The sequence below is a fragment of the Aquarana catesbeiana genome, linkage group LG01 (assembly GCF_042186555.1).
Source record: "Aquarana catesbeiana isolate 2022-GZ linkage group LG01, ASM4218655v1, whole genome shotgun sequence".
NCBI classification, from domain to species: domain Eukaryota; kingdom Metazoa; phylum Chordata; class Amphibia; order Anura; family Ranidae; genus Aquarana; species Aquarana catesbeiana.
In genome coordinates this window covers 900,616,546-900,756,696 of record NC_133324.1, presented here as the reverse complement: position 1 = coordinate 900,756,696, position 140,151 = coordinate 900,616,546, and the positions used below count along the sequence as shown (strand labels likewise).

The 140,151-nt window shown below is 43.7% G+C and overlaps 1 protein-coding gene across 1 annotated transcript; it reads right to left on the bottom strand.

Moving 5' to 3' along the window:
* Window positions 1-18,482: 18,482 nt before the first annotated feature.
* ATOH8 (atonal bHLH transcription factor 8) lies at window positions 18,483-106,051 on the bottom strand. The gene is made up of 3 exons (XM_073610962.1): window positions 105,145-106,051; window positions 65,245-65,436; window positions 18,483-23,069 (listed from the first exon to the last, which is right to left on the bottom strand). The coding sequence occupies exons 1-3, from the start codon at window positions 105,703-105,705 to the stop codon at window positions 23,064-23,066; spliced, it is 759 nt and encodes a 252-aa protein (XP_073467063.1). The 5' UTR covers window positions 105,706-106,051; the 3' UTR covers window positions 18,483-23,063.
* Between the last annotated feature and the right edge of the window lie 34,100 nt (window positions 106,052-140,151).

The following is a 140,151-nucleotide window of genomic DNA, read 5'->3' as shown; positions in this document are numbered from 1 at the left end:
TAGGCCACTTGTTGCACCAAACGCTTCCATTCTTTTCACAGCTCTGTCCTATTCTCTAGGATAGACCAGCCATTGAGACGAGTGCCCCCTAGTGGTACAAGAGCGAGTGGTTGCCCTTCCATTCGATGTCCGTCCTGGCCTGTCCATTTTAATGCATTTTCGTTTAATCAGTAGAGTTGTCGTTCGAAAATACGATACAAATGCACAACACATTACAGAATTTTCATAACTTTAGTAAACTCTTCATTTTTCATAAGAGATTAGCATGTAAAAAAAAAAAACGGATGATCATTCGTCCGATAATATCCTTATGTGTACCAGGCGTTTAGAACCTGTTCACACAGTGTAGAGTTTTTTCCTCTTAATTTGACACGAAATGCCAATTATATATTATATGGGGTCAGTCGAGTCACTGACCCCAAACAAGAATGTAATTCTGACTTAAAGCAGACCTTCACCCTAAATTGACATTTGGGTTGGGCAACTACATGGCAAATGAGTTTTATTGTTGAAAAATGTAAGGTAATGTATTTGGGTGCTAAAAATACGAACGATCCTGGGAGAATCCAGTATAGGAAAAGATCTGGAGCTCCTAGTAGATGGTAGGCTCAGCAATGGCATGCAATGCCAAGCTGCAGCTACAAAAGCCAGCAGAATATTACCATGCATTAACTGCTTCAGCCCCCAGAAGATTTTACCCCCTTTCCTGACCAGAGCACTTTTTGCGATTTGGCACTGCGTCGTTTTAACTGACAATTGCGCGGTCGTCCTTTTTTTTTTACCACAAATAGAGCTTTCTTTTGGTGGTATTTGATCACCTCTGCGTTTTTTTATTTTTTGCGCTATAAACCAAAAAAAGAGCGTCAATTTTGAAAAAAAACAAACAATATTTTTTACTTTTTGCTATATTAAATATTCCCAAAAAATATATAAAAAAAAAAGTTTTTTCTCAGTTTAGGCCGATATATATTCTTCTACATATTTTTTGGTAAAAAAAAAAATTGCAATAAGCGTATATTGATTGGTTTGCGCAAAAGTTGTAGCATCTACAAAATAGGGGATAGTATTATGAAATTTATATTATTAATTTTTTTCTTTTATTAGTAATGGCGGCGATCTGGCGATTTTTATCGGGACTGCGACATTATGGCGGACACATCGGACACTTTGACACTATTTTGGGACCATTGTCATTTATACAGTGCTATAAAAATGCACTGATTCCGTCATCGAGGTCCGCCGGTCCCGCGGGAACGGTCATGCTGTACGCGGCGGGCGTGCACAGCCTGCTATCCCGGCCTCTTAAAGGGGACATACAGGTACGCCCATTTGCCCACCGCTGCCATTGTGCCGACGTATATCGGCGTGCAGCGGTTGCCAAGTGGTTAAAAAAGGGGATTAACTCCAGGGATAAAACGATAATTCTCCTAATCTGCAAGACTCTGGTCCGGCCGCATCTTGAGCATGCCGTCCAGTTCTGGGCACCAGTCCTTTAAAAAAGGATGTGCTGGAACTGGAGAGGGGGTTCAGAGAAGGGCATCAAAGCTAAAAGAGGGACTAGAGGATCTCAGCTATGGGGAAAGACTACAAGCATTGAACTCTCTGGAGAGGAGACGCTTGAGAGGGGATATGACAGCGATGTACAAATATCGTACTGGTGACCCTAGCATAGGAAAAAAACTTTTCAGTGAAAGGGAATTTAACAAGACACATGGTCATTCACTGAAATTGGAAGAGAAGCGGTTTAACCTTAATCTATGTAGAGGGTTCTTTACTGTTAGAGCTGTAAGGATGTGAAATTCTCTTCCACAAGCAGTGGTATCAGCAGGGAGCGTCAATAGTTTAAAAAAAATATTAGATGGGCATCTTAACGATCACAACATGCAGGGGTATACAATTTACTATTAACATAAACACATGCGCACACACACACACCACAGGTTGAACTGGATAGACTGATGTGTTTTTTCAACCTTACGAACTGTGTAACTATGTAACTATGTTACATTTGGATAAAGTCAGTAATGTGGTCCTTCTTGTTTTGTTTTTAATCATGAAAAACTAACCTGATCTCGGAAGCAGGCAGGATCCATTGGTGTTTTGGGCATCTGAAGCCTTCTTGTCTTCCTTTCCCGGATTCGGTGCAGCTGGCTACCCAGCATGCACCTCCCGATCTCATGTCTGCGCATCTGCATCATATTTCTCGACCATGCACTGTCTGGTCCTGAGAAGAGATGCTTCACTTCCTCCCGGCAGATACTCTTCATCAAAAATGGCGCCAAACTCCTTCCCTTTGTGTCATTTCCAGTCTGGAAATCATGCGAGATTTCATTATAAGGCGATTCTCGCGGACTCCCGATATCCCAGGAGTCCATGGGAATCGTCTTGTGACGTAATCGCCTAGGTGGCCGGAGACGGAAGTGATCCCGAAAAATAATTGCAAAACAGGTATTTAGAAAATAAATTAATGTACTAATAATTGCCATTTCTTAAAGCATTACGGATGAGCATGGGAATGATTGCACAAATTCCTTCAGATCCATGCTATAGCCGAATGAAGGGCTACAGTGTGGTCCTACTTTGCCAGGAGGCCGTCAATAGACGTCCTCCCCTTTGCACGCTCCCCCCGCTCGCGCCCTGCACTGTGATCACCGAGTCAATGAGATTCGGGTGATCACAGATCGGAGTAAGGGGTCGATCCCGGCCCCTTACCACGTGATCAGCTGTCAGCCAATGACAGCTGATCACGTGATGTAAACAGAAGATCTGTAATCGTTTTTCTTTTTCTCAGCGTGAGGAGAAAATAAAGCTGATCACCAGCTTCTGTGCAAGGGACAGCGGTCCCGAAGAGGAAGAGGCAAAGCCGCCTCATCTGCACCAACCAGTACCGCCTGCCAGTGCCACCTGCCAGTGCCCACAGTGCCATGAATCAGTGCCCACCAGTGCATAACAGTGCCACAATCAGTGCCACCTATCAATGCCCACGAGTGCCACCTATCAATGCCCACCAGTGGTGCCAATCAGTGCCTCATCAGTGCCACCTAGCAGTGCTGCCTATTAGTGTCATCTACCAGTGCCGATCAGTGCCCATCACTGCCACCCATCATTGCCCATCACTGCCACCCATCAGTGCCCATCATTGCCACTTATCAGTGCCACCTATTAGTGCCCTTTAGTGCCACCCATCAATGCCCTTCAGTGCCACCCATCAGTGCCACCCATCAGTGCCACCTCTCAGTGCCCACAACCAATGCCGCCTATCAGTGCCCACCAGTGCCACCTCATCAGTGCCCGCCAGTGCCGCCTATTAGTGCCCATCAGTGCCGCCTTATCAGTGCCCATATAATGTCCAGTGTGCAAATGCACACTGGACATTATAAAAATGCCAGCAGCGCTGAGCGCTGCCGCATTAAAAACTTGAGGTTTTTTTTTTCATTAACGTTTTGCCGCATTAACTTTTTTTTTAGCAAGAAAAGCAAGACCTCCCTGCTATTTTTTAACTCCCACTTTCCCACAATACTTGAGTCTCAAAAATGCTCATAAACGCTGGAGAGAAGCGTTTTGACATTAGTGTTTTGCCACATTTGTGTTTTTTTAAGCATTTTTTAGCAAAGCTATACTCCCACAAAAGGTGGAGGCTCAAAAACTCTGGATAGCGACATTTTGACGCGTTAGACTGCGTTTTACAGCGTTTTTACAGCTGGAAAAACTCCTCTTCAAATGCAGTAGGTCTTGGTTCTTTTTCTCCAGCCTGAAAACGCCCCTGCCAGAAAACGCCCCTGCCAAAAAAACGCTGATAACAGCCTATGTGTGCATGGACACATGGGATATACATGCTGGGGAGTTTGCTGGCTGTAGAAAAAAACGCCTGACGCCAAAAACAGCAGCTGTAAAAATCCCCAGTGTCCATGAGGCCTTAAAAACATTTTGTGTTTAAAGTGGAGTTCCACCCAAAAATGAAACTTCCGCTTTTTGGAATCCTCCCCCCCTCTGGTGTCACATTTGGCACCTTTCAGGGGGGAGCAGATACCTGTCTGATCCAGGTATTTGCTCCCACTTCCGAGCATAGATAGCCGCAGTATCCGCGGATATCTACGCCATGTCCGGCGCCTCCTCTGTCTCCTCCGCTGTCTTCTGGGAGACACACAGGTCCCAATTAGCAGGAACCAGTGGGATCGCGCAGCGCGACTCGCGCATGCGAAGTAGGGAACCAGGCTGTGAAGCTGCAAGGCTTCACTTTCTGATTCCCTTACAGAAGATGGCGGCGCCTCCACCCAAGAGCCGAGGGACAGATCGGCTTTGGGTGAGGACATCGCAGGTGCCCTGGACAGGTAAGTGTCCATATTTTAAAAGTCAGCAGCTGCAGTATTTGTAGCTGCTGACTTTTAAAAAAATAATTTGGCGGAACTCCGCTTTAATGATGCTTTAATAAAGCAAATGCCCAAAGCCCTCATTGGCATGAACTTTCCTCTACTCCTGATTATCTACATGGGAGCATCTTTTTGAAACCAGTGCATGCTGGGCCGCATTGGGGTGTGGTCCCAGGACCAGTGAATTATGGACCAGACAGCTGCAGGTACAATGGTTAGGACAGGCTCAGAGCCATATCGGATGTCCTCAGCACATCTTCACCCCATGGTAGGGGACCCAGGAGGGCTGAATGTACACAGTCAGGTCGGGCAGTTAAAAGTTAAAAATCTGAAGTTCTTCCCCACCTTTCAGCCACAGAGCACAAGGGTGGCATGCAACCCGCACATGGCTACATAACCCTGCTTCTTCTCTCTCCAGACCATCTATACAAGGACTACAAAAACATAAGTCAAATTCAGATCTGTGTTCATTTTGGTTTTTTAAATGTGCCTAGAGTTCAGCTTTAAATGAATGATTTTATGGTCCCCATACAGTAGCTCCCAACTGTCCCTGATTTGGAACAAAGTCCCTCTGTCCCTCTTTCCTCCTCATTTGTCCCCCATTTTGGTCTGATCTGTATAGTTGTATATAGAATGCACTATGGACCATCATATGATGTCCTGGAATTTGAGTGGAGATATCTGAAATATGCCTGCAGCTGCAGGCATCATTATGATATTGTTTTTTCAGCAGGCGATTCCCTGCAAAGTAAAAGCTTTCATAGCAGCTGTTTAGCCACTGGATTGCTTTTACAGGCGGTGGGATGGAACAACCCCTTCCTCCCGCTGCCCTCCGGTGTTTCTTACAGCTCGCATGTGCGATCGGTGAGCCAGAGAATGAAACCGCTGGGAGCGGTGGCTTACCGTAGAGCTGACCGCGGACCAGATGGTCCCCGGCCATCTCTATGACCCTCAGAGGCCGGAAGTGACTTCATGAGTCACTTCAGGTGCCGTCAGATGTAAACACTATCTTTTGTTTTGCTGACAAACCTGATCCCAGGCTTTCCAGCATAGAAGAGATCTGGGCACTTATAGACCCCAGATCTCACTGTAAAGATGACCTGTCATGTCCTATTTCTATTACAAGGGATGTTTACATTCCTTGTAATAGAAATAAAAGTGATAAAACATTTTTTTAAAGGGAATGTGTAAACATAAAAAATATATAAATGTAAACAATAAAAACATTTAAAAAAAAAAGACCCCACGTGCTCGCGTGCAGAAGCGAACCCTATACGTAGGTCGCGCCCACATATGTAAATGGAATTCAAACCACACATGTGAGGTATCGCCGTGAATTGCCGCGAATGTTAGAGCGAGAGCAATAATTCTAGCACAAGATCTCCTCTGTAACCCTAAACATGTAACCTGTAAACATTTTTTAAAGCGTCACCTATGGAGATATTTAAGTACTGAAGTTTGGCGCCATTCCACGAGTGCGCACAATTTTAAATTGTGACGTGTTAGATATCTATTTACTCGGTGTAACATCATCTTTCACAGTATACAAAAAAAAAATGGGCTAACTTTAGTGTTTTGTTTTAATTCATGAAAGTGTTTTTTTTTCCACAAAAAATAGTGTTTTAAAATTTTCTTTTTCAAATACCGTGTGACAAAATATTGCAACGACTGCCATTTTATTCCCTAGGGTCTCTGCTAAACATTTATATATAATGTTTGGGGATTCTGAGTAATTTTCCAGCAAAACAATTATGATTTTTACATGTAGGAGAGGAATGCCAGAATTGGCCCGGTATGGAAGTGGATAAAAAGTGCTTCCCAGTGCTAAACCATTCATCCCATTTCTTAATTGCTGCATTTATAAAGCCAGTATAAAGGAATAGTAGTGGTAAAAAACAAAACAAAACAAAAAACACTTGCGGGTTTAACTAATCAAAAATAATTCTCCTTTAATGGGGCCTGGCAGGGGTGTGCGTCCTATGCCCACATACTTCTTTTGCTATTAGGTGTCCCCTCGGTCCCATCTCAAGAAGTTGGGAGGTATGCCTATACAATATCATTATGGTTTGTTCCTTTAAAGATCTGTGATATACAGTACATAGACTGGCCATCAGATGTCACTGTTGGTCAGTTGAAGAGAAAAGAAATGCTAGTTTCTCTCCATTTGTGCTTCAAAAAATAAATCAGATTCATTCAACTGAAAGTCAAAAATATTTTCCTGTATTTAAAAAATTGCTAAAGTTGAGACAAGACTAAAACTCCTTGCCATCTGTGTACCATAAGGGAGATTTTCCTTAAATTCCTGCCCTGCAGGAAAGGAGAAGAACTCTCTCTAAAGTTAGGGAAATGCCTGTTTAGATACTGTAGGTATCATTGTAACATGTGGAAGATTAACTCTCCCTTTCATTTCTCACAATTTTGGTTGTTCCTTCTCTTTGAGACCCAGTGACAGTTTTCACCAGCACAAATAGAGAAGGCAAATCTACGGACGGGTTCATGGACATCAATAAATACCTGACGGAGGTTATAACCCACCACTACTCTTTTAAACAAAAATATATAACCAATACCCGATTGACAGTTGGAGGTAGGGCGGAGCCACAGGGGTTGGAATGATAATGTTGGCTGGAAGGACATTCCAGAAAGGTTGGCTGGAAATGGAAGATGTCCTATCTGCCCACCTTCATGTAATGTAAAGGAAACATAGGACAGTATGGTGGTATGATTTCACAACAACTTAGTGCAGCCTTCCTCAACATTTTTTTATAACATGGAGGAACCCTTGAAACAATGTTTGGTCTCAGGAAAGCTCTGCAAATAATCCCTTTATGGTACATTAGTGTGATGGCCACTGGGGAGGATGCTCCTTACATCTGTGGTAATTGGGAAGATTCCCCCCCTCACAAAAATATGAATGCAGTTGGTGGCAAAAATTGATCATTACTCAAGGAACCCCTAACAATCTCTGGAGGAACCCTAGTTGCGAAAGGCTGGTTTAATGGGTTGGGGGGGGGGGTGTCTTTGTAGATCTGGTGAATTGAAAATTGGGCCTATCCAGTGTTATAGTGCTTCTCCTTCTCCAGTTGTTGGTGGTTCTTTTGAGGGGGGTTGGCTTAGTCCCCTGGAGGAAGTTGGAAGCACATTGCTTGAATCAGTCCTGAAACCAATAGGGTGTAGATGGAGAGATGAGGTTAGGGTTGGATTTAACTTAGGACTTTATGTATGTGGACACCAAAAGACCCCCTTCTCACACTTTTGGACCGCTGTGCTTTACAGTACATTAGTATGGTTATTTGCTTACTTATGTTAATCCAGTTATTACTTTCTTGCGAATAAAAGGACGGTTGTGGACATTTAGTTACCATATTGTATGGTTCGTGTCAGAAACAATCAGCCCGTAAGCAACAAATTTGACAAATTCCTCAATCAATTTATTAAAGTGCCTTCTCTGTGTTTCTGAATGCACCATATTTGGAAGGTCAGTCCATTTTGGTAATTTAGCAGAATATAAAGCATACTTCCCAACTTTCTGAAATGGGAATGAGGGACACCTATTAGCAAAAGTATGTTGACATAGGACACACCCCCCGTCACACCCCCTTAAAGGAGAACTGTACAAAAAAAATGATTGGTTAAACTCACAAGTGCTTTTTTACCACTACTATTCCTTTATATTGGCTTTTTGAATTTACAAATGCAGCAATTTAGATATTGGATGAAAGGGTCAGCACTGGGAAACACTTTTTTGATAGATAAGTAGTGCATTTTCTAAACAACTGTATAGAGGGGCAGAGAGACTTTGGAGGCAGTTGGAAGGTAGGTATAAAGCCTTTGTCTGATATCTAACTCTAAACATCAGACTAGAGCTTACATCCAGATTCACCCCTGAATGCGCCTCTCATACCATCAACTGCAATAGCACAAAGGAGGATGTTAATGGCTTCCTCCTTCACTAAAAACGGAGCATGTGCAGTGAAGGTGGCAACGGGGAAGCCATAGGAGCATGAAAAAAATTGCTAGATTATAGGGAATATCCTTAAGATGTGATTGTGCCTGGACACTACTGGGCCTTCAGTTTAAAGTGGTTCTAAAGCCTCAAGGTTTTTCACCTTAACCACTTCAGCCCCGGAAGGTTTTACCCCCTTAATGACCAGGCTATTTTTTATATATATATATATAAAAATAAATGTATTCATCAGTTTAGGCCAAAATGTATTCTGCTACCTATTCTTGGTAAAAAAAAAATTGAAATAAGCGTATATTGATTGGTTTGCGCAAAAGTTATAGCCTCTACAAAATAGGGGAAATGTTTAGGGACTTTTTATTAATTTTTTATTGTTTTTACTAGTAATAGCGGGGATCAGCGATTTTTAGCGGGACTGGGACATTACAGCGGACAAATCTGACCCTAAGTGACACTTTTTGGTGACCAGTGACACCAATACAGTGATCTGTGCTATAAAAATGCACTGACCACTGTATAAATGGCACTGGAAGGGAAGGGGTTAACACTAGGGGTGATCAAAGAGTTAAGTGTTCCCTAGGGAGGTGCTTTATAACTGTGGGGGGGAGTGGACTGACTGGGAGTAGAGAGAGATCACTTTTCCTGATCACTGGGAACAGCTAATCTCTCTCTCCTCCCCTGTCAGAACGGGGATCCACCTTGTTTACATAGGCAGATCCTCGTTCTGCCCCTCTCTTCCCCATGATCGCGGGTGGCCAGCGGCGGGCGTGTGCCAGCTGTATCTAATGCAAGGACTGAAGTACAGGTAAGTTTGTTCGCACAGCCGGGCCGCCCTGCCGCTGTATATGTGCGGTGGGAGGTCCGGAAGTGGTTAAAGTGGTTGTAAACCCCATTCAGGAAATTTGACATATATGGCACATATATCTGTAGTGTTTACTTATCTCTCTCCAAAGCTCTAAGTCCTGTGTCTTTCTGATGCTTCATTCCTCTGTTATCAGCATGATAATTTCTGACAAGTTCTCTGGCAAATGAGATAAAAGCAGCTGGAAAATTGTGTCAGGGAGGGTGCTTAGAGAGAGATAAGCAGAGAGCGTATCTATTCAGTTTGCATCTTGCAAGTTTCTATGTTCCTCTGCCTATGTGAAGTTGGGGTGTGTTCCTTTCCTCCAATCAGCTCTCACACAGTGTATGCCAAGACTGCACACCCACTGCTGAATGAGCAAGAAAGATTTCTAACACGATGTGCACTTTCTAAAGAGTGTAGAAAGCCGAAGACAGCAGATATACTGTACATGTAAAACTTATGTAGGAGTTTCATCTCTGTTTATCATATGAGGCTGTTCACTTCACTGGGCATATGTGGGGGTTCACATCCACTTTAACCACTTAAGCCCCGGACCATTTGGCTGGCCAAAGACGAGAGCACTGTTTGCGGTTCGGCACTGTGTCGCTTTAACTGACAATTGCGCGGTCGTGCGACGTGGCTCCCAAACAAAATTGACGTCCTTTTTTTCCCACAAATAGAGCTTTCTATTGGTGGTATTTCATCACCTCTGCGGTTTTTATTTTTTTGCGCTATAAACAAAAAAATAGCGACAATTTTGAAAAAACGCATTATTTTTTACTTTTTACTATAATAAATATCCCCAAAAAATATATAAAAAAAGATTTTTTTCCTCAGTTTAGGCCGATACATATTCTTCTACATATGTTTGGTAAAAAAAAACCGCAATAAGCGTTTATTGATTGGTTTGCGCAAAAGTTATAGCGTCTACAAAATAGGGGATAGTTTTATGGCATTTTTATTGATAATTTTTTGTTTTACTAGTAACGGCGGCGATCAGCGATTTTTATCGTGACTGCGACATTATGGCGGACACATCGGACAATTTTGACACATTTTTGGGAACGTTGGCATTTATACAGCGATCAGTGCTAAAAAATTGCATTGATTACTGTAAAAATGTCACTGGCAGTGAAGGGGTTAACCACTAGGTGGCGCTGTAGGGGTTAAGTGTGTCCTAGGGAGTGATTCTAACTGTGGGGGGGATGGGCTGTGTGTGACACGTCACTGATCGCTGCTCCCGATTACAGGAAACTGTGATCAGTGATAGTGTCATTAGGCAGAATGGGGAAATGCTGGTTTACATTAGCATCTCCCCGTTCGTCCTCACCGTGAGACGATCGTGTGTATCCCCACGGATATCGAGTCCGCAGGACCCGCTATCGCGGTCACAGAGCTCCCATCGCGCGCGCAAGCTGCCTCTTAAAGGGCAACATACAGGTACATTAATCTGCATGTACATGCCCTTCTGCCACAGTATATCTGTGAGAGGTGGTCGGGAAGCGGTTAATGCATACACCCTCTAGTTAGGTAGGTGCTAGAGGTTAGATTTTTCTATAGAATATGAAAATTTAGGCAGGCCTAGCTAGTGGCTAGGCCTGTTTGTTTTCATTCTGGATTGGGAGTGCCTCAGGGCAGGGCTGGGTGACACATAGGAAAACCTGCCTGGCTGATCCTGCCTGGCTATACCCTCCCCTCTGTAAACTGACCACTGTATATCACGGCTGCTGAGCACTGACTCCGTGATCAGTTTACGTACCTCCGTCATCTGCAGCTCTCCTGTCCTCCTTTGTCCACCTGTGTGCTCCTCTCCCCCCTCCCCTCCCTGCCTGTCAGCTAGTGACAGCCCGCCCCCCCTTCTGCTGCTGGAATAACGAAGTATATACCTCATTTCAGCGCGGCGCTCACATGACCGGCCAGCTCTCTCCTTCTCTCCTCCCGACTGGCATCAGCGGGGGAATCTCAGCCCCGCCCACTGCAGCTGTCAGACGGGGAGAGGAGAGAGCTGGCCGGTCAATTGAGCGCCGTGCTGAAATGAGGTATATACTTCATTTTTTTAATAAATCACTCACACAGGGAGGCAAAGGATTAGGAGACAACGCTGATAGTATAAAGATGTTAGCATGGCTTAACAACCACTTTAAACATTTACCTCATTAGTGTGTACATGTTTATCCTTTGTCTTCATCTTCCTTTGTTCCCACTCCCAATTGTTTTGAGCCCAACATAGACTTTGATCACGTATTTATTGGTAAGTTTAGGATACTCCCCATATTGTTTGACTAAATGCTACCCAACAAGAGATTTTTTGTTTAATAGGTGATTCTATTGTATCTTTACTATCCTCTGTTATATTTATCCTTTATCAGATGGCTTCCACTTGATGGTTATCCCTCTGTCTCTTTTTACCCTCACAGTAGATCTGTTGTGGATTGCAGACTATATAAGGTGTATGCACTTTACACCTATCACGTTGTTTTCTCACTTTAACAAGGTAAGGTTTGTTTCCAGCATTGGGACTTTCCCCTTCTGGTTTGCCTCATTTCCCCCCAATGGATTGTTTCAGAACAGTCCCCCATACTCTATACTATATTTATTTGTTTAATTTAGGTCCTTCCCCCCTTTTTTTTCTTCCTCTTCCTCCCCCTAACCTCCTTTTTATAACTTGTAAAAATAAATAAATTAAATTACATTTTGTGCTGCATTTTCACTCTTCGTTTTTTATTTTGTACATAGAAAATGACATGTGACTATTTTCTCATTTGTACTGATATCTCATTCATTATGTTTCCAAACTGTCTCTGCTTGTTTATAAATAATACATTCGAAAATCGGATCTGAAGAAGCCCTCAATTTGGTATATAGATTGAAACCCATCAATCTATATACCTCCTGGGATTCACACAATGAAATGTATATACTGTATGTGAATATGCATAAGATAATATGCTTTTTAGAGCTTCTGTACCTTTATTGTTTTTAAAGTGTATAAATAAAACGTATTGATTTTAAATGAATTTTCTCGTTTGAACAATTTTCATTATCTGTGCACTTTAAAATCCCCATCTCCCGCTAACCCCCTTACTTTTAGGAGATTTGTGGGAAAAAATTTTTTTTTCAAATTGTGTTTATCCAGGATGCTCCCTCCTCATCGGCTGAGACTGTCAATCACAGCCAGTGAGTCAATAAGGAGAGAGCGTTGGCAAGGCCGAGCCACGGCTGTGTGTGAATGGACACTCAGAGCTGTGGCTTGTGAATGAGCCTGCTTGGGTGCCTCCATTACAAGCTGCTTGCTCTGGGGGCACTTGGCAGGAAGGAGGGGCCAAGAGGCGGGGGGGGGGGACCCGAGAAGAGGAGGATCGGGGCCGCTCTGTGTAAAACTACTGCACAGAGCAGGTAAGTATGACATGTTTATTTAACCAGTTGCCGCTCGCCCACCATCAAATGACGGAGGGATGGTGCAGCTCTCATTCTGGGTAGACGTCATATGACGGCGCCGGGGGCACGCAGCATGACAATCGGGTTGCGCAGTGTTGCTAGGACACGGCACGACCCCGTTCTCTGTAAAGAGCCCTGGCCGTGGCTCTTTAACCATGTGATCGGCTGTGTCCAATCACAGCCAGTCACATGTAAACAAGAAAGTGCTGTGAATCGACTCTTCTCGCCTCACACTGACAGACTGTGTGGCGAGGAGTGATGATCATAGTTACATAGTTACATAGTAGGTGAGGTTGAAAAAAGTCCATCAAGTCCAACCCATATGTGTGATTATATGTCAGTAATACATTGTATATCCCTGTATGTTGCGGTTGTTCAGGTGCTTATCTAATAGTTTCTTGAAACTACTGATGCTCCCCACTGAGACCACCGCCTGTGGAAGGGAATTCCACATCCTTGCCGCTCTTACAGTAAAGAACCCTCTACGCAATTTAAGGTTAACCCTCTTTTCTTCTAATTTTAATGAGTGGCCACGAGACTTGTTAAACTCCCTTCTGCGAAAAAGTTTTATCACTATTGTGGGGTCACCAGTACGGTATTTGTATATTGAAATCATATCCCCTCTCAAGCGTCTCTTCTCCAGAGAGAATAAGTTCAGTGCTCGCAACCTTTCCTCATAACTAATATCCTCCAGACCCTTTATTAGCTTTGTTGCCCTTCTTTGTACTCGCTCTATTTCCTGTACATCCTTCCTGAGGACTGGTGCCCAGAACTGGACAGCATACTCTAGGTGCGGCCGGACCAGAGTCTTGTAGAGCTGGAGAATTATCGTTTTATCTCTGGAGTTGATCCCCTTTTTAATACATGCCAATATTCTGTTTGCTTTGTTAGCAGCAGCTTGGCATTGCATGCCATTGCTGAGCCTATCATCTACTAGGACCCCCAGGTCCTTTTCCACCCTAGATTCCCCCCCCGAGGTTCTCAAGTCTAATTTTAATTCTGTCCTCTGTGAACCATGGAGGTGCTTCCTGTGAAGTGTCATGAGGATAAACACTGCAGTTTTGGTTACTGAAGCCCCCTGATTTCCTCGTGAAGACTGAGGAGAAGAATAAATTCAATACCTTCGCCATCTCCCCATCCTTTGTAACTATATGTCCTTCATCATTCTTTATGGGGCCAATATGGTCTGTCCTCCCTTTTTTACTGTTTAAATACTTAAAGAATTTCTTGGGATTTTTTTTGCTCTCCTCTGCTATGTGTCTTTCATGTTCTATCTTAGCCATCCTTATTGCACCCTTACATTTCTTGTTGCATTCTTTATAAAGTCTGAATGCTGATCCCTCAACCTTGTATTTTTTGAAGGCCTTCTCCTTTGCTTTTATATGCATTTTTACATCGGAGTTAAGCCATCCAGGACTTTTGTTTGCTCTTTTAAATTTATTACCCAATGGGATGCATTGGCTAATACCCTTATTTAATATGCTCTTAAAGCAAACCCATCTCTCCTCCGTGTTCTTTGTTCCTAAGATTTTATCCCAATTCATGCCTTCTAGCAAGGTTCGTAGTTTAGGGAAGTTGGCTCTTTTGAAATTCATATTCATAGGCATATTAGTGCCTCCTCATCAGTGCCACCTAATCAGTGGCCATAAGTGCCGCCTCAACAGTACCCATAAGTGCCACCTCATCAGTGCAGCCCATCAGTGCAGCCTCATCAGCGCACATCAGGGAAGGAGAAAAATTACTTACTTACAAAATTTACTGACAGAAACTAAGAAAAACTTTTTTTCTTTTTTTTTGTAAAAAATAAAAATCCCAGCAGTGATTAAATACCACCAAAAGAAAGCTCTATTTGTGTGAAGAAAATGATAAAAAATGTATTTGGGTACAGTGTTGCATGACCGCGCAATTGTCATTCAAAGTGTGACAGCGCTGAAAGCTGAAAAATGGCCTGGGCAGGAAGGGGGTGAAAGTGCCCGCTATTGAGGTAGTTAAGAAAAAAAATCCTTTAATATCACTTTAAGTTTCTTTTTCCATCTGTGGAGCTTACAAGTAGCATGTAAGTGGATATTTCGATGAAGTGTATTTTGGGAAGTTTGGTGTGGATGAGTTTGTTTTGTCCAAGTTCTTGCACAGCAGAGATCTCAAGTAGCCTTTTTCCTCCCGGACAAGCAGCCTGCCAGAAATCCAGCACTTTTCCTTAAGCAGTAACTTTGATTTAAATGATCCTTGAGAGAACCCCAGTTATCTCTAGTCATAAAACCTCTCACATCTGTTTTTTTGTTTTATTTCTGACAAATGGAGCAAAAACATAGATATATTGCATTTTTTTTTCTTACCACAGCCAGCAGGAGGAGGAAAAAAAAAAGGCTGTTAAGTCATTGGAGTGGAAATGATTTAGTGAAAGTCAGAAAAGTTTATTGAGTGTCCAGAGCATTCCTAGATTTTGGTTGGGTGTCTGACTGTAAATCCATTGGGGTGCAATGATGTATATTGGGCGATGGGCGAGGGGCCAGGACTTTTCATTGTATATTTACAGCATGCAGTTCTATTTCTGTGTATAGCGGTTTTATTTTCCAACAGATATTCAAAAAGTGAAAGCAATAAAGATAAAGTTGAATGTAAAACTCCAAGGACACTTCTACTGCAAACGTTGTTCATTAAAAGATGCTTTTTTTAGTACACGATTTTTAGTGACCTTTGCCATGAAAACATTTTTGACATGATGTCCTTATATTCCTCATTAGACCACCTTTTTATTTACATTTTTAAATACTTATGGAATTATAAATACACTATATTACCAAAAGTATTGTGACGCCTGCCTTTACACGCACATGAACTTTAACGGCATCCCAGTCTTAGTCCGTAGGGTTTAATATTGAGTTGGCCCACCCTTTGCAGCTATGACAGCTTCAACTCTTCTGGGAAGGCTGTCCACAAGGTTTAGGAGTGTGTCTATGGGAATGTTTGACCATTCTTCCAGAAGCGCATTTGTGAGGTCAAGCACTGATATTCTCAAAGGTGTTCTATTGGGTTGAGGTCAGGATTCTGTGCAGACCAGTCAAGTTCCTCCACCCCAAACTCGCTCATCCTTTATAAACCTTGCTTTGTGCACTGGTCCAAATGATTTGGTGGAGGGGGGATTATGATGTGGGGGTTGTTTTTCAGGGTTTGGACCGTTAGTTCCAGTGAAGGGAACTCTTAAGGCGTCTACATACCAAGACATTTTGGACAATTTCATGCTCCCAATTTTGTGGGAACAATTTGGGGATGGCCCCTTCCTGTTCCAACATGACTGCGCACCAGTGCATAAAGCAAGGTCCATAAAGACATGGATGAGTGAGTTTAGGGTTGAGGAATTTGACTGGCCTGCACAGAGTCCTGGCCTCAACCTGATAGAACACCTTTGGGATGAATAAGAGCGGAGACTGCGAGACAGGCCTTCTCATCCACATCAGTGCTTGACCTCACAAATGCGCTTCTGGAAGAATGGTCAAACATTCCCATAGACACACTTCTAAACCTTGTGGACAGCCTTCCCAGAAGAGTTGAAGCTGTTATAGCTGTAAAGAGTGGACCAACTCAATACTGAACCCTACGGACTAAGACTGGGATGCCATTAAAGTTCATGTGCGTGTAAAGGCAGGTGCCCCAATAATTTTGACAATATAGTGTAGATGTGAACAGGCTCAGTCTATAACATTACCTTTGATAACACATGTAATTTAGCGTGTTGTGATGCACTTGGTAAAATGTGAATGGGGCTTTTTCCTCCTGAAAAATAGAGCACTTCCTGGTGTGTGAGGGCACCTAGGCACTCCTGTTCCTACAGTCTCATGGCTGTATATTTGCAGTGTGAGATATAAGGTACTACTGCCTCTGACTGCTAGACTCAGGAGATTTGGAGATGTCACTCTGTGCTGCTCACAAGTTCATGTGCGTGTAAAGGCAAGCGTCCCAATAATTTTGGCAATATAGTGTACTTCCTTTAGTGGTCATTCCTGTTCACCACTTCGAAACTGGGTCAATTCTGACTCTTCTCAGATATATGTAAAAATCTACTTTTTTTTGCTGGAAAATTACTTAGAACCCCCAAACATAATATATATATATATTTTTTTTGCAGAGGCCCATGAAAATAAAATGATGGGTGTTGCAATTTTTTTTTTGACACGTGGTATTTGCGCAGCAGTTTTTCAAACGCAAATGTTTTGGGCATCATGGAAAACATGTCAAGTGAAAAAAAACCCTGCACTGATTTAGTTGCTTTCAGAAAGCATTAAAAGCTTTTAAAACCCATGACAACAGTTTATGGGAGATGTCAAGGGACATGTTTTGCACATCTTTGCCAGGAGTGTGTTCTTAACACCTGAGCACCCAACTTCTCCAAACACCATCCAAATGCTTTCACAGAAACCATATTGTATTGATGGTACATTGGTTTAAAGCAGCCATTCTCATTCAGGGTTCAGTGGAACCCTAGGGTTCCTCCAGAAGTTGCTAGGGGTTACTTGAGCTGTGTGTAACGTACCTGATGGTGGAGCCTGAAGCATCGAGGAAGGCCTTTCTTACAGCCCTGGCTCCAGAGTTCCTGGTCAGGTGCCAGGGAATGCCAGAGCACAAGGTGGCACAAGTGCCTGGTAAGTTTCTCGCTTGCTGGTGCTGGTGTGCGACTGGAACACAGGGACCACAGGACTGGGCACACTGGCGGCAGGGCTGGATCCAGGAAAGAGCACGGACAACAGGTGCAGATGTGGATCAGGTACAAGACAGGGTCAGACAGTCCAGGTCAGCAACAAGCAAAGAGATCAGGTTTAGGCAGGAGAGTAGACAGGAATCAGGCCAAGGTCGGTAACATTAAAGCAGATGAGTAGAGGGATGAGGCAGAAGCGAAGTCCAGAGGCAAGCCAGGGGTCGGTGGTCAAGAGCAGGATCAGGAGACAGGAGAAGGATCAGGTCAGCAACGGATAAGCATTACAGGTACAGATACTCAAATACTTCAGAAACACAATAGACCAAACGGCATTGACTCCAGGCACTAGTGCAGTTTATATAGCCCGTCTGGAGTTTGTGTGCACCTGCCAACCTGTTCGCGCATGTGCACTCGTGATTTGGCCACGAACCAGTCTTCTGCGCATTGGAATGCGCCTTTCCTGAAACTGTGGCTAATTGACCTCCAATTTGATGGTGCATGGGGGTCAAAGCCATTTAGCTGAGCCAGCTACGGGATGCCAATGATCTTTTTTGGCTGCCTGTAAGGATGAAAGTCTGGCCACCACTATAAGAGGAGCTTTCTTTTCACTGGCCGCCAATGTAAGGGGGGCGCATTTCCCATTCACCCCCAATGAATTTGTTTTAGCAGGGGTTCCCTCAGACCTAAAAATGATTTCAAGGATTCCGGTAGGGAAAAAAGGTTGAGAAAGGCTGGTCTAAAGCAGGGGTCTACAGACTTTCCAAACAAAGAGCCAGTGTATTTTAGGGGGACCGGACTGTGGTCAGTAGGAGTAGAAAATGTCTTGACATAAGGGGAAGTAAACATTGCTTCAGGCTTGGTGGTCAAGCCTGTGGTCAGTAGGAGGGAGTATAGTACCCAATCATTGGTATCAGTGGGAGGCACAATACCCTAATTTTTGGTATTAGTGGGTGGAATAGTGCCCCATCATTGGTGCTAATGGCGGGAATTGTGCCCCATAGTTCTTGTTAGTTGGAGGAATAGTGCCTCAATGGCCAGATAAAGGCTAGCAAAGGGCTGCATCCAACTCACAATTTGGAGACTACTGGTCTAAAGACATTTTAACAGGAACGGCTTCTTCAAAACTGATCAAACTGCATTATAAAAACCAACACAAATGACTGAACAGGAAGCTAAAACATAAAGAATTAATTTTATTTTTTGCCCCTGTAGTGTTTGCCAGGTTATAACAGCACAGTAATACTTGTCATGGTTTCAGCCGTGTTAATCTACCTCTTTTATAACAATTTTAAATGGATCCCATAAACCTAACATACAAGTAACTTTTGAAGGATCTACTTCTAACATTCCCAGATATGTTTTTAAAGAGAAACTTCAGGTTTGTTAAAAAAAAAAAAAAAAAAAAAAAAAAAAACAATATAGTATATACAACTACTACAAAAATAAACATTTTACTTCTCTAATTGCAATTTCTTACCCCCATGGCAACAGTACTAGTTGTAGATGAAATTTTCTATACTTCTCATCCCTGTGCTTTTTGCAGTTGGCTCACCCCATTTCCCACTGTCATTCATTTATTTATTGTAGGTGTTTATATAGTGTTGACAATTTACACATCACATTACATACTGTAATATCAGTCCCTGTCCTCAAGGAGCTTACAGTTTAAGGTTTTTATCTCACATTCATACATACACATACTAGGGCCAATTTAGACAGGCGCTCATAAACTTACCAGCATGTCTTTCGAGTGTCGAAGGAAACTGGAGTACCTGGAGGAAACCTGCGCTAACACAGTTAGAACATGCATACGTCAAACAATATCCTGGCCAGTATTCGAACCAAGGACCCCAGTGCTGCAAAGGGAACTGCAAAGCTACTATGATTTAGGTCAATTTACAGGTAATTTACAGGTACCCCATTCAATTTCTTTCTCCTTGGGTACACATTTGCTAATATGCTGTATGCCCAAAAGGAGTGCAGTATGTCTTATTACAACACTGCCCTGTATAAAAATTAGGCAGACTCCTAATTCAAATATACCAAAATGGCCTGTTTCAATATCTCCACCTGGCCTGCACCCTCCCCTCCACTCCCTTTCATTCTACTCCTATTGCCCTCCTCTCCAACAATCGGATACTTTTTATTTTAATTACCTTTCTTTCAGGAACATTTGCCACACTTCATAGATTTGTTTGTCCGCTGCCTTCATCACACATCTCTCGAGACCTTGGGGTACATTAAACTGCAGTGCGTCATCAGAGAGCTAGCTGTCTCTTAGACCCCTTTTACACTGGGGCGGGCGTTGAAGGAAAAAAAAACTTTACTGTCATTTTACCGGCGCTATTCAGCGCATTTAAGTGCGCCTGTGTAGCGCCTCTGCCGAAACGCTTTGCAGACGCTTCAGCAGCGGTGCCCATTCATTTCAATGGACAGAAGCGGTGGAGAAGCGGTGTGTATACTGCTCCTTCACTGCTCCAAAGATGCTGCTTGCAGGACTTTTTTTTTTAACATCCTGCCAGCGCAATGTCCCAGTGTGAAAGCACTCTGGCTTTCACACTGGGACTTCAAGGGAGATGTTTTTCAGGCGCTTTATAGGCGCAACTTTTAGCCCAAAATCGCCTGAAAAATGCCCCAGTGTATTGGTTCTTGCAGCCAACCCCCTGTTGACACGCCATGGCGCATGGGAGCCGACTGCAAGAACCCAAAAGAGACAGCTGTCCCCCTGATGATATCAGAAAGGAAGTTGGATCAACAGTGCTGGAACAGCGGATATCTACACCATTGGATTGCTGAGCATATTAGTATGATTTTGTGCATAGCTCAGTTTAAACAGTAAGGGGAAAAAAATAGGGGGATGAGTGAAGTTCCAAAATCCATACATTCCATATAATTCACCTATAGGGAATTACTTTTTTCCTTAACAAAACTGAAGTTTCACTTTGAACACACCCATGCCTAAATTTAGCTTGAGATCTTTAAAACATTCATGTAACTTGGCCGCGTGACCTCTTTTAGTGGCCATTTCAGATTAAAGAAAGCTTAAAATCATCAGAAGATAATATGAGTGACTGGCACCAGATTTTCAAAATAAAATATGAAACAGAATTGCTGTGCACCTTGCAAGTTTCATAAGAGGCAATCTTAGCTGTCCATCCTATTCACCAACACTTCAGTTTGGCCTTGACAATTGTCCTTTTTTTTTTTTAATTCCATCCAGTCTCAGTTTTGAAGAGTTTTGGGCAGAACAGTCTATATCCAGATATATTGTGTTTCCAGATCCGGATCATTTAAGAAGTCCAATGTTTAGGTCTTGTGGGAGGCAAGGGCTAGAGAGTCCACTGCGTGCGGGGCCGAGGGTAATGTGTCTGAATGGTATTTTTGATGGAGAAGGCCACTGCTTGAGTTCAGGGTACATACACTTGAGTCGTTTTGACCTTAGCATCGATTCAGCATGTTTTCCCTAAACTTAAAGGGGAACTTATAGATAAACTCAAAGAAAACTTGTTTTTTGTAAGTTAGATGGGGCCAGCATAGCTACCTCTAATGACTGCAATTCAACATCCTGATAGGAGCTGGGGATAACCAAACTGTCAGTGTTATGCCTAGTACAAACGATAAGAATATCGGAAGATTTTTTTTTTTTTTTGCATGCTGGTCTCATATCGAAAACCAATGGGTTACTAAAGTTATTAAAATTCAGAATGCAACTTTGGAAGTTATGTAATGTATTGTATTTTTTTGTGACGTATTCTTTAATTCCAGAGCATGCATGGTCTTGGGCTTCCGATTTTTTTTCAGACTAATACTGTATTAATTAAACGAAAATCATAGGATCTGGTAAAGTTGTTTGTTCCTTTAGATAATTTCACATGAACTGTCATGATCGGCTCTCGAAAGCTGTGTACTAACGATCAGAATATCATAACGATCATTTCAAAAGCTATATTTTTCGTCCAACGTTCTCATCGTGTGTACTAAGCATATGTCTGTTCCGCATATAATCTGAGCTGTGATCTTCTGGGCAGTGCTACAGCAACTTCCTGCAGTGAGTATAGCAGGTCGCTTCTTTTCAATGCATAGAAGATGTACTGTGATTAGGCAAGGGTAGAGTGTGACATTCATCTGCTACACCTTGTCCAATCACAGAATGTCTTGTGTGTATTGAAAATAATACAAGATGTTTTTAAAATGGAGGCGATGGTGAGTGAGCAACCTGCTATACTCACTGTAAGGGATGGAAAGCTGCTGCAACATTGCCCAGAAGACCACAGCTCAGAATGTATGTGACATGGACCACCACTGATGATTTGAGCATCCCCAGCACCTCTCCAGATGTTACATAGAAACATAGAAGAGTAATGGTATAAAAAGACCAAGTGGTCCCTCAAAACTGCCAATATATATATATATATATATATATATATATATATATATATATATATATATATATATATATGTAAGTCGAAAGCATGTTTGAATCCACTTACTGTTGACTAACTCACTACCTCTGCTGGAAGTTTATTCCAAGCATCAACCACACTTTCAATAAAATAATACTTTCTAAGATTAGTTTTGAACTTTCCTCCTGCTAGTAGGATCCATGTCCCTGTGTTCTTCATTTGAGCTTCACATTGAAAATGCCGCCCTCCTGAACCTTCTTCAAGCCCATAGCAATCATTAGAGGTAACAATGATGGCCCAACCTCTGAAAAATGTTTTTTTCCCCCGAGTTCAGCTTCACGCTATTGCACCTTGGACAAGCAATTATTATCAGTTCTGGTTGCATGTGTGAGTCTTACAAAAAGATACAGCATGTGGCTCATTTTAAATATGTGGCTCATACTTAGCATGACTTCTAGCAGATTCAGCAGGAATCAGTTGATATTCAAGTCACATATGGCCAATCTTTACACCTTACTTAGCATGCCTGCACTTTAAATGTGAATAAAAAATATATCTGATGCTAGGCCCACTTTGGTTCGGTCCCTGTTGTTGGACAGGAGATCTGCGTTCTGTAGAATTTAATTTATGCACTTGCCATGAGCTGCCCCTCCCATGTGCTCATTTTCTCTCATTATAAATCAGTAAGCTTCATGACGTTTTCTCCCTTTATTTTGCTATGTATACATACACAGGGCCATCAGCTACCCTGGGCTTCTGGCTTTCACAGTACCTTTAGGAAAGGTTGTAGTAACCTCTCAGTTTAGGCATTAGTATTCAAGTCCCAATGATAGCCGGATCACAAACCCAGAGACAGCTTGAAAGCAGCATGTGGCTTTCCCATATGTTTGCAAATGCATAGAGAGACATCTGCTTTTCTCAACATGGCAGAAGCAGGTTTAAATAAGGTCCTTTTCGCTGGTTAGCAGAGCTGTGTTCTGGGGAAATAAGGATGCAATAAATATGATATTCTGTGAATCAGTCTTACATAAGGCTTGGCTTTCTCAGGAGAACATGTCCAGCAAATTAAGACAATCGACACAAAGCTTCAGTAAATCTTTGGCAAGACAGTAGAACATCAAACTAAGTGTGCGATGAGGTGACATGAAGATATCCGGCCTAACGGAGGAGGTACATCGACATAAAACTGAGCAGCACGGTTGGCCTATCAGCGTCTCTGTGTTTGAGTTCTCTATCCAGATGTCTTTGTGAGGAGTCTCTGCCAAAAGCCGTCTTCAGAATTTACCATCCATGGCTGGCCGCGTGGAGAACCCTCGCTGGTAGGGCTGTGAAGAGCAGATGTTACCGCATATCACTCCTAGGAAGAAAACAGATGGTTACACAAGTTTCCAGGTGTATCAAGAGGAGGGGATGAACACAAGAAAATCCTTCTAAAGAGTCAGTCCAGCCAAAAGTAATATATTAATCCTAGTTGTAACCCAGTGGGCTGAGTATTTTATTTCTTAGATCAGCTTTTCTCAACCTCGGTTCTGTGGAACTCCAGGGTTCCTCCAGAGGTTATTAGGGGTTTCTTGAGCAATGAACCATTTCTTCTTCTCAGATAAGTTCCCACTGACACCGGTAAACTGTGAGGAGGGATTTCTCCTATTGACCATTAATATAAGGAGCATTTTTTCATTTCTACCATCGCACTAATGTAAAATAATACTATGGTACCACTCTGCTACTTAAATATACCAACCATGTAAACTCCAAGTGTGCAAGCAATTCAAAAATGAATATGAAACATATTGTAATTAAGTCCAAAGTGTGAACGTGACTTAAGAGTCCTTAAAGTCCTTTTACAATTAGAATGTGACACCACAATGCCAGTTCTATACATCAAGTATTGGAAACACTTGTGCTCCACCTTTGAGAATTGTGGCCTCACCTTCAATATAAGACCCACAGTACCCTTAAACCCTTCTTTCCAAGGGTATTTAGTAGGCTTTAGGTCAATCTCACAGGTCCAAGCCAATATCCAACACTCCATCCACTGTAGGTGTGTTCCCCTTTAAGAAATCAAATTCTGGATGGACCCCCTGCACATTGCTATACACCCTTTCCAGCAAACTATGCAATGAAAAACAGGGATTTTTATTTCACACATATTGCAATACATGCTTAAGCTGGTGACGCTTAACTACGTTAAAGTGCATCTGATAGTTTAAATACATGTACAAGCTATTGGGATTTGAGCACAGGTATATCTTTTCTTTGCTGTAACGTAGGTCAGTGACCAGATCTGACCTAGTAGCCTCCCTACCTTGTGTCTTGATGCCCCATGTTGGCATGGTGTCCATCGTAGCATTTGCAGTGACAAGGCAGTGTAGGACTGGCCACGAGAGGGATTACTTTGATGCAGTTGGCCAGCTTAAGCATGTATTGCAATATGTGTGAATTAAAAATCCCTGTTTTTCATTGCATAGTTTGCTGGAAAGAGTGTATAACAGTGTGCAGAGGGTCCATCCAGAATTTGACGTGTTAATATGTGGTCTTACCCCTTTAAGCTATTGGGATTTGAGCACTATCAATATCTTTTCTACTTTAAGAAATCAAGGTCTCACTCGGCCATTAGAATATGCTCAGAACAAATATGGAACCACCATAGTGCAGTACTCAAAATAAACACAATTACTAAAGATATTGCTCTCACGTGTTAAAAAAAAGAGTATAGCATTCACATCAATACTCAGGATACTGCAAATTCCCTGTCAGTGCTTCACAGCCGGTTACAGTTTGTGCAATGACACAAACCACCTGGAGCCAGGTGACATCATCCCACAAACCATAACTGGAAGTACAGCGCCGACAGGGAATTTTTCTCGAGTATCGATGTGTATGCTATACTGTTTTGGGTAAATGGGTTCATTTTGAGTACTACACTATGGTGGTTCTGTATTTGTTCTGAGCATATACTAATGGCCAAGCAGGACCTGGATCCCTTAAAGGGGAACACACCTACAGTGGTTGGCATGACGGATAATGGCTTGGTCCTGTTAGAGTGACCTAAAGCCTACTGAATACCCCTGGAAAGGAGGGTTTAAGCGCACTGTGACCTATATTATGTAGGTCTTAGGTTGAAGGTGAGGGAACAATTCTCACAAAGGTGGAGCATGAGTGTTCTGGAAGCTTGGTGTGCAGCACCTGAGTTGTGGTGTCACATTCTAATTTTAAAAGGACTATTAGGACTTTTAGATCATGTTCGTTATCACTATATGTTTCATATTAAATTTTGAATTGTTTTGTAAACTTTTTGTTTGTTTTGGTTGGTATATTTAATTTAGCAGCGTGGCACCATATTATTATTTTATGCAAGTGGATGTGGGAACATATGCAGGGTTTCAGCGGCACCTGAGTTTGAAATAAAATAGGACACTTGGTTTATTTGCTATTAGAGGATTGGCAGCGCAGGGGTCATTTTTTTTTTTTTATATTACATCACACTATTGTACTGTAAGGTGAGATATGTTGATTACTAGAATGGTTTTCCCAAGACCTTAAGGTTATTTCAAGGGTTTCTCTGTGTTAAAATGACTGAGAAAGGCTGTCTTAGATACTCCCAACACAATATGTTCCTGTTGAAGTTTTTCCTGGGAGTTTAGGGTGTTCAGACTCAGGAACATGTCCACCTTTGTATGTTCCAGCTCCTCTCCTGTTACATTCCTCATAATATAAAAAAATACAGCATAGACACCTGACGTTTACTATAATGTACAAAAAAAAGAGTCTGTACTAATACTGTCCACAATAAGACAACAACATGCAAAAGTAATGATACATGCAGTGATTGCAGTGCAACTGTTTGATATCACCCTTGTGACTTTCTGGAGACAGCTTAATCACCACCATAGGGTGAAAAGTGGTAACTCATCAGATAGTTGGACGCAAAAGTTTTATAGATCAGAGTGCCCTTGTTGTAATAAAGAGGATCCCCAGGTCATCTCAAACCTTTGGAAACCTAGGAAAACTGATCCTCTCAAGATAGCACCAAACACTCTACATCCCGTGTGGTCCCTCCTGCTCCTCCTTGGCAGCTTGGAAGGTGCTTGGCCAACAGCTGAGGCTGTGCACAGGGCGACTCTTCAACTACACAACAAAAGCATAGTACCCTATGAAGTCTGGGTCCAAATAATTGGTGAGATATCACTTTTTACCTATGGTTATCAGCAGGTTTGCTCCAGAAAGACAAGAGGGTGATATCTGGTGGATCCCAGACTTTAAGAGGTCAATATACTCTTGCTGCATGGTCAAAGAGCTACCCAGTGCATGTTTTTTAGCTCCTGGCCAAGTGTCTTCCAAGCAGCAGGTAAGGAGCAGGAGGGGCCACGCTGGATGTACAGTGTTTGGTGCTATCACAGAGGATCAGCTTCTATAGGCTTATTGTAGCAGAAACTGTGAGATGCTGGTTGGAGATGACCCGGACATCCTCTTTATTACACAAAAAGCATATGGACCTATAAAATTTTGGAGTCCAATTATCTGGTGAGTTATCACTTTTTTACTCTATGGTTGTCACATTTGCTCCAGGAAGTCACAAGGGTGATATCTAGTGGTTTCACTTCAATAGCTGCAATCTCTGGAAGCCACTCATTATGACCACAGTAGGTGTGTTGACGTGGGAACTCAGCACAGAGATCCCTCTAATAGAGTCCCTGAGAGGTATGAAAAATTGTTAGGTGGTTTAAATCTATGGCATCCACCAAAAAGTGAAATATTAGTTTGAGATGGATGGATCCTTTAAAAAGAATCTGTGAGCTTCTCCGTGAACCTGTAACATGCTGTTCACACAGGTGTAGCCCAATAGATTTACCTAGGTAGATCACCAGGGACAGGGATTATAAAACCCTAGCCACATCCATGCAAAATGAAGCCAATTCACAATCTCTGATAGTAAGAATGAGGTCCACTTTCCTAGCCAGAGGTTGCATGAAAATGGACTTGGCTGCAGATGAATACGCAGCACACTGGGTGGGATTTACTAAAACTGGAGAGTGTAAAATCTGGTGCAGATCTGCATAGAAACCAGGTTCCAGGTTTTATTGTCAATGTTTAATTTAAAAAGCTGAAGTTAGAAGCTGATTGGTTACTATGCACAGCTCCGCCAGATTCCGAGTGCTCCAGTTTTAGTATCTCCACCACTGTGTATAGTGTATTATGTATTCTGCAAAGCCAATGTGATCTTTACAGCCTAGTCCACCAACAACCAATATCTCAATCATGGACTGATGCTGGTAGGTTGAACTATTTAACTTTGGAGTTCCAATGTGCAAAATCTGCTCAGTGTAGTGTCTGACCTCATCCTCTCCACCATGCCACCCATGGCCCCCTCTCCCTCTTCCTGCTGTTGTAGGTGGAGCCCTTGTGTCTCACTGAAGTCTCAGTGATGGAAAATGAATATAAGATCAAACAGGGAGCTCTGCCAGTGAAAGGTTAAAAGACAAACATTTTCATATGTTGCGGATAAAGCTTTACTTTTTTTCAAGAAAGTGTACATTGTTGCCAAGATGATAAAATGTTTTCCTGGGGAAACTCTGCTGCCGAAGCGGTGCACTTAATCTAGTTGCTTGCACTACCGTCTCAGAGGGACGCAACTCTCTGCAATCCCATCATGGCATATTTACTAAACAGTGATGGAAAATAATAGGTTCCTTGCTCTCAAAATAAAATTTACTAAACAAAATATAAAGCTACCTTTAAAGAAGTGAGTTAAAAATGGTTTATGTTCTCGGGGGGCACCATCCAGGTTGAGACTTGGAGGTTCCAGCCATCTGATTGTTTTTTGAAAGTCTGAAACTGATTCTTGGCAAATCTTTGTCCGAATTTTCATGCAAATTTTCATTTGCAAATCTACTACAGTAAGTCCCCTACATACAAACATTCAACTTGCGATCCTCCAAAGATATGTGTTTGCATGTCCAATCCTGTAAAGCTGGGTACACACGATCAGTTGAACTTCCGTTGTTTAAGTAAGGGACTTACTGTAGTTTATACACAGCTCTATGGACCGCATTTATCAGAGATACCTTAAGGCGGCAGTGTGGCTTCCACATGTATTTGCAAATGTTTGCAACTAACACCTCTATTTTTAAAATCGACCTTTCCCTCTTCCCACTTAACAAACCTGAAGAAGTCCATGCACTCTACTTTATTACAAAGCAATCAAGTTATGCTGGCCAAACACTATACAAAAAATCGGTCGAAATTCGGTCATTTAGACAGTTCGTTCATTTTTCAGCCAGTTAATGGGCACAAAATCGATAATGGTTGGTACGTTTTTGAGCCGAAAAAACGAAGGACAATCTTGGAAATTTTCTGTCAAACAAACGATAAATTGAAAGGTTAATGTGTTCCCCGTCCGAACTGTTTGCACTAGGTATATGTAAAAAAACGCACAAAGCGTAGATTCATCTATGGCCACTGAACGATTTATCGGTCATTACAAAGTTTGGAGACCCCTGATCTAAAGCAGCCTTTCTCAACCTTTTTTACCCCAAAGGAACCCTTGCAAATATATTTAGGTCTTGAGGAACCCTTACTAAAGCTAAGTCTTTGGTGGTCAATGGGAAAAAATCCCCCCTTACAGTTGTGGTCAGAGCGTCGCCCTTCTAGACAAAAAAAAATAAACAAATCATTGGTGTCATGCTACTGACTCTGTTAAGTGATCTTGACTCTGGAACTACGCAGGCACCAAGAAATTAGAGGTCAATCATCTCCCAGCTCAAGGAACCCCTAGCAACCTCTGAAGGGACTCTAGGCATCCAGCGAACCCTGGTTGAGAATGGCTTTGCAAGTGGTGAGTCGGCTATAATTGAGCATTGCATTGGGTTGTGCCACATCCAATAATATAGAAAAGAAACAAAATCCCCTTGTGGTGGACTTTTAAGGCACAGAAATCGTTTGAGAAAAATTAATCTAGTTTGAAAAGTGTTTATTCAAAAGTACAAAATATAAAAAACACATAAAAAAGATGCAATAGAACAAATTTACAGTGCTGTCATCATAATATAGTACAAGTAGTAAACCAATAATTCTTGCATCCGACGCGTTTCGGAGCACATATGTGTATCTCCTTCCTTAAGGGTATAATTAAGCGAGAATACTACGTTTTATATATATTAAGATGACAACCCTTTCAGACCAAAAAGATGTTCCCAGTTTGCTTGAGCTGGAGGTCCAACACAAGTGGCGTGCCTCAAAAAGAGGGGTGCCTAGCCTGAAAAGCTGACCCAGTTCCCCCATACATAAACCAGACCAGGAGGGGAGGCCAGGGGACCCACTGGGGCCAAAAAGAGGAAAAAAACCCTGCCAATGGTGAGTAAGAACCACTTAAGTGTGCAAAGAACGTTATTTTTTGTAGAGAGCACAGTCACCACAACTATTGAACTTGTGTCTGTTCACTCCAGAATCCAGCACAGAACTGACCAACAGAGTGACTTGTGCACTCTATGGCGGTACTTGTCATTTCTCAGTGCTTTGGCTTGCAGTTCCCTGCAGGAATTAGTACCCTTTGGTGACAACCCTGTGTATGCTTATGGCCTGGTGTCTCCCAAGGATGGGAAGAGCCATGTTCAAGCACTATGCATAGGTGGGATTCTAAAAAAGAGCTACAGAGAGATTTTAAATCAGTGTAGGTACTGTAAAAGGTGGGCTACAACTTCTAACCAAAAATGGAAGATTTACATTGAGGGGACTATTTATAAAACATTTATGAAGGATGCATAATTTTTTCCCCATATTTTCTCGAATGGATTAGCTCCTATGATCGTCAGCTCTATCTATTGACCAAAATGAATTATTCTTTACTCATTGAGGTATTTTAGAAAACTATACTACATTTTGGCCACTAGATGGAGCTGACAATCATAGGAATTAATCTATTACAGGAATTACAGGTGAAGCCTGCATGAATGCTTGACATTTGTCGGTTAAATGCTTTTAAAAATAGACCGCTTAGTGTTAAAATAAGCACCTGATTAAAGATTAAAGTGGAACGCCATGAAAAAATGTCTTCTCCCACGCAGTGGGGCTGTTCCCACACTGCATGGGTTAACCGGCCATTTTGTCCAGGGGCGCCCTGAAAAGCTATACCTATCTGATCCATCGATCCACTGGAAAACAGCCCCCCCCCCCCCACATCCAGCGGTGGACTGTCCCTGCTGTCCTCACGACCAGAGACGGTCTATGGGCGTGATGACGTCAGGAACAGTCCATGCTCAAGACCACTAGAGTGAGGGGGGCAGGAGCGGCAGGGTCTTGTCTTGTACTTGGATGATCATTGTATTAGTAAGTATATCTCCGCTCTTCTCACCCCTAGGCAAAAACAGGTGAGTAACATAGAAATGAGCTCATCTTTCTGCTTCTTCTCCTTCACTGTCACAGGCTGGGGGCAAAGACAAGACGTAGTTGTATTATGTAACTATGTAGTAGAGAAATGTTACGTTTGTGGGCTGACTGTACTTTCTAACAGAGCTGTGTAAATCTCAGGAATGGAAGAACAGAAATACAATTCTTTTGGTAGGTAAAGCAGCTCCTATCTGTGTATTTCCCCTGTTTATTTATCTGCTTGCCTGGAATTCAACTCTAAACCCGATAGAGATGCAATTTTGGCGGACAAAACACATCAGGCAAAAATGGTGTTTTTGGCATTTTGCCGATAAAGAAAAAGGTGCCCATAATGGCACTGAAAAGGTATGCGATTTTCGCGGCGATTTTACTGTGATTCCGCCGTGATTTTACTATGCTTATGGTGTGTTATTCATAAGTCATATGACTCAAAAACTGCATTAAAAAAGGAACACAGGTGTATTATTGATGCGTTCTTGCTGCGTTTTCAATGCATTTGAAAGGAATGCTTTTTTTCTTGAGTTTTTCTTGCCGATAATGGCTGACAATAAATTCATATTTATTTAAATGAATGATATTAATTAGAAAGTCAAATATAATACACTTGTATATAAAAATATATATATTTTTTTAAAACTGCCATTTTCGGTTTTGGTTTCGGCGCCACAATTTCAATTCGGTACACCTTTACAGCCGGATTCCTCCCTGTGGGCCTTGAAGTGGATCTTAAAGCGGAGTTCTGCCCCCCCCCAAGAAAAAATCCATGTTCTCCCTGTGCCTGCGTGGGTTTCCTCTGGGTACTCCGGTTTCCTCCCACACTCCAAAGACATGCTGGTAGGTTAATTGGCTCCTGTCTAAATTGGCCCTAGTATGTATGAATGTGAGTAAGGGACCTTAGGGTGTAAGCTCCTTGAAGGCAGGGACTGATGTGAATGTACAATGTATATGTAAAGCGCTGCGTAAATTGACAGCGCTATATAAGTACCTGAAATAAATAAATAAATAAATAAAGCCAGCTGCTACACATACTGCAGCTGCTGACTTTTAACCACTTGCCGACCAACCACCGCAGTTTTACTGAGGCAGAATGACACGGCTGGGCGAAACGACGTTATGTTACGTTGCTCCGCCCTGCGGCCACTAGCGGGCGCCCGCGCGCCCGCTGCTCGCCCCCGGAGCCGATGTGCGATGACCGCCGGGCACCCGCGATCGCTCGTGACACAGCGAGGGGAGGGGAGAAGAGACTGAACAGCGATCTCTCTCTTCCCCTAGCAAGTCCCATCCCCCCCTACAGTTAGAACACAGAGAGTGAACACAGTTAACCCCTTGATCGCCCCCTACTGTTAACCCCTTCCCTGCCAGTGACATTTTTACAGTAATCAGTGCATTTTTATAGCACTGATCGCTGTATAATTGTCAATGGTCCTAAAAATGTGTCAAAAGCGTCCAATTTGTCCCCCGCAATATCGTAGTCCTGATAAAAATCGCAGATCGCCGCCATTACTAGTAAAGAAATTAATAATAATAAAAATGCCATAAATCTATCCCCTATTTTGTAGACGCTATAACTTTTGCGCAAACCAATCAATTTACGCTTATTGCGATTTTTTTACCAAAAATACGTAGAACAATACACATCGGCCCAAACTGAGGAATAAATTAGTTTTTTTGAAAAAAAAAAAAGTGGGATATTTATTATTGCGAAAAGTAAAAAAGATATTGTTTTTTTTCAAAATTGTTGCTGTTCTTTTGCTTATAGCGCAAAAAATAAAAACCACAGAGGTGATCAACAACCACCAAAAGAAAGCTCTATTTGGGGGAAAAAAAGGACGCAAATTTCGTTTGGGTACAGCGTCGCACGATCGCGCAATTGTCAGCTAAAGCGACGCAGTGCCGAATCGTAAAAAGTGCTCTGGTCAGGAAGGGGGTAAAATCTTCCGGGGCTGAAGCGGTTAATAATAGGACACTTACCTGTCCTGGAATCCAGCGATGTCGGCATCCCAGCTGATGTTTCTATCAGTTCTCGAGTCCTGCCGCCGCCATTCCTGGTAAGGGAAAACGGCAGAGACACCTTTGGGCCTTTTGGCTTCACAGCTGGTTCCCTACTGCGCATTCTGAATGGCCCGGCGGCGGGGGAAGGAGGAGGGGCTGAACTTCCAAGTAATCTCGCCGCGGTGAGATCTCATGGAAGTGGGGACGGGGTACCTGTCAAAAAAGGGTCCCCCCCCCTGAAAGGTGCCAAATGTGGCACCGGAGCGACGGAGGAGGCAGATAAGCGGAACTTCCCTTTTTGGGTGGAACTCTGCTTTAATGATGTAAGGTGGAGTTCCTGATCATGTGACCCCAGTGATTGGTTGTCACAGTGGTCACATGATCTGAAGCGATCCCACCCCCCCATCATGGTGACAGCTCGGTCAGAGGAGCCCCGTTCATCTACAGTACGTGGCAGCTGGTGTAAGTTCCACCCATGGTGCTGCCGCATATTTACATTACAATGGCAGTAAAAGGATAAGGAATACTATCTTGAAAATATGGCAGAGAGTAAAATAATGTGAACATGTCATGAAGAAAACGTTTTTGGATAAATGATAAAACTGACTGGGGAATGTGTACGCTCTCGTTCCTCCTTAAAGCGCCCGCTCCCTTCCCCCGCTGCGTCATGCAGCTGTCTAACATAACTCCATCTTTGATCCGGTGTCTTATAAATCCCTGTAGATTTGTTGGAAGTTCACTGCTTGTTTTTCCTTGAAAGGCGCGGGGATTAAAAGCTTACTCTGTTATTTTTTTGGAGATCTCAGAAAAATGGATATTCTCTAGTGATGTGGTGCCGTGCGGATCTAAATATTTATGTGACATGGTAAAGAATGTATCACGCTGACATTTAACCGTTTATAGTGCCCTGCAGACCTCATACCGGAGGTTCGGGTCTCTCCAGAAGAAAAGGACGGGAACAAGACACACAAGACCCTTAGGGGTGCATTTACTAAAGGCAAATAGTCTGTGCACTCTGCAAGGGCAGTTGCTCCAGAGTTTAGTAAATGAGGTAAAGCTTCACTTTGCGAAGTACCCAATCATGTGCAAGGAAAATGTAAAAAAAAACAGCATTTTTACTTGCATGTGATTGGATGATGGAAGTCAGCAGAGCTTCTGCTCATTTACTAAGCTCTGGAGCAACTGCATGTGCAGAGGGCAACTACACTTTAGTAAATCAACCCCTTAGAATGCCTTTGGAATTCAGGTAAGAGAAGGGATAGTCCTGGACTAATTACAGGACACAGGTTGTCTCCCAGCATGCAACTATAGGCAAGGAACTAAATACACAATGGTGGACAACACTGTATCCTGGCCTAGGCCAACAAGGCCCAGGCCTAGGGCAGCACTTTGCAGGGGGGCAGCATAGAAAGAGTCCCCACCGGCTTGCGCTACACTGTTAGTGTAGTGCCAGTCTTATGGGGCGGACTGGACTGAGAGACAAATTAGTCTAGTGCCCCCATAAAGCGGCCGCACTGCTTCCGGTATGCGGGCAGCCACAACAGGGGGGGCGCCGCTTCTAATTTTGACTGTCCTATCATCCTGAACCACAAACCTTCCTCACTGTGCTATATGTTTTCTGCTGCACCATTGGCATGGTTGTATCTTCTTAGTCCTCTCCATAAAATTATCAGAAATTTGTGCTTAAAGTAGAACAATAGGCAACACGTTTTTTTTTTTCATTTTGGATAGAATAAGGGAGGGTTATAGCCCCTGTCAGTTTATTTTTTTTACCATCCCTGTCCCATTGCAGAGATTTCCCTTCACTTCCTGTCACATAGCCAAACAGGAAGTGAGAGGAAATCTAAGCAAATTAAGGGAATCCACCCCCCTCCCCGGCCCTCAGAACTAGTGTCCCCACTCGAAAATTTCAGGGCGGGTCTTAAACAGCAAGGGGTGTGGCCTTGACAGGAAGGGGTGGGTCATATTTAAATTAGGGGGTACATGAGTTTAGTCAGGCCTAGGGCAGCACAAAACCTAAATACACTACTGATGGGGGAGATTTACTAAAACCGGAGCACTCAGAATCGGGTGCAGCTGTACATGGCAGCCAATCAGCTTCTAACTTCAGCTTGTTCAATTAAGCTTTGATAATAAAACCTGGAAGTTGATTGGTTTCTATGCAGAGCTGCACCAGATGTTTCCCTCTCCAGTTTTAGTAAATTCCCCTTAGAATCCGTAAACTGCTTAAACTACCAAAGGATTTTAGAAGTTCTGCTCCAGTCCAGCCAGACCTCTGACCTCACTTCTCTCCCGTGCAGTTGGAGCAACACAGCTTGGTCAGGGACCGCCCCCTGCCTGTGATTGGATAATGAGGGAGCAGTAGCACACTGATGAGGTCATCTCCTTGATGTCTCTTCCTTTCCCCAAGCTTTCTGTATCCGACTGACGGCACTGTGCAACTCAGTAGAGCGTAATTAGCTTATGGTGGCAATACACGGTGTGAGAAAACTGATTAACCGGTGTCTGATTCAACAAAAAAAATCAAGCGGATGACGAAAACGGCATGGCCGACCGATTAGAGACAGATGGGATTTACTAAAACTGGAGGGTACAAAATCTGGAGCAGCTCTTCAAAGAAACCAATCAGCATCAAGGTTTTATCGTCAAAGCTTTATTGAACAAGTTGAAGTTAGAAGCTGATTGGCTCCCATGCACAGCTGCACCAGATTCTGAGTGCTCCGGTTTTAGTAAATCCCCCTACATAGTGACAATTTCAATCAACCCAAGTCGATCGGTTGTGCTGGCAAAAAAAAGAAAAATCTCACAGCGTCAAGTGATGGTGTCCTTGTGATTCATTTACGGTCGATGTTCATGTCAGGGCACACAAACGTCATTGATCTACCCCTTTTTTTTTTTTTTTCACACCTGGTCAGCTTAGGTTGATTGAAACCGTAACTACCTGTCTCTCATTGCTCGACCGTGACATTTTTATCTACAGTTCAAAAGTTTTGTTGAATTGGACATCAGTCACTCCCTTTTTCTCGCACCATGTACGCCCACCATAGGCCAATAAGGCTCTACTGAGCTGTACAGTGCTGGAATCTGATACAGAGAGCTTGGGGAGAGGACAAGACAAGGAGGTGACCTCATCAGTGTGCTGCTGCTCCCTTATTATCCATTCCCTGACCAAACTGTGTGTCTCCAACTGCTTAGAAGGGTGAGGTCAGGGATCTGGCTGGAGCAGAACTTTATTTTCAAATCCGGTGGATGTGTGATTTGATCATTGTGTCAGTCTGGTTTTGATTAGTGGACACTGATTGTTCAGTTTTATCACACCATGTATGGCCACCATTACAGTGCTGCTCCCCATCTGAATCCTTTTGGCAAGGGATTAAATAAAAAAAATCAGACTGAGGTATTATTTAAATACATAAGGGGCCATTTACACGACTGCACTGCGGTAATGCATGTTTCATGCATCGCTGCATTGTGATGCCATTGATTGTGAATGCCACCCCAGTGCACTAAGCAGCACAACTGTGTTGCAGCATATGCCACAATGCACAGCAACGCATTAGACGTGTGCACTGACAAAAAATGTGTTCGTTTTCGTGTGATTCGTTTTTTTTTTTTTCAGAAATTCAAAAAATTCAGAAATTCAAACATTCGGAAATTCGGATTTTCAAATTTCCAAATTTTTAATTTTTGGATTTCCAAATTTTGAAATTTCCAAATTTCGAATTTCCAAATTTTGAAATTTTCAAAAATTCAGAAATTCGAAAATCTGAAAAAAGAAAGAAAATCATTAAAATTCTAAATAATAATTAACTATAAAATTATAGGTATTGGAATTTCCTTTCAAATTTGGCTGTTAGTGAACGTAACAAATACGAATTTATCTGAAGCTACGAATTATCCGAAATAACAAATACCACATCTAAACAAATGGAATGGAACAAAGTAATAATAAATAATAATAAAAAAAAGGTTTTATTCTTATTATTATTATTTATTATTATTAGATTATTACATTCCATTCGTTTAGATACGGCATTTGTTATTTCACATAATTCGTAACTTCGGATAAATTCATACTCGTTATGTTCACTAACAGCCAAATTTGAAAGGAAATTCCAATACCTATAATTTAATATTTATTATTAGTTAGTTATTATTTCAGATTTTCGGGTTTTTCATTTTTAAGATTTTCATTCTTTTGAATTTGCAGATTTTCATTCTTATTCTTGGATTTTCAAATTTCCAAATTTTAGTATTTTTAAATTTATAAAATTTCAAATATTCGAATTTCCTAATTCCGAACTTTCAAATTTCCGAACTTTCGAATTTCCGAACTTTCGAATTTCCAACCTTTTGAATTTCCGAACTTCCGAATTTCCGAACTTCCGAACTTTCGAATTTCCGAGATGTTCTAATTTTGGAAATTTTCCAATTTCTGAAATTTCGAATTTCCGAAATGTTGAATTTCTGAATTTCATATTTCCGAAATGTTGAATTTCTGAAATTCCGAATTTCCAAAATTTCTAATTTTCGGAAATTCGGAATTTTGTCATTTTGGAAATGCGAAAATTTCGGAATTAACGAATTTGTCAAAATTAGTTAAAAACCTAATTCGGAACTAAACGAATGGCACGTGTCTACAACGCATGGTAGTTGGCACTCCTATCTGGTAACACTGGAGTCCTGGGTTCAGTTGCCACCTATGACGTTGTTAGAAAACTAAGAGGCATAAGCAGCATATTTAAAAGACCAGATGAAGAGAACCTCCACTTATGATAATTCTAGTTCTTCCTTATCATCATAATTGTCCTGGATAGCAGAGATAGCCAGGAAATGTGTATTATTAGAAGGAGGTCAGCAATGGCAACCCGGCCGTGTACTTACCTCACTGCAGGTGTTTTAGTGTTGTGCCATGCAGGCTGTATCCCCACGGCTTTTGTAGCGTTGCCAGCTGAAGGCAGACCATGCACTATCCAATCTGTTTGTACAATCTCCTTTAACCGCTTCACAACCACCCACTGTACATATACTGTAGCAGGGCGGACACTTCCGGGTCTGGAGCGCACGCGCGTGCGCGCTGCCAGTGACCTGCTCCTGCTGTAATAAGACACAGCAATAGCCTAGCAGTCTGTACTGCAGACTCGATGTCCACCAGCACCCGCCGACTGTTTGTTACACAGGCAGAACGGCGATCTGCCTAGGTAAACAAGGAAGATCGCCGTTCTGTCAGTAGGGAAGACATTGATCCTGTGTTCCTGCAAAGCAGGGACACGGATCAGTGCCTTCCCTTAGTAGAAGCATCTCCCACACAGTGAGTAAGCACTTGCTAGGAACATATTTAAAAACTTTTATTTTCCCCTGCTAACCTCTTCCCAGCCAGTGTCATTAGTACAGTGACAGTGCATATTTTTTAGCACTGATCACTGTATTAGTGTCACTGGTCCCCAAAAAGTGCCAGGAGTCCGATTTGTGCACTGCAAAATCGCAGTCCCGCTAGAAGTCGCTGATCGCCGCCATTACTAGTACAAAAAAATAAATAAATCAATAAGAATATCTCATAGTTTGTAGACGCTCTTTGTAGACATATTTGCGCAAAGCAATATGTGCTTGTTTTAATTTTTTTTTTTTACCAAAAACATGTAGCAGAATACATATTGGCCTAAATTGATGAAGAAATTTGATTTTTTACATTTTTTTTATTGGATATGTTTTATAGCAGAAAGTAAAAAAATATAGATTTTCTTTCAAAATTGTCTTTGTTTATAGTGCAAAAAAATAAAATCGCAGAGGTGATCAAATACCACCAAAAGAAAGTTCTATTCATCGGAAAAAAAGGACATAAATTTTTTTTGTTTACAGCGTCGCACAACCGCGCAATTGTCAGTTGAAGTAACACAGTGCCGTATCGCAAAAACCCCTTGCTAATCCCTGCCCTGCCAGTGTCATTAGTACAGTGACAGTGCATATTTTTTAGCACTGATCACTGTATTAGTGTTACTGGTCCCCAAAAAGTGTCAGGTGTCCGATTTGTCCGCTGCAAAATCGCAGTCCCGCTAGAAGTCGCTGATCGCCGCCATTACTAGTACAAAAAAATAAATAAATCAATAAGAATATCCCATAGTTTGTAGACGCTATAACTTTTGCGCGAAGCAATATGTGCTTGTTTGAATTTTTTTTTTACCAAAAATATGTAGCAGAATACATATTGGCCTAAATCGATGAAGAAATTAGATTTTTTACATTTTTTTTATTAGATATGTTTTATAGCAGAAAGTAAAAAATATAGACGTTTTTTCAAAATTGTCTTTGTTTATAGTGCAAAAAAATAAAACCGCAGAGGTGATCAAATACCAAAAATATGTAGCAAAATACATATTGGCCTAAATCGATTAAGAAATTTAATTGTAATTTTTTTTTTTTTTTAATTGAATATGTTTTATAGCAGAAATTAAAAAATATAGATTTTTTTTTAAATTGTCAGTTTTTTTTGTTTATAGCGCAAAAAATAAAACTGCAGAGGTGATCAAATACCACCAAAAGAAAGCTCTATTTGTCGGAAAAAAGGACATAAATGTTGTTTGTTTATAGCGTTGCACCACTGCGCATTTGTCAGTTAAAGTAACGCAGTGCTGTATCACAAAAAATGGCCTGGTCACGAAGGGGGGGTAAACCTTCCAGAAGCTGAAGTGGTTAAACCTACCATCAGTTAGGGAGTGCAAGGGCCTGTCTGAATTCTAATTGAATGGGTTGTTTAGGTTTGTCCTCATATTACATAGTTATGATTAAGTTATAGCAGACTGTGCAGAGATTGTACAATCAGATTGTATAGTGTATGGTTAACTTTAGATATAAGGGGTGGCTGTAGTTTTCAAAGAGAGCAAAGACTGGAGTTGCCACCTGTCATTATATTTAAAAATTATTTTACACGGTGGCATCATTTACATTTTTTTTTGGAGTATCGGTGGAGTTGGTTTAAACTGATCACATGCTCCTGGCTTTCCTAAAAGCTTTCATGAGACTAGATTGTCCATACCTATCAGCCACTAGAGGGCAGTACAATACAGTATGTATGAACACACACCCAGCAGCCTTCTGTACTGTGATATTCAGAGAACTGGTACATAGCACTGGGACACATGCAAGACTTGGGGTCAGACTTTATGGCAAGTACTGGAAGAAATACAGCTCTGCCTTACTGTAATAAAACCCAAATCTCACCATCCTGACACCGGTTCCAGGAACAGGGCTACAACCATAGGCACTAAAAATGATGGAAATGTGTGGAGGAAGGCATAACAGAGGGACGATATAGAGTGAAATAAATTCAGTCATGTCTTCTCTGTCAGAGCAATAAAAAATCTTTAAGTAGAACTAAAGGCAAAATTTTTTTTGGGGGGGGATAGAGTAAGGGAGGGATATAACCCCTGTTTGTTTTTTTTGCCATCTGTGTCCCATTGGGGAGACTTCCCTTCACTTCCTGTCCCATAGATAAAGCAGGAAGTAAGAGGAAATCCCTGTCTGTCTTCTAAACTAGTGTCCCCATTGGATGATTTCCCCTATATTCCTGTTTAAAATTCTGGGATTTTCTTTCACTGTTGGTGATAAGAGGTTCTAATCCCTCTCCACTCCCAAAGCAGAAAAAAAGAGGAAGGTTTACCTTTAGTTATACTTTAAAAGAGAAGTTTTGATAGTCATACTTCTGTTGTGGGCCACTTGTGCACTCCTGTGACCCAGAATCACCAATGATAGGGAGCTAAAGCCAGTCCAGGCTCTGACAGTATCCCGACAATAATGTTGAAATCCACCCGGATGCCTGACTGGCAGCTGGCTCAGCCTCTCAGCACATCACTGAGAGCCTGAGCCAGCCACTCCCACCCCCTCCACAGCCCGGTGCTCTAGTGAGCGCTGGAGGAGCAGAACAGAGAGCAATGACTGTGCTAAAACACACATCACATCGCACCTTGATGGAGCCGACACTGACAGCTGCCCACGCAATAAAAGTCTACATTTTACCATGCAGGTTGGTGTGGCCTACGTGGTGCTGGTGAGGGGACATGCCCTGTATGGACAGCATACAAGGGGTCAGAAAAACTGCCAAGAAATGAGCAATTACTTATATTTCTCTCATGATAGGTAGAATACCTTTACAGTTTTAGATTAGAGTAGGGAGTGGTTAAACTCCTTTTGTTTTTCTTTCTTGCTGTATCCCATTTGGGAGAATTCTCTTCACTTCCTGTCTACTAGATACAACAGGAAGTGGGAGAAAAACTCTCCACAATAAGGGTAAAATCTCCTCTTACACAGATATCCAACCCTTGTGGGCGTACTCCCAGCACAGTAACTACAGTGAGATGGAAAGCGTCTGATGCATACTTGCAATCAGTAGCTTCTGATCATGTGACCGCCGTGACAGCCAATATCAGTGTTTACATGATCTGAATGTCCACCTCCACCTCCTGCCATTTAGATCCTCTTAAAGGGCTGGCAGTGGGAAGAGGTTAATATTGCATATATTGGCACCAATGCTGGGGGTTATTATTATGGTCACTGACACCAATGCTGGGGGTTATTATGGTCACTGACACCAGTGCTGGGGGTTATTATGGTCACTGACACCAGTGCTGGGGGTTATTATGGTCACTGACACCAGTGCTGGGGGTTATTATGGTCACTGACACCAGTGCTGGGGGTTATTATGGTCACTGACACCAATACTGGGGGTTATTATAGTCACTGACAGGAGTGCTGGGGGTTATTATGGTCACTGACACCAATACTGGGGGTTATTATGGTCACTGACACCAATGCTGGGGGTTATTATGGTCACTGACACCAGTGCTGGGGGTTATTATGGTCACTGACACCAGTGCTGGGGGTTATTATGGTCACTGACACCAGTGCTGGGGGTTATTATGGTCACTGACACCAGTGCTGGGGGTTATTATGGTCACTGACACCAGTGCTGGGGGTTATTATGGTCACTGACACCAATACTGGGGGTTATTATAGTCACTGACAGGAGTGCTGGGGGTTATTATGGTCACTGACACCAGTGCTGGGGGTTATTATTATTATGGTCACTGACACCAATGCTGGGGGTTATTATGGTCACTGACACCAATACTGGGGGTTATTATAGTCACTGACAGCAGTGCTGGGGGTTATTATGGTCATTAACACCAATGCTGGGGGTTATTATGGTCACTGACACCAATACTGGGGGTTATTATGGTCACTGACACCAGTGCTGGGGGTTATTATTATGGTTATTGACACCAATTCTGGGGGTTATTATGGTCACTAACACCAATGCTGGGGGTTATTATTGTGGTCACTGACACGAATTCTGGGGGTTATTATGGCCACTGACACCAGTGCTAGGGGTTAATATGGACACTGACACTAATGCTAAGGGTTATTATTGTAGTCCCTGACACCAACACTGGGGGTTATCTTTGCATCCACTGATGCCAATGCTGGGGGCTATTATTGCATCCACTATCACCAATGCTGTGTCAAAATGTGCCACTTTTGACCACAACCATAAGTGTTTAGCGAGGGGCACACTATGTGTGCTGCAATTTTCTTCTTGACCCCTTGAAGGTGTCCTATTAATTTCTCTTCATTCGTGCATGCTATGTATTAGGATAAAAAGCCTTGTGTATGCAGCAGCCACCGCAGCACCCCCTAATACTTACTTGAGTTCCATCTCTCTCCAGTGATGTCCACGAGATCCTCAGCCATCAAGGACTCCCCTCCTGAATGGCTGAGACACAGCAGCGGCGCCATTGGCTCCCGCTGCTATCAATCAAAGTCAGTTAGCCAATCAGAATATAGAGAGGGGGCGGGGCCGAACTGGGCTACGTGTCTGAATAGACACAGGGAGCGGTGACTCGGCTCCGGTGCCCCCATAGTAAGCTGCTTGCTGTGGGGGCAAAGTCCAGAAATCCTAATAGAGAGAGTGTATCATCGCTCCAGGTGGGTCAGATCAAAGTAAAAGGCATCTCCTTCAGTCTAGACGTCCAGGTGCTGGCAATACTGTAGCAGTTAGACATCAAAGAAATCCTGGACAGCTGCACTCCAAAAAACATTTGCCTTTATTCAATAAAGTGTCATCCAAAATACAGGTCACAGCAGAGCAGAACAAACTTACGCGTTTCACACTACACAGAGTGCTTAGTCATAGCTATGACTAAGCACTCTGTGTAGTGTGAAACGCGTAAGCTTTGTTCCACTCTGCTGTGACCTGTATTTTGGATGACACTTTATTGAATAAAGGCAAATGTTTTTGGAGTGCAGCTGTCCAGGATTTCTTTGATGTCCAATTGCTGTGGGGGCACTCGACAGGATGGATGGGGCCAGGAGCAGGGACGAGGGACCCGAGAAGAGGAGGATCAGGGCTGCTCTGTACAAATCCACTGCAACAGAGTGGTAAGTATAACATGTTTGTTATTTTTAGAGAGAAAAAAAAGGCGATACTTTATAATCACTTTTTTACTGCAGCAGGGCAGCCTTTTAGCTTTTTAAATTGATGAAGAAATTTGATTTTTTACATTTTTTTATTGCATATGTTTTATAGCAGAAAGTAAAATATTGTTTATTTTTTCAAAATTTACGTGTTTTTTTTTTTTTTGTTTGTTTATAACGCAAAAAATAAAAATTGCAGAAGTAATCAAATACCACCAAAAGAAAGCTCTATTTGTGAGGGGGGGACATAAATTATATTTGTGTACAGCGTCACACGACCGTGCAATGGTCAGTTAAAATAACGGAGTGCCGTGTCGCAAAAAAATGGCCTGGTCATGAAGGGGGTCAAACCTTCCGGGGCTGAAGTGGTTAAAGCCCAATTCTTCCTCCGTTTTCAGATCATGCCCCTGGGTGTGGCTGGTGTCTGCTTCATACGTGTTCCTTGTGTACCATCCACGCTCACACCCCAGCTGCTCTCTGCATGAAGCAGCAAAGTCAGCTTCCTGTATGATCTACAGAACAATGAACATTCCTCCAGAAGCCATGTGAAGGGAAATGAATGAGCTCTCCCTCAAAAACATGATACTGACACAAAAACGCGTACCAAACACGAGGAATCTGAGCAAACCACAACCCCGGGGGGTGTGCCGCCAGCAGTATATAGTATAGGAAGGTACTGTATATGTTCGCTAAATATATAAGCGTAGAATGGAAAGACTTCTAGATCAAAAAAAAAAAATCAAAAGTTGAATATCGAACAATCTAGCATTGTTTACTTGCTAACTATATATAGAGATCGATCAACGAAGACAATAAGTTTTCCCATGAGATTGCCCAACCAGAAGCTGCAGAGGTCATAAGACTTAGGTACCTGAATGTACATAAGGAGGTTGACTGCACTCCAATAGATGAAAAGTCCACAAAATCAATAATCCATAATCCAAAGCATCACATCTCAAAACAGGCAGGGAATATGGATGTTAAAGTGTTTCACTCTAAATGTGCTTTTAATGAAACGCGTTAACATCCATGATCCCTGCCTATTTTAAGCTGTGGTGTTTTGGATAGACTTTATTGGACTTTTCATCTGCTGGAGTCCAGGGAACCTCCTTATACACATTCAAGCATGTATGATTGTGAACCGGACCTGCACCTTATGGTATGGATTGGGGGCTGACTTTATGCAGTGTTAGTGTATCACTTCGGAGGTCATAGCCTGCCCATGGACATAGAATTGTTATAACACTTACCTCCAATTGCCTGCATGTGATCTCCTGATGAGCCCCTGGGACCCCAGAAAAACAGCGCACACTCATATGCAAATTACGACTTGGAGGAATAAAGTCAATTACTGCTCCACCCCTTAAAGCCTCTCCCACCATATTTAATTTTCGCTATTTCCACACTAACCTTCCTCCCTGGCATCAGAAGGCAGGGCGTCAGACCTGCTTCCTGATTGGCCAAAGCACTGGGCAAACCTACTGGATGCCTGGTGCTTAGGAAGAGGAGCAGAAGAGACTGCTGAAGTGCTACGGTAAGTCCCCTCGGCTATGTCAGAGCCGCGCAGGGGGGGTCACAGGGGGGGTGTTACCAGACCCGCGGGGACAGTGGCTGCATATGATGGGCACAAGTGGCTGCATCTACTGTGCACAAGTGGCTGCATTTGATGGGCAAGTGGCTGCATGTGATGGGCACAGGTGGCTGCATATACTGGGCAAAAGTCGCTGCATTTGATGGGCACAAGTGGCTGCATATGATGGGCACAAGTGGCTGCATATGATGGGCAGAAGTGGCTGCATATGATGGGCACAAGTGGCTGCATATGATGGGCACAAGTGGCTGCATATGATGGGCACAATTGGCTGCATTTAATGGGCACAGTGGCTGCATATGATGGGCACACGTGGCTGCATATGATGGGCACATGTGGCTGCATTTGATAGGTACACGTAGCTGCATATGATAGGCACAAGTGGCTGCATTTGATGGACACAGTGAGGCTGCAATTGATGGGGGGGGGGTTCAGTATTTTTCAGTTTGTTTGCGCCCCCCCCCCCCCCCCCCAAAAAAAATTTTGAGCACCAGCCGCCACTGGGCGTGTGGGAGCAGCCCAGCCCCCAACGTTCTTTCTGCAAGTCAATATATGCATTTCAGACAACCCAAGGTTTCAGGGAACTGCAGATTCCCATCGAAAATCTTTTTTTTTTTTTTTTTTTATAAGTGTATTTTCATATCTGCAGTCACATTTGATAAACCCTCACTATATGTTTGTAATGTGTTCCCATTTACAAATCATATCTAAAGAAATAAAAAATTTCTTACCTTTCTAGCTGTTTCTTTGGAGCAGAATTATACATTTGACCTTATTGGCAGCTTCTATTTAAAATAGCTAGCAATGTACAATTACAGACAGATTTGGGGACGGTTTTTAAAATCATTAACATACAATGTAACACCTAAGCCTTGAGATCTCTAAAGCCTGGTATACACTATGAGTTTTTTTCCCGTTAACCCAGCGGGTTGAATGAAAAAAAGCTGTCACGGTACTAATGATCTGATGTTAGTACTGCAATCTCCCCCGCTGAGCTGTTGTGCCCTCCCCCCCCCGCCAGAACACTCCGGTCAGCGCTCTCAGCCATTGGCTGATAATGCTAATCGGGAGCTGATACACTCAGCCCCTGTGTACTAGGCTTAAAGTGTTTGTGAACCCATATATACAAATCAGTGCCAGCCCCTCTATTAGAGCTAGCCATAGCACTCTGTACATGTCTTTTATAAAACACGAGGCATGTAAATACCTTTTTCGGGCGATCTTCAGGCCGGTCACGTGACTCGCGGCCGCTTTACATCTCGAATACACGGCTTCTGCAGGAAGGGCTGAGATCTCCCTCTGATGTCAACCTCCCACAGAGGCCTTTGAAACCGTCCGAGAATCATGTGACCGGCCTGAAGATCGCTCTAAAAGGATATTCACATGCCTCGTTTTTATAAAAGACTAATACAGTGTGGTATGCCTGACTATAATAGAGGGGCTGCCAGTGACCATTTCTCATTTTTTAATTTGTACTAATAGCGGTGGGGGGGGGGCACAGAACACGGAGCTGACAGGCAGGGAGGGAGGGGGAGAGAGGAGGGCAGAGAGGAGAGTTCAACTCGCATGATTTCAAACCCGCATTTCTGTGCGACTTTGGGGGGGTGGCGGGTCGATTTGAATGACATTTGTGCGGGTTCATGCACAGATGTCTATTGAAATTACACCCGAAGTTGGCAAAAGTAGTGCAGGAACTACTTTTGGGAATCGGTGCAGCATCGCACTGGCTGGGACAGTGCTGTTGCGGGCAATAGGCTGCGATTTGGCAAAGTCGGGGGCTTACACTAATTTTTTTTTTTTTACTTACTTTGGATCAGTAGCGGCCCGTACATTAAGGGCGCACGGGCACCGCCCCCTCTCTCACCAATAGATAGATTCATGCTGGGTGCTCACAGGTCACTCAGCTGTGTTAGAAAGGCGAATGAATATTCGCTTTCCTAAAACTAAACCGCCAATCAGGTGCTTGGATCTGTTACCCATCACCTGTTTGCCTGAAACGACAGGCGCTGTGATTGGACGCCAGACGTCCAATCATGGCAGAGGACGGGAAGAGAGGACGGGAGGAGACATCGTGGAGCTGTCCCACCGAGACAGGTAAGTGCAGACGGCGGAAGGCACACTGGCAGCATTTGATATGGCACAGTGGCTGTGTTTGATGGGGCACAGTGGGAGCAATTGATGGGCACAGTGGCGGCAATTGATGGGAAAAGTGGTTGCGTTTGATGGCACAGTGGCTGCATTTTTTGGGCACAGTGGCTGTGTTTGATGGCACAGTGGCTGCGTTTGATGGGCACAGTGGCTGCATTTGATGGGCACAGTGGCTGCGTTTGATGACACAGTGGTGGCAATTGATGGGAAAAGTGGCTGCGTTTCATGGCACAGTGGCTGCGTTTGATGGGCACAGTGGCTGCATTAGATGGCACAGTGGCTGCATTTGATGGCACAGTGGTGGCAATTGATGGGAAAAGTGGCTGCGTTTGATGGCACAGTGGAGGCAATTGGTGGGCACAGTGGCTGCGATTGATGGCACAGTGGCTGCGATTGATGGCACAGTGGCTGTGATTGATGGCACAGTGGCTGTGATTGATGGCACAGTGGCTGTGATTGATGGCACAGTGGCTGCGATTGATGGCACAGTGGGGTTGCAATTGTTTTTTTTTGTCAGAATTTTTTCAGTTTGTTTGCGCCCCCCCCCCCCAAAAAAAAAATTTTGAGCACCAGCCGCCACTACTTTGGATCATCTTTTTATTCTGCGATATTATGATTTTCTACAACGACGCACCCCCCCCCCCCCCACCCCCGTGGTGCGTTATCTATTTTAGGTCTGATAAAGCTGTAGAGATCCAGTATCTCTGGCATGCGACTGTTGAATTCCTGTGCTGCAGCCTTTAGGTTTTATGAAGCCCCAACTGTTGTGCTATTATTCATAATCTAGTTTCCTCTCTCATAAAGAGACCTTTAGCACACAGTCTCTTTTTTTTTTTTTTCTTTTTTTTTTTTTTCTCTTCTGGTGCCTCTGAAACAGCTGCTCTTACTGTTGTATCCTGAGTGATGATGAGGCTCTGAAAGTGTGTTTTTGGAACAGATGGCCAGGAGAGAGCTGGGGAGGCTGCCAGCAAAATGCTGGGGAATGTGCCAAATCCTGCAGTGACTGAGTGCTTTGGGTTCCAGCTCGCGTGCCTTTCCCCTGCCCTCTGCCCTAAGTGGCGCCAGTAGGACTTCCCAACTAGCACTCTGAACATCTGGAGTCTGGGACTGCCAGAGACACAGAGAGGGGAGGAAAAAAAAAAAAAAAAGAAACAGGCTTCAGCTGAACAGCACACTGCCTGGGAGAACATAAGGAAGAGGGAAAAAAAAAAAAATTTACGAATGGGAACCTTGCAAGCTTATTTAACAGCTGCGGTCAAACGCGGAATACATAGACACCCGCTGTTCCAGGATCTGAGGTTAGCGTCGTGGAGACAGATCGCGCATTCGGATAAATAGACACATTTTTAGGCGTGCGGGTCATTATTTAGATACGACGATATAGATTTGGCCGGGGCTGTCCCACCCCGGGGGCGATCAGGAGGGACGTCGGAGTGCAATTTACAAAAAAGCGCCGCGTGCGCGCGCATACGTATGCAATATTCACAACACGGGATCATGTCTATAAGGCCCTTTCACACCGATCAGTTTTTGATCAGCAGGAAAAAAATTCTACCCCTTTAAATAGGTTGTAAAGCGCTGTGTAAACTGTCGGCGCTAAATAAATCCTCTATAATAATAATAATAATAATAATATTAAATCCTATGAAATCTTTCACACCGGTCAGTTTTTGATTAGATTTCAGTTAAAAAAGCAGAAGAATACATCCCTTTAAATATGTTGTAACGTAAACTGTCTGCGCTATATATGTAAATCCTCTATAATAATAATTCTGTGAAACTTTTCACACCAGAAGTTGCAGATTTTAAAGTCCTGCTTGCTGCTTTTTTTGGTGCGCGATTACAGTCGCAACAAAAACACAACTCCCTATTGAAAATGCATAAAAAAAAACCAGCGGTTGCAGTTTTAAAAGTCCTGCTTGCTACTTTTTTTGGTGCGTGATTAAAGCCGTGCCAAAAACACACCTCCCCAATAAAAATGCATTAAAAAAAACACCAGCGGTTGCAGATTTTAAAGTCCTACTTTCTGCTTTTTTTGGTGTGTGATTAAAGCCGCACCAAAAACGCACCTCCTCATTAAAAATGCATCAAAAAACCACCGGCGGTTGCAGTTTTAAAAGTCCTGCTTGCTGCTTTTTTTAGTGCGTGTTTAAAGCCGCAACAAAAACGCACCTCCTCATTAAAAATGCATCAAAAAACCACCGGCGGTTGCAGTTTTAAAAGTCCTGCTTGCTGCTTTTTTTAGTGCGTGTTTAAAGCCGCACCAAAAACGCACCTCCTCATTAAAAATGCATTAAAAAAAACACCAGCGGTTGCAGATTTTAAAGTCCTACTTTCTGCTTTTTTTGGTGCGTGATTAAAGCCGCACCAAAAACGCACCTCCTCATTAAAAATGCATCAAAAAACCACCGGCGGTTGCAGTTTTAAAAGTCCTGCTTGCTGCTTTTTTTGGTGCGTGATTAAAGTCGCGACAAAAACACACCTCCCCTGCAAGGTAAAGTCACAATGTGCTAGTATGCGCATCGCATACTAGCACATTATGTGAAACTTACTTTATTACAAAGCTGTTCCAGCGCCACGATGTCAGCGCTGCAGGGGCTCCCATCTTCACCTGGCTTGCTTCCGGGTTCGCGGGCTCCAGCTCTGTGTCTGGCTGGAGCCGCGATGACGTCATGCGCGCGGGAGCCGGCGTTTACAGCTCAGAGCTCGGAAGGAAAGACACAGGTGGCGTTCCTTCAGAACGCATTCACCAGTGATGTCACTGGCTGCATCTAATGTAAATATCTCCTAAATGCTGCACGTTTAGGAGATATTTACACTACTTATAGGTAAGTTATTATAGGCTTACCTATAGGTACAAGTCAGTAAAGGAAGTTTTTTTTCCGTGCATGTTTAAAACCACACCAAAAACGCGCCTTCCCATTAAAATGCATTGAAAACGCGTCAAAAACCCACTGGCGTTTGCAGTTTTAAAAGTCCTGTTTGCTGCTATTTTGGTGCGCGCCTAAAACAGCACCAAAAACGCTCCTCCCCTTTGAAATGCATTGAAAACGCATCAAAAACACACCCGCGGTTGTGTTTTTGGTGCTTTTTTTTTTTTTGAGTCACATGTCCACGTTTCACAGATGCATGCTGATGTCACAAAACCAGAAACGTGGCAAAAACGCAATAAAAACACATATGTGCTTATTTCTGCATTTTTGGAACAGAGCAGTGTGGAAGCATCCATATGTTAAAACATGCATCAGATGACTATGTGACACCACAGGGGGATAATTGTGAGATAGGGACAAAATGTTGTCACCCTATATCAGGAAGTGACTGAGCAAAGATCCTCCTGGCAGGATCATCAGGTGTCAGTGTAATGAAGGTTGCAGGTTTTAAAATATTGATAATTACCCTTTAAAGCCCAAATGCCCTAAACTGGAAGGGTTAACTGCTCAATTAGTCTATGGTGTCATTCACATATGGGGGGGGGGGGTAAAACCAGATGGTTGAACTGCAGTTTTATCACTAATTTCCTGCGAGTGACTATCTTGGTTACTTGGGGATCCACAAACCGATCTGAATAATATGTCCGGGTTTCAGTCTGCCTGAAACCTGGACACATGATTCAAAACTCGAACTGTCCGGGTGAATCCTGCACAGGTGGCAATCCTATGTGCAACCACTGTCCAGAGCGTCTTCTAGAAGTGACATTGGGGGAGGGGTTGCACAGATGGAGGGAGTCTGCTGAAGCAAGGAGTAAGGTAGGTATTGTAGTTTAATCTTCACCCCCTGGATTTAACTGGATAAATTGGAGTGTGTATTTTCCATGGACTACGGATCCGATTTTTATTAGCTCCAGGTTTGGTGAATCTCTCATGGTGGTCTAGTAACTTGTGGGGACTGATTGCCACTCTCCAGATATGATTTTCCTGACATTTCCACACACAGGCGGGCGCTCTTGATTAGTACTTTCAATACAAATGCCTGAAGATATGTGTGAAAGGAAATGTCTCAATCACGATGGTACGACAAGAATTCCTTGTACAGAAGAACGGCACCTTGCACAATACAGTGTGAGGAAGCAGCAGCTGCCGGCTCAGCCTGTACAGCGGTACAACTCCAGGTGCAAAGCTCTGTCTCTGGGGATTGTTTTGTATAGCAAGGATAGCAGCCCAGAACAACCAATCAGAATTCATCTTTACCGATCTGATTACAGTAAATGGCTGCCTGTCATAACAATAAATTAACAAAAAAAATATACCCAGGAAGGTTACAATTATACCTGGGAAACTGAGCGGGGACTGGGGAGAGAGAGAGAGGACTGGGCAGGGGAGAATCAGCAGCGCTGGGGGACCGCAGCGGAGGAAACTAGCAGATGTCACATGTGGTGCACAGCATGGGAGCAATATAGCAAGGGGGGGGGGGGGGGGGTGAACAGGGACTGCAGAGAGAAGGATCACCAAACCAGAGGATCAGCAGAGCTGGTGGTTACTAATGAGTGGGTGATCAGCAGAGTTAGGGGTTACCACTGAGTGGGAGATTAGCAGAGTTAGGGGTTACCACTGAGTGGGGGATCAGCAGAGTTAGGGGTTACCACTGAGTGGGGGATCAGCAGAGTTAGGGGTTACCACTGAGTGGGGGATCAGCAGAGTTAGGGGTTACTACTGAGTGGGTGATCAGCAGAGTTAGGGGTTACCACTAAGTGGGGGATCAGCAGAGTTAGGGGTTACCACTGAGTGAGGAATCAGCAGAGTTAGGGGTTACTACTGAGTGGGGGATCAGCAGAGTTAGGGGTTACTACTGAGTGAGGGATCAGCAGAGTTAGGGGTTACCACTAAGTGGGGGATCAGCGGAGTTAGGGGTTACTACTGAGTGGGGGATCAGCAGAGTTAGGGGTTACCACTAAGTGGGGGATCAGCAGAGTTAGGGGTTACTACTGAGTGGGGGATCAGCAGAGTTAGGGGTTACTACTGAGTGAGGGATCAGCAGAGTTAGGGGTTACCACTAAGTGGGGGATCAGCAGAGTTAGGGGTTACCACTAAGTGGGGGATCAGCAGAGTTAGGGGTTACTACTGAGTGAGGGATCAGCAGAGTTAGGGGTTACCACTAAGTGGGGGATCAGCAGAGTTAGGGGTTACTACTGAGTGAGGGATCAGCAGAGTTAGGGGTTACTACTGAGTGGGGGATCAGCAGAGTTAGGGGTTACCACTGAGTGAGGGATCAGCAGAGTTAGGGGTACTACAGAGCGGGGTCTCTGCTGAACAAGGGTACTAACGAGTTGGGGATCTACTGACCAGGGGAACTAAAGAGCTGGGAAGCTGCTGAAGAGGAGTTATAATGAGCTGTGGATCTGCTGAGCGGGCAAATTGATGAGCTGGGGTTCTACTAAGTCCCTTTGAGCCTAGGTTCCTGCACACATGTCTATACAAATCGCACCCCGAAGTCGCCAAAAGTAGTACAGAAACTACTTTTGGGAATTGGTGTGGCGCCGCAAAGTCGGCGTCGCACCGATTCAGATGGTGCCATTGCCGGCAATAACCGGCAATGGCATGCGATTTGACATGTCAAATTGCATGCCAAATCGCATCAATGTGAACCTAGGCTCAAACACATAAAAAATCAACACACAGGGCATTTAAAAAGCTTCACTGAAGCTTCAGAAAAGCATCACCGAAGCATGAAAAATACATCAAAAATGTATGTTACAGCGGTAGACGCTTTATTATGTGTTATTACAATCAAAGCAAGCATAAGCGAGCCCTAATAGATGGGCTTTCTATTGATGGACAGCAGCAGTACCCCCATCAGCAGCAAGTGCCAGCCCAGAAAAAATATGGATATAATAACAATATCGATATGTGCAAATAGCAATCATGGTAGAGAGGAGCTGAATAAAAGAAATCTACAGATTTGTCTATTCACGCTAAACAGCATGGATGTACATACCTCCCACTAGGGCTATTGTATTCTGACAGCTGGCGCTGTGGTTGTCAGAGCCATATAGTGGTAAGGGGGGGCTCTGATAAGGACACTGATGTAATGGGGACTTTGATGGGGACCCTGATGTAAGGAGGTACCGTTATGAGGACTTTGATGTACGGGGGACTCTGATGGGGACCCTGATGCTGGGGTATTGTGATAAGGACTCTGATAGGGACCCTGATGCTGGGGTATTGTGATGAGGACTCTGATGGGGACCCTAATGTTGGGGGATTGTGATAAGGACTCTGATGGGGACTTTGATGTAAGGGGAGACTTTGCCCACAGCTACATCACCAACCTCATCTTGAGCTATCACCCAAATCATCTACTCTGCTACTCCCAAGACACCTTGCCCTCTAGCTCCCTTGTTCCCTCCTCCAATGCTCACCTGCAGGACATCTCCAGAACCTCTTCCATCCTCTGGAACTTCCTACCCCAGTATGTCTGGTTAGCTCCTACCCTGTGTGCCTTTAGACGATCCTTGGAAACTCATTTATTCAGGGAAGCCTACCCCGCCCCCACCTAAAAACTGTACTTCGGCCACTTCCATCAGATCATCCCTCGCAGCTATTACCTTTTGTACCATCTTCTCCTCCCTTTAGATGGTAAGCTCCATGAGCAGGGCCCTCCCATGTCTGGCACAGGTATCTCCTCCTCCCATTGTCTGTTCAGTTGAGGATTGCTTGTAACATGTTGCCATGCTCATGCCATCATTTGGATGTTTGACTGTCACTGCCTTATCCATGTACCGTAAAGTTCCTACAATTTTCTAAAGTAAGCTCAGTGTGGATTCTGCTTGTTCTGCCCTATGGGTGACAACCCCTGGACATGGGCTTGTGCCCAGGGATAAGAGATCAGCTGGATGGAGGACGTACGTTCTGGTCAAGCCAGGCTGGATTGCCCATAGAATGGCTCAGAAGGGTTTCCATCCAGTAACTGGGGGTAACCTTAGTAGGCCCCATGCTAAAGAACCGCAGGAGCCCTATAGATCACCGAAGCCATCAGGAAGGACTTAATGTACAAATATACCTGGTCCCATTATACTACAGGGGAATTGTTCTGTAGTCCAGTATAAGAAATGGCAAGGCTGTAAATAAGAGCAGTTCATTGTTAGGCTTTACATACACTTTGTGAAAGCTCTTCCAAGCCATTATGATCTGTTACTGATACGAAGTAAACGCTGATCGGTATATTGTTGTATATATTTTTATAGGATCAGATATACGTATAGTATATGGTTGATATACCAGCAAGTCTAGCTTGTTATTAAAGCAGACACAAACATATGGTAAAACAAACTCTGTTGTAACTAAATTTAAAATTTTATGTATTTTCTTTTTTTGTAATCTTACGATGTCCCTTCAGATAAAAGCCAACATTTCCCAGACCCGGCAGCTGTTCTTTAACTTACAGACCAACAAATTAATGTTAGGTCTTCTGGCACCACAGCACTTGCAACTGTATTATTATTTTTTGGATGTAAGCTTTCTCCTGCATGTGGTCCTCAGCATGAAAATCATTAAGTGGAGGGAAGGCTCAGCTGGTTAGATCCTTAGTCTAGTCCAGGGGCAGCGGCCTGTGAAATGTGAGACTGTAATTCATACTCCTGTGTTGGGGTCACTATTAGATGGCTGGAGATGGCTCTCTAAGGTCTTCTCTATAATATTTTGATATACACAGTTGGAGATACAGGTCATGGCGTTAGACACATCTCCTTTCAAACCGGCCCCACCACCACTTTTCTAACTGGCAATGCTCCATGAGCAATATGGGATAATCTTTAGAGATGAAATCAAGGATTGTATTTTACTGTATATACACTTGCCGACCCACAGCAGTACATATACTGCGGCAGGACAGCTCGTACAGGCACCGTAATGCGCTTACTTCCGGGTTTTGTGCACGGGCATGTCCCTCCACCCTATTGTGATTGAACATAGCTGGACTTAGCCAGCAGGTCCTGCCCAATGATTCGTGGCCGGGACCTACTGATTGGCTGTGTCCAATCACAGCACAGAGCTCTGTGTTGACAATTGTCAACACAGGGCTTTGTACAGAGGGAACAGTCACTGGACTTAGCCAGTCTTAAGAGTTCCCTTCACTGGAACTAAGGGGCCAAGCCCAACGCCTGAAAACAACCCCACACATTATCCCCCCTCCACCAAATGATTTGGACCAGTGCACAAAGCAAGGTCCATAAAGACATGGATGAGCGAGTTTGGGGTGGAGGAACATGACTGGCCTGCACAGAGTCCTAACCTCAACCCGATAGAACTCCTTTGGGATGAATTAGAGCGGAGAATGGTCAAACATTCCCATAGACACACTCCTAAACCTTGTGGACAGCCTTCCCAGAAAGAAGAGTTGAAGCTGTTAAAGCTGCAAAGGGTGGGCCAACTCAATATTGCACCCTACAGACTAAGACTGAGATGCCATTAAAGTTCACGTGCGTGTAAAGGAAGGTGTCCCAATACTTTTGGTAATATAGTTTAGCTTATGCTGGAATCATACAGGCGCTGGCTGCAGAAGGCCAGCTCTCTAATATATATAGTATGAAGTCACAATGTGCCACACAACAACATTTGCCGAATTAATTGTTTAAAGATATATTTTACCAACCATGCAAATCCAGCCTCATGGTGCTACTTCTCCTTTTTCCAGGTGGAGTGCTGCTGTTTTTATTAAATGTCAGCCAGCGAAATCACCTTAAATTTGTTCCTATTGCTTAGAGCAGTGGTCTCCAAACTGCAGCCCTTTGCTTGCCTTTATCCGGCCCCTGGGGCACTACTCCTCCCACTGATACGAGACACTATTCTGCCATCTGACACCAACAATGGGGCACTATTCCTTCCCTATGATGCTACTGATGGAGCACCATTTCTCCCCCGAATACCAAATGTGGCGATGTTTACTCCAACTGATGCCAGGAAAATTTCCACTCCCGCTGGCCACAGTCCGGCCCCTCTAATGTCTGAAGGACAATAAACTGGCCCTTTGTTTAGAAACTCTGGAGACCCCTGGCTTAGAGATCTTTAGAGGGAGCTCTGCACTGTGTTGGCTAGTAGTAGTTAGTCACATTCAACTGGACTTGTTCTGTAATGTTGAAGACACTTTGTAGCTTCTCCAAGCCACTTCTTGAGGAACTTCTCTAAGCCTTTCCATGAGGTACAGCAAAAACAGGCCAACACGTTTCATCTATAGCAGTGGTTATCAACCTTGCTAGTGCCGTGACCCCTTGATAAAATTTCCCAAGTTGTGGGGATCCCTAACAGCAAAATTATTTTCGTAGTGTGGATTGTCAGCACGCAAGGCAAGACAAGTAATTTGCACCCCTAACCTACGGACATTTAGCGCTCCCTGAGTCCCTTCCATTCGTACAGTATTAAAACCCCTTATGGTACATTTTAGGATGTATCACTCTTTCTTTCTCTTTGTTCTCCTTTCTTTCTCTTCTATCTCTCCCTATCCTAATTTCTTGTTTTTTTTTCGCCATCCCTCTCTCTAGCCGTTTTTCTTGTTCTTTCTCAAATTCTTTCTCTCCCTTTTTCTTTGTTCCTCCCCCTCTTTCTACTCCCTTCTATGTATTCTCTATTTTTATTCCTTCTCTTACTACTTGGTGGGGGGAACGGGATGAGTGGCAGTGCTGGCGGCGAGTTGGGATGAGTGGCAATGCTGGGGGGAGTTCTGATAAGCCAACTTAGGTGCTCTTGATCGAGGTCATCTGCTGATATGAGAACTGTAGTGGGGACTTTTAATGGCAACTCTAATCACAGGTAGTGTTACTCACTGTGTCTCAGACTTTGTGGTGTCTCGTAGCAGTGACACCTATCAGGAGATGGGGTCTCCTCCAGCCCCTCCCACTTCACATTCCTCACTAGTCGGCTGAACTCTAGTTTCTGCCCACCAGCCATGCCGCGAACTGAATGGGCAGCTGCGAAGAGGCTGAGTGAGGTGGCTGCGGGCTCCAGGAACAGCCCAGCTGGGCGGCCACAAAAAGGCTGGGAGAGTGGCGCGGGCTTCAGAAACAGCCCAGGATTCGGTGACTCCTGTCAAATCATTATTCGACCCCCAAGGGGGTCCTGACCCCCAGGTTGAGAACCACTGATCTATAGAGCCTTACTCATAGCACTATCTATAAGGCTCTACAGCGGAAACACGTTATCCTGTTTGTGCTGTACCTCATGATGTATCTAATAAAGACTTGTATCCACTGAGTTGACGGCCTGATTTGGTTGAATGGATTATTTTGCCCATCATCACATTAAACTAAAAAACGGAGCAACAAAAAGCCGGTCAATGCCAATGTCCTGCTGCTTTTAATACCAGTCATCACATTGTAAAAAAGTAAACCAAAATAGATGACAATAAAAGATGGCCCCCCACCGGGTCCCGGCATACTCGCTGATAACGGCGCGGCCATCCTGTTAATGGCAGTGACAACAGATCCCAGAATCCTCGGGGAGGTTCAATCGGAGTTTACAAACCACCTTTTGTCATAATCCTCCGAGCACAAACATCAATCACTCACTTCTTATTCAGGCCTGTTATTTTTCCGAGAGGAAGGCTGGCCGAGCAGTCGGCTTCCTTTTTAACACGGCTTGATGGTGATTTCATGTAATTGGTTGTGCGCTCAGTAACCTGAAGGAATGCCGTGCAGTAATTAGGCTCAGTGCTGTTTCCTTCAGATACTCGGCCTTGGCTGTGTAGTCTGAAGATAAACCTGCAATTACAGGCTACTGGTGGGAACGTCACTCCAAGCCGGCCGCTGGATCGCTATCCAAAACGGCCGCAGAACGTCTCTGCGTGATTCACGGCGTTTCCACAGGACAGATGAGGAAAACATCTGCCATAACTATACTGGCTTCATCTTGAAGGGAGAAATTGGCCATGATTGTTTTTTAAAGTGGAGTTGTACTTTCACACAGCTTTTACCCCCAACCCAAAAAAAAAAAAAAAATCACATGTACAATAGACATGTGCACAACGACAAAAAAAATGTTTCGTTTTGTTTCTTTATGTTTCCGTTGATTCGCAAAGATTCGTAATTTTGCAAGTTTTTATATTCGGACTCGTTGGTATTTTCGTAACAGATATATTTTCGTTGATATGAAATGATTTGTAATTCCGTTAGTCTAATGCAGCCATTCTCAACCAGGGTTCTGTGGAACCCTGGGGTTCCTAAAGAGGTTGCTAGGGGTTCCTTGAGCTGTGGCTGATGAACCACCTATTTGATGATGCCTACAGAGTTCAAGTTCAGCAAAGTGGTGCTGAACTTACCTAATCTTCAATAAAGCCTATTATACATTTTTGTACACTAAGCCGTTTTTGACCCTTTTGCTTTCTAGGGACTCTCTTGTCCACACCAAAATTTATTTTTCCATAGAGCTCCCTTTGCTACATCGGGCAGGTATCCCGTCTCATTATGACGAACCGGCTGGTACTGTACTTACCTGGTGAGGTTGAATTCTTGGACTGTTTTACCCCCCCCTTTTTTTTTTTGCCACTTAGCAAAGCCAGCAGCATGACACCCAATATCTTTTTAGCTGTCTTTAAGGGGGACATTCTTCCTATTGACCACTTAAGGAGCATTGTTTCTATTGAGCCCTGATGATTTGGTTTTAGTAAGGGTTCCTCGAGACATGGAAATTATCTTTGGGGTTCCTCTAGGGTTGAGAAAGCCTGGTCTAACGATTCGTAATTTCGTAAGACACGAGGTTTCATATTCGGACTCGTTCGTATTTTCGTAACAGTTATATTTTCTTAGAGACTAAATGATTCATAATTTTGTTAAATAATAATTTTCGTTTATTCGGTACACTACTCGTAATTTAGTAATTGTTACTTTTGTGAGAATCGCCTTTTTCGTTGATTCGTACTTTCGTAGGAAATAAAAAATAATAATCCTATGCTTGTTTTTCTAATAAGTCCTGTACTTACTCCAGTCCACTCCCTCAGTCACGAGACCTGACTCTGTCTCCTCCTCAACTGAATCTAAAAAGATTCACGAATGCCGTGTGACTCCGACACAAAAGGGATAAGCTGATTGGCTAAAAATATTAAGTAAGATACATCACTCACTAATACACTGTCCATTCGAAAGAACGATTTGAGAACATGAAATTACGAACATACGAAATTACGAACATACATATTAAGATACACTGTCCATTCAAAAGAACGTTTCGCGAAAACGAACAAACGAATGAAAATACGAACATATGAAATTACGAACAGACAAAGGATTGAAAATACGAAATGTAAATCATTCGTTATAGATGTCATTTTCTTTCTTTTACTGTTTCGTATTTTCGTAAGTTTGTCCGTTTGCAAGTTCGTATTTTCGCGCTTTCGTTACTTCGCTTATTCGCAATTTCATAATTTTCGTATTTTGGTTCTTTCAGCTATTCGGATGTTCGAATTGAACTGAATGTACGAATACTAACACATTCGTACAAAAATCTATTCATTACGAACCGAATTGCACACGTCTAATGTACATCCTAAAATGTATCTAGCTCTTTATATGTGTCTCATTTAAAGTCCCAACACCCCCCCCCCCCCTCCTTTTTACTAACATAACACAGGGATGGAGGCACATTTTTTTGTGCCTCACTCAAAGTCCCAAACCCTTTTCTTTTATCTAGCTTTTACATCATACAATCTGATTCTACAATCTATCTGTATACATCATCGAAGGCTCAATCACACGGCTGCTGCCTCTGCAGCTAAATGGGGCAGTAAACACGGACGCAGATCAACCGCAAGGTTTTACTGCCCCACCACACATGCGAACAAGCCCTTCAGCCTCGGTTCACACCAGAGGCGGCACGACTTGCAGGTCGCCTCACCGAGGCGACCTGCACACGACTGCCCGGGCGACTTGCAAAACGACTTCTGTATAGAAGTCTATGCAAGTCGCCCCCAAAGTCGTACAGGAACCTTTATCTAAGTAGGAGCGACTTGCGTCGCTCCGATTAGAATGGTTCCATTGTACTGAACGGGACGCTACTTGTCAGGCGACCTAGGTCGCCTGACAAGTCGTCCTAGTGTGAACCGAGCCTAAGACTTCTATTGAAACGGATTCCATTCCAGTTCGATCGGACAGGGCAGAAAAATGATTGATTGTTTTGCATCAATTACAGCAATGAGATACTTTGTCCGTGAATACAATCGTATTTCGATCAATCAGATTATGTGATTACATAGTGAGACCAGAGATGCGATCGGTGGCTTACATTGTAAGTGACGGTCATATCTTTATCTATCAATCACAAGCCACTTCCCCATGTGTGGCAAAACGATTAAATGGGCTGTTGACTTTAAACTGATTATTCCTATTAGGAAGAGATTGATTGGAACAGAAATCAATCATTTATTGAAGCATGTATGGCTACCATTAGGGCAAGGACTTCCCAATTACAGAGACCACAGTTATGTTGGCTGTCACAGTGGTCACATGATCAGGAGCCCGTCCCACCAGCTCCCAATCATAACTAAGGACTGGGAGCTGTCAGTGGCAGCTCAGTCACTGGGATGTGCAATCTCTCAGCACAGAAACAGATACAATGCACACATATGCGGCATCTGGGTCTTAAGCCCCACCCTCCTTGCCACCCCACATATGCGTTACGCGGCCAGCAGAGGTTAAAGAAGATTGTATTGGTGATTGTAATGTGTATTGTCAACCATAGCTGTTTTTATATATCTGCTGTAAAGAGACACTAAAGCGTTGAATCCTCTCCCCCAGATCTTTTAGGTGCAGAGTCCTTAGCTATCTTTATACTTTAAGAAACTCTATCAAAGTAATCAATGCAATCAGAATATTTTGGTGTTTGGTGAATAGAGTGTTCCCAGCTCCGCCTACCAGCTATGGCTATTAAGAGTATGAGGGGGTTCTACTTTACTGCCTGCTGTGAAATTGCACTGTGCTGCTTGTAAGCTTGTAAGGTATCACAAACCTGAAGCCTCCATCAGATACAAAAAAAAAAAAAAACTGCCAACAGATGAATCAGCCCTCCCATTCCTGACTTACCAGTTTAGACAAGACTAACCCTTTCATTTTTTTCTCTATTCAAAATACACGGATATTAAATTCAATTTTAAAAGGATCACTCCACCCAAAAGTGACATGCCAGTTTTTGGTAGACCTCAGAGAGTTAAAGTGTTTGTAAACCCTTTCATATACCCAGTAAAGTACCTGGCCTCGGGCGATACGCAGAGATTAAACAAATCCTCCTACATAGGTTGTACCTGTTTATCTACAGCCTCCGCTCCCCTACATTCATTCAAAGTGCAGAATTTACACAGAATCTCTCAGCTCTGAAAAGCAGGGGGCGGAGAGCTGAAGTTACATCAGTGAGAACTCTGAGAGCTGATTGGAGGGAAGGGACACACCCCCTTCACACAGGACACAGAGCTGAGGATGTCAGTCACAGACCTCCCCTGTCTCCATTTTTCTCTTGGTGTCAGGAAAACCTGTCAGAAGTGATTCATGCTGATAGCAAAGGAACGAAGCAGCAGGCAGAAATTACACTTAGTGCTCTGGATTGAGACAAGTACACACTATAGAGGGATACGCTTTGCTCATATTTCACATCTGAGGTTTACAAACCACTTTAAAGCTGAACTTCAATCTCCCCTTCAGCCTTGCACAGTTGTACACGCTCCTCTATTACACTGAAACTGCTTAATTGGATTTCACTGCACACTGTGAAGAAGAGGTTGGAAACCTACGGGTCGTGCCCAGCCCGTCCCTGCTAAATGTCCGGTCTGTCAGTGCATGCGATGAATTCACGTGCACCCGGCCTGCGGACATTTTTTGTAGAGCCGGCGGTTGGCTTTCTTGGGATAACAACCGATGTGGCTAAGAAGCCGCACAGCCGTTATCCCCAAGCAGCGGCAGCAATAAAAGTGATCAGAATTTTTTTTTTTTTAAAGGGACAGTGTAAAAAGAAAAAAAAAGAAAACAAAAGAAATTGAAAGCGCCCCATCCCACCATGCTCACGCGCAAAAGTGAACGCATACGTAAGTCGCGCCCGCAAATGTAAAACGGTGTTCGAACCACACATGTGAGGTATCGCCGCGATCGCTGGAGGCGAGAGCAATAATTCAAGCACAAGACCTCCTCTGTAACTCTAAACTGGTAACCTGTAGAAATTTTTAAAGCATCGCTTATGGAGATTTTTGAACCACTTCAGCTCCGGAAGGATTTACCCCCTTTCTGACCAGAGCACTTTTTGCTATACGGCACTGCGTCGCTTTAACTGACAATTGCGTGGTCGTGCAACGTTGCACCCAAACATAATTGACGTCCTTTTCATCTCACAAATAGAGCCTTCTTTTTGGGGTATTTTAATCATCTCTGCGTTTTTTATTTTATGCGCTATAAACAAAAAAAGAGCGACAATTTTGAAAAAAAAGCAATATTTTTTACTTTTTGCTATAATAAATATCCCCCCCCCCAAAAAAAAATATAAAAAAACTAATTTTTTCCTCAGTTTAGGCTGATATGTATTCTTCTACATATTTTTTGGTAAAAAAAAAAAAAAAAAAAAAATCGCAATAAGCGTATATTGATTGGTTTGCGCAAAAGTTATAGCGTCTACAAAATAGGGGATAGATTTATGGCATTTTTATTATTATTGCAGCCTCACCAGCATCCATCAATGCAGCCTCACCAGCGCCCATCAATGCAGCCTACCAGTGCCCATCAATGCAGCCTCACCAGCGCCCATCAATGCAGCCTCACCAGCGCCCATCAATGCAGCCTCACCAGCGCCCATCAATGCAGCCTCACCAGCGCCCATCAATGCAGCCTACCAGCGCCCATCAATGCAGCCTCACCAGCGCCCATCAATGCAGCCTCACCAGAGCCCATCAATGCAGCCTCACCAGCGCCCATCAATGCAGTCTCACCAGCGCCCATCAATGCAGCCTCACCAGCGCCCATCAATGCAGCCTCACCAGCGCCCATCAATGCAGCCTCACCAGCGCCCATCAATGCAGCCTACCAGCGCCCATCAATGCAGCCTCACCAGCGCCCATCAATGCAGCCTCACCAACGCCCATCAATGCAGCCTCACCAGTGCCCATCAATGCAGCCTCACCAGCGCCCATCAATGCAGCCTCACCAGCGCCCATCAATGAATGTTTGCTTGCATTCATACATTTGGGAGTCGGGACACAGACACAGTCCTCCGCCGTCCGCTGCACCTCTGACACTATGTGTGAACAGAGCAGCGGCTGCCTGCTGATGTTGAGACTTATGCCGCGTACACACGGTCGGACTTTCCGGCATACTTGGTCCGGCGGACCAGAGTGTGCCGGACAATCCGCCCGTGTGTAGGCACCGGCGGACTTTTCCGGCGGACTTTTTCCCAAAAGCCCGCCGGACCTAGATTTGAAGAAAGTTCTAAATCTTTCCGCCGGACTCAGTTTCGGGCGGAAAGTCCGCTCGTGTGTGTGCTGGTCCGACGGAAAGCCCGCTCGTGTGTAGGCTGGTCCGACGGACCAGATACAACACGAGGGCAGGGTATTGCATCTCACGCTCGCTGCAATAGGAAAAACACATTTTCCTATTGCGGCGAGCGCGGGGCATACCAGGCCCTTAGGTCTGGTATGGATTATAAAGGGGAACCCCGCTACGCCGAAAAAACGGCGTGGGGTCCCCCTAAAATCCATACCAGACCCCGATCCGAGCACGCAGCCTGGCCGGTCAGGAAAGGGGGTGGGGACGAGCGAGCGCCCCCCCCTCCTGAACCGTACCAGGCCGCATGCCCTCAACATGGGGGTGGGTGCTTTGGGGGAGGGGGGCGCCCTGCGCCTCCCCCCCCAAAGCACCTTGTCCCCATGTTGATGAGGACAAGGGCCTCTTCCCGACAACCCTGGCCGTTGGTTGTCGGGGTCTGCGGGCGGGGGCTTATCGGAATCTGGGAACCCCCTTTAATAAGGGGGCCCCCAGATCCCGGCCCCCCACCCTATGTAAATGAGTATGGGGTACATGGTACCCCTACCCATTTACCTAGGAAAAAAGTGTAAGTAATAAAACACACTACACAGGTTTTTAAAATATTTTATTAAACAGCTCCGGGGGGGGATCTTCCTCCGGCTTCGGGGGTCTTCTTCCGGCTTCGGGGGTCCCTCCGCTTCATCTTCTCCCGGCGTCCGGTTGGTTCTTCTCCCGGTGTTCCAGTTCTTCGGCCGGCTCCTCTGCTGTCTTCAGGTAGCTCTCTTGCCAGCAGAGGTCCGGACTTCTGGGCTTCTGGGCTTCTGGGCTTCTTGTCTTCTCTTCTCCAGATGTTGACACGACGCTCTCTCCGGCTGGACTGCTCTCCGAGGGCTGCGTTGTGACTTATATAGGCGGAGACCCCGCCCCCTTTTGATGTCACAGTCCCTGGGCATGCTGGGACTGTGACGTTTTAGGGGGCGTGGTCAACATCACCCAGTGACCACGCCCCCTAAAACGTCACAGTCCCAGCATGCCCAGGGACTGTGACATCAAAAGGGGGCGGGGTCTCCACCTATATAAGTCACAACGCAGCCCTCGGAGAGTAGTCCAGCAGGAGAGAGCGTCGTGTCAACATCTGGGGAAGAGAAGCCCAGAAGCCCAGAAGCCCAGAAGTCCGGACCTCTGCTTGCAAGAGAGCTACTTGAAGACAGCAGAGGAGCCGGCCGAAGAACAGGAACACCGGGAGAAGAGAGCGGAGAAGAACCAACCGGACGCCGGGAGAAGATGAAGCGGAGGGACCCCCGAAGCCGGAAGAAGACCCCCGAAGCCGGAGGAAGATCCCCCCCCCCGAGCTGTTTAATAAAATATTTTAAAAACTTGTGTAGTGTGTTTTATTACTTACACTTTTTTCCTAGGTAAATGGGTAGGGGTACCATGTACCCCATACTCATTTACATAGGGTGGGGGGCCGGGATCTGGGGGCCCCCTTATTAAAGGGGGCTCCCAGATTCCGATAAGCCCCCGCCCGCAGACCCCGACAACCAACGGCCAGGGTTGTCGGGAAGAGGCCCTTGTCCTCATCAACATGGGGACAAGGTGCTTTGGGGGGGGGGGGCGCAGGGCGCCCCCCTCCCCCAAAGCACCCACCCCCATGTTGAGGGCATGCGGCCTGGTACGGTTCAGGAGGGGGGGGGCGCTCGCTCGTCCCCACCCCCTTTCCTGACCGGCCAGGCTGCGTGCTCGGATCGGGGTCTGGTATGGATTTTAGGGGGACCCCACGCCGTTTTTTCGGCGTAGCGGGGTTCCCCTTTATAATCCATACCAGACCTAAGGGCCTGGTATGCCCCGCGACGGGGCTAGTAAGGTGTCAATCTCGCCGATAAAAGCGGCAAGATTGACATCCTTTTCTAGTCCCGTCGCACCTGAGTCACGTTCAAAATGAACGGACTTGTCCGTGTGTGGGCAAGTCCGTTCATTCTGAAAGTCCGCCGGAACTCCGGCGAAAGTCCGTCGGAAAGACGGGCGGACTTAGCCCGCCGGAAAGTCCCGGCGTGTGTGGGCAAGTCCGTCCGTTTTAAAGTCCGGCGCACCTGGCGGACAAAGTCCGTCGGAAAGTGTGCCGGACCAAGTAGGATAGAAAGTCCGCTCGTGTGTACGCGGCATTAGTTGCTTGCTGCAGAGTGAAGAGAGTAGGAACACCATTGGCCGGGTGCCCTAGGCAGCAGTGCGCCCTAGGCAGCTGCCTAGTTTGCCTAGTGGTAGCACCGGCCCTGACATGTAGAGTCACTGGATAAATTACTATGTGATTTTTTTTTTTTTTTTAACTAGACCACATAGGGTTTAGCACACTTTGCACTTACCACCTTGCCCTTTGCATCATTTCATCTGGATAAGCCTGAACAAGTTCTATGATTTCTGCTACAGAAAAAGGTCCCATCACATTCAGAGGAGGAAATCAGATCCCTATTAATACATAATTGTCACCTACTTTGTCTGGGAGAAGAGCTGGAAGGACATGGAGATTGATCTTACCTTCCTCTTCTTTGACCTTCCCTCTGACTGTAATGTCCTTGTGCATTGCTCTACACATTCAGAAAAACTCAGGTTACTGTGATCGGCGCTGTAGTCCAGGTCCGCCAGTTTTGCCAGGGACAGGATATAGTTACACGCTATTCTCAAGATGGCCAACTTAGACAGCTTCTGTCCATAGGAATAACAAGGCACCTATGAAGGAAGAAGAGGATACATTACGTCTGGCAATAAAAAACGCATCACAGACCAAGTTCCAATTTTTATTTTTATTTTTTTACATTTACTACCTGGAACATTTTTAAACAAGCAACCTGTACACATAGGAAAAAAATTGCTGCTAGAAGCGCCAAAATCAAATTTTTAACTGCCTGCTGTGCAAAGGGGGCAAAATCTTCTGGGGCTGAAGTGGATAAGGTATTGCAGGAAAATACCACATTATGGCCACTAGGCGGAGCTGACACTCATAGGAAATAAACATATTAGACACATTACGGCTGCTCACAGCAGCCCCAGGAGAGAAGCAGCGCCTGCAAGGGTAGCTGAAGACCGTTTTCTTCAATGCTGGTGTGAAACGATATTGTATTTTCAGTAAGTACACACTTCAGGGATCATTGCTGGGATGGCAATCAAGTTGCACACGTGTGGAGTATTGTGGGATCAATTACAATTAATCGCTACTCTGCACTCTTCGTGTAGTTTTTTTTTTTTTTAAAACAGTTGATAGCTACCTTAAGCCCCGTTCACATTGGAGCAATTTGTCGTTCGGTTTGACAGGCCAAATCGAACGACAAGTTGCATCCTATTGCCGGGAATGGCAGCATTCAAACTGATGTGACGCCGACTTTGCGGTGCCGCGTCTGTTTGAAAAAGTAGTACATGCACGACTTTTGGCGATTTTGCGTGCGACTTCAATAGACATCTGTGCATAAAGCCGCACAGATGTCTTTAAAGTCGCACTCGAAGTCACACTGAGATGCGGCTTTTAAATCGTGCGATTTCAGGTGAATACGCACGATTTCAAAGCCGCACTCAATGTGAACAGGGGCTTGGGGATCTACTTATAAACAAAAAAATGTACCAGCACTCACAAAGCCATGATTTGTCTAATATGTTTATTTCCTATGAGTGTCAGCTCTACCTAGTGGACATAATGCGGTATTTTCCTGCAAAACCTTAAAGTGGAGTTCCACCCAAAATGGAACTTCCACTTTTTGGATCCCCCCCCCCTCCGATGTCACATTTGGCACCTTTCAGGGGGGAGGAGGGAGCAGATACCTGTCTAATACAGGTATTTGCTCCCACTTCCTAGCATAGCTCACCGCGGCGCTTGCGGTGATCTATGCCACTTTCGGCGCCCACCCCCACTGTATTCTGTGAGACACAGAACACAGCAGGGACCTGAGAGGACGCACAGCGCGACTCGCGCATGCGCAGTAGGGAACATGGAAGTGAAGCCGCACGGCTTCACTTCCTTATTCCCTTACCGAGGATGGCGGCGGCAGCAGCCGAGAGCCGAAGGACGTAACTGATTTGGCTGCCGACATCGCGGGCTCCCTGGACAGGTAAGTGTCCATATATTAAAAGTCAGCAGCTGCAGTATTTGTAGCTGCTGGATTTTAATATTTTTTTTTCCGCGAACTTCCGCTTTAACCACTTCAGCCCCGGAAGATTTTACCCCTTTTCTGACCAGAGCACTTTTTACAATTTGGCACTGCGTCGCTTTAACTGACAATTGCGCAATCATGTCATGCTGTACCCAAACTAAATTTGCATCCTTTTTTCCCACAAATAGAGCTTTCTTTTGGTGGTATTTGATCACCAGTTTTTATTTTTTACGCTATAAACAAAAAAAGAGCGACAATTTAAAAAAAAAAAAAACAACATATTTTACTTTTTGCTATAATAAATATCCCAATTTTAAAAAAACAAATTTCTTCATGAGTTTAGGCAGATGTGTATTCTTCTACATATTTTTGGTAAAAGAAATCTCAATAAGCGTATAAAAAAAGTTATAGCATCTACAAACTATGGGAAAGATTTATGGCATTTTTATTATCATTATTTTTTTTACCAGTAATGGCGGTGATCTGCGATTTTTAGCGGTACTGCGTCATTGCGACGGACAGATCGGACACTTTTGACACATTTTTGGGACCTTTGACATTTATACAGCGATCGGTGCTATAAATATGCACTGATTACTGTATAAATGTCACTGACAGGGAAGGGGTTAACACTAGGGGGCGATCAAGGGGTTAAATGTGTGTTCCCTCAGTGTGTTCTAACTGTATGAGGATAGGACTGACAAGGGGAAGAGACATATCATTGTTCCTACTTAGCAGGAACAAACGACATGTCTCCTCTCCCCTGACAGAACAGGGATTTGTGTCTTTACTACCACCTCCGGCGGTTTACACACACATATCCCCGTGCTGGCTCTCGTGCATGCGATCGCACGTGGCCGGCGCGATCGCCGGCCACGCACAACGGGTGTGCGCTTGCCTCCGGCGGCTCTTAAAGGGAAACCCGTACGGGGTATCGCGCAGGGGTGCCATTCTGCCCCCATAAAAAGACGCGAGGCGGTCGGGAACCGGTTAAAAAAAAAGGTCAGTAGATGGAGCTGTCGATCATAGGAAATTCTGGGCCTGGACAGACAAATTATGTAGATTATTTGCAATTGCTGTGCAAAACACATTTGCACATTTAATTTTTTAAATAACTAGACCCCCTTAGTGACTCATTGTTGGAATTTTAGTAGCACGATTGAGCCACTAAGAATCGCCTGTGTAGCTCTAGCCAAAGAGAGACACCGGTTACCAAAAATAACTTTGGTAACAATGACACTTTTTCTCTAGCAGGTGTGGACTGAGGTAGGAAAAGCACTCACACTAGCCATGATTAAGGCCTAGAGGCCGAAACGCGTTGTTTTTTTAAAAAAAATTGTGCTTGTTTTTGTAGTGCCGATTTGAAGAGCTCAGGGTGGCACATGTTAAACCTTGTCCTGGTACTGCTCTAAAGATTCCTGGGACTTTTTACAGTCAGAACACCCAAATATAAATAAAATAATAAAACATTAATATGTAAAATAAAATAATAAAATAAAAAATTGTAAAATAAAATAACAATAAAATAAATTAAAAAATAGAACTGAATACGTAAACTTAAATACTAAAATAAAATTATATAGCAAAAAAAAAAAAAAAAAATTATTATATATATATATATATATATATATATATATATATATATATATATATATATATATATATATATATATATATATATATATATATATATATATATATATATAAAACAATCAATATCAATATGTAAAATAAAATAATAATATAAGTAAAATAGTAAAAATTATTATGTAGAATACAATAATACAATAAACGCATAAAAAGAAAGCTACCAGTAGTCCTTATTTCTGTTGCAGCTCTCCTAAACATGTCAGAGCTGGACCTGCTGACACCTTTGAATTTAGATAAGGGTTGGGCCTTGCCAGAAGACTTCTGCTCCTGCTAGCTCCAGTTGCCTATAGCGGAAAGCCTTGCTGAGCCTCTAGCCTGCTCTCCATCTGCTCCATGTATCACACACACACATTGACATCAGCTACAAGACACTTCCCAAGTTCTTATCCTTCCAGGCCCAGAATCCAGGACACGAGTGGTCCGCTTTCAACACGTCTCCTGATCTATTGCTTCCGTCCCGTCTGAGGCTGATGGAATTACCCTCACTTCGCACAAAATAAGATAATGCTTGCACATTTCTTGGAAGGGAATGGATCAATCATATTAGCAGCCCATCTCCAGGGAAGAGGCTGCTGGAATTAGGATCTCAATTGTCAAGTAAAAGAAAAGACAACAACAGGCAGGCTGATTTAAAGGTGCAATCCGGCCAAACTCAGGCGTTTAGCATTGGAACACATATAGAGGACACCAGCCATGGCCCTGTTGATTTTTTTTTAAGCTGGCTTTTTTTTTGGAGGATAATATGCCATTCCAGTGTGAAAAAAAACTCAAGCCTTCAGTAACTTGGTATACTGGGATTCTCAACTCCGCCCATTAGAAGAGCCTTCTTGCAGCCATGGTCACCATGACATGATGTACAACAAGTCCACTTGAAAAGGCAATTGGTGGGAATTTCAAGTGGGAAGACCCCAACCCAGTTGAAATTCCCTTTCCAGTCCCAGGAAGCCCCTGTTGACAATTACTCTGTCTTTAACTCACTGTACATTAGTATGATGGTCACTGGAAAGAATGATCCTTACAGTGGTGGTTTTGAGAAGAGTTCCCCTTTTACCGATAGCTAAAAAGATCATTGGTGTCTGTGGGAACTTATCTGAGAGTCAGAAGTTGCTCATTGCTCAAGGAAGTCCTAGAAACCTTTGGAGCAACCATAGTTGAAAAAGGCTACTCCAAACATCTTGTGCCCTTGGTTGATATCTATTGTGAAGAAACGCGTTGGACAGCTCCTAGTGGTGACGTCATCACACCAGTATAGTGAGTGGCAGCATTCAGCTGTACGGATATGCTGTTTTTTTTTTGCTTTAACTTTCTGTTTTAATACATTTAATACCAATTCATACAACACTATGGAGTCTTTCTACTTTATTCCCCATGTTAATTATCCTCTGGCTTAATTTGTATGGAGCTTCGAATGAGCTGAGACTCTGGTTGTACTAATCTTGGATAACCTTGGTGCAATTAGGCTTTTAAGACCACCAATCATCTGGGGTCTTATTCTCTGGTAAACTGCGATTGTGTGCAATTGGTGATAGAGCACAGAGGCTGTGACACTGAAGACACACACAGATTATAATGAGATTCATTTGGTGGACATTTTTTTGTGTGTTTTATCATATTCTTACACGAGTGAAGCACAATATGTTTGTTATTATCGTTATTGCAAATTGTTTTAGTTTTTCACCTGCGCTATGATTTTTTTTATGCACCCTAATATGCACTTTTTGTGTTGTTTATTTGCTCATCATTTATAGTGCCTCCTCATCAGTGCCCATCAGTGATGTCTCATCAGTGCCCATCAGTGCCGTCTCATCAGTGCCCATCAGTGCCGTCTCATCAGCTCCACCTCATCAGTGCCCATCAGTGCAGCCTCATTCAGTGCACATCAGTGAAGGAGAAAAATTACTTATTTACAAATTTTTATAACAGAAACTAAGAAAAACTTTTTTTTTTCTAAATTTTCTGTCTTTTTTCATTTTTTTTAGCAAAAAAACAAAAACAAAAAACAAAAGAAAGCTCTGTCCGTCTCATAAAAATGACAAAAATTTAGTTTGAATGACAATTCCGCAGTCATGCAAAGTGTGACAGCGTTAAAAGCTGAAAATTGGCATGGGCAGAAAGGGAAAGTGAAAGTGCCCAGTATTAAAGCAGTTGAAGGGACAGCGCAACACATTTCTTCTGTTTTATGCCCCAACCAATCAACAGACTGTGGGGTCATGTGGACAGCTTTCATACCTTCTGTCTGAAAGTGGAATGTTCCTTTAAGCCGCATCATATTGGCATTATGCCACGCTGGATGTAATTACCCTGTTCCTTCTTGTAATCAGAGAGTGACCTAACTCACCACTGGACAGAAATCAGTAACACGTTCCCAAGCCAACATCAACACATCTCCGTATTGCTCTTCTTTGTATTAAACAAAACTTGATTTCTATGTAATAGCTTAATGAGCTTGCGCTTGGCACTATAACAATGCTCCCTTCTCTTGTTATTCTCTCCATGATTTTTTAACATTAGACTACAAACGCCATTACTTTTCAATGCATTTTTTGTAAGTACTTTTTTTTTTAAATCTCTTTAGTTCATTTTCATATATTTTATTTCAAGGAAAACTCTACATATATATATATATAGATATATATATATATCTATATATATATATATATATCTATATATATATATATATAGATATATATATATATATAGATATATAGATATATATAAATGAAAAAAAAATATTATATATATATATATATAATAAAATAAAAATGTAAGAAAACATATATAATGGCTACATAAGCCATTTTGTAATCATATGTTATGAAATCTTACTTCTGCATTAATCTATGTGCTCTAAAATGAACAAAAAATAAAATAAAAAAATCTTAATTTTTAATAGCAAAACTTAAGCCATTACTTTTTTTAGACTTGAATAGTGAGGAATGTATGGAAATCCCTGACAATTTTTCCTGCTGTTTGTCCCTGTTGGTAAGATTTACTCCCACTTCCTGTCTCGGGGACAAGATGTCACAAGTACAGGAAGTTACAGGATATATCTGATGGGTGCAGAGATACAGTAGCACATTCAACAACTAGAGGTGCACCGAATGGAAATTTTGGTGCCCAAACCGAAAATGCAGGATGCACTTGGCCGAAAACCGAAACCGAAAATTAAAGTTTTTTAAAAAATATATAATTTTAGAATTGTATTATATTCAACTTTTTAATTGATATAATTAAATTTAAATGAATATGAATTGATTGTCGGCCATTATTGGCACCTATAGTGCAAGAAAAGCTCAAGAAAAATGCATCCCTTTAAATTCTATGTATGTCTTCAGAATGGTCCATTGTGCTTCAGGTGTGGTCTTTAAAATCTTGCATTTTTGGTCAGAAAAAAAAAAACGCATCAAAAATGCAGCTCCCTGTTGAAATGCATTTAAAAAAACGCATCAATAACGCATCCGCGTTAAGTTTTTGATGCGGTTTTTGAGTCACATAACCTATGAAAAACACACCACAAGCATAGTAAAATCATGGTAAAATCGTGGAAAAATCACAGTGTTTTTGGTGCCATTATCACTAACACTATTTTTCGGCCGCAAACATTTAGGTGCGTCTCTATCAACAACAGCACATTCATTTACAGTAGTAGCATAGGGAGCAGCTACAACACCTCTGTAGAGAGACCACTGCTTCCCCACATAGAACAAGAGTTCCACAGCAAAATTTCCTGACCAGCACAGAAACGCACTGCCATTTAGCATCCGTGCGGCGGTGCCATTAATTGTTGTTGGCAACCCCACTCATCTGCAAATGCTCTTGCTCTTCCGCATTTCTTGCGCGCATCAGAATACAATGAAATGTGCGGGTTGCCCTACACATGAAGCCCTAAACTGAGAGTTTAGTTGGACTTTAAAACTTCCTGTAATCACAGATATTAGTTACTTTGTAACTCTGGCAACCTCCCCTCTAAGGTCCATATATGATAAAAAAAAAAAAAACTGCTCAATTCCTCCATTAACACAGTCAGTGTTGATGGGGGGAATGCCTCCTACAACGCTATTGCTTTCTGCGAGCGGGGGAGGGAGGGGAATGGTTCGGGGAGCCTTCCTGGTTGGCAGGACACAATGATCACTGCTGGCTGCTTTAGCAATCGTATGTAAAAAATCCAACAGGCCGATTGTGCCCAAGTCAATCGATGGATTGCGTACAATCAGCCTGGCCATACATGGATCCAATCTCAGCCGGTCCCTGCTGAACCAGCCAAATTTTGGTCCATGTATGGGCAGCTTAACTAACCCCTTAGAGCTGGCACCTGCCGGGCCTTTAGCGCCGGTTCACATTAGAAGCGGCACGACTTGCAGGTCGCCTCACCGAGGCGACCTGCACACGACTGCCGCGGCGACTTGCAAGACGACTTCTGTATAGAAGTCTATGCAAGTCGCCCCCAAAGTAGTACAGGAACCTTTCTTCTAAGTCGGAGCGACGCGGTTCCATTGTACAGAACGGGAGGCGACTTGTCAGGAGGCTAGGTCGCCTGACAAGTCGCCCCCGTGTGAACCGGCCTTTAAGGGATTTAAAATGCCTGGAGGCGGGGCAGGGCTTATAGTCATGTGACCGGCGTGATTGGCTGTCACATGATTGGAAAGCTCCCGTTCGCAAGCAATGAAGGGGAACTTTCAGTTAGTCACAGGGTGCGGGCTCTCAGCATTGCTCTATTGGCAAGGCCCAGTCGTCGATGGGAGGCCGCATATTTGCGTGCGCTTGGCGAGAAGAGGTTAAGTTACAGAAATGAGGAAAGGAAGGTGTTATGCAGTCCTGTCCTGGGGCAATAACACTCCTCTTCCACAAGGACAAGTGTTCAGGGCTTTTTTTCAGGGGAACTTGGTGGAACTCAGTTCCGCCACCTCTGGCTCAGACCCTTTGGTGCCTGCTCACCACAATCACTTGTAAACACAGAAGTCCGGTTTCTGTGTTTACAAGTGACAGCTCTGCACTCTGTGTGTAATGCAATCCTGGTATTTAATGCCCCTTTCTACTGTTTTCATGAAATTTGACTGACCACACCCACTATTTGATGTGATTTGGAGGGTGTGTGTAGGGGGAGGGGCTTTGTGGGGCCGTGGTTAAGTTCCAGCACCTATTGTTTGAGAAAAAAAGCCCTGGGTATACTGACAGGATCACTAGGTTAAAATAAAGGTCAAAAAGACAAAAAAAAGAAAACTGGCATTTTATAAAGTAGTTCCAAAGCCTCAGCTTTTTATCATAAATAAATCCCTCTTTACCAATTAATCAATATTGATTAAAGCGGTTGTAAAGGTTTTTTCTAAAATAATAAAGGTTATACTTTTCTGCTCTGTGCAATGGTATTACACAGTGTGGCCCTGAGCCAATGGTTCCTGCTGCTGCCTCTGTGTCCTATGAGGAGAGAAACAGAGAGCAGTGCCAAGTGTGTATAGTGGTGAGGGGGCGATACAACAAATGGGGCACCTTTTACCTTAATACAGAGAATGTAAAAAATGTCCTGCTGTCAGAGAACAGTTTGCAAAAGAACTGACACATCTGCTAATCGCAGATTGTGGGCATCTAGACATTCGCCAATGCAGATGCGCGTGCAGCCACAAACGGCTAGGAGCATTAATGTGAATTTGAGCACACGATGCGTGACAGATTGTGGTGCCCAGTGGCTTGTTTACAGCCAGCAGCTTGATCCACTAGTTGTTGGATGATCTTCAGCCCCCCCGTGTGTTCCTGTTCCTGATATTATTGGATTTTCTGTTATCGATCCGGCTTCACCCGGACAGTTCAGATTTGGAATCATGCGTCCGGGTTTTAGGCTGCCTGAAACCCGGACACATTATTTAGACTGGACTATGGCTTCCCAGCAGGGTTGCTGGCTGCAGTTGTCTAAACTGAGAGTCTCTGTTATGCCGTGTACACACGACCGGACTGGTCCGACGGAACGAATCCGTCGGAAAATCCGACCGTGTGTGGGCTTCATCGGACCTTCAGCTGACTTTTTCTGTCGAAAATCAGACGGACTTTAGATTTGGAACATGTTTCAAATCTTTCTGATGGACTCAAGTCCGCTCAAAAAATCCGCTCGTCTGTATGCTAGTCCGACGGACAAAAAAGGACGCAAGGGCAGCTATTGACTACTGGCTATGAACTTCCTTATTCTAGTCCCTTTCTAAGTTATCACGTTCAAACCAACGGACTTTCGTGTGTGGGCAAGTCTGGTCGTCCGAATGTCCGTTGTAACTCAGTCAAAAGTCCGTTGGAAAGACCATCGGACCTTTGATGCTGAAAAGTCCGCCCGTGTGTACACAGCTTTTACTCTTTCACAAGGCACCTAAAGCCAGCATTAACAAACCCTGCCCCCCCCCCCCCCAAACACACACACAGACGGGAGAGGAGAGAGGGCTCAATCTGCACCTCTTCCTCCCACCCCTACCCCTCTGTGTCTGCCCACACTCCAAATTTCCAGCCCCAACTTTCCTTTTCTGGGGCATAGCGCCCGGGATTGAAGTCCAGCAGCCTCAGATACATCTGGATGAGAGGTGCTGACTGCCAAGGGGTGAGTGAGCTCACCATCCATCCCTGTCTGTGATTGAAGTCTCCCCTCTTCTCTCTCCTGTCTCTTAGGGAGTACACTAAGGTAAATCAGGGTTCTCAGAGCACCCCTTACATCAGAGTTCCCCTTTACACCAGAGGCCACACTGTTTCCCCTACATCAGAGTCTTCTCTGTACATCAAAGTTCTCAGTGTTCTCCCTTAAATCAGGGTTCCCAGAGCATCCCTTATGTTAGAGGCCCCGGAGTTCTCCCTTACATCAGAGTCTGCAGAGTCCCCCCCTTACAGTGAAAGGGAACTCTGTGAGTTCAATGTAAAAGGGGAACTCTGTGGACTCTGATGTAAAGGGGGACTCTTGTTATTAACTTCATATGATTAGAAATGTTATTTAATAGCAAAATATGCGTATAGTTTATACTATAAAAAAAAATGCTGTGCGCCGCTAAAGTGTTCGGGTTTGACTTGAAGAAAAGGTGGCAACCCTAGTCTTGTCTCCATTCCTGGCTTTGACCCTCGGCTTGCTCCATTGACTCGGCTTCTGCCTGCTGATCTGTGTATGACCTTTGGCTTGCTCTTTAACTCTGCTGCTGCCTGATAATATTGAACCCTACGGACTGAGACTGGGATGCCGTTCGAAAAGTTCATGTAAAGGCAGGTGTCCCAATACATTTGACAATATTGTGTGTGTGTGTATCTCTCTCTCTCTATCTATCTATCTATCTATCTTACCAGTGTATGACCCCGGCTTACTCCTGACTTGGCTTGCTCCCTTACCCCTGGCTGATATCCTGTACATGACTACTGGCCTGGCTCCTGACCCTGCTTCTGGCTCTCCCTTCTGCCACGTCTCATCTAGTACATCTGAGGGACTCGTGCCCAGCAGTGCAACCTGCTCGTCCAGGGGACATCTCATGACTTCAGCCTGTCGCAGCTGGCAACCTCTGCTTCTTTGGGCACAGCACTTCCTGTTGCCACCTTCAGGGGTGCCCTGCACTCATCTGCAAGGTAAGCCCTCTCAGCACTTGGGCCTCCGACCAGGTACAGGACACCTACCTTTTCAACCACTGTAATGATTATTTATAATGCCTCTATACTCTCACATTTTAATCTTTTTACTTGCACAGCCTCCAGCTTCCCAAAAATACAAAGATGCAAAATGTTGTTGATTGGACGCTTGTGTCCCTTTAATAGGCGAATGCACTGCGACTGTTAGGGATCCAGCAACTGTGTATAGTTATGGGAAATATGTAAAGGATTCTGTCCTTTCATTGTACTCCAAACATTCCTTGCAGATAGCGAAAGCTTCCATCAAGACAATCACGAAGAACCTCCTGTTTACAAATGCTAGGTGTAACATTACAGGAAGACTTGTCTTTTGGCGCCACTGTGAATTATATCTCCATTATTCTAATGATAACAATTGATAAATAGTACTCAACTCAGCGAGGCTCACATACAGTAATGTTAGAAAGTGTAGAAAGAGTAATTGTGCAGAATAAGGGGAGAGCTAAAATACACTCTAACAAATATTAACAGTTGAAGGTCATTTGGAATTTCCAAAGAAAAAGAACGGGAGGGCAACGCTGGTCTTCTCTTCTGCTGTTCTCCATGACTGAGCATGAGCACACCAATTTTCACAAAGTCATTTCACATAATAGGGCATTTCTTGCAAGATCTGACCGTTTCTAGGTAGAGACCAGTAGCTGGGGGTACAAAACATGTGCTGGGAAAAAGTTTGCAAATATTCAGAATCTCCTAGCAAATGCTGAAGTTGGAAAAAATTGGGTAAAAGGCACCTGGAGACACCCAGCGGCTGCCAACACAAACCCACTGCCAAATGACAATAATCTTATAAACATTCTCATTTTAGCGTTTTAAAGCTCGAAGTTCCACAATGCTCAGCTAGAAAAAAATCTATTATTCTCTACGGCGGTGGTTCACATCTCCACTCCAAAATGCCTGAAGCCCAACGCTTGAAGCTCAAAAAGATTTGGAGATATTTTAGTAGCTCGATTTGGGCAGATCGGTCTGTTTTTGAAGCAGCTGAAAGCAGAAACACTTAGCAACAAATTAATAGTTTCGTCTATTGGTTAATACAAAAGCTCCAAAATGCTTGGAAACGCTCAAACACGTGCCTACCAACGCACAAAACATCCGAAAATATGAGCAAAAATGTGACGCTCAGGTGTGAAGGCAGTCTTAAAGTGGTAGTAAACTCTTTTTTTTTTTACCTACAGGTAAGCTCATAATAAAGCTTACCTGTAGGTTAAATGAATATCTCCTAAGCGTGCATTGTTTAGGAGATATTGTAGCAAGCAGCGACCAGTGATGTCCCCAGGGCATGCACTCTGAATGAACGGCATACCTGTGCTGTTCCTTCAGAGTTGTGTGCCGTGGCCGAGACTCCCACAGTGACGTGATTGTGGCTAATCCAGTCAGACAGCCGGAGTCCCCGAACCTGGAAGGAAGACCGGGTGAAGATGGAAGCCTCTGCAGCATTGACAGCACGTCGCTGGAGGGCTTTGGTCTAAGGTAAGTCTTTCATAATGGGCTAGTATGTGGTGCATACTGGTAGTTGCTCCTTACGGCTTCACCGTTTCCTACTGCGCATGCGCGAGTAGCGCAACGCTTTGTGAATGGGATGCGATGTGTAGTGGGACACACACAGTTCCCATAACACACCGCGCCCCATTCCCCAGAAGACAATGCGAGGAGGAGAAGAGACAGCATCACCGCGGTGTAGGAAGAGGCAGATTAGGAAGACTGCCTAGCAATAGCCATTTTACGTAAGTAAAAAAAAATTTTTTTTCTCTTTTCCTCCATTTTTTTAGGTTTTTTTTGTGCAATTTTTTTTTCTTCAGTGTGGACCTCCACTTTAAGTGTCAGCAACCCCCCCCCCCCCCCATAAAAACATTGCATGCTTACCCCCTAAGCATAAATCCCCCCCCTCCTCCCAATACAAGTCTGCCCCCCTGATGAAATCCCCCTCCCAGCACAAATGTTTGCCCCCCCCATCTCAAATGCCTTTCCCCAAAAACAGTTCACCCCTCCTAGAACAAATCCTCTACCCCTAAAATGCTCCCTCCTAGTACACCTTCCCTGTTCTCCTCCCTGCTCCAAATCCCCCCTCCCAGTACAAATCCCCCTCCCCAATCTCCCTTCCTAGAACACATCTTTTTTCCCCCATTCCCCCTCCCAATACAACCCCCTGCCACCACCCCAAATTCCACCTTCTAACACAAATCCCCTCCCCCCCGAATCTCCTTGTGGCCCCTCCTTCCCCACCTCACATGGTACCACAGTGCCCGGGGCAGCCACCCCTCCTGCCCATGGTTGTGTCACAGGGCCAGAACAAGGGGTGGGCAGGAGGGGGCGGCTGCCCCGGGCACTGTGGTACAATGTGAGGTGGGGGAAGGGGGGCCACAAGGAGATTCAAAGGGGGAGGGGATTTGTGAAATGCACATGGTTGCGGTGCAATAGTCCCATTGAAGATTTAATGTTCAGCTAAAGAAGAACAGGCATTCAGTAGGTGGCAGGATCGTCTCCTGAGCACCTGACAGCGGCTCAGCCGCACTCTAAACTGTGATCCACCGCGGATTGCATTTCAAAGAATGAGCATGCATGAACTTAGCCTAATGCCCTGTACACACGACCGGTTTTGCCATCGGAATAAACTCCGAAGGTTTCTCCGACGGAATTCCATTCAAGCGGTCTTGCCTTCACACGGTCAAACCAAAGTCTGAGCAAAGTCCGACCGTCAAGAATGCGGTCGGACAATAGCCAATAGCCAATAGCTTCCGTTTCGTACTTGCTTCAGAGCATGCGTTGTTTCTGGTCCGTCGGAACAGCATACAGACGAGCGGTTTTCCTGATAGAAATTGGTTCGGTCGGAAATATTTAGAACATGTTCTATTTCTATGTCCGTCAGAATTTTCTAAAAAAAAAAAAGTCAGATGAGGCCCACGCACGATTTGAATATACGATGAAAAGCTTCCGTCGAACTTTTTCTGTCGGACATTCCGCTCGTGTGTACGCGGCATTAGAGTTAGATTAGTGGTTAGGACATGTGGGGTTTTCCCTGCTGAGACTGGACTGCCAACAATACAAGCTATGTCCACCACAGGCTTGCAGAACCATAAAGAACCCACCATTAAATGGCCTGTTGGAGAAATAGATATAAAAAAAAAAATTAAGTACCAGATTAAGAATCTGTTTTTCGAGCAGGCGGCAAAAAGATAACCGCATTATGTTAGACCGCTCAAGGGACAAAGAGCACAGAGCTGAGTCGACTTTGTTCCGTAACAAGCTGCTGAATCTCCCCCGTCTTCTAATTCACGCTGTTTATTTTTATTCGGGGAGTCGAAGCATTTTAAAGTCCCACCGGGGAGGTAGCTGGCCCGCTCTGGATGAGACTTTTGGAACGCTCCTTGTAACTCAACTGTCTCTTTGTCTGTGCCGCGCGTGACGCCAACCAAATCTTCCAGAAGGTTCATATAAATGTCCACTTTCTCGGAGACTTGTGGCCTCATTACGTCATTCGCTTCTCAAAAGATTTTTTTTCTTCTTCTTATAAATAGAACTTGAGTTGTTTTATTTCAGGCGGAGAGATTGTGATTTTTCCCCAGGGAGTGACTTTCAAACTTGTTAAAGTGAATAACTTATTCACCCTTTCACAAGTTTTTAACCCTGTGTGTTTTTTTTAGCAGAAACAGCTGCTGTTTGTAGAAGGTTTAGCTGGATCTATGAAATTCACTTTGAAATATTTTGTCATGGGATAACCAGTTATAAATATGGAGGGGGAGGGGCAAAGAAACCAAAAAGCTCTTTGCTTGATTGCGGTTAGTTACATATAAACTTGATTTGAATGACATTTAATTTGATAAAGCAATTATGTAACATAAAAAAAAATTGTCATTTTAAAAGATTAAATTCTTATTTTCGAATTTTCCTTCCTTTGTTGCATCCCAATGCTGCTGATCTCTTATGCCGCGTACACACGGTCGGATTTTCCGATGGGAAATGTTGGATGTGAGCTTGTTGGCTGAAAGTCTGACCGTGTGTGCGCTCCATCGAACATTTGTTGTCGGACTTTCCGCCAACAAATGTTGGCTAGCAGGTTCTCAAATTTTCCACCAACAAAACTTTGTTGTCAGAATTTCCGATCGTGTGTACGCAAGTCCGTCGCACAAAAGTTCACCCATGCTCGGAATCAAGTACGAGCCGGAAGCGCTCGGTCTTGTAAAACTAGCGTTCGTAATGGAGATATCACATGACTATTGAACTTCCTTTTTATCAGCTCGTCGTGCGTCTTGTACGTCACCACGTTCGTAATTGTTGGCCAACATTTGTGTGACCGTGTGTATGCAAGACAAGTTGGAGCCAACAACCTTCGAACAAAAATCCACAGTTTTGTTGTCGGAAAGTCCGATCGTATGTACGGGACATTGCAGTCTGTTTCAGCCATTTCCTTTCCACATGCATTCAAGTGATGGCTGCATGAAATTTTTTAGGGTGGGCTTTCTGCTGGTGGTCTCCAAACTCCACAGTTCAGATGTGGCCCTTTGTTTGCCTTTACCTGACCCTCGGAGTACTATTCCTGCTACTGACAGCTACAAAGGGGCACTATTCCATCCACTGACACCCACAACGAAGCACTATTCCTCCCTCCAACACCCATGGTGGAGCACTATCCCTCCCACTGACACCAATGATAAGGCACTAACCACTGATTGACTGACTGACACCAACGATTAGGCACTCCCACTGACACCAACAATGGGGCATATTCCTTCCACTGACACCAGGGATGGGACATTATTTCTTCCACTGACACCAGGGATGGGGTACTATTTCTCCAACAATTGCCAATATTACTCCCACCAATACCAATGATGGAAAACTATTCCTCCCACTAATACTAATGATGGGGCACTATTTCTCTCATCAACGATGGGGCATTATTCCTTCCACTGACACCAAGGATAGGACATTATTGCTTCCACTGGTACCAGGGATGGAGTACTATTCCTCCCACTGACACCAACAATTGGCAATATTACTCTCACCAAAACCAAAGATGGGGTACTATTCCTTCCACAGACACCAATGATGAGGCATTATTCCTTACACCGACACAGGGATGGCGCACTATTCCTCCCACTGACACCAACAATTGGCAATGCTACTCCCATTTATTCCAATGAGGGGGCACTATCCCTCCTATTGACACCAACGATGAGGCACTATTCTTTCTACTGACACCAACAATGGGGAACTTTTCCTTTCACGGATACTAATGATGAGGCACTATTTCTCTCACCAACACCAACGATGGGGCATTATTCCTTCCACTGACACCAGGGATGAGGCATTATTCCTCCCACTGACATCAGAGGTGGAGCACTATTCCTCCCACTGATACCAGCAGTTGGCAATACTACTCCCACCAATACCAATGATGGGGCTCCATTTCTGCCACTGACACCAATGATGGGGCACAATTCCTCCTCCTACTGACCACAGGTGCCATGTTATTTTTTTTTACTCCAACTGACCACCAAACCTGAGGTATTGTTTGATCCCACAGATGCTGGGCATTTTCTACTTCCACTGGGCCCAATAAAGTCCGAAGGACAGTAATCTGGCCCTTTTGTTAAGAAAGTTTGGAGACCCCGGATCTATAAAAAAAAAAAAAAACACATGTGACTGGCTGACAACGCAGGAGCACATATAGCAGACAGGGACAGAGAGCTGTCACCCTAAAAACAGGTGATCCTGAGATAAAGGTCCTTGTTCAGGTAGTATCTATAGCAAATCTTGGTAATGTTCAGCCCTGTGTATGTTGCATTGTGAAACCATTTTGCAGCACCCCAATGTGCTTAATACAGTGGCTGCCAAAGTACCTGAGCTACAGTGCACCACAATGCATATACTGAGCGTTGTGGGGTGCTGCAATTTGCTGAGAAAACATACAGTGCACATAAATGTAGGAAAACATGTGCATTAGGTTACGCACAAGCCTGATGTTGGCTTAAATTGGGATAAGTAGATGACACCCTCCATGGACATATTATAAAAATGGCCAATGTTAGTACATCTTGGCTCTTCCACTGAAGATTATCAGATCCAAAATTTTGGGCAAACCTTGACAAATGCAGGGACTATGGGCGGCACATGTTTTTTTAAATGCAGCAATTGTTCCAAAAGGAGTTCAGCTGTGAAAAAGCATTGAATGATCAGCAATTTTTACATTCATTGCTTTATAAACATGACCCCAAAATGCATGCTTGCACAAACTGGCTACACATGGCATGTTCCACTTGCTAAAGTTTGGTCCAGGAATATAGGAATTTTGGAAAGGGTTTATGATGGAGGGTCTCACAATAGATTAGGCTTCTTTGGTTCCTCAAATAGGTCCGGGATCAAACCCGTGCCATGCATTTGTGCATGCTATTGTAGCGCCCTGGGGTTTAGTCAGGGAGCACCTCATCAAATTCCTAGGTAGCTACTGTAGCTAGTTATTAGAGATCCATTGATTTTTCCCTAAGTATGGTCTTGTTGTACTTTTCTCTTCTGCCCCTAGGTGGCCGGGCACTTGGTGGCATTAGATGCGAGAAGGACGTTTCAAGGTCAAGTTATGGGTATATGGGATATCTCAGCCAATGGGTGGGGTTTTCGTGGATCCCTTGGCCTGCTGGGAGAGTGGAGATTTAGGTGGAGTCAGGTGATCTCTGTTCTGTGCCACCCGGAGTGCCATCTGGATGTGTGTCGTCTGCCCTGGGCTGCTCGGCCGGATCCTGGGGGGCATCTGGCTGCCAGGCTGGGCCTATCCAGAAGTAAGAGGGCAGCACAGGGTTGTGACTGCGGCTGGCAGTCCAACCAAAAGTGACGGTTCTGCCGGCCGGAGAACCTGTCGTGTATGGAGATAGAAGGGAAGCTGTCGCCACTAAGGGACCAATCACTTTTACCAGGGACCACAGTGAGTAACTGAAGTATGTACCGGAGCAACATTCTCACCGAATGGTGGAGAATCGGGAAACTTCAGGCGGTGATCAAGTCAGGGACCCAACCAGCGGAGGTGACGCTTGCAGAGCAGCCTTGTGTGTCAAGCCAGGGGCCGAACCTGAGTGAAGCTTGAAAGGTATCTGGAGTGCCAAGCTAGAGACCCTGCAGGGAAGCGTGGGTGACGCTTGAGGGAGATACCACCGCAAAAGCCTTAAGGAGCTCACTGGATTCAGAGTCAGTAAATCAGAGAGTCCAATGAGAGACCAGGAGCTCAAGGGGCTGAAGAACTGCAAGTGGACATTGTAGTGAAGCTGAGAGAACTGTTGAACTTTGTGTTAGGAACTGTTAAACACTGTTGCCATAGGAGACAGCAAACCTGCACGTGCAGAAGTGGCACCTTGTTGGGGCCTTTCCCTGTACGACTGTCCTCCTATTGAAGTCTCGAAGTCTGAGTTGAAATTGCAACTACTTAAGGATGTCTTGCCTCTAACCCTCTTTCCCTTGCAAAATATAAAAAGAACTGTTAAAAGAAAAAAAACCTCTTTTGCATCCAGGAAGTGTCTGGCGCCCAATGACTTTCATTATCTTTGCACCCACTATGCCTCACAACCCACTACATATTGAAGGATGTCAGCGGTCTGTGGCCTCAGAGGTTCTCATTAGACTGGAAGAGGTAAAAGACTTTGCTACACTATGTTGAACAATAACACGCTTTGCATTTTAGGAGCCCAAAATGACTATTGTGTGAATGGTGCAGCAATGCAATGCAATGGTTTAAAAATAAATAAAAAAAGGTCTTTCCCTTTTAAAGAGGAGCTGAAATTTGAAAGTTGTGCCCAAAAAAAAGGCAGGCTTAGGGCAAAGGACTAGTCATCAGTATTTCTGTGGTTCCCCACCACTACTGACTTACCATGCTGCGATGTACAGTGTCCTTGTGTGGAGGAGGCATCTTATTAGAAGCAGGGCTTTGCTTCCTCATGTCAGATCCTCCAGCAAGGAGAACAGTGAGCAGCACAGAGTGACATCTCCAAATCTTCCGAGTCTAGCAGTCAGAGGCAGTAGTACCTTATATCTCACACTGCAAATATACAGCCACGAGACTGTAGTAACAGGAGTGTCTAGGCGCCCTCACACAGCCCTATTCACATTTTACCAAGCGCATCAGAACATGCTAAATTACATGTGTTATCAAAGGTAATGTTATAGACTGAGCCTGTTCACATCTACACTATATTGTCAAAATTATTGGGGCACCTGCCTTTACACGCACATGAACTTTAATGGCATCCCAGTATTAGTCCATAGGGTTCGATATTGAGTTGCCCCACCCTTTGCAGTTAGAACAGCTTCAACTCTTCTGGGAAGGCTGTCCACAAGGTTTAGGAGTGTGTCTATGGGAATGTTTGACCATTCTTCCAGAAGCGCATTTGTGAGGTCAGGCACTGATAATGTACGAGAAGGCCTGGCTCGCAGTCTCCGCTCTAATTCATTCCAATAGTATCCTATTGGGTTGAGGTCAGGACTCTGTGCAGGCCAGTCAAGTTCCTCCACCCCAGACTCACTCAATCATATGTTTATGGACCTTGTTTGTGCACTGGTGCGCAGTCATCCCCAAACTGTTCCCACAAAGTTGGGAGCATTAAATTGTCCAAAATATCTTGGTATGCTGACACCCTAAGAGTTCCCTTCACTGGAACTGAGGGAGAAACCCCAACCCCTGAAAAACAACCCCACACCATAATCCTCCTCCACCAAATGACTTGGACCAGTGCACAGAGCAAGGTCCATAAAGACATGGATGAGTGAGTTTGGGGTGGAGGGACTTGACTGACCTCTACCTGATAGAACACCTTTGGGATGAATTAGAGCGGGGACTGCGAGCCAGGCCTTCTCGTCCAACATCAGTGTCTGACCTCACAAATGCTCTTCTGGAAGAATGGTCAAACATTCCCATAGACACACTCCTAAACCTTGTGGACAGCCTATCCAGAAGAATTGAAGCTGTTATAGCTGCAAAGGGTGAGCCAACTCAATATTGAGCCCTATGCACTAAGACTGGGATGCCATTAAAGTTTATGTGTGGGTAAAGGCAGGCGTCCCAATACCTTTGACAATATAGTGTATGTGCTGTGTTTTTAAAAAAAGCTCAGGTGAGTTTTTTGGTTTGCTTTTATGTGTTTTGAGGTCAGTAGCAGTCAATAGTCAATGCATGAAAATGGATGGGTGATGTGTTTTGCGTGCGTTTTTTAGCTCTGGGTAACAAATTTAAATCATTTTTTTTTTTGGCGATCTAGAAAATTGCATGATGGATGAAAATGCATTAATCGTTTTTGAGTTCAGGTCCAATGCAATGTAACGCCTGCTAGTGAATAACACACTTTCCTCTTGAATAGGATTCAGGAAACAGATTGTCAAAGCAGCATTTACTCTGCTAATCTTAAGAACATGGAACACAAAAATAAATGGAAAACATCTACTGATCAAACAGCATTTTTTTTTTTAACCAACTCAGGGCTGACTTCATTTAGGAAATAGAAAAGACAGAATGGCTATGGACAGTGAAAGGAAAGTCCATCCAAGTCGATGAGCAGCCAAGGCAGCAGACCGACCTGTGGGACCGGATTCCGGCACACCGCTTGATCCTGGAAGCTCAGTACGGAATGATGCTTATGCCGAAATAATTGAATCCCTCCTGCTGCCGATACTCAGCATTCAGGGGAGCGCTGACTGTTGTTCTCAGGATATTTTTCTAATATCAAACACAGATGCACATTCATCTACTCAACTATGGAACCATCATACTAAAACTATATCCTCACAAGTGCAGAACATACAATTGTATTCAAAAAAGTATTCTAAAGCCTCGTACACACGATCCGATTGTTGGCAGACAAAGCGTCAGGCTTTTGTCCGAAGGGCGTGTGCCTGGATTTTGTCTTGCATACAATTGTCGGCCAACAAACACGAACGTAGTGACATACTAGACGTACTACGTGGAATTTCAGCTCTTGAGCGCCAACCTTTGGGTACCTTCTGCTAATGTCGTGTTTGGTGAGCATTGATTCCGAGCATGCGTGTTTGTACTTTGGACTTTTGTGTGATGGACTTGTGCACACACGATACGAAAATCTGACAACAGACCATTGTCCACCGAAAATTTATTAGCTTGCTATCCAACATCTGTTGGCGGAAAGTTGGACAGCAATTGTCTGATGCAGCATACTAACGGTTGGATTTTAGGCAAACAGTCTGTCATCACACAATTCCCTGCCGAAAATCCGATCGTGTGTACGAGGCTTTAAAGCTGAATTCCAGGTATAGCATTTTTTGCATAGTTACAATTAGTCCAGCTTGGATCAATGGAAGTATGCCATACATATGGAATCCCAAAACCACTGTAGAAGGCTCAGTTACCACAGTGACTAGCTCCCGAGTTCTGTGCCGGGCGGCTGCCTTGCTACTCAGTGAACACAGGAGAACACTTTGCATTTCCTCAATGAATTTTCTCAGTTCTCTGATACAATGAGGTGGAGAGGTGACATAATCTCCACCTCGTCCAGTCAAAGAAGACTTTACATTCATTAAGAACATGTCCATTGCTGCTATAGGGATGTATATTGAGCAACCTAAGTAAGGAATGTAACCTTGCTACCCCTCCCAATGCATTATATTACATCAGAACTTATTCAAGTGAGAAAGTGACACCCTCACTGACCTCTGTAGCCGCAGGCACTGTGGGACAGTTTTTTAATATAGTTCACAGCAGAAGCACTGACATGCTTTAAGGCCTGGTTCACACCTATGCATTTTTGAGTGCGTTTTAAGTTTTGCAGAAACACACTACAGTCCATTTAACATGGTTTCCTATGGTTGTAGTTCACATCTATGAATTTTATGGAATGGGCCAGGGACTTTTTTCTGTTTTATGGTTCCATAGACTTCAATGGATCAAAAGCGTGTGTTGAAAAACGCAAAACGCAGCTGCAATATGCAACCTGCATAGGGGTGAATCAGGCCGTAGACATTTGTCACTTCTGGGAAGGGGGACTGGGGCTGACTTGGAGAGAAAGGGAGAAGGGGAAGCTGAGAGAGAGAGAGAGAGAGAGAGAGAGAGAGAGAGAGAGAGAGAGAGAGAGAGAGAGAGAGAGAGAGAGAGAGAGAGAGAGAAGGAGACACTGCTGAAAAGGGGGAGCTGAGCTGCTGAGTCTCTGCTAGGAGAGGGAGCTGAGCTGCCCAGTCAATGCTTGAGGGGGGAGCTGACCTATTGAGTCACTGCTAGGAGAAATAGAGCATGCAGGAGCAGCTGACCTGCTGAGCCATGGTTAAAAAGTGGAGTGTGGTGAGCTAAGCTGCTGAGAGAATGAACTGGGTGACGTCAGTACTTCTGCTATGAATTTTAAGGATTCATTGCTCCACAGTGCTTGCAGCTACAAAGCTAACCAATGCCTTGATTTCAAGCTCATTTACCATTTGCTAAATATGTAAACACTTGAATGTCCATAGCCTGGCTACAAGTTCACTTTAAAAAGACACTTGCAGTAACAGTAGAAAGACAAGGCTGCCACAGGGTTGTTTCAAGTCTAGTACGTTTTTATTGGACGGGTCACAGCAAATATCACATAGATAGCCAACATAGGGCTCATCAGTCGCTCTTCATCTGGATCCCACCAAATATCGAAGCTCATATGGGTTGCTGGTTTAACAACCTGACTTGAAGTAACCCTGAGGCGCTCTTCTCTTTATATTGTACCTACAGCTGATATTCCGAGACACATTGGTTTCTATAGAGCTGGATTGGTCTCAAAAACGAAGACAGCTTCTCATGTTAAAAGAGAAAGTTCTTTTTTTTTAGAAAATCATACTTACCTAGGTGTCCCCCGTTGGCTCTAAGACTGAGAACTGAGCGATCAAAGACTGCTGATCGCTCAGTTCTCAGTGCTTTGTGTCAGTCACTGTCTCTCTGCTCTGCTCCCCCCACGCTCACTGGAGTGCTGGGCTTTGAAGGAGATGGGAGCGGCTGGTTCATGCTCTCAGAGACTTGCTGATAGGCTGAGCTGGGTGCCGGTCCGGGCATCTGGGTGGATCACAACCATATGGTCGCGATCTTTTCCCAGCTTGGACCAGCTCCTTGACGTCAGCTGATAGCGGACTTTAGCCTGTTGTCTGCTGAAAATGAGTCACAGGAGTGCAGAATGAACTGCACTCCTATGATTCACAGGAGAAGTATAGCCAAACGAGCTTTGCCTGTACTTATCCTTTAAGTTGTAGTCCTTCATCAATTTTATTGTGCATTTAAAAGAAAACTGAACTGTCTGCACACAGGGATGGTAGACCAACCCTTCTGTTCTTACATCTACCATGCTCCCTCTGCATCCTGATCTGCTGCTGCAGGTCCCCAATTCTTTAAAATACAGACTTTTTGAAAGTCAGTATTTGCATTGTACTATGACTGGCCACTGGCACCGAATCCTGGCAGCTGTCGGGAAGGAAGGAGGGGGGTGTCTTATTCTTCCCATATCCACAGTTTTTACTTACTAACAATTTTGATGTGTTTTCATTGATTTCAATAAAGAACACATCTGGCAAAAACAGGCAAAGTACAAAATTTGTAGCAAGTGTATCTAAAGCCAATTCTTTTTCTTCTTTTTTGATTGGTAAGGTAAGGATTGGAATCCTTGCCTGTGTTCCCACTGGTGAGCTTCCCCCCATTCTGGTCCTGTGTTCCCACTGGTGAGCTCCCCCCTGTTCTGGTCCTGTGTTCCCACTGGTGAGCTTCTCCCTGTTCTGGTCCTGTGTTCCCACTGGTGAGCTTCCCCCTGTTCTGGTCCTGTGTTCCCACTGGTGAGCTTCTCCCTGTTCTGGTCCTGTGTTCCCACTGGTGAGCTTCCCCCTGTTCTGGTCCTGTGTTCCCACTGGTGAGCTTCTCCCTGTTCAGGTCCTATGTTCCCACTGGTGAGCTTCTCCCTGTTCTGGTCCTGTGTTCCCACTGGTGAGCTTCTCCCTGTTCAGGTCCTATGTTCCCACTGGTGAGCTTCTCCCTGTTCAGGTCCTATGTTCCCACTGGCGAGCTTCCCCCTGTTCTGGTCCTGTGTTCCCACTGGTGAACTTCTCCCTGTTCTAGACCTGTGTTCCCACTGGCGAGCTTCCCCCTGTTCTGGTCCTGTGTTCCCACTGGTGAGCTTCTCCCTGTTCAGGTCCTATGTTCCCACTGGTGAGCTTCTCCCTGTTCTGGTCCTGTGTTCCCACTGGTGAGCTTCTCCCTGTTCAGGTCCTATGTTCCCACTGGTGAGCTTCTCCCTGTTCAGGTCCTATGTTCCCACTGGCGAGCTTCCCCCTGTTCTGGTCCTGTGTTCCCACTGGTGAACTTCTCCCTGTTCTAGACCTGTGTTCCCACTGGCGAGCTTCCCCCTGTTCTGGTCCTGTGTTCCCACTGGTGAACTTCTCCCTGTTCTGGTCCTGTGTTCCCACTGGTGAGCTTCCCCCTGTTCTGGTCCTATGTTCCCACTGGTGAGCTTCTCCCTGTTCTGGTCCTATGTTCCCACTGGTGAGCTTCCCTCTGTTCTGGTCCTATGTTCCCACTGGTGAGCTTCCCCCTGTTCTGGTCCTATGTTCCCACTGGTGAGCTTCCCCCTGTTCTGGTCCTAGCGATTATTGTCTCTGGGACTAAAGGGATGGGAAATCTCAAATTTTAAGTCACCAGAGGGTGACATTTCTAAAGGGGACACTTGTATTTTAAAAAATGGCTTTGAGGCTGGATTCACACTTGTACGACCAACGCTCCGACCTTGGGAGCTCATGTCGCATGACGTGTGAGAATCAATGTTTCCCTATGAGAGCCGTTTTAACTGGCCCGACACAAGTCGGACCAGTTATGAAAATGCTCCCTGCACTTCTTTGGTCTGACTTTGGTCCTACTTCAGCCCACTGAATATCACTGAAGTCGGATCAAAGTAGGATCTTGTCCTAACCATCCCACTTGTGACATCCGACATGGTGATTACAGCAGCAGTAAAAGGAATTTATGTCACACTGGGATTGTTTTGATTGGTCAAAGGACAAGTCAGACTATGACAAAGTCGGATAAAAGTAGTATCCTGTTCATTCAAGTTGGATGGATGTAGGACCGATGTAGGACCGATGTGGCAGAGCAAAGTAGGATGACAGTCGTATGACTGTCGTGTAGTATCAGTGTGAACCCGGCCTAAATATACTTTTTTTCTGTGTTTACTAAAACAAGTTTTGGTAAAGCACATCCAAGCTTAGCCCTATCTCCAGCAAATTAATAAAAAGAGTTAATATTCAATCTGATGTTTCGGGAAGCACCGCCATTATATTTTCAGAATGTAAAATCAAGAATCAGCCAAATTTTTTTGTGCTTAGGAAGTCCCGAATAATTCCTCATCGTTGTGATAAAAGTAAACATTTAATAGCTGAACTTCCCGAAGAACACATTGTACTTCTACCATATGCAGTGAAATCAGAGTAAGCGTTTCAGTGCAGGAGACAATCCTGTACAACTGTGCATGTCTATGGGACGTTGTACACAAACAAAATTGACGTCCTTTTTTCCCCACAAATAGAGCTTTCTTTTGGTGGTATTTGATCACCTCTGCGGTTTTTATTTTTTGCGCTATAAACAAAAAAGAGCGACAATTTTGAAAAAAAAACACAATATTTTGTACTTTTTGCTATAATAAATACCCCCAATTTTTAATTTTTTTTAAAAAGCACATTTTTTTCTTCAGTTTAGACCGATATGTATTCTTCTACATATTTTTGTTAATAAAAATCGCATTAAGCGTATATTGATTGGTTTGAGCAAAAGTTATAGCGTCTACAAAATAGGGGACAGATTTATGGCATTTTTTTTTTTTTTTTACTAGTAATGGCGGTGATCTGCGATTTTTATCGGGACTGCGACTTTTTGGCAGACACATTGGACACTTTTGACACATTTTTGAAACCATTGACAATTATACAGCGATCAGTGCTATAAAAATGCACTGATTAATGTGTAAATGTCACTGGCAGGGAAGGGGTTAACACTAGGGGGCGATCAAGGGGTTAACTGTGTTCCCGGACTGTGTGTTCTAATTGTAGGGGGAGGGGACTGACTATAGGAGATGACAGATTGTGATTTCTAGCTATTAGGAACTCACGATCTGCCTCTCCTCTCCTCGCAGAACAGGGATTTGTGTGTTTACGACCCTGTTCTGCCTCTCGTGCCAGCGATCGCTCGTGGCCAGCAGTCATCGAGACGAGCATCGGCACCCCCGCAATGCAGCGGGTGCGCACGCGCCTGCTATCCCGCTTAAAGGAGCCGACATACAGCTACGACGGTTCGCACGATCGTGTTGACCTGCCGCAGTATAATGACGGCAGCTGGTCAGCAAGTGGTTAAAGAGGAGTTCCACCCTACCAAAAAAAATTAGAAGTCAGCAGCTACAAATACTGTAGCTGCTGATTTTTATTTTAGGACACTTACATGTCCAGGGAACCTGCAATGTTGACACCCCAGCTAATTTTTTAATTGTCTCTCGTGTACTGCCGCCGCCATTCCTTGTAGGGGAAACTGGCAGTGAAGCCGGTTCCCTACTGCGCTGCGCTTTGTGAATGGCCCGGCGGAAGAATGAGGGGACGAACTTCCGGGGGACCTTGCCGCGTCAACGTCACCCGGAAGTGGGGACAGGTACCTGTCAAAAACAGGTACCCCCCCCCCAGAGGTGCCAAATGTGGCAGCAGAGGGGGGAAGCAAAAAAGCGAAGCTTCCTCTTTTGGGCGGAGCTCCACTTTAAGTCAGAACTCCTGATCTGCATACTTGTTTCAGGTCAGTAACTCAGAAAGTACTGATGCCATTGGAACAGCATCTAACATTAAGGATTAAGTTAGAACTATAGGCAAACCTTTCTTTTTCATTTTGGATAGAGAAAGGGAGGGTTATAAACCCTGTCAGATTTTTTTTTTTCGCCACCTGTGTCCCATTTCGAGGATTTGCCTTCACCTCCTGTCCCATAGCCAAACAGGAAGTGGAATGAAATCCCTCCAAATAAAGGGAATTTCTTGGGGACCCCCAGATCACCAGAACTAGTGTCCCCATTCAAAGATTTCCCCCTCTATTACTTTTCTGAGGACAACTCAAAATTTGAGATTTCTTTTTACTTTTGCATTCAATAATAATGGTAAACAGGACAAATAGAGAGGGTGAATCATCTAACCGGGGACACGGACAGCAATAAAAATTGACAAGTGTTGGATCCAATTGAAAAGTGAAAAAAAAAATTGAAAAGTGTTCTAATCCATACAAAACTAAGAGTTTTGCCTTTGGTTATACTTTAAAAACAACATATAATTTAACCAGTTCAGCTCTTTGGCGGGGTTGCCACCTATCCAGGATTCACCGGGTCAGTTTGGGTTTTGAATCATGTGTCCGGGTTTCAGTCCACCTGAAATCCAGACACATTATTCAGACCAGGCTATGACTCCCCGAGTAACCAAGATAGTCATACACATACTGTTGCCGCTGCGGGTGGCTGTTTGAGGGCAGGTTTGGCATCACTGAAGGGTGGGGTGATGATGTTATCAAGAACAATCTGGCCACACCCACTGGCGCGCTCTGTGCACTGCATTACTACTCTCCTTGGGGCACCCAAATGTGTCCCAGGTCTTTTATAATCCTATAGTATTTAATGTAAATATGGGACCCCTAATATCTCCATAAAGAGTACCTGTCACCTGCCCAATGCTATTACATAGGAGTTTATTAACTCCTTGTCATAGCAATCAAGAAAATAAAAAAAAAGAAAAGAAAAGAAAAAAAATTATATATATATATATATATATATATATATATATATATATATATATATATTAAAATAAAAAAATAAAAAAAATTCCCAGAACCCCGGTACCCTGCACCCCTGTGCAAACTCAAGCCCAGGGTATGCAGGTGTGTATGTAAACCGCGGTTGCACCACACATGTGACATATCGCCGCGCACGTCAGAGTGAGAACAATAATTCTAGCAGAAGAGCTCCTAGTTAACTCTAAATTAATGAGCTGTAATGGCTTTTAAACGGTCACCTAGACTTTAATATCACTTTAATACTGCTTGAAAGGCTTTTTTTTGTTAAGGGGGAGACAAAAAAGCAGTAATACTTCCCCACTCTCTGGCGCTCTGGCATGTGGGACGGGCCAGCGATATTTACATGTGCAATGCAGGATCACCGGTCATGCATTGTACATGATGACGTCAGAGACGCTGCAACCGGTCAAGCTGTGAAGGGAAGCTTCATGAAACAGGTAGGAAAGCTGCATGAGCGAGGAGTTGACTCGTCCTTGTATATCTTCTTATACCTCTACCCCACCCTAGACAAAATGAGCATTTGAACCTTGCAGAGGAACCCACACACGGGTCAATTTTTGTTTTTCCTGGAGTTCCGCTCTAAGAAAAGGCATATATACTAAGTTCATAGGCATAAAGATATACGACTAAGCACAGCGTCTGATTTGTGTTTCCAATCTTACACAAAGCACAGAATCAAGTTACACGGAATTGGGGGGGGGGGGGGAGCATAAAATCTGCTCTGGAAGCATGTGGTTACTCCGTATTTAGTGGGGTGGTCACTTATGAATGTTGGCGGTCAGGACTGGGATTCCCTTCCTATTTAGCAAATTAAAGTTTGTCCTCTTACACGTCATCAAAGGTCCCTTCCAAATGTTAGAATTGTACATTTTGTTCTGCGCCAAAGCCAAGCCGCTTGCAGGCAATCCATCAGCTTGGCTTGTAAAAGTTTATCGGGAAAACGAAAAGAAAAGAAAAATGGTAAAGGGGCACCCAACTCATACATAAACATATTACAAATAAACTCAGAGGTGACAGCGCTATTCGAAGTGACTCTGGTTTTTATACTGGTAATCATCTTCTGCACCTGGCTGACTCGCCACCGTTGCTGGTATTCTTTTACTATAAAAATCAGTCTTTCTCAACAGTTTAACCCTGAAAGTGGTTGTAAACCCTTATGTATACCCATTGAGGGAATTATCCTCAGGTGATACACAGAGATGAAACAAATCCTCCTACATAAGTTGTACCCGTTTATCTGCAGTCCTCTCTTCTCTACATCCGTTCAAAGTGCTGAATTTATAAGGTTGCCTGAGAGTTCAGAAAAAAGGGGGAGGAGAGCTGAAGTTACACTATATGGAGCTCAGTAAGATCACACCTCCCCTTCACACAGCACACAGGAACAGAGCTGAGGCTGTCAATCAGCTGGAGATTTCTCCCCGTCACCATTTTCTATCTACTGATAGCAGAGGAACAAGGCAGCGGAAAGAAATTACACTTAGTGCTTTTAATTGAGCCAAATACACACTATAGAAGCATACGCTTTGTTCATATTTTATGTCTGAGATTTACAGACACTTTAAGGAAACCTTAAATAATTTTAGGTCCTGGGGAGCCCTTTGCGAAAACATTAATCGTGGATCAATTGGAAAAATTACCTTTACATTGGTGGTCAGTGGGAAGCATGTTACCCTTAGAGATAGCTAAAAAGATAATTTGCTGTCATGCAATTAGCTCTGTTAAATTGGACCTATAGCCTTGGAACTCTGGAACTGGCCCTGGAAGTATGAAGACACCATCAGATGGGAGATCATTCTGCCACAGCTCCAGGAACACCATCTCTGTAGGAACCATGGTTGATAATGGGTGATCTAAATTGCCTGAATCTTAAAGAAGAATTTCATCCTTCCCCTCCATATTTTTTTTTCTCCCCCAGCTTACCTGATGCTGGGATGGCCACAGTTCTGATACTCACCCACACAGCGGATCCAGCATTGTCCTGCTGACATCCTGTTCTCAGCAGCAGCAGCCACCTCCGCCATGTTCCCACTCCGCCATGTTTCTCTGTGATGTCATCAGGAGGCTGCACCAGCTCTTCTGGGTTCTGGTGCAACCTTTCAATGATATGCATTTAGGTCCACCCCCCCGGTAGTGAATGGGATGACCTCCAGGGCTCTGATGGCTTTCATGGGGTATGAACACTACATATCCTAGGAGGCACTGGGGGCCCTGACATCATTCTCCTAGGTGATTGATGGGTGATGAGGGGCTGTACATACCCCCCCCAAAAAAAACCCACAATATATGTGCAGCGGAGGGGGGGGAATCGGGTTAGTCAAGTCAGTTTAAAGGGTGAAGATCCGCTTTAATCTAGTCAATATAAAATATGTTGGTGCGCTTATCAAACTATCCCAATCTGTTGCAGTGGTGTTTATATATAAAATCCTAAACCATAAAAATACCCTGATATCACAATCATTAAAGTGAATAGGTGCAAATAAATATATCAATCAATAAAGTGAATAAATGCAAATAGATGCATCAAAAAACATATAAGGGAACACACATCCCTAGATATATGTAGATGAAAATAAATAAATAAATAAATAAATAGTATCGGTTTGTGTTAATCCAGCTGAGGTCTTAAAGTGGGGTTCCACCCAAAAAACAAAAATACCTGGAAAAATTCTAAAAAAAAAACCAAAAAAACATTTGGATATTTTTTTTTTTTTCACTTACCTCTAAATGCCTCTTGCTAGGTGGTCCCTCGTAGTCTGCCTGTTCCTTTGCCTCCCTCCTGTCAATCATCTGGGACCCATTACAGGTCCCAGGTGATTGAGCGGCCAATCACGGCGCGCGGCGCCGCTCGCGCATGCGCAGTGGGTGCCAGGCTGTGAAGCCACAGCCCGGCGCCCACAGTTGAAATGCCGGCGCCGACGAGCGGAGGGGGGGGACGAGCGGGGCTTCGATCCCCCGCATCGCTGGACCCAGGGACAGGTGAGTGCCCAATTAAAAATCAGCAGCTGCAGTATTTGTAGCTGCCGACTTTTAATTTTTTTTTTTTTTGACGGCCCCCCTGGGTGGAACTCCTCTTTAAGGTCCACTTTTTTCACATTCCGCTTTAATCTAGCCATACACTAGTGGAATTTCATTTGAAATGTTTCATTTTAAGAACATATTCGTTTGATTTTCCAATTGTTTGTGGGGTCAAATTGAGGCAGATTTTTTAATGCAGTAATGAGAAAATTTAAAGGGGCAAGATGGAATTTTTTTCCCGAAGGAACACATTTCTTACATTGTATGTGGGTTTTCGTTCAGGACATGACATTTTTTCTAAAATCGAATGTTAAAAGGCAAGCACACTTTTAAATTACATTCGTCCAGTATTAAAAGCCCAGCCCTGAGCCAATTACAGACTCCTGACAAGGCAGTGGGAACTCCTGCAGCTGGTGTGGGCACCTCAAGCTCATACCTTACTACATCTGTGGGATTATTTCTCAGTTTACGTGGTCCTAGTATCAGATACACTATATTGTCAAAATTATGCCGTTACATGCCCATGAACTTTAATGGCATCCCAGTCTTAGTCTGTAGGGTTCAGTATTGAGTTGGGCCACCCTTTGCAGCTATACCAGCTTCAACTCTTCTGGGAAGGCTGTCTACAAGGTTTAGGAGTGTGTCTATGGGAATGTTTGACCATTCTTCCAGAAGCGGCCTGGCTTGCAGTCTCTCTAATTTATCCCATAGGTATTCTATCGAGTTGGGGTCAGGACTCTGTGCAGGCCAGTCAAGTTCCTCCACCCCAAACTCACTCATCCATGTCTTTATGGACCTTGCTTTGTGCACTGGTGTGCAGTCATGTTGGAACAGGAAGGGGCCATCCCCAAACTGTTCCCACAAAGTCGGGAGCATGAAATTGTCCAAAATATCTTGGTATGGTGACACCTTAAGAGTTCCCTTCACTGGAACTAAGAGGCCAAACCCAACCCCTGAAAAACAACCCCACACCATAATCCCCCCTCCACCAAACTATTTGGACCAGTGCACAAAGCAAGGTCCATAAAGACATGGATGATGAGTTTAAGGTGGAAGAACTTGACTGGCCTGCAGAGACCTCAACCTGATAGAACACCTTTGGGATGAATTAGAGCGGAGACTGCGCGCCAGGCCTTACATAGTTATATAGTGGGTACGGTTGAATAAAAACAGTCCATCTAGTTCAACCTGTGTAGATAATCATTTCCCATATCCATGTATATTGTGTTCTTTAAGATGCATGTCCAAGAGTCTTTTAAAAATATCAATACTCCCCACTGACACCACCACTTGTGGAAGAGCGTGAAAAACCCCCTGCACAGTTTAGGCTCCGTTCAAATCTAGGCGTTTTGGGGCGTTTTTCTGCTCTAAGCCTCAGCTCTAAAAACGCCCAACAAGACAAATCCCATTCATTTCAATGGCCCTTGTTCACATCTGAGCGTTCTGTCGCCTAAAGCAAAATGCCCGTCGCTTAAAAAAGTACACAAGCTTCTTTTTTGGCAGATTACAGGCGTTTTAATGCTTTTACATTGGTGACCTTTTTGAACTTCAAAATGGCTGTTCAAAAACGTTGAAAAAACGCCCCGAAAAATGCCTGTAAAATAGCAACGTCCTGATGGGAACAGAGCCTAAAGTTTAAACCACTTCTCCTCCAATCTTATTGTGTGACTCCATGTCCTCTTACACCCGCTGAGAAGAAATAGCTTTTTTCCTATGCTGGGGTCACCATTAAGGTAAATCTCTATCATGTCCCCTCTCAAGCGTCTTTTCTCCAGCGAGAATAAATTTAGTGCTTGTAGTTGCTCCTCATATTTGAGGTCCTCCAGAACCCTTATTCATTTAGTTGCCCTTCTTTGGACTCTCTCCAGCTCCAGCACATTCCTTCTGAGGACTTTTGACCAGAACTGCATGGAATACTCCAGATGTGGCCTAACCAGAGTTTTATAAAGTGGCAGGTTTATAGTTTTATCCCTGGAATGTATCCCTTTTTTATGCATGCTAATATTCTGCCGGCTTTGGTAGGTGCAGCTTGACATGCCTTTGCACAGTCTATCTTCCACTAGGACCCCCAGATCTTTCTCCATCCTTGACTCCCTCAGGAGGTTCTCCCCCCTAGTGAGTAGTTTGCGTTTATGTTCTGAGCCTCCAAGTGAATTATTTTACATTTCTCCACATTAGACCTCATTTGCCACGTAGTTGCCCACTCTATTATTTTGTTCAGGTCTTTCTGTAAAATTTCTATATCCTGATGTGTACGCTTTGGACGCGCCCCTGTAACCAGTTTTCTATCCAAGAACAAACCTTATGGTCCCTACCTACAGACCTCAGCTTGTAAACTAAGCGTTTATGGGGAACTGTATCGAATGCTTTTGCAAAATCCAGATACACCACATCCACAGGCCTCCCCTTATCTAGATGGCAGCTCACCTCCTCATAGAATGTTAACAGATTGGTCTAGCAAGAACGACCCTCTTCTTGTCCAGCATCAGTGTCTGACCTCACAAATGTGCTTCTGGAAGAATGGTCAAACATTCCCATAGACACACTCCTAAACCTTGTGGACAGCCTTCCCAGAAGAGTTGAAGCTGTTATAGCTGCAAAGGGTGGACAACTCAATATTGAACCCTACGGACTAATGCTGCGTACACACGATCAGACATTCCGACAACAAAATCCTGGATTTTTTTCCAACGGATGTTGGCTCAAACTTGTCTTGCATACACACGGTCGCACAAATGTAGTCGGAAATTCCGAACGTCACGAACGCGGTGACGTACAAGACGTTCGACGAGCCGAGAAAAATGAAGTTCAATAGCCAGTGCGGCTCTTCCGCTTGATTCCGAACATGCGTGGAATTTTGTGCGTCGGGATTGTGTACACACGATCGGAATTTCCGACACCAAATGTTCGATGTGAGCTCGTTGTCGGAAATTCCGACCGTGTGTAGGCTCCGTCGAACATTTGCTGCTGGCTCTCAAATTTTTGTTGTCGGAAATTCCGGCAGCAAATGTTCGATGAAGCCTACACACGGTCGGAATTTCCGACAACGAGCTCACATCGAACATTTGTTGTCGGAAATTCCGAGCGTGTGTACGCGACAAAAGACTGGGATGTCATTAAAGTTCATGTGCGTGTAAAGGCAGGCGTTCCAATACTTTTGGTAATATAGTGTATATTTCTGATGAAAGTAACAACTTCAGGAATTTATTGCCTCTCACAGAGATCAAATTACTTCCCCTGACAATGCCTTCTCCTGCTTTGTTTTTCAGAAGGATAGACCATCTTTTTTCAGGATTTATCCAGGGTCAGCATCCCTTTTCTGGACTAAAATGCTGTCTGAGAAATGATGTAATCATGCAAATCCTGGTGCTTGTGCAGTTCTTGGCTGTGTTCACAAATGTCTAACACACATCAGCCTCTCGTGTTGGGACTTGCTACAACGTTACAATGTACAGTCTGATCCCTAGAGGAGAGGAGACCTAGGAAGTGAGTCTTCCTGCTGGCAGCAAACTACATCATCTTAGCCTGGGCACAGGACTGGAGCTAAAGGACAGCTTTAGGTAGGGAGAGCTTTTCTGAAACATGATATTGTTGCTATATATTGAGAAAAATCAGGAATTTATGCAGGTGAACTTTTAAGTAAAGTTACCGAAAAGTCTGAAGATGAAAGTTTAAAGTGAAGCTCTACTCCTGGGGAAGGGTTAGATTCCCTGTTACCGAAACCAGAGGTGGGCAGTAATCAACACAGTGTAGACATCAGTAAAAACCATAGCGGCCTTCCTTTATTTTATTCCTTACCTAAAGTGGTTGTAATGCTTATTTTTTTTGTTTTTTTTTTAATAAATATAACAAAACATGTCATACTTACCTGCTCTGTGCAATTGTTTTGCACAGAGCAGCCACGATCCTCTTCTTCTGGTGTCCCCCGCAGGCACTCTAGGCCCCTCCTCTTCATTCGGTGCCCCCAGGGAAGTGACTCAGATAGGTGTCCCTACCCAAGACTAGATGGAAATCACTCTTGGGTGAAAGCCAGTGAGATATTATCCAAATAATATAATCCAATGAGATATTATCTAAATAATATCATCTAAAAAACACACTCAGAAAAAGGGGATTATATAATGATAAATAGTACCAAAACCAATCTACTGTACATGTTATATAGTAACCATCGCTATGGGGTACAGCTCTTTACCTGTGCTCCTGAATCATGCATTAAAAGTGTACTTGTTGCCTATAGCAACCAAAGTGGCACTGTACCCGAGATCTGCTGATCATGGGTGCAATGTTTTGCAGGCTCCTGCGTAAAAAAAAAAAAAAAAAATAATAATAATAATAAATTAGCTTTTTGCCTAAAAAAAAAAAAAAAATAATAATAGATTAGCTTTTTTCCTAAAAAACTATGCGCATTTATCATTTTTTCCTAAAAGATGAACTTAGCCTTTAATATACAGATTTTGGACAGTGAGGGTAGATTTAGACTTATACATCTAAATCTGCCTTTCCTCTGAAGCCTGATCTGCTTTTGGATTGCGCTTCAAAGGCTACTGCCAGGTGGTGAGGAAGCAGTGCAACGCCTCCTCACTGCCTCTTTTAATCCTATTTTTGCAGACAAATTCGCAGAAAACCATGTGCATTGCATGCAGCTGCAGGGCATCTGCGGGGCTCCTCCGTCTACTTGAATGTGTAGGGTTCGGCGGGCATGCCGCCCATTACATGTCTGGTGAACATAAAGCAAAGCATTGCGCCCGTGTCATGTAAACACCGCCGTCCGCTGCTTAATGCAACTTAAGGGGTGGGGGCGGGTATTTTTTCCGCCCCCCCCATCACATGTTTAAATTAAGCCTAAGGGGTTAAACTAGGATAAACAACAGTTAGTGGCGGATTGGTTGCTCAGTGTATCTTTAGAACCCCTTGTATTTCACCCTGACATACTGCAACAAAATTCTGTTACCCTTAGCAACTCATCAGAAGCCATTTTCTGTCTAACACGCACTATGAACTAGGTTTACAGTATGTATACACTATATTACCAAAAATATCGGGACGCCTGCCTTTACACACACACTTTAATGGCATCCCAGTCTTAGTCTGTAGGGTTCAATATTGAGTTGGCCCACCCTTAGCAGCTATAACGGCTTCAACTCTTCTGGGAAGGCTGTCCACAAGGTTTAGGAGGGTGTCTATGGGAATGTTTGACCATTCTTCCAGAAGCGCATTTGTGAGGTCAGGCACTGATGTTGGATGAGAAGACCTGGCTCGCAGTCTCCGTTCAAATTCATTCTGTCGGGTTCTGTCGGGTTGAGGTCAGGACTCTGTGCAGGCCAGTCAAGTTCCTCCACCCCAAACTCTCTCATCCATGTCTTTATGGACCTTGCTTTGTGCACTGGTGCGCAGTCATGTTGGAACAGGAAGGGGCCATCCCCAAACTGTTCCCTTCAAAGTTGGGAGCATGAAATTTTCCAAAATATCTTGGTATGGTGACACCTTAAGAGTTCCCTTCACTGGAAGCAAGAGGCCAAACCCAACCCCTGAATAACAACCCCACACCATAATCCCCCCTCCACCAAATGATTTGGACTAGTGCACAAAGCAAGGTCCATAAAGACTCACCTTTCATTCCCATGGTTTAACGTAGAACTGAACTCTGAAAAAACGTACCTGTGCAACATCTCTGTGTTCCCTCTTCAGTGCCGAAATCTTCTTCCAGGTACGGGATCTTCTTGCATTTTGATTGGCCAGTCCAAGGTGACGTAACTCCTGCACATGCACACAGGGGTTCATTTCGGCACCGAGACATGCCAAGAATGTATACTGAGGTGCACATGGGCATCTCAGTGTACGTTCTACAGAAGACTGCAAAGGCAGGTAAGTTAGTTTTATTGCAAGAGAGTGATGTCTGTTCTGAAATAAAAAGCTTGCCTGCTTTTTTTTACTTTCTAGCAGCTTTAAATTTTCTTTAGAAAATAAATAAAAATACTGCAAAATACTCAAGCACTCCTGGCAGTAGTTTGTCCCAGCCCCTGTTCAATTTTTGGGCTCATACACACAGCCTACTTCTGTATTTTGGTGCCTGGGAGCCACAAGGTTTGTGTACAGCCACCAGTACAAATGAATTACAGGATACGACTGAGTCCATGTATACGCCGGTACTTGGGTGTGCAACCCCCTATACAAACTATCTGCATTTGGGTCCCAATGTGAACAAAGTCTGGCTGGCCACACTGCCATAAAATCACCTTTATTGATACAAAAGTCACAATGACAAATCGACAGATGAGGGATATAGCATACAGCTAACGCGTTTCACACCATTCTCGGCGCTTAAAGTGCTTCTAAAGGCACAAGGTTTTTTGCCTTCATGCATTCTATGCATGATGGTAAAACACTTTCTGTGTGCAGCAGCCCCCCCCCCCCCAATAATTACCTGAGCCCCCTGTTGATTCAGCAATGTCCACGAGAGCCTTGCCTCTCTGGGGACTCACACTCCTGATTGGCTTTTGGCAGTAGCGGGAGCCATTGGTGTCAATCACAGCCAATCAGGAGATGGAGTGAGCAGGGCTATACCAGCACGACAGTCCCTTTAATGGCTTTAACAGGCGTGCGTTGCCAAAACCGTTGCACGTGGCCAGCGGGCGCGATGTCCGCCAGCCCCCGTGATCGCTTCAAAACCAGAACGGGGATCTGTCAATGGAAAAAAAACAGATCCCCGTTCTGTCATGGAAGTAGAAAGAGATCTGCTGTTCCTAGTGATCTGGAACAGCGATCTCTGTCTACTCCCAGTCAGTACACCCCCTCCCCCCACAGTTAGAAACACCTCCCTAGGACACACTTAATCCCTCGATCGCCCCCTAGTGTTAACCCCCTTCCCTGCCAGTGTCATTTATACGGTAAGCAGTGGCTATTTTTAGCTCTGATCGCTGTATAAATGTCACTGCTCCCAAAAAAAGTGTCAAAAGTGTCCGATCTGTCTGCCGCAATGTCGCAGTCCTGCTAAAAAATCGCAGATCACCGCCATTACTAGTAAAAAAAAATAAAAAGAAAAAAAGCATAATAAAAATGCCATAAATCTATCCCCTATTTTGTAGACGCTATAACTTTTGCGCAAACCAATCAATATACGCTTATTGCGATTGTTTTTACCAAAAATATGTAGAAGAATACATATTGGCCTAAACTGATTAAGATTTTTTTTTTATTTCTTTTTGGGATAATTATTCTAGCAAAAAGGAAAAAAAATGTTTTTTTTTTTTTTTCAAAATTGTCGCTCTCTTTTTGTTTATAGTGCAAAAAATAAAAACCGCAGAGGTGATCAAATACCACCAAAAGAAAGCTCTATTTGTGGGGGAAAAAGGACGTCAAATTTGTTTGGGTAAAGCGTCGCACGACTGTGCAATTGTCAGTTAAAGCGATGCAGTGCCGCATCGCAAAAAATGGCCTGGTCAAAAAGGGGGTAAATCCTTCCGGAGCTGAAGCAGTTAAAGTGATTGTAAAGTCTCAAGGTTTTTCACCTTAATGCAATCTGCATTAAGGTGAAAAACCTTCTTTGCTGCAGCTCCCCCCCCAGAGCCCCTCTTTTTATATACCTGAGCCCATCCGCCCAGCAATGTGCACAAGCCCAGCGGCTCCAGCTGCTGTCTCTGTCCTCACTGGACAGATTGATAGCAGCAGGAGCCATTGGCCAGTGACACAGGAATGGGGGGCGGGGCCGAGTCCCGCTGTCTGTGTCAATGGACGCAGCAGCAGGACTCGAGATTGAGCCCGCACGGGTGCCCCCCATGGAAAGTGGCTTATCCTGGGGGCACCCAATGAAGGGGAGGAGCCAGGAGAGCCGGCGGGGCACCCCAGAAGAGGCGGATCGGGGGGGGCCACTCTGTGCAAAACCCTTGCACAGAGCAAGTAAGTATGGCATTTTTGTTATTTTTATTAAAGAAAAACCTTTACAATCACTTTAAGTGCCGAGAACGGCATGAAATGCGTTAGCTGTATGCTATATTCCTCATCTAGACATTGTGGATTTTGTATCAATAAAGGTGATTTTATGGAAGTGCGGGCCAGCCAGACTTTCTTCACATTGAGATTCCTGTGATGTACAGGGCCAGCACCCATCAGTGTGCAGTGGGATTAGTGAAGACTAACCCTGAGCCGTATTTTACTTTTATCTGAATTCGCGGTTGTACGCATGCGTGTACTTATGCTCAGAACTGCCTATTCCTGTGTACAGTCACATCCTATAATTCATTTGTACAAACAGGGGAGTGCATCATCTGGGCACCAAATTAATTTTACGTTATATGGTCCAATACGTCTGTGTGCGTGAGCCCTTATGGCCCATACACACGATCCGAATATCGTACGACCGTTCTCGCTTAATAGTCGCAATTAGAAATTGAACAGCTAAATAAAGTCACGAAAATTCTCGTACAACAGACAAAAAAAAAAAAAAAATCAGAAGTGATGTCATGTGTTGTAATGTATTTGTATTGTATTTTCAGACGACAACTGTACTGACTAAACGAAAATCAAACGATCTGGAATCGTACGAGAAAAATTTACTGGTATGTCCGATGGAATAATATCGGATGAACGGTCATGATCAGCTGTCGAAAGTAGTATAGACACGATCCGAATATCGTACGATCCTTCCTCGGACGACCGTTTTCGTACGATATTCGGATTGTGTGTACGGGCCATTAGTCTATGATATCAATAGAGGAATATGTGGAACCATACAAAATGAATAAACAAATAAATGACTAATAATACAAATAAACAAATAATATACTAAACATACTATCATTACATGCAATAACCACATACCGTTATTTGAACACAATATAATTCAGGACAGTGGTCCTTTTATATGACAATCTAAGGTGTAATAGCCCATGGCAACCAATCAGAAAAAAATATTTGCTCCAAGCAGAGAAAAGGTAAAATCTGATTGGTTGCTCTGGTTTTACTACACTATGCACATCATTGTTGCCTTACCTGCTATTAGTATTCTATGACGGATTTTTTTTTTTTTTTTGCACTTGGTCATTAGCAATGCCGTACGTTACATTCTCTAATTGCGGTTTGTGTTATTAAAATAAGCCCCGGGCTTGGCGGTGTGACATGTGCCATCCCACCCCAGCTCACTGTGACAAGGCGCTAGAAGGGGGGTGGGGGGGGGACACACAGAGAGCTCTGTACCTGCTTCCTGAGAGCCTCAAAGGCTGCACTGATGGTGTGCACTCTGGTTCTCTCCCTGGCATTAGCCAGCAGCCTCCTCGTCTGCTGGATGGCTTTGATCTCTGTAGAGACGCCTGCTGGCTCCCCCAGCCGTTTCCTAGGCGATGAGCAGGGGTCTGGGCTTCCGTTGTTGTAGGTGACTTGAGAGACTGACAGGTAGGAGGTCTCTGGGGGTCGCTGGCACACCACAATCCTGGAAGGCAGCCTCTGATCCCCGTAGGGCTTCGTCTCCAGGCTGTCGGTCGCCAACAACCCCTTGTTCCCCGGGGCGGCCACACTCCTCAAATCCAGAGCATCCTCCGTTCCCTCTTCGGCCGCCCCGTCCATCAGCTCGGCGCCGGGTCCCGGCAGAGCGGCCCCCTTTAAGCCGGAGTCCACTTTCAGGTCCACTTTGAAAGTTTGGTAGCCATTCATTGGCTTGATGACCTCCCTGCTCTTCCTCTTCAGCCTCTTGAGACCAGAGATGTCCTTGATGCAGTGGCCCTTCCACTGGGGATCCTCTAGGATCTGGAGGTTCCTCATGGGGGACAGCGTCCTGCGGTGGCCACTCGGGGGAGTTGAAGAGATACCTTTTTATTGGCTCAACTTGAAGAGATTAAAAATTGCAAGCTTCCCAAGACCAAAGTCAGGTCTCCTCGCCCGGCATGGTAGGACTGTGTGCCGTGCAAGTCAGAGTGTCATTTGATGTCCCTGCCGCATTGCCAACATTTTTGGGGAAGGCACACAGGGCTCCATCTGTGTTTGTTTAGCCTCAGCTTACACAGAAGCCCTGTTAGTGAGATCAGTCAGCGAGCCGCCTGTTACAAGCAGACTGCCTCACACAGCCAAAAAGACTTCCCTGCCCCAGCCACACAGATGAGCTGATTTAAAGGAGCAGGAAGCTTTTTTTTTTTTTTCTTTCGCCCCCTCTCTGGCTTTCTCCTTTTCTCTCTCTCTCTCTCTCCCCAAAAGCAGCTGGCCTGCCAATCTCCTTTGTTCTGCTGTCTCCGCGAAGCTGTTTCCTTTAAAACTTAGCAATGCCTGGAAAAAAAAAAAAAAATGATACATGATATTATTGTGCCGGGGATTGCACTCTTTGTCCAACCACACCACTGATAATGAGGGAAGGTGGTCCACATAGGAGAAGAAGAACACCTACAACTACTTACTGTACACTAGACAGGAAAAGTATGCCTTGTACTTCATTGCCATACACAAGGGGATTTATAGATGTACTTAGATACGTGTAATAGAGGAAGAAAAAGAAGAAGAGAAGAGCAAGAAGATAGATAGATAGATAGATAGATAGATAGATAGATAGATAGATAGATAGATAGATAGATAACTGTGCAAAATTACAGATATATTGATTAGAGACAATCAAATAAATAGGAAAATAGATAGTTGTTGGATAGACATACATAATATAGATAGATACCTTACAGATAGGTACAGCAATAGACAAATACTGTATGTATTGTGCAGAATGACAGATATATTGATCGAATATAGTTACATAAATAGAAATCTTACAGAATACGGCTGGGTTCACATATGTGCGATTTGGATGCATTTTTAATCGCATCCGATTCGCATAACATGTGAATCGGACCGGCTCTCAATGAGACAGCCAGTTCACAAATGTCTGGGGCGGCAGCAATGCATTTCTAAAAAGGCTCCTGTGCGATTTTGGCTCCAGTTTTGGTGCAAATTCAAGTAAAAAAAAAATTGCACCTGAATCGCACCTGAACAGGTGAACAAAACCAATTCAGACTCTGGACTGCAAACCGCAGCCGGACATGTGTGAACCCAACCTGATAGATAGATAAGAAATTGATCAATAGATTAGAGAATAAATAGATAGATAGATAATATAGATAAGAAATTGATTGATTGATTGGAGATAGATAGATAGATAGGAAATCCATCAACAAACTAGAGATAGAATAGATAGATAGATAGATAGATAGATAGATAGATAGATAGATAGATAGATAGATAGATAGATAGATAGATAGATAGATAGATATATTTCAATAAATATAGATAGATACATTACAGATAGGTACATCAATAGACACATATTTACTGGGCAAAATTACAGATATATTGATTAGAGACAATCAAATAAATAGGAAGATAGAAAGATTGATAGATGAGAGATACATTAAAGCTAGAATAGAGATAAGATAAGATAAGATAAGATAAGATAGATAGATAGCATAGTGGCTTAGTGGTTAGCACTCACTCCTTGCAGCACTGGGGTATTTGGTTCAAATCTTAGTCAGGACACTACCTGCATGTAGTTTGCATATTCTTCCTGTGCTTGCATGGGTTTCCTCCACACTCCAAAGGTAGGCTAATTGGCTGTTGTCTGAATTGCCCCCAGTATGTCTGTATAAATTGGTTATACACTTTCTGCATGCTGATCCCAAGCCTGAGTAAACTGGGGGAGGCTGAGGAAAGACCTGGTAAAAAAACTCACCAAGAAACTTCTTTGGAAAGCGTTCTCAGGTATATCAGACATTCTGGTCAAAGAACCAACTGAATGGATAACTGACACACAAAGGTAACTTGTTTCATACACCTTGCATAGCACCTCAGGTGCTTCAAAACCTAGGGTTGCTCTATTATGTATACCCTGACTCAAAAAAACAGATCTGCCCTGCCCCATTTATCACTTCACTATTGGTCAGTGAGGTCACACAGCACAGTGGGAGACCAATAGAGCCGGCCAGGAGGAGCGGTATTTGTATATTTGATTCTCCCTAAGGAAGACTTTATCAGCCTTATTCCCCAAAGGAACCCCTGAGATAATTTCCAGGTCTTGGGGAAGCTCAAATTATTGGCGCCTAGTGGAAATAATGACCCTTAAATTGATGGTCAGTGGGAAGAATGTTCCGTTTACGGTGGTGGTCAGTGGGAAGAATGCCTCCCTTACAGAGCAGGGCCCTCTGATCCCTCCTGTATTGATTTGTATTGTAAGTGTACTGTCTTCCCTCATGTTGTAAAGTGCTGCGCAAACTGTTGGCGCTATATAAATCCTATATGATAATAATAATAATAATAATAATACAGTGGTGGTCAATGGGAAGAATGTCTCCCTCACAGTGGTGATCAGCAGGAAGAATGTCTACCTTACAGTGATGGTCAGTGGGAAGAATGTTCCGTTTACGGTGGTGGTCAGTGGGAAGAATGTCTCCCTTACAGTGGCGGTCAGTGGGAAGAATGTTCAGTTTACGGTGGTGGTCAGAAGGAAGAATGCCACCCTTATAGTGGTGGTCAGAATGTCCCCCCTTACAGTGGTGGTCAATGGGAAGAATGTCTCCCTTACAGTGGCGGTCAGTGGGAAGAATGTTCAGTTTACGGTGGTGGTCAGAAGGAAGAATGCCACCCTTATAGTGGTGGTCAGAATGTCCCCCTTACAGTGGTGGTCAATGGGAAGAATGTCTCCCTTACAGTGGTGGTCAGTTGTAAGAATGTTTCCTTTACGGTGGTGGTCAGTGGGGAGAATGCCACCCTTATAGTGGTGGTCAGTGACAAGAATGTCCCAATTACGGTGGCAGTCAGAAGGAAGAATGCCACCTTTATAGTGGTAGTCAGTGGGAAGAATGTCCCCCTTACAGCAGTGGCCAATGAGTAGAATGTCCCCCTTACAATGGTGACCAATGGGAAGAATTTCCCCCTTACAATGGTGGTCAGTGGAAAGAATGACACCATTACAGACAGCTAAAATGATCACTAATGTCACACAACTGGCTCTGGCTGGTGGAGTTGGCCCCAAAACTATGCAGGCACCATCAAATGGACAGTCAGTCAGCCACAACTCAAGGAACCCCTAACAACCTCTGGAGGAACCCTAGAGTTCCACAAAACCCTGGTTGAAAAAGGACATTGCATTATGTACATAGACTATGTTTTCCTCATGTTTATGTCTTACTGCTGGATGCCTTGCTTCTTCCAACAACCTTAAAAGTGGAAATAAAGCCAAAAATACTTACTTTAGTTCCAACAATCCAAAGCCGGCAGGTCCCTCACCAGCATCTTCTCCCCAGCTTCTTCTAGGTGCTGGTTTTCGGAATTCTTCATTGGCCAGTGCAGAATGATGTCACTCCAGATGCGTAGCTCTGTGCATATTCTACAGGGGATTGTGAACTGGCAGGTACTCGTAAGTGTATTTTATTGCAGAAGAGCCAGCCTGTTTGCGATGTTTTTTTTATGTATCTGTATGTTAGAGTGTCCGCTCCTCTGAGGCGAGGACTGATGTAAATGGCTTCTGTACCATGTAAAGCTCTGCAAATTTGTTGGTACTGTATAGATGAGTTTTCAAAACAATTTTTCTATATGAGCCAGAAGTTATCAGTAAAATGATTACAGGGACATACAGTATATAGCATAGTTAATTTGTGCAGCACTTTACATATATATTCTACATTCACATCAGTCCCTGCCCTAAAGGAGCTTACAATCTAAGGTCCCTAACTCACATTCATACACATACTAAGACCAATTTAGACAGGAGCCGATTAATCTACCAGCATGTCTTTGAAGTGTGGGAGGAAATTGGAGTACCTCGAGGAAGCCCTTGTAATCACCAGGAGAACATGCAAACTCCATGTAGCTAGTGCCATGGTTGGGACTCAAACCGACAACCCTAGTGCTGCATGGTGGAAGTTCTAACCACTTAGTCACTGTGCTACCCACAAAGCATGAAAGCAGGTAGAAAGCCAACCAAAGGAAAAAAATGCAATTATAAAATGTGACAACTCTAAAATTGGTTGTCCTACTGTCCCATCTTACAGCATCAAATTCATGAAAAAGGTGGACCTAAACCTTGACATTTTATATGGCATTTGAACAATACGTTCAATATTGGGTGACAGAAGCTCTAAACCAGGGGGTCGGCAACCTGTAGATCACAATCTAGGTGACTGGTAGATCAAGATCTGGGCTTGCTTACCCGCCATCCCAAAGCGTCAAACAGAGTGCAATGCAGAGGGACTACTTGTAAAGTTGGAGCTGTGGTAGGGAGCAAGAGCTGCATAAGCCGATGCCTCCTCTGTAGTGCTGTGTGCACATGTCGCAGCCGCAGCAGGAGTTATACGCCCTGTTATGGTTGGTGGGTGTAGCACCTGCCAAGCATGACCCATTCAAGTGAATGAGGCCGCTCTGCAAGTGCTCTTCAACCTTGTGCAGTTCAGCAAACAAGGGGTTAAAGCAGACAGCGCTGTGTTGCTGTCTCACCACCTGCTTTAACCCCTTGGACCCCGCAGAAGCATGCAGTTGCGGAGCACTTGCAGAGTGGCCCCATTTACTTAAATAGGTAGTGATTGGCAGGCAGTATCACCAACCAAAGCAACAGGGGGATTAATTCCTGCTGCGGTATCTGTACACCTAGGGCTGCTGCCTCAACAGCTAAAGGAGGTAGGGATTGGAGGCTGTAAACTCAACCGCAGAGTTTTTCCTCCCCCCAACTTTGTGTGAACAAGCCCTAAGGGTGCCAATGCGGAATGCAACTAAGGGCTCATTCACAAGTGCAGCAGGCACTGCTGCTTCTTCTGAAAAGCGATCCAAGTGTGTTTGACAGGTGGGAAGGAGGCGAAATGTTGCCTCCTCAGTCCTCACCACCTGATTTAAACCCATGATTGTTGTGCAATGCCTGCGATTGAGACACGGTTGTATGGCAATTAGAGATTGACACTGTGTCCGGTGATCTTTGACTTCTCCCATGTTGTTCAGGTAGATCTCCACCTCTTTAGGGTCCACTACCCCTGCCCTAAACAGATTATAAAATGCATTTTTGGCCGCTATTCACCATGGCCTCTATTACAGCCAATTCTATTTCCACATAAAAGGCAGGAAAGCCTTCAGAGCAGGACCTGAGAAATGCCAAGGCCAGCTATTCCGAGGACCTCACTCCCATAGACAGGAAGTACCGGAGGACGGTGCACAAGTCTTGTCTGCCATGTTGGTGTCTGTAGCTCAGCTGCGGCTTTGAAAACAGAAGACTTGTGAAATGTTGAATGGGAGGGCGTGCTGCAGACATTTGATTAGAAAGTGCTGAATGATAGGGTTTGGCATCCATACAAAAATGTGAATGGAGAGTCACCAATAGGGGGCAGCAGATCGAGGCGGATGCAAATTAAGAGTTGCATATGTCTTGTATTGCAGAAACGTTTTTCATGTGGGCTTCTAATGCAGAAAAAAAAAAAATCCTAAAAGCAGAGTATTGTGCCCGAATGAGCAGCTGTGTAAATTATTCTCATTGCAAAGGGAAAGCAGGTAATATGTACTGGAGGACCAGCATACCCTGACTGCCCCTTCCTACAGCACTGATTATATAATCTGAGGCTCTGTTCAAACCGAAACCGGCCGCGGATCGCACAGGAACGCTGTGCATCCCTATTCTCAGTTTCAGGGACGAATCAGGGCCAAATCTTTGCCTGAATTGGGCCATGAAACAGAGCCAAAGACGCACAGCGTTCCTGTGCAGTGCGCTCCGCAGCCACCCCGGAGATATGTGAACCGGCTTCATAGAGAGCTGGTCACTTTCTCCTGCTATGCGAATTGGATGCGGGTAAACTCTCATCCTATTCACATAGGTGTGAACCCAGCCTCAGTGTTTCCTGACCCAACCAGCACAACTAAAGCTGGCCATACACTGATAGATTATTTTCATTCAGCCGTCGTATTAACCACTTCCGGACCGCCTCACGCCAATATACGTCCTAACTTTGAAGAGGAATATCCTCTTCTTTGACCGGCGGTCCGGTCTTCGATAATGGTGGTCTCTGCGGCAGATTTTCCACAAGATCACTTTTATCGGCGGTGGGAGAGGGCCTCCTGCCGTGCTCCGATGCCCTCCGCCGCTTACCAGAGCCGTCGGTAGCGGTGGAGGCGATTGGATCCTCCTTCTTGCTGGGTATGGAGACAAGTGAGGGGAAGATGGGCTCCTACCCGTCTCCATACCATTGCAGGGCGGAAGCAACGTCAAAACGTTACTTCTGCCCATAGTTCTTAAAGGGCCATTTTGTTTTTGAATTTTTTTAAATGACAAAAAAAAAATGTATTGCATTTTAGTGTAAATGTGAGATCTGAGGTTTTGACCCCAGATCTCACATTTAAAAGGTCCTGTAATGCTTTTTTTCTATTACAAGGGATGTTTACTATCCCTGTAATAGGAATAAAAGTGACACTTTTTTTTTTTTTTTTTAAAAGAACAGTGTAACAATAAAAAATAAAAGGTAAAATAATTAAGAGGAAAAAAAAAATGTAAACGCTCCCTGTCCCGCCAAGCTCGCGTGCAGAAGCAAACGGGAGCAGCGCCCACATATGAAAATGGTGTTCAAACCACACATGTGAGGTATCGCCGTGATCGGTACAGCGAGAGCAATAATTCTCGCCCTACACCTCCTCTGTAACTCAAAACATCCAAAGACATGCTGGTAAGTTCATTGGATCCTGTCTAAATTGTCCCTAGTATGTATGAATGTAATTTAGGGACCTTAGATTGTAAGCTCCTTGAGGGTAGGGACTGATGTAAATGTACAATGTATATGTAAAGCGCTGCGTAAATTGACGGCGCTATATAAGTACCTGAAATAAATAAAAATAAATAAACCTGTAGAATTTTTTTAAACGTCACCTATGGAGATTTTGAAGCGTGGGTATCAATTTACTCGGCATAGCATCATCTTTCACAATATAAAAAAAAAATTGAGCTAACTTTACTGTTGTCCTATTTTTTTAATTCAAAAAAGTGTATTTTTTTCAAAAAAAAAGTGCGCTTGCAAGACCGCTGTGCAAATACGGTGTGACAGAAAGTATCGCAACGACCGCCATTTTATTCTCTAGGGTGTTAGAAAAAAAATGTATAATGTTTGGGGTTTCTAAGTAATTTTCTAGCAAAAAAAACTGTTTTTAACTTGTAAACAACAAATCTCAAAAAGAGGCTCGACCCTTGAGTGGGTAAAAGAAAAGAATGGGTGAGATTCCTCCATCCACGCTATAGAGCACGGATGGATGAGTCTGCAGTTTATTGTATTGTGACACAGGGGGAGAGTTCCTAAAACCGACACACTCAGAATCTGGTGCAGCTGTACATGGTAGCCAATCAGCTTCTAACTTCAACTTGTTCAATTACCACTTGACCTCTGGCAGGTTTACCCCCTCTCCCTTCATGACCAGGCCAGCGTTACTTTAAATGACAATTGCGTGGTCATGCGCACCCAAATAAAATTGATGTCCCTTTTTTCCCACAGATTATTATTATACAGGATTTATATAGAGCCGACTGTTTGTGCAGCGCTTTACAACATTAGGGCAGACAGTACAATTTAAATACAATTCAATACAGGAGGAATCAAAGCTATCTCTGGGTGCTGTTTGATCACCTCTGCGGTTTCTATTTTTTGTGCTATAAATAAAAAAAGACTGCCAATTTTGAAAAAAAAACAATATTTTTTACTTTCTGCTATAAAACATATAAAAAAAAAAAATCGAAATTCTTTATAAATTTAGGCCAATATGTATTCTGCTACATGTCTTAGGTAAAAAAAAAATCCCAATAAGCGTTTATTGATTGGTTTGTGCAAAAGTTATAGCGTCTACAAACTATGGGATATATACTGGAAATTGTATTTGTTTCTTTTTTTTATTAGTAATGAGGGCAATCAGCGACTTATAGCGGGACTGCGATATTGACATTCTGACACTTTTTTGGGGACCAGTGACACTAATACAGTGGGGTTAAAAAATATCCACTGTCACTGTACTAATGACACTGGCTGGGAAGGGGTTAAACATCTAGGGCAATCAAGGGGTTAACTGTGTGCCTAGCCAGTGTTTTGGTGTACTGTGTGTGGTGCTTTTACTAAGGCAAGTAAAGTAATGGATTTTATTCCCTGCTTTGCGGGGAAAGAAAATCCATTACTTCCCATTGACAGGACGGCGCTCTGCCCTGTTTACATAGGCAGGACTCTGTCCTGTGTGAATTCCTGACGATCGGAGGGTGCCAGCGCATAGCTCCCAATTGTCCCTGATTTCGAGGGACCGTCCCTTATTTGGAGCAATGTCCCTCTGTCCCTCATTTTGGTCTGATCTATATAGCTGTATATAAAATGCACTTTTTATCTATCAAAAAGTGTTTTCCAGCGCTAAACCTTTCATCTGATTTCTAAATTGCTGCATTTGTGAATTCCAAAAGCCAATATAAAGGGATAGTAGTGGTAAAAAAAGCACAGGTTTAACCAATCTTGTTTTTTTTGTACAATTCTCCTTTAAGGGGGCGTGGCAAGGGGTTGTGTCCTATGCCTGCTTACTTTTTCTGATAGGTGTCCCTCATTCCCATCTCAAAAAGTTGGGAGGTCTGTCAGCGGTCATCCATTGGCCAGCACCCATTGATCGGCATCTGCTGTGCTTAATCACAGCACAGACGGGTTGGCGGCAGCGCCTGCCCCCTACCCAGAGGTGCCGGATCATGTACCTAGCACGTGATCTGGCGTAGGAGAGCCGCTTTGCCGTCATATATGTATGTTATATGGTCCCAGCTTGAAAGTGAAAGTAAAAGAAAGTCCCAAATTTTGGGTTTTCCCCAGAAAAGTAATAGTGGGGAAATCTTCCAATGGGGACACTAGTTCCGGTGACCTGGGGATCCCCAATTTGCAGGGATTTCCTCTCACTTCCTGTTTGGCTATGGGACAGGAAGTGAAGGGAAATCTCCTAAATGGGGCACAGATGGCAAAAAATAAACCATTAGGGGTTATAACCCTCCCTTAGGCCTGATTCACACCTTTGCATTTTTAATGCTTTTTACATTTTGCAGATCTGCACTACAGAACGCGTTCCACAGGAAACCATTGTAAATGGGCTGTAGTGCAAATCTGCAAAATGCAAAAAGCACTAAAAATGCAAAGGTGTGAATCAGGCCTTAAGCCTCGTACACACGGTATGAAAATCAGAAGGGGATTGTCGTTTGATAGGCTGTTGTCCGAAGTTCTTACAATTAGTACGCACCTTTCAACAATTGTTTTCCAATTTTCGGCCAACAAATGTTGGATGACAGGCTAGGAAATTTTTGTCAAACGACAGCTCCATGTCAGATTTTCGTATGGTCAGTACACACATCCGTCACACAAAAGTCAAAAGTACAAACACGCTTGCTCGGAATCAATGCTCACCAAACACGAAATTAGCAGAAGGGGCCCAAATGGTGGTGCTCAAGAGCTGAAATTCCTCGTAGTACGTCACTACATTCGTGTCTGTGGCACGACAATTTGTGTAACGTTAGTATGCAAGACAAGACAATGTCACGCGCCATTTTAGCAAAAATCAGACGCTCGGTTGGCAAACAATCGTGTACGAGTCTTTAGGCTCAATCAGAGAGATAGCAGCAACATTAGGGGTGGCCAAATCACTCTCAGGAAATCCGTTCCTGAGTGTCTCCGAGCGTCCCCGGCGCCCCCGCACCTCTGGCCACATGCGGTACTGCATACACCAGCAGTGGCACTGGAACTAATTATCTGAGTTTCCATTGATTCCTATGGGGAAACTCGCTTTGATATACAAGTGCTTTGGATTACAAGCATGCTTCGAATCATGCTCGTAATCCAAGGTAGTACTGTAGTTCTACTTTAAGCTTTGCCAATAAAACCTGGAAGCTGCATCAGATTTTGCACTCTTTAGTTTTACTAAATACCCCCCACAGCTTCAGCAACTGGTTGGATGCAGACGCTGTTCTTCTAACAATTTTCCGCCTGGCTTCTCTGATTTTTCAATCATGTTCGATCAATAAAGGATGTTGGATTGGAACAGTGGCTGCAACTGCAGGGAACAATGTAGGAGACTGTGGACCAGCCATGTCATGTGACCACACAAATAGGTAAGTATTGTGGCCCTTTAGAATATTTTCCAAAGTCAAGGAAACTTACTCTTAGAAAACTTACAACAAAACAAGTGTCCCCAATAGAAGATTTACCCTCTACTCGTGTTCTGGTTACAATTCAGAATGATGAAGCTGAGTTCTAGGCAGATATAGAATACAGACAATAATGCAGCACTGTATTTATCATAGTACATTAAATGTGTTTTCTAAATGCAAGCATTGTACCTGTATCAGTCTCTTGCAGTTCCTGAAGTGCAAAGCTGGAGAGAGGAAGCAGCCCCATAAGGACCCAATTAGTTCATGTGCTTATAAGAAGCATGCTGATAGGAGGAAAGAACAGAGTGACATAGAAATGATCCCATCACTATGCTGCTCAGAGGAATGGGTTGAATGAGGCTGGCCATCAGACTGAGGACATCTAGTGGCAGAAAAAAATATTGTGAGGGAAATCTTTACATTGAAAAGAAAACAGGGAATAACACAGTAAATAAAGTGGTAGTAAACCCCTGGTTTAAAAAAAAAAAAAAAAAAAAAATTCCTGCAAGGCAATGGCATAATGTGCTAATATGCATCGAGTGTGGTTAAACAAAATTTCATCTTTTTTTTAGAATTTTTTTTTAGAAATCTAATTAGGTCTACAGGCTTCATAGGTATTAACTGTATGTATGTTGTGAAGTTGGGGGGTTGTTTAGCCCAGGTGTAGAGCTGCCCAGTGAGCTGAGTTCACGCCAGGTATGCAGTTTAAGGGCCTTTTGACCCACTTTTATTGAAGGAAAAGAAAAACAAGTCCATCCAGGATTGCCCACACAGGGGTTTCAACTTCACAGTAATAGTCACACACTGAAAATACCGAGCCTCCTGGCTCTTTAGCAGCACCGCTGCTCAGGCTTTAGGCTTCAGCCCTCTTGGCCATATAACAGAGTTCCTGTATAAACACTGTACCCTTTTTCCAGCTTTCGTGCTACTCAGCCCACCGGCTTGGGCACTCTGTCTAACTATACCATGCAGACATGCATGCTTCTCCCTTGCTCGGGTGGAGAGCAGAGGTTATCAGGGCAGAAGACAGGGGTCAGCAGAGTTGAGGACAGGAATCAGCATGGCAGAGAAGGGCCTGCAGTGCAGTGTATGGGGTTCAGCAGGGCAGAGAAGAGGGGTCACAAAGGGCAGAGGACAGGGATCAGCAGGACAGAGGATATGGGGCCAATAGGACAGTGTAAAGGAGTCAGCAGGATGGAAGGTAGAGTGTCAGTAGGGCAGGGTACAGGGGTCAGCAGGACGGAGGACAGGGGGTCAATAGAGCAGGGTACAAGGGTCAGCAGGACAGAGGACAGGAGTCAGTAGAGCAGGGTACAAGGGTCAGCAGGACAGAGGACAGGAGTCAGTAGGGCAGGGTACAGGGGTCAGCAGGACGGAGGGCAGGGGGTCAATAGAGCAGGGTACAGGGGTCAGCAGGACAGAGGACAGGAGTCAGTAGGGCAGGGTACAGGGGTCAGCAGGACGGAGGGCAGGGGGTCAATAGAGCAGGGTACAGGGGTCAGCAGGACAGAGGACAGGGAGTCAGTAGGGCAGGGTACAGGGGTCAGCAGGACGGAGGGCAGGGGGTCAATAGAGCAGGGTACAGGGGTCAGCAGGACAGAGGACAGGAGTCAGTAGGGCAGGGTACCGGGGTCAGCAAGACGGAGGGCAGGGGGTCAATAGAGCAGGGTGCAGGGGTCAGCAGGACAGAGGACAGGAGTCAGTAGGGCAGGGTACAAGGGTCAGCAGGACGGAAGACAGGGGGTCAATAGAGCAGGGTACAGGGGTCAGCAGGACAGAGGCTTGGAGTCAGAAGAGCAGGGTACAAGGGTCAGCAGGACAGAGGACAGGAGTCAGTAGGGCAGGGTACAGGGGTCTGCAGGACGGAGGGCAGGGGGTAAATAGAGCAGGGTACAGGGGTCAGCAGGATAGACAGGGAGTCAGTAGGGCAGGGTACAGGGGTCAGCAGGGGACAGTTGGGATGTATGCATCAGTGTCCCCTATATCTGTACCCCACCATCGGTCTCCCCCTCATCTGTCTCCTGTCATCATTGTCCCCCTCATTTGTCCCCCGCCATCAGTGTCTTCCACCATCAGTGTCCCCAAACATCAGTGTACCCCACTGTCCCCCACCATCAGTGTCCCCCACCATCGGTGTCCCCCACCATCGGTGTCCCCCACCATCAATGTCTCCCACCATTAGCGTCCCCCATCATCAGTGTCCCCACCATCAGTGTCCCTCACCATAAGCATCCTCCTTATCTGTCCTCCACCATCAGTGTCCCTCTCATCACATACCGCCAACCGGCATCCAGCATGAGAAGGAGAAGGTGGGCTGTCAACTCATAGAGCGCTGCTCTGCATTACCACCTTCGGGCTATTCCGAGCATCAGAGAGGCCAGGTGCCAATTGCCACCCAGTCCGCTCCTGTCATGACTCCTCCCAGCCTCCCCCTCCTGTCTGTGTGCAGGAAAGCATTACAGCCGAGGAGGAGACGGGTTCAAGCCGCTGTGAGCTGTGTATGTGGGGCAGCCAGCATCTCTCACCACCATCTGCCTGTCACATTTACACAGCTTTGCTTGCATCATGCGGGACCCCAGACACCCCACACAAGCCGCAGGGCACTTGGCTCCACTCCGGGACAAAGCCTTCATACGCCGGGACTTGCATCAGGTCCCTGGGACAGTCCCGGCAAATCCAGGACAGTTGGGAGGTATGTATAATGCAATACATTGCAACAACAAAAAACAAATAGTTATGTGGAACACAGTGCTCTGTAACTGTTTCTATCTTGTGCTCCTGTGTTGACACATGGGCCTTCCAATATAGACTACTGTTTCAACACACATAATGCAGGCACGATCCATCGGTGTATGTAGACAGGAAACAGCTGTAAAAAGGCCACAGGAGGTCAGCAGCACTGCAAAGCAATATAGGATGAAAAAGGTGAAAACCAATATTATAAAATGTCAGTTCTTCAACGGTTGTTTTGCTTTGTTGCACAGAGGAAACCAAGGGGTCTATGTATTAAAAAAAATGTGCTCAGTCATTTACACTGGGCGCAACAAATCTTCACCCTCAGCGCCTGCTAATGGCAATAATGCCGTATTTTTCCTGATTAAAGTATTTTAGGAAAAAATACTGAATTAAAATCACTAGATGGTGCTAGCGATCCTGGGAAATAAACATATTAAGCAATTTGGTAAAGATGCATTGCACTGGTGCAAATAACATATTTGCACAGCTCATTTTTTTATACATAGAACATTATAGTTATTCACTATATCTGGTCTCCCACAGTACACAGAACATGGAAATACAATTATTTTAGTAAATATTAATTGCTAAATACCTTTTATCATCAGCCTTTTTTTCCACTGCCTTGAAAAAGTATTCATACCCCTTGAAATTTTCCACATTTTATCATGTTACAACCAAAAACGTAAATGTATTTTATTGGGATGTTATTTGATAGACCAACACAAAGTGCCACATAAATGTGAAGTGGAAGGAAAATGATAAATGGTTTTCAAATTTTTTTACAAATAAATATCTGAAAAGTGTGGCGTGCATTTGTATTCAGGTTAAAGTGAACCCACAATAAAAAAAAAAAAAACCTGCAAGACAAAGGCATAATGAGCTAGTATGCATAGCATACTTTACTGGCAGGAGACGCCGGTAAAGGCACACTAGCTGAAGCAACGGCATGTAAGTGCCATTGCTTCAGTGCGCATGTGCCCATGACATTGGTCGTGCATGTTTAGGAGATATCAGGGGTAGCTACACAGGTAAGCCTTATTATAGGGTTACCTGTAGTGAAAAGCGTTGTAAAAAGGGTTTACAACGATTTCAACTCTGATAAACCTAACTAAAATCTAGTGGAACCAATTACCTTCAGAAGTCACCTAATTAGTAAATCGAGTCCACCTGTGTGTAATTTAATCTCAGTATAAATACAGCTGTTCTGTGAAGCCCTCAGAGGTTTGTTAGAGAACCTTAGTGTATAAACAGCATCATGAAGGCCAAGGAACACACAAGACAGGTCAGGGATAAAGTTGTAGAGAAGTTTAAAGCAGGGTTAGGTTATAAAAAAATATCCTAAACTTTGAACATCTCACGGAGCACTGTTCAAACCATCATCCGAGTATGGCACAACTGCAAACCTACCAAGACATGGCCGTCCACCTAAACTGACAGGCTGGGCAAGGAGACCATTAATCAGAGAAGCAGCCAAGAGGCCCATGTTAACTCTGGAGGAGCTGCAGAGAGCCACAGCTCAGGTGGGAGAATCTGTCCACAGGACAACTATTAGTCGTGCTCTCCACAAATCTGGCCTTGGAAGAGTGGAAAGAAGAAAGCCATTGTTGAAGGAAAGCCATATGAAGTCCTGTCTGAAGTTTGTGGGGAAGCCATGTGGGGGACACAGCAAACATGTGGAAGAAGGTGGTCTGATCAGATGAGACCAAAATTGAACTTTTTGGCCTAAAAGCAAATGACTAACACTGCACATCACCCTGAACACACCATGAAACATGGTGGTGGCAGCATCATGTTGTGGGGATACTTTTCTTCAGCAGGGACAGGGAAGCTGGTCAGAGTTGATGGGACGATGGATGGACCCAAATACAGGGCAATCTTATGCCGCGTACACACGAGCGGACTGTCCGACAGAATAAGTCCAACGGAAACTTTTCATCGTATATACCGATCGTGTGTAGGCCTCATCTGACTTTTTTTTCAAAAAAATCTGACGGACCTAGAAATAGAACATGTTCTAAATTTTTCTGACGGACCCAATTGCTATCGGGAAAACCGATCATCTGTATGCTGGTCCGACGGATCAAAAACGACGCATGCTCTGAAGCAAGTACGAGACGGAAGCTATTGGTTACTGGCTATTGCACTTCTTTTTTCTAGTCCCGTCCTACGTGTTGTACGTCACCGTGTTCTGGACGGTCAGACTTTGGTCAGACTTTGGGTTGACCGTGTGTAGGCAACACCGCTTGAATGGAATTCCGTCAGAGTTATGTCGGAGAAACCGTCGGAGTTTATTACCGGTCGTATGTATGCGACATAAGAAGAAAAAGTGTTAGAGGCTGCAAAAGACTTGAGACTGGAGTGGAGGTTCACCTTCCAGCAGAACAACGACCCTAAACATACAGCCAGAGCTACAATGGAATGGTTTAGATTAGGGTTGTCCCGATGCCACTTTTTTAAAACCGAGTACAAGTACCGATACTTTTTTCAAGTACTCGCCGATACTTTTTTTTAATGTCATGTGACAGTGGCACTAGTATACAGCACTGATGATGCGTGGACTGTGTCAGTAGTTTTTTAATTTTTTTTTTACAATGTATTTTTTCAATATTTTTTTATAATTTTTTTCACCGATGCTTAATTTCTTTTTGGGAGGGGGGGGGGGTGTCAGTGTTTCTTTTATTTTTTAACATCTCTTATTTTTTGACATCCCTGACATCTCCCCTTTGAGACAGAGAAAGGGGCTGAGGACACAGATGTCCCAGTCCCTTTCTCTGCAGCCTCAGCTGCACCGGGTCACGGAGGGGGACAGCAGAGGGTCACGGAGGGGGACACTGGGACAATCAGGGATGATCGGTGCGGCGGTGGGGGGGGGTTCAAGTACCGATCCCCCTGTATAGATTTCAGTAGGAGAAGTGGCTGTCAGCTGCTTTATTGAAATCTATACAGTGATGACTGGTGCTTTTAACTCCCCCCCAGCGCTGCACCGATCATCCCCGACTGCCCAGGTATCAGGTGAAGCATCAGAGCATTTGGCTCTCTAGATGTGCAAAGCTGGTAGAGACATCCCCAAAAAAATATTGCAGCTGTAATTGCAGTGAAAGGTGATTCTACAAAGTATTGACTCAGGGGGGCTGAATATAAATGCACACCACACTTTTCACATATTTATTTGTAAAAAAAAATTGAAAACCATTTATCATTTTTCTTCCACTTCACAATTATGTGCCTCTTTGTGTTGGTCTATCACATAAAATTCCAATAAAATACATTTACGTTTTTGGTTGTAACATGACAAAATGTGAAAAATGTCAAGGGGTGTGAATACTTTTTCAAAGCACTGTAGCAATCTTGCGACTTCTATGAGTTCCTAGTAAAGCTTGTAGGAGGGGTTTTCATTCTCCCCTGATCCTCTGTCTGGACAGTTCTGATTGGCCCAGTGAACTTTAGGAACCAGTCCACTAAACACAGTATAAAGTGATACTAAACACGCACTGTTTAATTTACATTGCCCCTTCTATTTCTGTATATGGATGATGGCACTGTAATTATTTTAATTAAAAAAAAATCTAAGTACCTTATTCCTAATCAAAATACAAAGCCCAGCTCTTTCTCAGCTTGTCTGCAGGGAAACATAAGCAGGAGGAGCGTCTGGTCCTCTGCTGCTGGTCACATGCCACACGCCACTGTGTCGCTTTAACCACCTCCGGACCGCCACACGCCGATATACGTCCTTACTTTGAAGAGGAATATCGTTGTTATGGCAGCAGCTAGCTGCCATAACCCCAGTATACTCTTCTTCAGCGGGTGGTCCGGTTTCCGATAATAGTGGTCTCTCTGGCGGATTCCCCGCTAGATCACTTTTATCTGCGGCGGGAGAGGGACCCCTCCCGCCACACTCCGGTGCCCTCCACCGCTTACCGGATCGGATCGGATCGGATCTTCATCCTTGCTGGGTATGGAAATGAGTGAGGGGAAGATGGCCCCCACCCGTCTCATATTTAAGAGGACCTGTCATGTTTTTTTTCTATTACAAGGGATGTGTTTTTTTTCTTTAAAACAGTGTAAAAATAAAAAATAAAAGGTAAAATAAATAAGAAACAAAAAAAAAATTTTAAATGCCCCCGGTCCCGCCGAGCTCTCGTGCAGAAGGGAACGCATACGTAGCGCCCGCATATGAAAACGGTGGTCAAACCACACATGTGAGGTATCACTGCGATCGGTAGAATGAGAAGAATAATTCTAGCCCTAGATCTCCTCTGTAACTTAAAACATGCAACCTGTAGATTTTTTTTAAACGTCGCCTATGGGGATTTTTAATGGTAAAAGTTTGTCTCCATTCCACGAGTGGGCGCAATTTTGAAGCGTGACATGTTGGGTATCAATTTACCCGGTGTAACATTATCCTTCACAATATAAAAAAAAATTGGGCTAACTTTACTGTTGTCTTATTTTTTAATTAAAGTGTATTCTTTCAAAAAAAAGTGTGCTTGTAAGACCACTGTGCAAATACGATGTGACAGAAAGTATTGCAATGACCACCATTTTATTCTCTAGGGTGTTAGTAAAAAAAAAGTATAATGTTTGGGGGTTCTAAGTAAATTTCTAGCAAAAAAAACAATTTTTAACTTAAACTTTAACGTAAACAACACATCTCAAAAAGAGGCTCGGTCCTTAAGTGGTTAACTGACAATTGCGCGGTCGTGCGACGCTGTACCCAAACAAAATTGACGTCCTTTTTTTCCCACAAATAGAGCTTTCTTTTGGAGGTATTTGATCACCTCTGCGCCTTTTATTTTTTGCGCTATAAACACAAAAGGGTGACAATTTTGAAAAAAATATATATTTTTTACTTTTTGCCATAATTTAAATATCGAATTTAAAAAAAAAAAAAAAAAAATTTTTTTCATCAGTTTAAGCCGATTATGTATTCGTCTACATATTTTTGGTCAAAAAAAAAAAACGCAATACGCATATATTGATTCGTTTGCGCAAATGTTATAGTGCCTACAAAATAGGGGATAGATTTATGGCATTTTTATTATTATTTTACTTTACTAGTAATGGCGTGATCAGTGATTTTTATCGGGACTGCGACATTGCGGCGGACAGATTGGACACTTTTGACACATTTTTGGGACCATTGTCATTTATACAGCGATCAATGCTATAAAAATGCACTGATTACTGTGTAAATGTCACTGGCAGGGAAGGGGTTAACACTAGGGGGCGATCAAAGGGGTTAAATGTGTTCCCTAGGTGTGTTTCTAACTGGGGGTGGGGGGGGGGGTGGGACTGGCTGGGGGAGGAGACATATTGCTGTTCCTAATTACTAGGTACAGACGATCTGTCTCTCCTCTCTTGTCAGTACGGGGATTTGTGTGTTTAAACACACAAATCCCTGTTCTGGCTCTCGTGCCCGCGGCCGTGGGTGGCCGGTGAGCATCGCTGCCGCCGGCCACGCGTATCGGGTTTCATTGCGCGCCTGCTATGGCTCTTAAAGGAGCTGCCGTACAGTTACGGCGATTCGCGGGAACGAGACGTTCTGCCGCCGTATAATGACCACCATTCTGCCACCATTGTGTTTAGCTGGTTAGTGAGCATAGAGAAGGAGGGAGGGAGTGTGCTGCCATTTACCACACCCACATGTGTGACTCTGTAGTCACATGGTCTGCTCAGATGTGATAGGGAGGAAATACTCACTGAAAACTGAGCATGTGCAGAGTTGCCACCAGAGCTGCAAAATCCCTAGCTGAATTGGAGACATGGACAGAAGGGGGAGATAGAGAACAACAGGATCAACCAGGGTTTTTGCAGAATACAGAAAACAAATCTCCTAGTGACTGAGTGATCATGAATAGCATGTACAGTAATACACCATTTATTGATAGTTTTTTTTATGATGTGGGTTTAGTGACACTTTAACCACTTGCTTACTGGGCACGTAAACCCCCCTCCTACCCAGACCAATTTTCAGCGCTGATGCACTTTGAATGACAATTGCGCGGTCATACAACACTGTACCCAAATGAAATTTTTATCGTTTTTTCACCACAAATAGAGCTTTCTTTTGGTGGTATTTGATCACCTCTGCAGTTTTTATTTTTTGTTAAAAAAATTTAAAAAGACTGAATTTTTACAAAAATTTTTTTATTTTTTTATATTTTGTTATAAAAAATTTAAAACAGGTAATTTTTCTCCTTCATTGATGTACGCTGATGAGGCGGCAGTGATGGGCACTGATAGGCGGCAGTGATGGGCACCGATGGGTGGCAATAATGGGCACTGATCAGTTACACTGATAGGCAGCACTGCTTGGCACTACTGGTGGGCATTGATAGCTGGCACTTGTGGGCATTGATAGGTGGCACTGTGGGCACTGTTAGGTGGCACAGATGAGGCAGATGTGCCTCTTCCACTTTGGGACAGATGACCCTCACATCTGAGCCGGTGATCGGCTTTTTTTTCTACTCACGCTGTCAGCGTGAGTAGAAAAAAAAAACGATTACCGATCTTTTGTTTACATCATGTGATCAGCTGTGATTGGCTGACAGCTGATCACATGGTAAGGGGCCGGGACCGGCCCCTTACTCGGATCGGCGATCACCCGAGTCTCAGTGACTCGTGATCACAGCGCGCTCTACGCACAGCCAGGGGAGGCCGGCATATGCCAGCCTCCCGGGTATTCAGGTCTGCACTGTGGCCGTCATTCGGCCATAGCGTGGATGTCAAGTGGTTAAACCTAAAAAAAAAAAAGATGTCCTTTACTGCCGTTTACCAATCTTTAAACTGGTAAGCTGCAGTATACTGGATGACATTTTGTCAGACCAGTAAAACATTTCCAGTCTTAGGGTGCCTCCGCTATGAGTGGAGGAGCAACGGAGACACCTTTGGACAGAAAACATTTCAGTCTGGGGGAAGGGGAGCGTTAGATGAACTAGCAGATTTAGATGGACTTGACTAACAAATTAAAGTTGAACTCCAGCTCACACTTTATAAGCAGTTACAGCACCGGTTTTTCCTTCCTACTAAGACATAGGTTTTACAAATGAGTAAAAGCTGATGATTGTAGGCACCCCTGTCAGCGGTAAATGGTTTGTGTTAACCCTTCTACCTGCCAATTTTGCTGGACAGCTTGGTCTGGTAATGGAAGTTAAAAAATAATAGGTTTACTGGCAGGATCACTAAGTGAAAATAAAGGAAAAAAATGTATAAAAAAGAAAAGGAATGCAACCACCACATCTAAGAATTGGTCAGATACAGTTTGTTTTTTATTTTACTGCTTTAAGACATATTTCATCTACGGGGGGGGCTTCTGGTGGGCTGGACGGTCCACTGGCTTCCCTAGAGCAGGGAGATCTCCCACACAGTCTATCCTCCTCCAGCCAAATATATTAAATGTCCAAAAGGGAGAGTGAGCCTAAAGTCCTCGAGAAGCAGAAGAAATTAGTGGGTGAGCCCAGCAACCCTTATATTAAATCATCAATTTCCTGGAAACTGCAGTAATATTTTCTGTTTAAAGAGCAAGTGGGAGTCAAATTAGTGCACAATTATGTAGTATTCAGAAAGCAGTCTTAGGGAAACCATGAAATCTTCTATTTGTTTCTAGCTGGCCTATTCAAAGCACGATTGTTAGCTATTAGTGGAAATACGTTTTGCCTGGCTGTCACAGGTTTCAGTTCTCTCTGATTATGAACAGGTATGCTGGGGATCAGTGGCTCAGCAAGTACTGAAGCGGTTGGATCAGCATGACAACCTGGCATCTAGCATTTTTGTGGGAGAGGACAGTAATAGCACAAGCCTTGAACCATCCAGTAGGTGGCGCTATTAGAAAGCTGAAAAATGACAGTTATGTTTTACCTATTTATGTGTGTGTGTATAAGATTTTATATATATATATATATATATATACACACACACACACACACACACACACACACACACACCATATACATACAGTGTCTTGAAAAAGCATTATTCATACCTCTTGAAATGTTCCATATTTTGTCATGTTACAACCAAAAACGTAAATGTATTTTATTGGGATTTTATGTGATAGACCAACACAAAGTGACACATAATTGTGAAGTGGAAGCACAATGATAAATTGTTTTCCAAATTTTTTACGAATATCTGACAAGTGTGACGTGCATTTGTATCTAGTCCCTTTTATTCTGATACCCCTAACTAAAATCTAGTGGAACCAATTGCCTTCAGAAGTCACCTAATTAGTAAATAAATCCCCCCTGCGTGTAATTTAATCTCATTGTAAATACAGCTGTTCTGCGTAGCCCTCGGAGGTTTGTTAGAGAACCTTAGTGAACAAACAGCATCATGAAGGCCAAGGAACACATCAGACAGGTCAGGGATAAAGTTGTGGAGAAGTTTACAGCAGGGTTAGGTTATAAAAAAATATCCCAAACTTTGAACATCTCACAGAGCATTGTTCAATCCATCATCGGAAAATGGAAAGAGTATGGCACAACCGCAAACCTACCAAGACATGGCCGTCCACCTAAACTGATAGGCCAGGCAAGAAGAGCATTAATCAGAGAAGCAGCCAAGAAACCAATGGTAACTCTGGAGGAGCTGCAGAGATCCACAGCTCAGGTGGGAGAATCTGTCCACAGGACAACTATTAGTCGTGCACTCCACAAATCTGGTCTTTATGGAAGAGTGGCAAGAAGAAAGACATTGTTTAAAGAAAGCCATAAGAAATCCCATTTGCAGTTTGCGAGAAGCCATGTGGGGGACACAGCAAACATGTGGAAGAAGGTGCTCTGGTCAGATGAGACCAATATTGAACTTTTTGGCCGCCTAAAAGCAAAACGCTATGTGTGTCGGAAAACTAACACTGCACATCACCCTGAACACATCATCCCCACCGTGAAACATGGTGGTGGCAGCATAATGTTGTGGGGATGCTTTTCTTCAGATGGGACAGGGAAGCTGGTCAGAGTTGATGGGAAGATGGATGGTGCCAAATACAGGGCAATCTTAGAAGAAAACCTGTTAGAGTCTGCAAAAGACTTGAGACTGGGGCGGAGGTTCACCTTCCAGCAGGACAACGACCCTAAACATACAGCCAGAGCTACAATGGAATGGCTTAGATCAAATATTCATGTGTTAGAATGGCCCAGTCAAAGTCCAGACCTAAATCCAATTAAGAATCTGTGGCAAGACTTGAAAATTGCTGTTCACAGACGTTCTCCATCCAATCTAACAGAGCTTGAGCTATTTTGCAACGAAGAATGAGCAAACATTTTACTCTCTAGATGTGCAAAGCTGGTAGAGACATCCCCAAAAAATATTGCAGCTGTAATTGCAGTGAAAGGTGGTTCTACAAAGTATTGACTCCGGGGGGCTGAATACAAATGCACGCCACACTTTTCACATATTTATTTGTAAAAAAATAAAAAATAAAATAACAGTTATCATTTTCCTTTCACTTCACAATTAAGTGCCACTTTGTGTTGGCCTATCACATAAAATCCCAATAAAATACATTTACGTTTTTGTTTGTATAATGGCAAAATGTGAAAAAATTCAAGGGGTGTGAATACTTTTTCAAGGCACTGTGTGTATATATATATATATATATATATATATATATATATATATATATATATATATACACACACACAATGGGGACAGAAAGTATTTAGACCCCCTTAAATTTTTCACTCTTTGGTATATTGCAGACATTTGCTAAAATCATTTAAGTTCATTTTTTTTTTCCTCATTAATGTACACACAGCACCCCATATTGACAGAAAAACACAGAATTGATGAAATTTTTTCAGATTTATTAAAAAAGAAAAACTCAAATATCACATGGTCCTAAGTATTCAGACCCTTTGCTGTGACACTCATAGATTTATATCCCTGGCCGCATTCATCTTTCCCTCGATTGCAACCAGTCGTCCTGTCCCTGCAGCTGACAAAGACCCCCACAGCATGATGCTGCCACCACCATGCTTCACTGTTGGGACTGTATTGGACAGGTGATGAGCAGTGCCTGGTTTTCTCCACACATACCGCTTAGAATTAAGGCCAAAAAGTTCTATCTTGGTCTCATCAGACCAAAGAATCTTATTTCTCACCATCTTGGAGTCCTTCAGGTGTTTTTTTAGCAAACTCCATGCGGGCTTTCATGTGTCTTGCACTGAGGAGAGGCTTCCGTCGGGCCACTCTGCCATAAAGCCCCGACTGGTGGAGGGCTGCAGTGATGGTTGACTTTCTACAACTTTCTCCCATCTCCCAACTGCATCTCTGGAGCTCAGCCACAGTGATCTTTGGGTTCTTCTTTACCTCTCTCACCAAGGCTCTTCTCCCCCGATAGTTCAGTTTGGCCAGACGGCCAGCTCTAGGAAGGGTTCTGGTCGTCCCAAACGTCTTCCATTTAAGGATTATGGAGGCCACTGTGCTCTTAGGAACCTTGAGTGCAGCAGAAATTTTTTTGTGACCTTGGCCAGATCTGTGGCTTGCCACAATTCTGTCTCTGAGCTCTTCAGGCAGTTCCTTTGACCTCATGATTCTCATTTGCTCTGACATGCACTGTGAGCTGTAAGGTCTTATATAGACAGGTGTGTGGCTTTCCTAATGAAGTCCAATCAGTATAATCAAACACAGCTGGACTCAAATGAAGATGTAGAACCATCTCAAGGATGATCAGAAGAAATGGACAGCACCTGAGTTAAATATATGAGTGTCACAGCAAAGGGTCTGAATACTTAGGACCATGTGATATTTCAGTTTTTATTTTTTAATAAATCTACAAAAATGTCACTAATTCTGTGTTTTTCTGTCAATATGGGGTGCTGTGTGTACATTAATGAGGAAAAAAAATGAACTTATATTGCAGCCCTTTGCTAAAATCATTTAACAAAGAGTGAAAAATTTAAGGGGGTCTGAATACTTTCCGCGTCCCCACTGTGTGTATGTATATGTATATATATATATATATATATATATATATATATATATATATATATTACACACACACTAACGTTTCCTAGAGAAGAATACAATTTTTTTTCCCGCTGTATTTTTTGCTGAATATGGTATACATGAGTGTGGTAATAAATAAGGTATTTTCATTAACAACAGGTAATTATATGCTAACGTTATGGAAAGCAGCTTTTATTGGTGATGAATCATTGTGAAGGGTACATAGACTACTTAGAAGCATCTACCCACCCAAAATAAATTACACTTAACTACTGCTGTACAGCTGCCCTGATGTCACTTTCAACACCAAATGTGACCCAAAGTGCTCCCATTGGGGACAATATGATTTGCAGTGTACGAGGCCTGCCTTCAGTTCTATGATGACCCGCACACAATTTTAGTCTCCACCCTAGTGTAAAAGACATATTATGATTCTCTTCTAACTGCTGTCATTAAATATGAGTGACGTCAAGAGCAAAAATGTTCTGGTGCAAGGATCTACCTGAGCTCCCTTCTCCTCAAAGTGGAACGCCAGACAATTTTTTTTTTAGCTTTTAATACAGTGGGGAAGGGTTAGCACTGGTGTCTGGGTTCCCACTGGAGAAAATCACAACATCTTGCCTGATGACATTTGTCACCTTAACAGAAATGGTTCTATGTATACCTTCTACCCTTCTACATTACCAAATATTGGGCCTTATCATAATGCAACTCTATTACACAAGCAGTACTACATTATCTGACCGCCCGGCATTATTATAATATCACTTTATTACTCTCTACATTGAATACCACAACGCTTTCATGACCCAACCACTGGACATAATCATAATTCGACTTTACTACACTCTGTACAAAGAATAACACAAATCCTACATGACCGACCCCTGAGTATGATCATGATATAACTCTATTACACTCTGTACATAGAATGATACAAATCCTACATGACAGATCACTGAGTATTATTATACAACTCTATTACACTCTGTACATGGATATAAATACCTTCTACTTGACCAACTACTGGATATTATGATAATATAACTCTTTCACACTCCATATATAGAATAATACACCTCCTAGTTGACCAACCACTTGTTATTATCATGATTTACCTCTATTCAGGGGTGGACTGACAACTCATGGGGCCCCGGGCAATAGGAGATTATGGGGCCCCCAGGCAATAGGAGAAGATTATGGGGCCCCCAGGCAATAGGAGATTATGGGGCCACACAGTATCCACACACATACAGTATACACACAGACACACAATATACACACACACAGTATACACACACATACAGTATACACACAGACACACAATATACACACACAATATACACACACAGAATACAAATACACACACTGAAAAGGTACTGGAGAGGTGGGGCAGCTATAATCTTGGGATTTAAAAAAAACCACAGATTTTTACATACTGTCCCTGGTTTTATTGAGGCAACCCTGATGGGGCCCTTTAGTGGCATGGGGCCCTCGGGCAGTGCCCGAGTGCCCGAATGGTCAGTCTGCCCCTGCCTCTATTCTACTTTATACATAGAATAATACTCCTCCTATATGACCGACCTCTGGACATAATGACAATACAACTCTACCCACACTCTGTATATTGAATAATACACCTCATACAGCTCATACATGGCCAACCACTTGCTATTATCATCATAAAACTCTAGTACATTGTCTTTTACACTCTAGAAAAATACATCTTCCTATATGACCTGACCATTGTGCATTATCAGAACACAACTCTATTACACTCTGTACATAGAATAATCCAACTACTACATGGCCAACCACTAGATATTATCATGATATAACTCCATTACACTCTATACATAGAATAACTCCTATATGACCCAAACAACCACTGTGCATTATCATAACACAACTTTATTACACTCTGTACATAGAATAATATACCTCCTATAAACCAACCACTTTGTAGTATCATGATATAACTGTATTAGCCTCTAGAGCAGCCTTTCTCAATCTGGGTTCCATGGAACCCTTTGGTTCCTCCAGACATTGCCATGGTTTCCTTGAGCAATGAGCAACCTCTGCCTTTCAGATGAGTAACCACTGACACCAATGATTTTTCAGCTCTCTGTAGGGTGGGATTCTTACCAATGACCAAAACTGTAAGGAACATTTTTCCTAGTGATCTTTACACTAATATACCATAACCTGTAGATATATATATTATAAAGGCAAGCAAGGGGCCACATTCGGTGTTCAGTCAAAAGAGCCAACTCATCAAAATCTCCAACCATGTCACTTCCGTTGACTCTCCAGCAGCAGTAATTGCAGATTTCGATGACTTGGCTGTTTTCACAGAACACTGGTAGAGTATACACAATATAATGAGTGGACATTGTTAGTCCGCCTGCTAGTAACCAACAACATGGCCGTCTCCAAGATGGCGACAACTTTTTTACTCCTTAGCCGGTGTTCTGTCAAAACAGCCAACTCGTCATGTACCGTAGTGTATACGCTGCCGAGGTTCTGTCAAAACAGCCAAGTCATCAAAATCTGCAATTACTGCTGCTGGAGAGTCACCGGAAGTGACGTAATTGGAGATTTTGACGAGTTGGCTCTTTTGACAGAACACAGACTCGGGCTGCAGTTTGGAGACCACTGCTCTAGAATAATACACCTCCTATATGACCAACCACTGGGCATTACCATAATACTCTCTGTACATACAATAATATCTCGTACATGAACGGCCACTGAGCATAATCACATTAAAATTCTATCACACTCTCTGCATAAAATGATATACTTCCTACATTACCCGACCACTGGACATGATCATAATTCAACTCTATTCACTCTGTACACCCCCAACTGGATCTGATCATTGGAAATTCTCCTAATACCATTCTATTACACTTTACTCATAGAACCTTACACCCCATACATGACAGATCACTGGAGATGATCATAATACAACTCTTTTACACACTATCCATAGAATAATACACCCCCTACTTGACTATTGCCATTGGGGAGATTTGCCTTCACTTCCTGTCTCACAGCCAAAATGGGAAGCAAAAGGAAATCCCTCTAACGTGAGGTGATTCCTGGTTGTCCTCATTGGAAGATTTCCCCTTTATTTCTGCTTTTGTGACAACCCAAAATTTGGACTTTTCTTTCACTTTCACTCTTGGTGATAATGGTAAACCAAACAAATAGAGGATTCCCTCTAACGGGGGGTCACAGACAGCAGAAAAAAAACGAATAGGTGTTTCATTCCCTCTCTATTTTATTCAAAACCAATTTTTTTCCCTTTATTTATGCTTTAATTTTTAGGCAACATGACACGACTGTGTGACAACATCACAGTATATTCTATAGATAAGACTTTACACTTTTAAAAGAAAATGGTCTCTACATAAGACTATAAAATAGGTGTGCACTGCTGTGCCGGTCCAGGCTCTGCAGGTATCCCAACAATAATGTCTGGACCCACCCAGATTCCTGATTGGCAGCTGGCCCAGCCTCCCGCCCCCTCCACAGCCCAGTGCTCTAGTTAGTGCTGGAGGGGCAGAGCAGAGAACAGTGACTGACAGTCACCACTCTCTACTCAGTGAAGACCGAGAACTGGGTGATCAGGGGTCTTTGATAGCTCAATTCTCGGTGTAGAGCCAGCGGGGGGGGGCAGCTGCAGCATCACATCAATGCTATCTAGGTGAGTATGTCTGTTTTTATGTAAATCTGCACTTCTCATTTATTCACAAAGGATTTCCTGAGAACTATTGATCTGGTTTAAAATGAAGGACTTTACAATTTTGCATCCTGTCTGGCAGATGTTTGTTTCTTTTTTTAATCTGGGAATTTCTAATTATAATCTGCTTTGTTTACTTCCTAGAACTCATCAAGTGAGTTCCCATTAATCAAAACTAAAATGACGGTGTAATTATAGTCTTCAGCTATTTCTGTTATTTTATGTCAAGTTTGCTGGAACATCGTGAACCCTTCTGCTGTTTGAGGGTATTACTCCCGATGTTCTCAGGGGCTGGTTAGACTTCTGGTTGAAAGCGTGATGGATTTTTGTGCTTTGTCCATGCACTGTAGTCAGGGGTGGACGTAACAAGAGGACTTGGCTTTGGCTGGGCTTCCAGAGGTAGCAACTAAGCCAAGCACTGAAATGCATTGCTGTTATTAGGGGGTAGAATATGGGTCTGGTGTCCATTATTTTCCTTGCAGAACTCTGTTCTCTCTGACCTCTTGAAGACAGTATGTTCTGTAATTCTTTTATATGTAATACATTTTGGACAACATATAGTGACCTTTGTATAGGAGCATTCAGGGTGGCTGGGATTTTTTTGGCAAGGCAGCTCACAACATGGCTAGAAAAGCCAAAGTGAAAAGTAAATATTTCCACAAGGTATTGGCTTTGGCAGACATGTTGGGGAAGGTTGAGGGGTGGTGTAGTGACATGTTGCAATGTTGTCGTATTGGGTAGAGCATGTGGCTCACATGTAGAAGGATATCCTATTATGAAAGGATAGATTCCAGGAGCCAGCCACATGCTCAGAACTGTTTGGGGTTTCTCTGCAGATCAATAGAGAGCAGTTATGAAAGGTTTTTAAAAGGAGGATCAGATGTGGCTTATCTTGTAGTGTTGATAACATCTTGGTTGAAGAGAAGGACGTATTCCCCCCCTTTTTATTTGTCTTAAAAAAACTCACCCAATCCAGAGTTTTCTGGTCTAAGTCACTCTATTTCTGCATTCCAGGACACGCTGCCATCTTCTCTTCTGATGTCATTAGGAGGCCAGATGTCTTTCCTGGTTCTTGTAGCAGGCTCCCTTATGACATGCCAAGGCCCATGTGCGTTGCGATGGAGTTTGGCCAGTGCAATACTGGGATTACCTTAATGCCTCCTGGGTTGTGTAATTTTGATATCTCAAGAGGCTTTGGGTGATGGGGGGTGTCATTCTCACTTAGGCAAGAAAGCAGAAAGTGTGGAGACCTGCTGACAAAAGTACTCCCCCCTTTTGTCTTATTTCTGTAAGGGGGTGGTGGGGGGATCCTAGAAAGTCATAGAGAATGGTGATGGTCTACTTTAACCACTTTAAGACCAGGTCTTCTTCTGGAACTTGTTTACTAGTTTACTAGTTAAAATCAGTATTTTTTTGCTTGAAAATTACTTAGAACCTCCAAACATTATATATATTTTTTTAGCAGAGACCCTAGAGAATAAATATTTTTATATGTCACACGGTATTCATACAGCGGTTTTTCAAACGCTATTTTTTTTTTTTTTAAATACCCTTTCATGAATTCAGAAAAAACGTAACGTATAACCCATTTTTTATAAAAGTATGGAGTTTGGAGCTCTCTTCCTGGCTGGCACTCACAGCGATGGGAACAAGATAAGTGTTCCTGCATAGCCTGAGCGGCTCACAATCATATAATTTGGTTCGCTATAAAAGATGATGTTACGCTGAGTAAAAAGATACCTAACATGTCATGCTTTAAAATCGTGGAATGGTGACAAACTACAATACTTAAAAATCTCCATAGGCAAATTTTTACAGGTTACCAGTTTATAGTTACAGAGGAGGTCTAGCGCTAAAATGATTGCTTTCGCTATAATGTTTGCGGCAATACCTCACATGTGTGGTGCGAACATATGTGTGTGCAACCTATGTATGCATTCACTTAAGCGCGTGAGCATGGAGAGATGAGGGGCGCTTACAATTTTTTAATTTTTTTTTATTATTCTTTTATTTTTTTATTCATTTATTCTTACAATGCCCTTTATTTTATTTTTTTTATCACTTTTTTTCCTATCACAAGAAATATAAACATCCTATGATAGAAAGCATGACAGGTCCTCTTTATGGAGACATCTGGAGTCTATAAGACCCCAGATGTTTCCTCTATCCTTGAAAGCATTAAAAAAAAAAAAAAAATGTATCTGATGCTTTGAAAAAAAAATTGTTTACATCCGCCCTAGATCGAAAGGGGCGTAATGACGTCGCTTCTGGCCTCCTAGATCATAGAGGTGAGGAAAGATGGTCTAGTCTCTTTTCACCTCTGTAGCAAGAACAGAACCACTGTATCGTTTCACAGTCTCACCAGTGAGAACGGTAAGCCCGAGAAACATCGGGGAGTGGTGGGGAGGGGTGGGGAACACGACCCCTCCTGCTGCTCCTAAAAGCGATCCAGCGGTTAATCAGCCAGTTCACTTTTATTAGAAAGAGAATCACAGTCTGAAAAAAAAAATACTGGGGTTATGGCTGACAGCTTCAGTCATAACCCTGGCAAACCACTTCAAACCTGTAACGTAAATGTATGTTATGGGCAGGGGTGTTGCTAGGTGGGAAAAAGACCAGGGGATTCAGCCCGAAGTCCGAGCCCGACAAGGGGGGGGGGGCTCACCTGCTGGTTACTGCCTGGCTTACCAGTGCCCATCAATGCTGACCACTAAAAACTGACCTACCTGACCCACACTGACCTACCTGACCGTTACACTGACCTACGTGACCATTACACTGACCTACCTGACCATTACACTGACCTACCTGACAACTCGTTCACTTGCTGCCTAATGAATCCCGCCAACTTTCAGATGCCATTGTAACAAGATAATCAATGTTAAGCAATTTACCCATCTGTGATCTTAATGTTATGACCCATGTATGTTCTTGTGGCAGAGAACGCAGACAACAAGCTACTGCAGGGATATCACTACAGATGGTTCAACCCATCAATATCCACCCAACACCAATGTTCATTTGGCATTGATGGCATGCAAGCCCTCTCTTTGGATACCTTTATTCAATAACTAATAATAAAACATAAAAAAAATAATATTAAAGCGGAATTCCAGAAAGTAAGCCACTTTGTAAAAAGCGAAGACACACTATGAGTTAAGTCCAAGGAGCTACATGACATCTCCTGAGCTTACCTCTTTTATTAACATTTCACACGTTTTTTGTTCTGCTGGATAGACACTCTAGGATCTGAGAGGATCCCCTCTGCTGCCCATTCACAGAAGCCTTGGTATTTTGTGTATGTGTTCACATAATACCAAGGCTTCTGTGAATGGGCAGAAGGGGAGGAGGGGTGAGCATAGCAGATGCAGCGACTCTCCTGTTCAAGATGCAGAGCTTAAAAGGATCAGCATAGAGCTGCTGAAACTACAGCGATTGCTGTCTTCTGGGGGTACTACAAAGATGTCAGATATAAATAATAGAGCTACTGTAAGCCCAGGAGGTGTCGTGCACCTCACTGGACTTAACTCAGTGTGCCTTCATTTTTTTTTACAAATAAGCTGGAATTCGGCTTTAACAGTGAATTGTTTCAATAACTCTGGACATGTGACATGATATCACAGTTTACAATCTGAAATACCTCTTTCATGGTAAGTTTTATGTAACATATCTCAAAGTGACAGTGTTTAGATTGGAACATTCCTTCTCTTCCATGCCAGTGCTCCTATATGTGCACATAAGGCAAAGCCCTGGCAAGCTGACTAAAGTGGAACTAAAATGTAGTAGTAAATTGATGGTGCTGGAAACCTAGGATGTGGGTATGTGATGCTTTAGTGCTGGAAGTATATTTTATCAATTTTGTGCTAATAGTGTCCCTGTGGGGCATCTGTGTGCTATGTGGGCTGCTTCTGTGCACTGAGAAGCCACCACAAAGACCCCAGGATGTAAAGACAAGAGTTCAATCTCAAATTGGCACACTGCAATGTTAGAGACCAAAGCATGGTTTTATACCAAGTAATGGGTACAAGAGCCAACGCATTTCGGGGGCCACACATTGGCCCTTTTCATCAGGGATACAATATAACATGAAAAGTTATCGACAAGGATTAAAAAAAAAAAAAGATCTCATTCATCTATTTTAAGCATTTTTTTACAGATACACCCATGTTGCGCGCAAGTGTGCATTGAAAACATAGGTGAACAAAAATCATATACTCACTTCTGAAAAAGGTTATTTGATGATGATGATATATATATATATATATATATATATATATATATATATATATATATATATATATACCATGGTTATTATGTGTATATATCTATATATAGTATCCCACAAAAGTGAGTACACATTTTTGTGAATATTTTATTATATCTTTTCATGTGACAACACTGAAGAAATGACACTTTGCTACAATGTAAAGTAGTGAGTGTACAGCTTGTATAACAGTGTAAATTTGGTTCCCTCTCAAAATAACTCATCACACAGCCATTAATGTCTAAACCGCTGGCAACAAAAGTGAGTACACCCCCAAGTAAAAATGTCCAAATTGGGTCCAATTAGCCATTTTCCCTCCCCGGTGCCATGTGACTTGTTAGTGTTACAAGGTCTCAGGTGTCAATGGGGAGCAGGTGTGTTAAATTTGGTATTATCGCTCTCACTCCCTCATACTGGTCACTGGAAGTTCAACATGGAGCCTCATGGCAAAGAGCTTTCTGAGGATCTGAAAAAAAGAATTGTTGCTCTACATAAAGATGGCCTAGGCTATAAGAAGATTACCAAGACCCTGAAACTGAGCTGCAGCACGGTGGCCAAGACCATACATCGGTTTAATAGGACAGGTTCCACTCAGAACAGGCCTCGCCATAGTCGACCAAAAAAGTTGAGTGCACATGCTCAGCGTCATATCCAGAGGTTGTCTTTGGGAAATGGACGTATGAGTGCTGCCAGCAATGCTGCAGAGGTTGAAGGGGTGGGGTGGGGGGTCAGCTTGTCAGTGCTCAGACCATACGCTGCACACTGCATCAAATTGGTCTGCATGGCTGTTGTCCCAGAAGGAAGCCTCTTCTAAAGATGATACACAGAAAGCCCGCAAACAGTTTGCTGAAGACAAGCAGACTAAGGACATGGATTACTAGAACCATGTCCTGTGCTCTGATGAGACCAAGATAAACTCATTTGGTTCAGATGTCAAACATGTGTGACGGCCACCATGGTCTGGGACTGCATGAGTGCTGCTGTCACTGGGGAGCTACAGTTCATTGAGGGAACCATGAATGCCAACATGTACTGTGACATACTGAAGCAGAGCGTGATCCCTACCATTCGGAGACAGGATCGCAGGGCAGTATTCCAACATGATAACGACCCCAAACACACCTCCAAGACGAAGAAATGTTGAGATAAGGCCCAACTAGTTATTAGAACAATCACAATATGAAAAAGCAAAAAAAAACAAGCAATATGAAAAAAAAAAAAAAAAAAATATATATATATATATATATATATATATATATATATATATATATATATATATATATACATATGTAAATATGCATTTTTTTTTTTTATTACACTGCAGATAAAAAGTATGTATATTGACAACAATAGTGGCTGGTGAACATGTAAGTCAATATAACATGGCAATGGAGATATAGTACTCATAGGTCCAGGACTACCGTAATGTTGCCACCATGGCGGAAATCTAGGGATCACAACTGACGCATTTCAAAATCCCTTCTTTCTTCAGGGCTGTATCTATTGATAGAAGATGTTATTTATGTTGACAGATGTTTATAAAAAACAAATGCAACAGCCACAGGTAAAGGTGATGGACTGGCCAATCATGTCTCCAGACCTAAACCCTACTGAGCATCTGTAGGGCATCCTCAAATGGAAGGTGGAGGAGCGCAAGGTCTCTAACATCCACCAACTCTGTGATGTCATCATGGAGGAGCGGAAAGGACTCCAGTGACAACCTGTGAAACTCTGGTGAACTCCATGCCCAAGAGGGTTAAGGCAGTGCTGGAAAATAATGGTGGCCACACAAAATATTGACACTTTGGGCCCAATTTGGACATTTTCACTTAGGGGTGTACTCACTTTTGTTGGAAAAGATTAGAGATTAATGGCTCTGTGTTGAGTTATTTTGAGGGGACAGCAAATATACACTGTTATACAAGCTGTACACTCACTACTTTACATTGTAGCAAAGTGTCATTTCTTCAGTGTTGTCACATGAAAAGATATAATAAAATATTTTAAAAAATGTGAGGGTGTACTCACTTTTGTGACATACTGTGTGTATATATATATATATATATATATATATATATATATATATATATACTGTATATACACATAAAATATAACTTTTACTATGATATATTTCCTATGAGTAGATGTACCTAGAGGATGTTTGATGCACCTATATGAAGAATAGCACCCTGTGTTGATAATATTGAATGTCCATACATGCTTTCTTTTTTATTTATTAAGGCTGGGTTCACATTCACACTGCATACCGATGTGGCTCACAGCAGGAGTCCTGTGTGTCCTGGTTCACCATTTCAGGTCCGATTTCAGCCCAACTTTTGGGATAAATTCCGGCCTGAAACTGACCAATAGACG

What these genes read in the sequence shown, in the direction of transcription:
- ATOH8 (XM_073610962.1), bottom strand. Translation starts at nt 105,705, where the DNA reads ATGAGGAACCTCCAGATCCTAGAGGATCCCCAGTGGAAGGGCCACTGC. An exon ending in TTGAGGCTCTCAGGAAGCAG is followed by an intron (nt 65,437 to 105,144) that starts GTACAGAGCTCT and finishes CTTCCTTCATAG; the next exon opens with GTGCCTTGTTATTCCTATGG.